Source organism: Takifugu rubripes, chromosome 19, assembly GCF_901000725.2.
Source record: "Takifugu rubripes chromosome 19, fTakRub1.2, whole genome shotgun sequence".
NCBI classification, from domain to species: domain Eukaryota; kingdom Metazoa; phylum Chordata; class Actinopteri; order Tetraodontiformes; family Tetraodontidae; genus Takifugu; species Takifugu rubripes.
The window spans coordinates 11,836,076-11,974,462 of NC_042303.1; the positions used below are offsets into that span (position 1 = coordinate 11,836,076).

At 45.2% G+C, this 138,387-nt stretch overlaps 13 protein-coding genes and 1 pseudogene across 24 annotated transcripts in view; 5 read left to right on the top strand and 9 right to left on the bottom strand.

The window, feature by feature from the left end:
* LOC115246799 (potassium voltage-gated channel subfamily D member 3-like) overlaps nt 1-17,184 on the top strand; it is a 51,581-nt gene extending 34,397 nt beyond the window's left edge. The window contains exons 3-7 of the mRNA XM_029826190.1: nt 7,056-7,218; nt 10,881-10,982; nt 14,169-14,261; nt 14,509-14,753; nt 15,419-17,184. Coding sequence (XP_029682050.1) covers nt 7,056-7,218; nt 10,881-10,982; nt 14,169-14,261; nt 14,509-14,753; nt 15,419-15,659 — 844 coding nt within the window. The 3' untranslated portion in view covers nt 15,660-17,184. The remainder of the gene's footprint in view (nt 1-7,055; nt 7,219-10,880; nt 10,983-14,168; nt 14,262-14,508; nt 14,754-15,418) is intronic.
* LOC115246800 (PAK4-inhibitor INKA2-like) overlaps nt 1-28,970 on the top strand; it is a 107,062-nt gene extending 78,092 nt beyond the window's left edge. Inside the window, exons 2-3 of one of the 2 annotated variants that reach the window (XM_029826192.1) lie at nt 25,083-25,218; nt 26,162-28,970. In XM_029826192.1, the coding sequence (XP_029682052.1) occupies nt 26,168-27,373 (1,206 nt within the window). In that variant the 5' untranslated portion in view covers nt 25,083-25,218; nt 26,162-26,167 and the 3' untranslated portion in view covers nt 27,374-28,970. Of the gene's footprint in view, nt 1-18,930; nt 19,339-25,082; nt 25,219-26,161 lie in introns of those variants that run through there. The other variant, XM_029826191.1, reaches the window with a different exon arrangement.
* An 11,575-nt stretch (nt 28,971-40,545) lies between these two features.
* On the bottom strand, nt 40,546-41,778 carry LOC115246767 (intraflagellar transport protein 52 homolog pseudogene; annotated as a pseudogene).
* Nucleotides 41,779-45,173: 3,395 nt separating this feature from the next.
* LOC101064935 (ras-related protein Rap-1A) lies at nt 45,174-58,561 on the bottom strand. 2 transcript variants are annotated; one of them, XM_003973422.3, is made up of 8 exons: nt 58,405-58,561; nt 54,390-54,481; nt 53,562-53,630; nt 53,225-53,281; nt 52,427-52,567; nt 48,408-48,551; nt 48,113-48,243; nt 45,174-46,166 (listed from the first exon to the last, which is right to left on the bottom strand). In XM_003973422.3, exons 2-7 carry the CDS (start codon nt 54,444-54,446, stop codon nt 48,154-48,156), a joined length of 558 nt encoding a protein of 185 aa, XP_003973471.1. In that variant the 5' UTR covers nt 54,447-54,481; nt 58,405-58,561; the 3' UTR covers nt 45,174-46,166; nt 48,113-48,153. The 2 variants fall into 2 exon arrangements, with proteins under 2 accessions (XP_003973471.1, XP_011612352.1); XM_011614050.2 differs by lacking the exon at nt 58,405-58,561 and adding an exon at nt 57,171-57,195.
* Nucleotides 58,562-59,255: 694 nt separating this feature from the next.
* Nucleotides 59,256-62,363, bottom strand: timm17a (translocase of inner mitochondrial membrane 17 homolog A (yeast)). The gene is made up of 6 exons (XM_003973423.3): nt 62,208-62,363; nt 61,304-61,403; nt 60,903-60,966; nt 60,556-60,684; nt 60,140-60,250; nt 59,256-60,047 (listed from the first exon to the last, which is right to left on the bottom strand). The coding sequence occupies exons 1-6, from the start codon at nt 62,231-62,233 to the stop codon at nt 59,971-59,973; spliced, it is 507 nt and encodes a 168-aa protein (XP_003973472.1). The 5' UTR covers nt 62,234-62,363; the 3' UTR covers nt 59,256-59,970.
* A 1,495-nt stretch (nt 62,364-63,858) lies between these two features.
* Nucleotides 63,859-68,557, bottom strand: lmod1b (leiomodin 1b (smooth muscle)). The gene is made up of 3 exons (XM_011614053.2): nt 67,613-68,557; nt 65,065-66,768; nt 63,859-64,985 (listed from the first exon to the last, which is right to left on the bottom strand). Exons 1-3 carry the CDS (start codon nt 67,886-67,888, stop codon nt 64,959-64,961), a joined length of 2,007 nt encoding a protein of 668 aa, XP_011612355.2. The 5' UTR covers nt 67,889-68,557; the 3' UTR covers nt 63,859-64,958.
* Nucleotides 68,558-69,304: 747 nt separating this feature from the next.
* shisa4 (shisa family member 4) lies at nt 69,305-72,521 on the bottom strand. 2 transcript variants are annotated; one of them, XM_011614054.2, is made up of 5 exons: nt 72,247-72,521; nt 70,923-71,100; nt 70,611-70,747; nt 70,351-70,536; nt 69,305-70,231 (listed from the first exon to the last, which is right to left on the bottom strand). In XM_011614054.2, exons 1-5 carry the CDS (start codon nt 72,326-72,328, stop codon nt 70,191-70,193), a joined length of 624 nt encoding a protein of 207 aa, XP_011612356.2. In that variant the 5' UTR covers nt 72,329-72,521; the 3' UTR covers nt 69,305-70,190. The 2 variants fall into 2 exon arrangements, with proteins under 2 accessions (XP_011612356.2, XP_003973501.3); XM_003973452.3 differs by having other exon boundaries at nt 70,345-70,536.
* A 764-nt stretch (nt 72,522-73,285) lies between these two features.
* On the bottom strand, nt 73,286-83,513 carry ipo9 (importin 9). 2 transcript variants are annotated; one of them, XM_011614055.2, is made up of 24 exons: nt 83,244-83,513; nt 81,600-81,661; nt 81,387-81,473; nt 81,108-81,309; nt 80,875-80,963; nt 80,624-80,710; nt 80,315-80,434; nt 79,849-79,949; nt 79,653-79,711; nt 79,420-79,571; nt 79,237-79,335; nt 79,043-79,149; nt 78,824-78,963; nt 78,565-78,724; nt 78,208-78,434; nt 77,977-78,125; nt 76,067-76,195; nt 75,679-75,954; nt 75,420-75,586; nt 75,202-75,335; nt 74,959-75,078; nt 74,681-74,791; nt 74,496-74,572; nt 73,286-74,035 (listed from the first exon to the last, which is right to left on the bottom strand). In XM_011614055.2, the coding sequence occupies exons 1-24, from the start codon at nt 83,458-83,460 to the stop codon at nt 73,925-73,927; spliced, it is 3,183 nt and encodes a 1,060-aa protein (XP_011612357.1). In that variant the 5' UTR covers nt 83,461-83,513; the 3' UTR covers nt 73,286-73,924. The 2 variants fall into 2 exon arrangements, with proteins under 2 accessions (XP_011612357.1, XP_003973474.2); XM_003973425.3 differs by having other exon boundaries at nt 78,565-78,727.
* A 1,957-nt stretch (nt 83,514-85,470) lies between these two features.
* Nucleotides 85,471-102,501, bottom strand: LOC101065996 (guanine nucleotide-binding protein G(s) subunit alpha). The gene is made up of 12 exons (XM_003973427.3): nt 100,977-102,501; nt 99,944-100,016; nt 96,943-96,997; nt 96,666-96,785; nt 93,834-93,931; nt 87,527-87,581; nt 87,353-87,426; nt 87,201-87,259; nt 86,977-87,097; nt 86,580-86,710; nt 86,259-86,326; nt 85,471-86,156 (listed from the first exon to the last, which is right to left on the bottom strand). Exons 1-12 carry the CDS (start codon nt 101,113-101,115, stop codon nt 86,010-86,012), a joined length of 1,140 nt encoding a protein of 379 aa, XP_003973476.1. The 5' UTR covers nt 101,116-102,501; the 3' UTR covers nt 85,471-86,009.
* Nucleotides 102,502-104,564: 2,063 nt separating this feature from the next.
* On the top strand, nt 104,565-107,493 carry tubb1 (tubulin, beta 1 class VI). Its single transcript, XM_011614056.2, has 4 exons — nt 104,565-104,679; nt 105,181-105,289; nt 105,431-105,541; nt 105,829-107,493. Exons 1-4 carry the CDS (start codon nt 104,623-104,625, stop codon nt 106,959-106,961), a joined length of 1,410 nt encoding a protein of 469 aa, XP_011612358.1. The 5' UTR covers nt 104,565-104,622; the 3' UTR covers nt 106,962-107,493.
* Nucleotides 107,494-108,392: 899 nt separating this feature from the next.
* Nucleotides 108,393-112,920, top strand: prelid3b (PRELI domain containing 3). The gene is made up of 6 exons (XM_003973428.3): nt 108,393-108,577; nt 109,594-109,762; nt 110,636-110,725; nt 110,872-110,942; nt 111,196-111,298; nt 111,825-112,920. Exons 1-6 carry the CDS (start codon nt 108,546-108,548, stop codon nt 111,939-111,941), a joined length of 582 nt encoding a protein of 193 aa, XP_003973477.1. The 5' UTR covers nt 108,393-108,545; the 3' UTR covers nt 111,942-112,920.
* Nucleotides 112,921-113,238: 318 nt separating this feature from the next.
* Nucleotides 113,239-116,572, top strand: aurka (aurora kinase A). Of its 4 annotated transcripts, none has more exons than XM_003973429.3 (10): nt 113,247-113,301; nt 113,393-113,581; nt 113,779-113,844; nt 113,974-114,286; nt 114,365-114,407; nt 114,498-114,689; nt 114,870-115,008; nt 115,115-115,263; nt 115,367-115,541; nt 115,612-116,572. In XM_003973429.3, exons 3-10 carry the CDS (start codon nt 113,782-113,784, stop codon nt 115,792-115,794), a joined length of 1,257 nt encoding a protein of 418 aa, XP_003973478.2. In that variant the 5' UTR covers nt 113,247-113,301; nt 113,393-113,581; nt 113,779-113,781; the 3' UTR covers nt 115,795-116,572. The 4 variants fall into 4 exon arrangements, with proteins under 4 accessions (XP_011612359.2, XP_011612360.2, XP_003973478.2 ...); XM_029827019.1 differs by having other exon boundaries at nt 113,252-113,301; nt 113,393-113,460; XM_011614057.2 differs by having other exon boundaries at nt 113,239-113,581.
* A 665-nt stretch (nt 116,573-117,237) lies between these two features.
* Nucleotides 117,238-121,608, bottom strand: slc32a1 (solute carrier family 32 member 1). Its single transcript, XM_003973430.2, has 2 exons — nt 120,645-121,608; nt 117,238-119,676 (listed from the first exon to the last, which is right to left on the bottom strand). Exons 1-2 carry the CDS (start codon nt 121,035-121,037, stop codon nt 118,489-118,491), a joined length of 1,581 nt encoding a protein of 526 aa, XP_003973479.1. The 5' UTR covers nt 121,038-121,608; the 3' UTR covers nt 117,238-118,488.
* A 12,076-nt stretch (nt 121,609-133,684) lies between these two features.
* arhgap40 (Rho GTPase activating protein 40) overlaps nt 133,685-138,387 on the bottom strand; it is an 11,881-nt gene continuing 7,178 nt past the window's right edge. For all 5 annotated transcript variants that reach the window (XM_029826946.1, XM_011614060.2, XM_011614059.2 and 2 more), the window contains exons 9-15: nt 137,896-138,055; nt 137,492-137,574; nt 136,788-136,994; nt 136,538-136,681; nt 136,269-136,411; nt 136,024-136,079; nt 133,685-135,536 (exon numbers count right to left, since the gene is read on the bottom strand). In XM_029826946.1, coding sequence (XP_029682806.1) covers nt 135,427-135,536; nt 136,024-136,079; nt 136,269-136,411; nt 136,538-136,681; nt 136,788-136,994; nt 137,492-137,574; nt 137,896-138,055 — 903 coding nt within the window. In that variant the 3' untranslated portion in view covers nt 133,685-135,426. The remainder of the gene's footprint in view (nt 135,537-136,023; nt 136,080-136,268; nt 136,412-136,537; nt 136,682-136,787; nt 136,995-137,491; nt 137,575-137,895; nt 138,056-138,387) is intronic.

Genomic DNA, 138,387 nt, shown 5'->3' on the forward strand with positions numbered 1-138,387 from the left:
AACGGCGTCTGACACCACAAAGAGAAACTCCATGACAAAACCCGTGCAGGCCTGCCGAACAGAAGCAAAGAACGGAGCGCATCGATTCGGAGAAGTAATCCGCGAGGGCGGCGAGGGGGGAATGGAAATGTGCAGAGCTTAAGGGTGTGGTCACACATGCGCGAAATTAGAGAATCACGTCAGCAAATACGCTTCCCGCTTCACTCGCAGTTCAACTTTGCTGAACTTGGATGCAGATCATCACAACAAGTGGGGGGGTTCCATCCAGCACTCAGGCATGTGTGAGTGCAGAAATCACTTTGTGCTCGCTGAAGTTGAAAAAAAGGAACAGTTTTTTCCCTATTTTCTTAGCCTGATTGGATTGAACGATACCCGAGAGCATCTATATTTCACTCCACTTGTGGGTTCTTGGACCAGTGACGTCAGTGGTTTCATTTTCTCTTTCACTTTGGGACCTGTGGGTTAAATGTACTCAAATACCTACACACAGGAGTAACACAAACACTGCACTGCAGACCTGCAGGGACACCACATTGTCCTTTTTTGCATCCAAAATATTTCTGCAAAGCCCAAATTTTGTGCCTGGTAGAAACCAAAAAAATATCCCGATGAAGGAAGCACAGTCAACTCTGAATTCATGAGGTGGAGGTTGTCAAAGTGAAGAGATGGAGAATGTGACTGTGACCAAGCCGTGAAAGGACATGATTTCACACCAGCTGTTGTGCTGAAATACACATTCCATTAAAAGGGTCCGGAACATTTTTCAGCTATATGTGACTTCTGAAAATCAGGTTATGTGTTCTGGTCTTCAAAAACCTTCAGAACAGCTGCCAAAAAAAGAAAAAAGGGGCGCCGGTGGAGCTGTATCAGCATGTCAAAAAGAATATTTTGAATGCATGTGAATATTTGCACGGCATCATCTCAAACAAGAAAAGGCTCTTTATAATGAGATTTTTGCTGCGCGGTGTCTGACACCTCATCCGTCCCACCTCTGAAGTGTTCTATTCGTGCTCTGAAACAAGCTGTGGTTGCTGTTGGGGACGTCGTCCTGCACTCCCTCTGCTGCAGGTTCGCTCCTCTCTGCAGGAACTTCTGTGTCCAGCCACAGAGCCGAGCATGTCCACGTCTGTGCACTGTCCAGAGCGAAGGACAGGATCACAAATCTGTCCTCGAGCATGAAAGAGAGCAAGAAACGAGATCAGAAAGGGCTGCGAGGAATGCGTCCGTGCTGATGTGTAAGTGGTTTTAAACAAGGTTACGCATCAGTACCTTGGACTTTTCATTCATATTGTTGTGCTATTAATGAAATCTGTGATAACATTAAGGCTACTTTGGTCCGATTACAGTTTGTTGTCACGTCAGCTCACATTTTAGGCGTTGCATCAAATGGGATTTCTGGCCGCCTTTTTCCACTTCAAACTGAGAAAATTGCTGCATTTTATGTAACAATTTGTTGCAACTTTGCTCTGCAAGATGGCGAGCAGTAAGATGAAGGAGGAAAACTAAAATAGCTTCTTTTAACTGTCTTTTTCGCTGTCCATTTTTTTACTGTTTCACCTTGCTGCTGAATTTGTCATTCAGATAGCTCTGAACTCCTGTTCAGCCTTTCAATGAAGAGAGGGGAAAAAAGAAAATGTGATTTTACTCAATCAAAGCTGACGTGAATGCAGCCGATACAGTATTATGACTCCTGACAAGCCATGTTTTAAACAAACTTTGCAATTAACCCACAACTCTGAGCTTCCGTTCATCTACTGCACTTAATATTGTTCAAATAATGTGAATAAGGTGTTTTTCCAGCATGAGCTGAGCTTTCGTTGTTTCCAGTTTGGGTTAAGAGGGGACAAAATTCATGACAAAGGTGGGAAAGGACACAACACAGTGAAGAAAACACAGGATGGTCCAGTTTTGCCAACACCTGTGTCGTGTTATACGATATTATTTGTCTTTTAAATTTTTCTATTGAAGGTTAGTCGACCCAGGTCCAGCAACATTTAAAATTCTGACTGAAAAGATGTGGAATTACAGTTTTGATCAGCTGGTCCCATTTTCTATCATCGGCTCTCGTCAAAGGCTGTCCAATCTGGCATTTGACATTTGGACGGGACTGTCTCTGGTTTCAGCAGCAAAATGAGCTTCCTGATGTCACAAAATTGGACAGAGATCTAGCAGATTGGACCTAAAACCAAGCTTTTAGCTATGAAGTGTACCAGATCCACTAGATTTGCTCAGGAGACACACAGGAAATGTGAACCGTGTCCTTGATAAGGTCTCCAGCTTGTGTCCTTAAATCTGTTGAAAGAGAGAACACCATCCTCTCCTCTGCTGCAGATCTTGTAGATGAGCCTTGAGAAACATTCAGCATCCCTTTGTAACTCGTTGATGTCTCTCATCTCGAAATACTTTAAAAATGTTTCAAACAGTCCGTTTGATCAGTTTGGGTTCTCGGTTGAGCCGCATCATTAGTGTCCATCCGAATCAGCTGCTGGCAGCCGTCCACAACACGGCTCCCGCTGGGCCGCCTTCTCCACCGCATATCTGAGACCAAAATGTGCATTCCGTTCTTTCTAACAGAGGTCAAGCCACTATTAGTTAAATCGAGAGGGATCACATGTGTAATTAGCAAAATAAATATGAATGTTCTTCCCAAACCAACCGGAAGCTTTTTTTTCTATGTTATGTTCAGTTTAATGACAGAAAAGGTGAAATATTCTCATGAGAAAACACATTATTGTGGCTCCATCCCCAAGCTCAGCCTGCATCGTCAATGGGAAAGATTTATGGTGACGACCAGGTGTGAATTCCATCCCCAAAGTCAGAACGTTTTTGGGAAGTGAGAACATTTTGTTTCAGTTTGAGGGTTGAGAGTTTGATTTAAGGTTAAGATGGAGGTTTACGTTAAGGTAGGGGGCTGAAGAATGCCAAAGTCAATGTGTGTGTGTGTGTGTGTGTGTGTGTGAGAGAGAGAGAGAGAGAGAGATGGATGACTACTATGTGTGATTGATGCCCACTAACTATGGTCATTGCTGCATTTTCTGACCATTACAGGTTCTCTGGCTCAGGTGATCAATCTTCGAGGAAAAACACAAAAATGACCAATCACGCTTTAAACTCCGAGAACAGGTTGACACAGTGAGAACAAATGCGGAAGACTGTATGATTAAAATAAAACTTTCGACCTGTAGCGGCTCCTGTGATTACGTTTGTGAGCACAGATTACAGTGATCACAGTTCCTCATCATGTCGTCGTGGAAACTGCATTGATTGCTTTGGCTTCAAACCGCCGTTTAAATGCAACTAAAAAAGCAGCTTCTGTGCCGTTTTTATGCCGATCACAGAACTACCAGGACCCAGCCGGAGGATTTCGCTGCAGTAACAGAGCTACTTGATTGGAAAAAGTCGAGTTGATTTCATTGATTTCCACCTTTCCAGAATATAGTTTGAACACCTTAAATAATGTTAATAAGTATTTATTTGAATTAATCGCTTGTCGGCTCAGTTAAATGAATAGAAAATCAACATTTACAATGCAATGAATTTAGTCATACAATCAATGTGTATTATTGTCCCTTTTTAAGCAGCTATCCCTTTAATAATCCTTTCATCAGCCGGGCATCTTTGCTCCGTTAAGGCTTTAATTTTGAAGGATGTCTCTGAGTAAACTTGTCCAAGGGCACAACATCTTCCTGCAGTCATTTGGTCTCTATTCATTCAGATTCATTGACGTTTCGTGTCAATGTTACACAAAGTCATTCCAGTATTTTCCCTTATATGGTTCTTATAGTTTCCTAGAGTTCCTAATCAGTTTATTGTATCATTTCAATATTTTACATGCTAACGTTATCATCTAAAATCATCTGGGTGCACGGTTGGAAATGAGCAATCTGCACTGAGCGAATCGAGCTAATCCTGAATATAACGCCAATTAGCCGATTTCTTTTACATAGAAACTCATTGTGTAAGTTCCCCAGTGTTGCATTTGAAATGGAGCCTCTCGCGTCCTAATAGGTGTAAAGTCTTAACCACTGCCAGCGCCAAGATATAATGGAGAGAACGGCCCGTCAGCACCGTGAGCAGTGAAGTCATTTGTCTGAAAGTGTTGCAGGCAGGAGCAGCTTTATGGTCAAATCACTTTTTAATATTCCTGCAGTAATATTTCTGCCTCCCTCCCTGCTGAGCTGGAAGCTCCATTCAGGCCATCTCTCTGTGTTTCCTGAAAGGGTTTTACCGGGTTTGGTGTGTGTAGCCGTAACTTATAAAATTGAATAATGCAAAATCCTCACTTGTAGCTGTCAGGCTTCCTCTTTTGCATATCTCGCTGTCGATAATCACACCCCCGCGGACTCGCTTTATTCCTGTGGTTAAAGCGTCTGGTAATTTCCCTGCAACCACCCACATTCTTTTGACCGAGATGGTTAAAGAATGTGGTTATGCAATTTACGAAAAATGTTTGGGGGCAAAAATCTAAATATTGTTCACCACTCTACAAATGCAGTGGGACCATGTTGTGGTCACGGTGAACTTCTCGAAGATGTACTGTCAGGTGCAGATGTTAAAGTTGTCCTCTGGTCACTAGTCACCAATGCCTCGTATGTCCTTAATGTCTCTGTCCAGCCATTCGGGTTGGGATTACGACATCACAGCATCACATATAGTCGTAATTCTGTGACTTCAGTGGACACTCGTGGTGAGAAAAGGCCACAGCTGATTGGTCCACGGCTGCGGAGGAAGCTCAACATCCACGGAAATGGAAAGAAAGAAATGAACAAACATGTCCTGTTGTTTACCTTTACCTTTATGATGAGATTTTCCTCCTGCAGCATCTCCGTTATTTAACCAGCTGAAGCTCAGCATCAGTGGACCTCATCGAGGCAGCACAGGATCGTTTGCTTTCCAGTTTTAGTCCATTTCAGTGCCTTTTTGGATCTTAGAGAACTTGGTGATTTATCCCACATCTTGTATGATACAGTGTACGTACAAAAATGAATGGCATCCCTGCCCTTCAGTAGTTCACAGTTGGTTAGTTGGTTTGTGCAAGCTGCACCTAACTGACAATACTAATATTGTCCAGTTGTTTTGGACATGCAAATGTCAGTTTTGCCTCTGTTTCCATGTAAACACAGAAAACTACAGTTTTGGAAGATGGGAGGTACCTGCACAGGTGTGCAACAGAAGCAAGAAGTGTGTTTTGTGCACACGTGGACGAGTGCGCATGAGTAGATCGCACTAATAACCAACAATGGCAGATTAACTCCAGATTAACTCCAGATTAACGCCGTCGTCATCATCAGCGGGGATGCATTTTGCATCTGTTTACAGCATGCTGGCCTAGCATGGCTCAAGAAGGAAACATCCGTGCACATGTGCATTTCGTGGCACCTTACAAAAGACACTGTCAACAAGTGACCTGACGAGGAAACAGCGGTGTTCCACGTGTTCCTGTGTAAAGTGCCGTTACTTTTCAAAAATGAAAGCAAGAAATGGGTGTAGTTTCCAGCAGGGCCTCAACCTGGACAGAAGGAAAGAAGCATCAGAGTTTTCCATAGCAAAGTGCACATTTAAGTCTGTTTGCCTCCAAAAAGGTTTCATCCAAACTTTATTTTCCTGAATAACAAATCCTTGCCCTAGACCATCAGTAGGAGGCCTTCGTGTCGCTTCTTTTTCATGTAAATATCACGTCCTCTTCACTTCTTACATTGTCAAAATGATATTCGGGGGAAAAAAGTCATTCTTAAGGGGATTTAACCAGCATCACGACTTCTCTCCCGATCTTGTTTGCTCAGCAGGAGGCCGGGCTCATGCTAACCCTCAGCTCTTCAGTTGGTGGGTGACAAGCAGGAAGAAAAGACCGGCGATTTCAGCACGGTTCGGCATCGACAGTGGGCCAAAATGTGATAAGCTTGCACTGACTCACTTCTCTTCCGAAGATCCTCCCTTAGGAGTCACAGTGGTCAGCCGCACATGAGCCTTAGCATCATAGAGATGAGGGGAGAAGCCTGGCAACAGGGGCCAATCAGCCAGAAGAGGAGAGTTAGGATTGTCTTAAAATAAATAAAGAGTCAAAACCTAAGTGCAAAACAAGGTTTACTAACCAGCAGGTAAAATTAGCTTTGTGTCTTATTCTTCCTCGTTCTCTCCCTCCGGATGCACGCAAGGTCGTCAAAGAAGTCTTTAGCTTGAAATGACTTGTTCCACGACACGTCCCCGTGGCCAGTAGTACTGGGTCAGTGAATGCACCCTGGTTTCATCCTGGATCTCACTGACGTGTCTTTTTATAATCTGAGCTGCGTAGATAGCAGTGGTGCTATCTCTTTACCTCTGTCCACCTGTAACAGCAGCCATTCACCTGTGTAATCCAATTACTGGGAGCCTGATGGAAACTGAGGATGGGCAGACTTAAAAGGGGGAAGAATGGAAAAAGGAGAGCAGCAGAGGAGAATGGCTTTAAATGGCTCCATCAGCCGCTTCATCTCAGCCTGTACAATAACGACCTGATAATTAATACTGTTCCGGTTTCTCACGTCCACGTAGGCCACTTCAGCAGGTTTATGTGAGGGGGCTGGATCGCACCGAAGCACCGACTGAGATTTAAAGACCTCCTCTGTCGTTTCCTGCAGCTGGAACATTTGGGTGTCTTTCAGGCCATCGTCTCGGTTTTACAGCCAGCAGAGTTACTCTCATTACTGAGCGCTCGTATATTTTAGCCGGCGCATCACACAGCTCAGGCATCAGAAGTTAGGTGATTAAAAAGACATGAGCTCACCTGTCGGCCAGGATGAGACCACAAGAGCTGTCCGCTCGAGCTTGATGATGATACAGGGGCAACCTTTGCCTCAACAGCAGCCATTTATTCTGAAATCTGTTCTGTCTATCAAGCGACCTAATGCCTGGGGGGGAAAAACGAAGCGCTGCATGCGCTGATGGATTTGAGGCGGTAGAAATCAATGGGCACGGTCCCTCTGGGACCATTTAGATACTTTGGCCACTGAGGTGGAGTCCTTCTGTGTTCTGATCTGCTTTATTTCAACATGTTTTCTCATCTTCCCCCTCAACAGATATGGCGACATGGTGCCAAAGACGATCGCCGGTAAGATATTTGGCTCCATTTGCTCCCTCAGCGGCGTGCTGGTGATCGCCCTGCCCGTCCCCGTCATCGTGTCCAACTTCAGTCGCATCTACCACCAGAACCAGAGAGCTGACAAGCGACGCGCTCAGAAGGTAAAAGGGGCGCCAACACCCCGGGGCATCCCATCTGCTGTGCCGGTCACACTCCTGTACCCGACGTGCACACCGGCGAATGCCTGACCATTAGCAGGGCTCACTCTTGTTTTTCAAATGCCCTCGAGGAGTATCAGGATAATGAGAATGAAGGGGAACTTCAAGTGCTGGGTAATGACAGCAGGTGGGCGGATACTAATGGCTGTGTCAGGAAACCTTTGAAGCTCTTTTATCATTTACATGAGAGATTTAAGAGAAACATAAGACAAAATCATTAATGAATCCGACGTTTATTATGTAGAAATAGGCTGAGACCATATAAACCTGTGTCCTCACCTACTTTTGCCCATCAGATGATAAGGGTTCTGTTTGTTCTGTGCAGAGCTCCATCCCTCTCCGTCTGTGCACGACGGCACGGTGCTGCAGCAGTTAGCAAGTCGTCTCGCATCAGAAAAGTCCTTTTAGTGTACATGTTCTCCCGGGGCCTCTGGGTACTCCAGATTCCCCCCACAGTCCAAACTCCTTCTCATTACATGGGTTGGAGGCTCGGTGTGAGCATGTGAGGCTGAAACGCCGCAGCTCTGGGACTGATCCAGGACTACGTCCAGCCCCTGTTCCCATCTCAGACTGCACGTGTGAAAGGTGTCTGTCATTCATCTATAGGCAGGGCTAGCCTGTCTTTGTGGATGAGGCTTCGACATTTGGCCAAGCTCACTCAAAGAAGAGTGTTTAAGTTGATGAGACGAGTTTCAGGAATCGCTCATTCCATTATTTAGGGTGGAACTAACGCCACTCTGACGGTGCTGCGTTTGTCTTTGGGAATGCTGTAGGAAATTACACGGCGGTGGGATTAGATCTTTGTCTTCTTCAACAGACGTGGAGGGAAGGAGCTTCCGAGAACGCCGAAAAGACTTGTGTGGTTAAGAGGCCTCTGTCTCACACACACACTCCAAATCTGACTGCCAAATGTCAACTATCCTCTCGGCACACTCACCCACCAGACTCGACCTTTTCACGGGTTTTGGATAAAAAATGGTTGCAACCTCGGAGGGCAGATACTGAGAGCTAATTGAGGTTGTTTTTTGGATGTATTTTGCTGCGAGCATGTGTTTGGTGGATTTTCAACCAAGTGAAACTTTTCAGGCAAGAAAATGCCATGCGTTTTAAAGTCAAGTATCTTTTACAGGTTTGTAGACTGAAACAATTCTAAATACTCAAATACTCACTTCTAAATACTATTTTATTTATTCGTATATTTTGCAATTTGTAAGTAATTACGGCAAGCTGCAGTGTTCCCTTGGGATATTTAGTTTGAATATTTTCGATTTTTGTAAAAAATTGGCTGCAAAAGTAGACTTTTCACCAAGATTTTACTAAACATATAAATACTAAAAAATTATTCAATTAGCCCAAAACATCTGCACTTACAACATAGTCCAAGTCACAATATGATGACATGTAATATTCTTATTGAAAATGCAACGATTATGTGATAAAAGTGTGTCCAGCATGATACTGGAACGTTGTAAAAAAGACAGTTTGTTTTAATGTTTCAGTGTTTTCACTGCAAATGTTCCTGCTGAGCGCTTAAACAAGCGACATTAATTATATTATTCCTGCGTTTCTTGCACTCGCTCTGAGTAAATGGACGGGAACAGGATATTGTCTTGACCTTGCTGGCTTTGGGCTCGCTCCTTCAGCCCGACTGCATCCACACTCGTGTGCACGTGTTCCCCGTCTGTTGTTCACTGCAGCTGAGTGCACGTCTTTAAAAGCGGTGCAGATTTTTCTGGTTCCTTAACTAAATTAAAAGTCTGATCTGTAATTAAAGATGAAGGAAAACATTCAACAAAGCGCTGTTGTTATACTTTGTAAAAAGAAAAGAAAATCTTTAATTAGAAAGAATAATTAGCTTAATATAGTTGAACTGAGCCGTTGCCACCATTGTTGTGTCCCAATTCCCCGAGCGCAATGCACATCGTATACAAATGTTGATTTCAGCTTCCCCCTCATGCTTTAAATCGCATTTCATTCCTGACCTAAAAAAAATAAAAAAAAGATGGCGAGAAGTTCAGAGAACTAATGAAATTTCCTGTATCTGTAATTGCACATTAGAATCTGTGAAATGTGAGAAAATTGACTTTTAACCTCAATCACAGAGCTGCTTGTTGTGACTCACAGCCAGGCATCTCTGTCAAAGGGAATAAGCCTCAATAACAATATTTAGCAAAACTACGATCATGACGCACCCCAGGACACGTGTTTGATATTAACCCCGTTCACCCGCTCCATCCTGACCTCCGCGTCTCAGGAGACGAATAGTAAAATTGATTTAATGACACAATACAATAACTGCAGTTCCTAGAATATATGTAGGAGGGTCTGAAGAAAATCCTCTTCAGCAGTGGACACTTGCACCGTCCACACGGTTTAAGGTGCAGAGCGTTTGCCTGTTCAAAGATAATCAATTCCAGGACATGCAACACCCACATTCACTCACCTTTACTATCAGGGGGTGGCTTTTCTACTGCAAATATGTTTGCAAAGCTTTTTCTATCATGTTTTCCCTGAAGACTCGATGGGACGCAGCAGAAAACTGATTTGAGACCAGCAGAGCACCTTCACAGGTACCCAGAGTCTGACAGACAAATTCATCTCTTTAGATTTATGTCCGTGAGGCGAAGATCTCTTCATCTCTCCTCCTTATCAAATGTGTATTAATGGAGGAATAAAAGCAGGATAACAAGACTTGTGACTCACTTTAGATGGGCTGACGTAACAAATTACGTAATATACTCTTCATTTTCAATAAATACTCATTCTTTTGATTGCTATCCTACTTCTCTCTTATTTATTCCTCTCTCTCTCTCTCTCTGGGCCTCTGTCTCTCTCTTTTGTCATCGCATCCATCTTTTTTGCAACGATCTTCCCTCTGAATAAATACGCAAAAAAAACATTTTTTTAAATTTAATTTGCCTTTTGTGAACAAAATTTTTTAACAGTTTATTCATGCAAAACTCTGAGGTTATGATCCGATGTCATGGTGCATTCAGGGACTTTAAACTGATACAGAAAAATACAAAAAAGGGCGAGGAGAGGAGAAGAAAAAACACGTGGTGGTGGTGGGGGGGGGGGGACTAGGTTGTAAGGGGTGCGTGGTCCATCACTGAGAGTAGCCATGTTTATTTTTCATTCTCCTGCAATACTTTTTTCATATTCTGCCCTTTAGTTCTTTAGTGCAAATTTTTAATTTCAGCCTGGGTTTATATTTACATGGCATTTGCACGGTACATTTTCATGGTTATTGCACAGCAGTGTTGGGGGGGAAGGGGGAGGGTGACAGGGGATAGTCCATAATGAGCGATGAGTGAGTAATGCATCCAGGTGGGTACACTGCCATCTTCTGGTCTGGCATGCAAACTGCAGCCTTTTCTCCAGCTTCAGTCAATAAAGTTCGCGGCACTGACGTTTATGAGTCTTTGGTCGTGCAGATATGAGCACATCGCTGCATCTGCAAATCCAAAATAGAAATGGGGTTTGATTAATAGAACCCCCCCCCCCCCCCACCCCCAATGTTCTCACCAGTAAACAAGGCATTAATCATCTTCTGTTATCTCCCACCCACCTTGTTTGATTCGATGACCTTTTCTTCCCACACCCAGAAAACCAGATTGGCCAGGATCAGAATATCCAAATCTAGCAGCGCCAACGCCTTCATCCAGAGCAAGCGTAAAGGACTGCTGAACGACCTGCTGGAGCTTACGGTAAGAAAGGCCCCTGCCCCCCTGAACACTTTCACTGAAAGCACAATCATTACTGGAAAACCTTGGTCAAAGGTGGAACAAAATCTCCTCACATTATAGCTCTGTAGCCGATTTCATTTTATTTGCTTGTGCCGTTGGGGATCTTATGATGAATGGCATGTTTAAAAAGGCTGCAGCAAACTTCAGTCTGCACCAGTGAGCAAACGAGTCTGATGGCACCCTGCCTGCTGGCTGGCCACTGATGTGGCCTCCATCACTGCCACAGGAGCAGGGTCAAAATTACAAACTTTTCCTGCAGGACTCTTGTACTGTGGATGTGTTTCTGGTTGCTCCTTGTTGCCCACAGTTGAAGATCACCACTGCTCTTTGTGCATTGGCTCTTTGAGCACTAAAGTCCAAGTGATTCTAACATACTGTAATCGTATTTGGGGAAACCCAGAAAACTGATTTAAATACAGCAGTTACATCTGGAGAATACGTTACTTGCTGTCATGCTTAGAATTAGCTTAAAATCAATGTCAGAGACCATTAGAATATTATGATGCATTGAACCAGCATCATCAATACGTAGATCTGTGTGTTGGCATTTTGTAGGTTAATAACTAGAAGCTGCGTTCAGTGACGCTCTCATTCAAATTGATCCCTCAGGTTTAAAATTGCCAAGAGGCTTCACAGGTTTAAGGGGAGCATTTGTGCTGTGCTGAGTATATATTTTCCTCGAAATGGTAAATTCAGCCCTTATTATAGTCTGTTCTTGTTTTTTACTTGTGTATTCATGCATCATCAGCCAGTCCAACTATTTCCTTATTAGCTCACGAGGCAGTAGCACAGGTCAAACTTAGCAACAAGACCCGAAAAATATTCCTTAGAATCAAATCTGTTCCAATTCTTGTAAAACGGTCCAGCGGCTGTTTTGTTGCGAATGTCTGTTGGTTACATTTTAAAATTGAACGCCATCCAGGGGCCACGTACCAATCAACAAAATGGCTGCAAACATGCAAAAGTAACAGCTAACATGCAGATTGTGGATGCCATGAATAATTAATCACGGTCGTTTCCTGCTGCAGACACAAAATGCGCTCCATAAAAGTTGTTGTGTATCTGCGAAGGCAAATCTCAAAGCCAAACAGCAGGACCCCTTTTTGGGTTGTTTGGTGTGGTCATTCTGAGGAGGGGAATTTGGGATCGTAACAAATCCATGTTTCATGTCTACTTGTTTGTTTTTACTTTCTCAGCACATAAAAATGGAATACATTTGCATGATTAAATTGCCTATATCCCTCCCATCCAGTTCATCACTCTTAGTTTCAGTGACACACTCTAACCATCCTTGCGGATGGTTAGTAAAAACCATTTGGATTTAATCGAGTCCACCGTGAAAGCTCACGGGGATCTGGAAGTGGTTAGAATTATCATATAAATGCCATCTGTGTGTTCGAAGCGACCTGCGTGCGTGTGTGTGTGTGTGTGTCCTGCTGAATCGAATCATGGCGCCGTCACTGCTGTCAGTCGTGTGCAGCGTGAGTCAGGGATGGGAGTGGTTGCAGATCTTTTTCTTTTTTTTTATAGAGTAAAAAGTTAATTCAAAGGATGATTAGTTTGATCAATCACATCACTGTCACACATGTGATTTGTTCAGTTTATTATAGCTTATTGATCATCCCTGTTTAAAGAGAGAGAAAACAGACAGATTATTCTACATAGATTTACAGCCACCATGGAATAAACAATTATATTGTGTTTTGGCCCATAAAGACTTACGGCCGGCTTGTCCTGCTGGACTTCTCCCTGTCGGCTCCTTTGTTTTTATTCCTCTTATTTCATGAAAATCCAATATCACAACAAAGAGTCTCTGCTCTGACCTGGTGGGCCTGATGGGTTCCTGCACCACCTTGTGAATTCAGCTGCTCCACAAGGTCACGTCTGGGCAGGCACTAGCAGAACTGCTGCTGCGGGTCGATGGGGAGGCCTCTGGTGGTCTACGTGATCATATCACACAACCCTTGAGGATGCTTGCCAACTTTCCAGCAAGGGGAAAACAAGCTGAGGTGAATAACTCTGGACATTTTTAAAAACATAAGATGCTTTTGGTTAATATTTTGTTGTCTTTCTTGTCAGCGGCAGGGTTTCAGAAGCATCTATAGCATCTGAAGTCGGACAGGGAGGCGCATGATAATGTGGTTAGACTGAAGGAACATTTGCCCCATATATCTGTCAGTATATCTGACCATTGCTAGAGCGACCTCCTGCTCTGTCATCCAGTCATACCTCTTCATCAGCTGTCTTCCTGTCGTCATTTTCATCATCTCCAGGATCGAACCCTTATCTCCCTGCGAGGAGCTGAGGAGGACATAATGAAGCCTGTATGTAGCTGCTTGTTATTTATGTCATTTTTACTTTACAGGGGTCACAGCAGGTCAAAGGTTAACAGGGCTCAAACTCAACTGCACGGTGAAGCCAAAGAACATTTATTTGGTCATGTCCCAGCCGGCGTCAGTCACAGAAATGTAAATAAAATCATCAGATGTGAGGAGCCCCTCTGTGACGCCAACGCCGTCGACACGTTTCAGATCGACCACATCAAAGCCAGCGTGTTTACATGAGAGGAGCTTTGGATCGCGACAAGGGTCCCTCTTTCTCGTCGTGCAGGCTTTGGAGCAGAGAACGAGGCATCGGAAGCCGTTTTCCTCGGCCCACGTGCTCTATTGTTCACGTGTCCGGAGTCTGAATGAGCGTGCCTGCGCTGGATCGCCACCCACCCAAATCCTTTGAGTAACAATGTGCGCTGCGGGGGGAAATTAATTTGCTTCCAGTTTTGATGCTTTTTGGCAATTGTGAATACTTTGAGACTAAGCTGCAATGGACCCCGAGCCTTCAAACCAAGTCCTGTTTGGATAAATACCAAAAAGAAAAAGTGCTTCCATTATTCTTTTTCCCTCTCTTTCTTATTCTCAGCTATTGTTTTTTTTCTGTGCGCATCAATAACCATAACACAAAACCCAAAGACACCTATTCAGTTAACAGAAAAGTTTGATCTGAAATCTGCACAATGGAACAAATCCAAGCCTGTCATATAGAACAGTTCAGGAGAAGCCTGAGAAATCCATGTTACATTAATTAATGCAGTGTGTGTGTGTGTGTGTGTGTGTGTGTGTGTGTGTGTGTGTGTTTTGTTTTGTTCTCAAGGACACAGAGGAAGATGAACAGAAGATGAATAAGTCTCTCTCTCTGTTGGAGAGTCAACACCACCACCTGCTGCACTGTCTGGAGAAAACCACTGTGGGTACACGTTACTTGACTGCTGATCCCACATTTAGAGGAAAAAAGCTCTAACCATGGCAGCAGCATTTGAATTTTAATTCTATCTCAGTCAAACAAAATGCACAATTACAAGGATATATTGTAAAATAGTGATAATGAGCTGATTCTTGAAATGATCGTTGTATTTTGCTCTTTTTTTGTGGTTTTGCGTACATTTGATCCTGTATTTTTATCTGTATTTCTTCCCTCTGTGTTCCCTCTGCAGGCTCATGAGTTTGTGGATGAGCAGATGTACGAGCAGAACTGTTTAGAAACAGCATTGCAGGCCTACCCGTCCCACAGCCCGTCCGTTTCCAGCCGCGACAGCTCGGCGGGGGGCTGCTGCGGCTGCAGGGCAAAAAGAAACACTCCACTTCCCAATGCTAGCCTGTCCTCCACCCACCAGGACCCCCTACAGGAGCTCAGCGCCATCCACATACAGTGCGGTGACCTGGCCACACACACTGCAAGGTACAACTGAAAGGCACAGCCGCCATTAATGGAAGGTATTTCTCAGACTCTGTGTGGTGTCAGGTTCAGTTTTTAAGACTGAATGTGGACCCAAAATAATTAAAGGTTACATTCAAGCACTATACTAATGATCAGAACAATCAAAGTAGATTCCAGGATCAGAGTTGAGCTTAGACTACTAGTCATTTTATTTTAGAAGGTTTTAACAAATAATCTTTTTTTCTTTATTTACTTTATTAACTTATCTATGGTTGTTTTTATTAAGAATTAATATGGCACAAGAATACGTTGCACTTTGATCATTAGGAATAACTCCGACCCCAAGTGTAGTTTACAGTCTGACCACTAGACGTCGACAAAGGGCTTCCGGTCCTCGGCGCTCGGGATGGATGGAACATGCATCAACAGTGCGCCACCTCAAGTGCTTCCAGGCCATTTTCAAACATTCTACAAAGGGTCAAAGACCAAATAAAACAGTGGACAGGAGAGACTTTTATTTGTTTGTTCCTGTTGGCTTTAGAATTTTTCTTTTTTAATTTATGTTATTTGAGTTTAACACATCCAGCACTTTCCAACTGTGCTTTTAAGGTTGAATTAGACTTGGTTAAGCACCCTCGAGTGTACATTTTACAAGCAGCCTTTTCCTCTCTTCCTCTCTATTTTAGTCTGTCTGGTCGTTCCAACCTGAACCTGAAACTGGACAACAGCAGCAGGATCAACTGTAAAGGTGGTCGGATCACCACGGCGATCATCAGCCTCCCGGCACCCCCGGATCTGAGCCCCGACGGGGACAGTCTGCACGGGCCCGTGCAGAGGAGGCCTCCCTTGAGCCACTCAGCATCTCCGAGCATCCAGACCACCACCAGCGCGGCTGGCATCAGCATCATCAAAGTCTCGGCTCTGTGACTTTTCAGCGTCACTCTGAGGGGGGAAAAAATGCAATGAAGGAGCGGAGGATCACCTTGACCTGTCCCAACAGGAAGACAGCTGTTCTCCAGACAACTGGGCCTTTCAGAGAAGACAGATGACCTGGAAGCACCGCTGGGGTGGAGTCGCTGTGTCATGTATGTACTGTAGATATGGACGTATGGAGTGGCCGGGTTTCTTATAGGTCCTAACTGCAGTAGTTCTACTGCAATACTGTGAGAAGGACATTGTATAATTAGCATCAGGGTACAACAGCAGACGCTGCTGTAAGGCCACAACATCACCGTTTAACATGGAGTGGGAGAAGCCTCTGAAGGACGGAGAACCCTGTTGCCTGTGTTTGCTCCTGGTTGTGTATCGGCTCCCTCATCCTACACATCCTGACTTTCATTGGACCAAAAAACCCTGTTTTCTTTGCTACGACAGACACTTGAAGCACCGCAGCAGCTGACAGCAATGACGTGATATTGTGAAAATGTGTAAAATTGTGAGGCTGAAATGTGTTTGACTTATTCAAGACGTGTGTCCCCCCCCCCCCCCCCCCCCCCCCCCCATCCCCACAACTTAAAACTACTGATATGACCTCTGTAGCAAGAAACAAAGAAAGTGAATCTTTGAGAAAATGTATTTATTTCAAAATATGCCAGGACTGCAGACAAGCATGGATCTGAGAATGGATTCTAGTCAGTATATTTGTGGGAAATGAGTAAATGTGCCGGGGATCACTTCACAGAAACATTTGACTTGGAAGATCAGCTACAATGATACTCCAGCAGCACATGTCCCAAACTAAGTTATATCTGTAAATAACAATTCCTGCATCCGCCCTTTTAATCTGATCTATTTCCAGAATTGTTCCAACTTTGACCACAAGGTGGCAGTCAACGCACCAGAAGTTTTCTGCATTATTTCGTGATTAGATTGATGCTCATTTAAACCTGCCTGATGTTTCTGGATAGTTTGTGTTTGTTGTGCGTTTCTTTGTATAAAGCGTCACCTTTATTCAGTTTTGCTTTGTTCTGATGTGGCATCTATGGTTTTGTATGGGATTCTGATCATAACGTGAAAATGTTTTTACTGTTTCAATATACTTTGTGTTGCATCTTTGTCCTTGTCTCGATTAAAAAGCTGCTGTATTTATTTTTATTTTTTAAAGAAAACCCTTTAGATAACTTCTCAGCATTGAGGCTGATAATTCTGAGCATCTGCTCGGCTATTGATACTGTATTTCATACACATTACTGTCATGTTCGACATCTGCGGCCACATCTCCCACAGTGTGACTCCTGCCTGGTGATCATTTGTCGTCATTATATGATGGATTTAACGGTAAAAGACATTGTGAGGCGCGCCTCTTTTTTATTTTATTTTATGTTTTCGGAACTGCTGTTTGTGCTGTTTCCTATTTCACTTTTTGAACTGAGCTTTTCTGTCTGTTGGCTGTTTGCAGTGTTCAGTTTGTTTGTTACTATCAATATGTGTCGGATGGAAATTAAAGTCTGCCACAACATTCTGCCCTTGTGTCCCATTTGTGGTAATACATAGTTTATTGCATTGTTATTCCAGGTTTCTTTTCTGCATAATACTGTTTTGGACTTTTCAGTGTGCCGGTTAAATAACTATCAAAAGACATTTTTAATGTTTTCAGAAGTGCCAATAGAAGAGCATTTTTTAATATTATAATTTTGGAATATTTTTTGTCTGCATTTTATTGCTGACATGTTCTTTTGAATATGCACTATACCCGTTTAAGACCCAAATCCACCTTTTAAAATCATAACCCACTCTTTTCGGTCTTTTTAAAACACCAAATGTGGGTGGGTGTAGATTTTGGATGTATTTACTGACAACATATCAGTTCAATGGCCTCATTTTAAACACAAACAATAGTAAAATTATACCTTTTGTCATATATTTTGAATTCTGCTGAGAAATGGCTAAAATTTCTCCATTTGGGAGGGACATTTTTCAGTTTTCAAGCATGAAAAAAAGAAATAGCTGACATCTTGTCTCACCCTCCAATATTCAAGTAAATTAAAAGTTTTTATTGAGATCTTCTATCTGGAGTCCGTTCAGTAGTCGGGATCAACAATAATGTATAAAATAATTAGATTATTTTCAGTGTTTAAAATATTTGGGACCTGTATTGACTGTGCATTAATCCTGTTTTATTTAAATCCGTGTTATTGTTTTGCCCGCTAGATGGCACTGCAGCACTGTACTGTTTAGATGACGTGTCGTTAAATGATTAATCCAGCTCTGTAATTTGCTTTACAGCTTTTCTAAACTCCTTAATTTCTGAGTCTATTTGATGAAACATGTGGTTAAGTACTGGCAAGTACCAGTTTCTGGCAAAAAAAAAACAGCCTTCACCTCTGACTTCAAATTTAAATTTAACATTAAACTAGTATCACTTGTCATCAGGACTAGTCAATAGTGTGTTATTCCAGGTTTGGTCAAAGTCCATTTTTGATTTATTGGACATGATATGAGGGTCTTCCATGATATCTCCTTCTGATGCTTATTTGTACAGCTTCACTTCTCGTCTGCTCTGCATCCTGACCTTTGCCCCGTACGTGTCTCCTGAGGTCAAACCAGCCTGCAATGGTGCCAGAGGCCCCGGCCCCAGTTTCCTCCTGTGTTCACCACACTGAGGAAGCTGCCTACAGGTTGGATCCCTCCTGTGACCTAAAGTCACACACAGCTGACAGCACCAGTGTCAGGTGGAATAGTTGGGGTCCTGTATTGTGAATGTCTTTTGGAATTTTGTTCCTGCACATTAAACAAATGTCAAATGTTCATTATAAATTGTCATGGAGGGAGTGATAAACAACTCCCAGACTGGCTTCTCGGTCTGAGCAGCTCTTCCTTCCCTTGCTAATAAAATATCCGGGTACTGCAACAAAAGCCTTGGTTTCAGGTGTTTCCTCTGTGAGCGCAGTGATGGTGGCCAGGAAACTCTCCCTATGGCCCATTTCTGACCAATATGTTTTCTTTAAGGCAGCCTTTAGGGCAGCCTTCGTCGACTCTTCTCGCTCAAACCAGGACAGTTCATTAAAACGGCGTGTTTACTTTTGATTACTTTTGAAGATATCAGCGGATATTATTATGTTTATCAGTTTGCATCTCAGGGGCAGCTCAGGTCCCCAGTAACTAGAGGTTTCTAGTTTCAGCTTATATTAAATGAGATGTCCTGAGACGCGCACTCATTGGAGGAAGCTGAACATGCAACGCAGGCGCTCCTCTTGAATGGGAACTAGCGAGATAGTGGGGGAGGCAACAGATGCGGCTGGGAGACGGAGCACACGCGTGGATTCTGCTCATACAACCGCAGGAGGAGCGTCATAATTGGAGCATACGCATTTCCCCTCATCAATAGTTGATGTGCGCGTATTTTTAATCAGGAGCTTGGCGTCATTGCGCCCCTTGCGCGCATTCCTCCACAGGATCTGCGCATCTCCAGGTCCAGCTGTTCTTCACGCTGACGTTGTTTTTCTCCCCCCTTTCCGACCACGTCGGGACAGACATGCCAGACAGACGCTTCTGCTGAAATTTCGGGCTTTTGAATGAATCCGTTGATGATTTAATGGAAGAACGGGTGTCCAGACCGGAATGCAGAAACATGGACGCGTGTTTGAGGCGACTGAAGCAAGAGCTGGTTCGTGCTGTTTAATACTGTCCTTATCATCAACTATCCACAATAACGGCTTTACTAACATGATTAAACAATCAGCGAGCTTTTAATGGGACATTTAGCTTCAGTTTTTATACATGCGTGTGTTTTTAAATCGGAATAAAGCTACAATCAGCACTTTGTCAGCAGCTACGCGAAAACAAGCTCAGCATTGTTATTTTAATTGCGTCGATTCCTACAACAATCACATGTTTATAATTGCACTGATCTCTTGTGTAATTGACCAGGTTTAAATTCACTATTTAGGCAGAAATGTGTGGAAAATTTGTTGTTGTTTTTTAAACGCACCACAAAATCTGTTGTTTCCTTAAACGCACCACAGACATACCCCACACTGGCTGTGGATGAAATCAATGAGTGGACGAACAGAGAAGAGGGTTGATGACACTAATTAGATTCATCAGTGATGGCAGGTCTTGTTTTCTTCTGACTGTGTCTACAAATGGCTGCAACCTTCCTTACGTGCATTGTGGTTATTTTTTAACATGCAAACTCGTTTGACAGTGGTAAATTCTGGGCACAGTCACTTGAAATCCAAATAGAAATCAATCATAAATAAAGCTGCTCTGTCACGCTCAAATCATTTGACAGCTAAATTCTGTGTACAGCCCTTTTCAAAAAGAGCTTATTCCACTTGGAACCATCTTCAAAGTGGCTTCTCTCTGCCACCGGCCCAAAGAAAAGCCTCGCATGGCTGCTTGTTTTGTAACAAGATCTTATCTGAACTGCTTTGATACGCTTCTCCCCAATTAGCCAAACGTCTGTGAAGTAGCGGTTGAGTTTTTGGGGTCGGTGGAGGCCGACGCCAGGAGGACATGTGCGCTATAGCCGCCATATCGCAGTTTTGGTAGCAGAACAGAAAAACGGGGACTCGTGCCATGCCGAGGTTCAAACGGGGGGTCCCACATGGTGCCGAGCCGCCTCCCTCTGCACGGCACCATGTGGGACACAATCTGTTGTTGGGGAAACAGGCGGCGTTCGCGCCAAGGTTGACGCTTTCCACTCCGCTGTGAGTGTTCGGTGCTGACCACAGAGAGGTGATCCGGCTCCATCTGCACAGATCAGACACGTCTAGCGGCTCACACCTGAGGCGCCGCCATGAGCGTCCTGCAGCGTCACTGACTGTGCTCAGAAAAAAGCAGCTTTTAACCCCCCCCCCACTCTCAAAACGAAGATCCGCTTTCTTCTCATCTGCATGTGAGGAGAATCCTTGGAGAGAAGTGGTTGAAGTACAAAGGACAAAATTGAAAAATGAGAGCTCTTTTGAGGCCTAATCTTTGTGATGTCATGTGACTCTGAGGCCGATGCCCTGAGGCCAGGCAGCAAAAAGAAGTTTAAAATCCTCCAATCAGGAAATGTTTTGAAAGCAACTCCTCACGCCTCTGTAACCATCCCCGGAAAAGTGTCATGTAAAATGGAGATTGTTGGGTCCAAGGTCAGTGGGGTTCAGTGTGGGATCACGCATGAACATTTGACCTTTCACCCCAGCTCCAGTCTGAAGGTGTCACTGCAAAAACTGTCCCAGGAAGTCCATGATGGCGCAGGATGGAACAGTTCCCAGGTTGGGCATGACCCACGATCATGCCCAAAGATCATGTAGCAGCCTCCCGGGTTGTGTGTGTGTGCGTGTGTGTGTGTGTGGGGGGGGGGGGGGGGGGGGCGTCACGCAAAGTGCGATCATCTGACGCTGATGCTGATTTCCCACCTGCAGACAGGTACGAGTCACGACTGAAGCCCATTTCAAACGCGTCTTTATCGTATTCACGCCTCGGGCCGCTCAGCAGTTATGACATCATCACGTGTAGAGAGAAGCACGCCAGGCTCGTTCTGTGCCAGATTGCGTGTTCCTTGTGATTGTTGTGTTTTTAAAAGGTGACTCGGCTCTAGCGGTCCATTCTTTTGGTGCTCCGGTTCTGTCCAACCTCTTCCTTCCCTTCGACTAAAATAGGCCCACCTCAGAGGGCGGATCTGGGCCGCTTGTGTTTGAGATGGAGCCGTTAACCCTTCGCGCAGCAGGTTTAAAACTATTGTACCGAGCGCATAATTAAACATAATTAGCACTTAATTAAACATTTGGGGGCCAGAGATCGCTGACTGTTCTTGTGTGTCCGCTCTCTGTTTGCCTTTTAGTGATGGAAAACAAGGAAGCTTCTGTCTCTGGCTTTAAAATTATTTTAAGCTGAAATTAGAATTATTATGCAGCAGCGCATTAAACCACAAAGGAAGACGAGAGCCTTTCTTACACTGCACAGCCGTCCTCTCTTTAGCTGCGAATGTAACAATCGTTGCAGCTCTTCAGTCTGATTTATTCCCCTGTACTGTAACCCCCCCCCCCCCCCCCCCCCCCCCCCAACACTGCCCAGCTGTCGAAAACCATCAGGTAACACTCCAGCCGGGGGCGCTGCAAGTCAATGGCGCGGGGGCGGAGCCTGGCTGGCTCTGCAAGATTACGCTCGATGTTACAAATGTGAGCTGGTGAATTAGAGGCTAGCTGCTCAGGAACAGGGTGCTGACATCAGCGGCTGCATCAACAATCCATTTTCACTGCTGCTTCAGCGACGGTGAATGCCTGAGCCCCCCCCCCCCCCCCCCATCGTCTGCCCAGTCAATAATCTCTGGGCTTGGGATAATGGCCCAATAGTTCCAGCTTTAATAGATTTTTTTTTAATTAGCATGATTGTGTCTCTTGTCATCCAGGAAACATGATAACCGGTAGTTTTGAGTGAAAAAATGTGATCATTTGGTATAATTGAGGATGCATTCAGGAACCTTTTATGGCTCAGTTTCTTGTATCAAACAATAATTAAACTGTTCATCACCCAACAAAATAAGCTTTATTCTGCAGAGACGCCGACGGCTGTGAGCGTTTTATTTCTCCGGGCGAAGGTTCTGCACAGCTTTATTGCACCCTTGATTGTGATCTCAGGGTTCGAGCACAACCCCTCTGTGGTGCATCCAGTGAGCAGCCTTACAGAACCCCTCTGTACCCTCCGGACAGACACCCCATTCCTGTCCTTGACCGCACAACCCGCCATTCATTTTTAATTGGGGGGGGTGGAGACGGGAGGAACGGGGGAGGGTGCATGGCTGTGGGCCACCCTCTTCTGAACAGGAAGGCCCTTTGGGTTTGATAACCTTGGCCTTGTTGCCCTCGCCACCAGGACCAGCCCCTCCGGCCGTTAACAGATAAATAACAACAGTGAACAGCAGAAGGGGGCTTCAGCACCAGAACAGAGCGGCCGCTTGGGCCCGATTTAACGCCTGCGTGTTTATTTGCAGAGCACTAATCTGGCCGAGAGCAAACACACATAAACGATGCAGAAAGCCAGCTATTCATTCACGGTGTGGTGTGGATATACGTGTGTGTGTGTGTGTGTGTGTGTGTGTGTGTGTGTGTGTCTCTCCTTGGCAGATGTAATTTCAATACAGCGTTCAAACTATCAAGGTTTATGGCAACAGACGGAATTGGTATCTCACTCTTTTTGCCCTTTTTGGTGTTTAGTTAACGCTCGTGCACGCGGGGGGGGGGGGGGTTCCTGGAGGCCCCTTCAGAGCAGATGAATCCTGACACCATTGACAACAGAAGATCCCATCTTGTTTCACTTAAACAAACGTTTGAATAAGCCTCTGCCAGTGTTAATTCGAGCCTGCCAGCTATTGTTTTTAAAACTTTGAAGCGCTCAGCCTCTAATTGGCTCTTGTGTCTGGTCGGCTGGCTGCAGTCAAGACGGAGGAGTCGGTGGGGGTGAAGAGCTTTGGGGGGGGGGGTGCTTCTGGACAACTTGTTTGTCTTCCTCCACCAGATTTTTGCATTTGGCTGCTTTTTAATAGTGATGGTTTTTAGAGGAATGCGCGCTGGATTAGACGGCCGCAGTTGTTTGGAAGCTTAAGTTCAAAAGAAAGCTTTAGCTAAACTTCACAAGAATGGTTTAATGATGCCGCAGTTCTTGGAGTTCCCTGCTGGCCTCATTTCATCCCACTTCTATTAATTTAGACCCGATTGACGTCTCTCTTTTCCCTTTCCCCTTGCATTCATTCCCAGGCGAGCCGAGCTTCTCGCCAGGTTCCTTCAGCTCCGCTGCGTCCTAACGAGACCCCCTCAACCGCATCTCTCGTTGTAAAAGTGAGACGTCTCCAAACGGACGAGGACGCGAGTTCAAAGCTGAAAGAGCTGGAGGCCGTTGTTGTTTTGTAAAGTCACTTTTATGCTCTGGAGCAGATGCCAGGATGAAGGTTGACATATTTGGGCCATAAAGTGCAGCCTGGAACTGGTGGCGGTGGAAGTTAGCTAACGTGACAGAGGTTGAGCGTTAGATTACCACAGTTTCTGAGTCCTGCAGGGCACATTTAGGATGACTAAAAATAGTAGAATCTCTGCGTGTGTGTGTGGAAATCAAATCATATTTCAGAAGTTTGATGATCCGTTGTCATCTTTTGACTTCTGGAGTTAAACTTTCTCTGAGCTCTTCCACGACCTCCCCCAGGATGGGGAATTACAGTTAATGATGTCGGCCATATGAGGACAACACAAAGACGAGAGAAAACCTGATTGGACTAATTACACATGTCTCTGCCACCTGATTTAGCCAGCAGGAAGCGTCGAGGCTTTTGTTCCCAACATGTGCTTTGATAGGCTTATTATCTGATCTCAGGGGCTCGTCACGCCCCCGCGCACCTACTCAGCCATATGACACTGGCGAAGTTTATCCACCCAGTTTAAAGAGAATAACGTGCATTATTAATCTCTCTTCTAACAGAGAAGGAATAAATACAAGTATAGTGATGGATCAATATGCCCTGCTCATGCTATCTTTCTACTCTTTTATATGGTGCTTTTACACCATTTAAGGTGCAATTCTGTCCAACCTTATTCAACAGTAACATTAAAGTGATTCATTTTCAAATGAATAATCAGTATATTGAGTTATGTGTGGGTGGAGGTGGTTATAGCGATAAAATAGTGTTTGAACAGAATCGTCATATAATCAAAATGATAAAATAACGCATGTTCATATGCTAATATGAGCATTAACATTGCAAAAAATAATGTTAATCTAATAATGTTCTATAATGTTAATCGAAAAATTTTCATAGGTCAAGTGCTGCTTCAGACCACTGATATGATGGGTATTACCATGGCAACACGTCTAGTAGTCGCTGATGTTAGCCTCTCTGCTAATCCATATTAGAAAAAGTGAGGGACCATAATTTTGTATAATGTTAACCAAGGAGTGTAAATGGTGGGAGTGTACTGTGGCTGCATTTGTGCATTTTCTCAGAACGCTCCCCTCTGCAGCTTCTCTCACAGAGCTTATGCCTGGCGTCGGCCACGCCGTGCTGTCAGTTGGTCTGCACAGCCCTCGTTCCCAACGGGAACACAGTTTCTGTTCCCTGAAGATTAAATATCACAGCCTGGTGTTGGTGTATCTGTTGCCCTTTCTCACATGTACCCCCCTCCTGTCATCTTATGGTGTCATCCATAATTAAATCCAGCACCATTTTCTCTTAGACATCTAAACATATGGCCAAGCCGACCCCCCCCCTCCCGTTCCCTGCTCATCCAGCTGATTCTCATAACTCTCTCGCTCCTTTCATTGTCATTCCTTTTCTGCCCGAGTGAACAGATTTCGCACCCTCAACGCTCCGTTGGGTGGGGGGTGTGGGGGTTAGTCTAGACAGGGAGTGCTGATTGGCTGACAGGCCCAGAGGTGTCACCTCATTGGAGAGCGATACATATATGGTTGTCACAGCGATCCGTTTGAAAGGTGAGAGACGTTGACAGGCTGCAGAGGTGAGAAGGAAGCAGCAGGAGAGGCAGACAGGAAATAGAGACTGCAGCTGAAGGTAAGCTGGGATGTTTACCCAGAATCGTCAATCATATTCAAAACAGAGATTTAAATGTTGCCTTTTGAATCCCTGACATTTAGTTTATGGAAAACACGTGTTTGTAACCAGCGTTCTTTGGACTTTTTCCTCCTTTTTTGGAAAGATCCGGGAGATGATTCATCAGTTAGTTTCCACCTTGGCTGGCGTCAGCCTGCCCCCTGAGGGGGCAAAGCTGATTGAAAGTCAGGGTGAAGGTGCGACTGAGTCAGGCCTGCGAGTCAGGACACGGGTCACAGTTCTGTCTGCCCGCGGGGGGGCAACGGTTACTCCGGATCACATGACGCAGTCTCAGCAGCAAATGAGAGCCTGAAGGGGGGGAGGTTTTCTTTTTTCAAAAAAGTAACATTAGGAGTACACAAAAGGAAGTGAACAAAGAGCCCGGAGAAGAGCAATCATGGATAGAAATAAAAAGATGAATGCAAAACCAAAGAGGTGTAGACGGAGAGGGCACAAGGGAACAGGTGGACTGCAGAGATACATCATTTTAATGTTTTTTTTTCATCGTCATGTATGTTTCATGGGTTGTTTAATTATTGCTGTGAGTTCAGAGCGTGTAATTGGATTCATGCTGCAGCTGAGTTGAGTGATGAAAAAGGGGGGGTAACGCTGAGGAAGTCAGTCTGTGATGGATGAGACGGGTCCTGGAGAAGGCAAACGATGTGTCTCCCTTTGTAAAGTCTTAAGACACCCCCCCTTCCCCCGCAGTGAAATCTTCCTTGTTAACCTGACCTACACATGGCAGGACACATTTAATGACCAAAAACAAGCCTGTGGGCGGAGCTGAGAGCAACCTATACATGTCTAGACATATGTCAAGGTCCTTTTAAGGTCAAATTAGATTTTTTTTCTTAATGGAAAAATGTAAAGGACGTCATTGTGTTGTCTGTCTGTCTCCCTGCAGGTGTCTATGAAAGAAGCTGGGGATGGCCTCCACGCTCAGATGAATTCAATGATGGGGGCACTTCAGGAACTCAAGCTCCTACAGGTTCAGACAGCGTTAGAGAACCTTGACATTACAGGCCGTCCAATTAACCGAGGAATCCCCCGGCCCCCCCGAGCAGCTCCTCTGGAAGCAACGGCCACAGCAGGTATGAGTGCGAGCACAGATCCCAGCTCCTGCTTTCATCCAGGCGCGTTTGAAGAGCCCCGTCTGAGCGCGACGCCGAGCCCGAGGCGCTCCCTCCGGAGCAGAGGCGCCTCCAGCCGAGACGACGGCAGCCTGTCGCAGAACAGGAGCAGCGTCAGCATGTCCTCTTCCTCGACCTCCAGCCTTGACAGTGGGAGTGAGCGGAGCGGAGGGAGCACCCAAAGCGATTGTGACCTCCAGTCTGTTCCCAAGAGGTGGTCTGGGTACGATGCCCCCCAGGTGGATTTCTACGGGCCTGTGGTGGGAAACCCTCCACCAGAGCCCCCCTCTCACCCACAGGCTCCCCATCGTGCCCGGGTGGTAGATCTACCAGGAATCCTGTACAGCCTCTCGCGGGAGGGCCCCTCGTTAGACAACGAGTATTCCCAAGAGAGCACGGACGACAGCTGCGACTGGACTTCCTCGCTGATGAGCAGCAGCCGCAACCGGCAACCGCTGGTGCTGGGCGACAACGTCTTTGCCGACCTTGTGGGCAACTGGCTGGACTTGCCCGAGGTGGAGAGGGAGGAGATAGAAGAAGAGGAGAGGGGGGTGGACAGAGCAGACACGCCAGCCCACCCTCTCCGCCTCAGCCGCTCGCAGGAGATCTGCAAGAAGTTCTCATTAACCACAAACATCTTCAAAAAGTTCCTGCGCAGCGTCCGGCCGGACAGGGACAAGCTGCTCAAAGAGAGACCCGGCTGGGCGGCACCAGAGCTGCCTGAGGGCGACCTTTTCAAAAGGCCGAAGAAAGCGGCCCCCAAATGTTCCAAAGGAAGCTTCTATTTGCCCTTCTGGGCAAATGGGCACCAGGGCAAAGGGAAGCTCTGCCCCCAGCTGTCCGGGGCAGAGAGGAACCAGCAGCAGCACTTCCCCCAGGTCCACCAACAAGCTTTTACTGGCATTTACTTAGACAGGAGACAAGCAGACACTGTGGCGGAGAAAATACCGCCGTTGTTTGACTATAACACAGCTGTGTGGGTCTGACAGGTGCAGGACGGACGGACGGACGAATGAATGCTGCCGAAAATGAACAGACGAAAGTCACAAGCGTCCAGCCACAATATCAGGGCCACAAATTGTCTGACAATCCTAAAATATCGACCTCATATGTCACGTTGGCTGCAGATGTTTGACGTTCTTTCTTTTTTTTTTTAACCATTGTTCACTTCTCTTCTGTCGTGTGCACACGTAGGACTCTGGATGCCTATGAAATGGTACTTTAACTCCTCCGAATATCGCCACGGGTCTTTAAAGCGTAGCGGCACTTGTTTTTTTTAGTTTTTCCTTCACCTCCTCGAATAGAAAGGCCAACTGTTGTATCTGTGTTACTGTTTTATCCACCCAGCAGCTGTTCCTCAACACACCGCCTCTCAAACAGGCCTAAGCTCGATTTAGTCCCCAGCTGGACTCGATTCCCCGGGAAGCCGGGCTAAGCCGAACCCATCCGTCGCGCCCACGTCGCTCAAGGACCGTCGAACGCAATTAAACCGAGAGACGGCGCATTTCTACGTGTTTTATTACAAGTTTGGGGACGTTGTTGTCTTCTTGTCTAGACGGGGGAAAAGCAGGCTTCAGAGGTCGCGCTTTATATAATGAGCGCTTCTGTAGTTGATGTCAATGTTCACTGCCATTTAGACAAGGCACGTGTAGGGACGGGGGGGGGGGGGGTTGGAGACACAGTCGGGACTGTCTGCCATCTGGAACACGGTCAGCGCGGAGAGCTCGGCTCTAGAGTGGCTCTGGAGAACAGAGTTTTAACTTTTTGATCCAAACTTCTCAAAGATGGTCGATTAGGATGATGTCATGTGCAGTTTGATGTATAGAAGGAAGCACACAAGTAAATGCCAGTGATTTCATTCCTTTGAACCTTTTTAACTGTAAAGAACATTTTAGGCAAGCAACAGCCATAAACATGCTTGTTTGGTTTTATTTAGCTGAAGATGTGACGTTAAACGTGTAAACTCTGCACTTGTATTTTCCAGCTTTCATTCATGACGGCAGCCACCAGAAGTATCAGTATGAGTCCCTCAGGGTTGCAGACCATACTGCCTGATGTCACTCAGAATGATCAGTACAGGGGACGACTCTTATGCAAAGACAATCGATCATAAACGTAACCCTTAATTTCCCCTCAGACGAAATGAGCGGAGCCAGCGGGGATCAAGCCCCAGTTCTTCTGACCGTGCTGGTCAGTTTATCCATATGTTGTGGTCCCGTTATTCAGGTCAGTTCATGTCGCTCAGTCAGGGGGGTCCGACACAGGACAGAGGTGCAGTGCGTTGATCCAGGATGCTTTTTTTTTTTACTCTCCACGGTTCACTTGTGCATAAATAAGCTTCGTCTGATCGGCATGTTTTATCGACACAATTGTTCAGTCTTCCTCAAAGGGAATCTTTGGGTCACAACCGATATCAAGCCAGTAACGTTGTGCATCCTTGGCGACGTATGTAAATGTTGTTTTCCTCCACGTGTAATTTTCAGCACTGTTGTTTTTCACCAGGGTCCTGCGGACCGTCAGTAGTGATGCTGTAAAACCGTCACCAACTCTTTGTAAATTAAATCTGTTTTCAGAAAAAAAAAAGGTTTGGTCTTGATTCGCACATGCACATTAGATCAGTGTAACAAATGCTTAAAACACATAAGGAACTTGGTGAAATGTCCACTTAATTATCACATCCTCATTAACTTCCTGGATAATGCATGTTGGTTTTGGGGGAACTGCCCCTTTAAGGTGTTACAGATCTTTGAGCACAAAATAAAAAAACATGCTTCCACTAAGATGACAGCTTTTGACATTTAGCTTTTTCTCTGATCCCCCCCCCCCCCCCCCCCCCAGTAGGACTAACAGTCCCGACTGCATCAACTGGGCACTACATTGATTCTAAATCCGTGCAGCTCCATCAGTACATCAATAAATAAACACATGCAAGGTGAAACCCTGCAGCCGTGCAGTTCACCGCTTTTTCTAGGATACAGGATACGGCTCAGATGATGTCCCACATCTTTCCTCTCCACTCTGCAGCGTGCACAAACACAAAGGCTTCAACATCTCATCGTGTTTATGGAAACATTTTAGGGTGAAATCATTTCACTTCATCGGTTAGTTCACATCTTTTTTCTAACTGGTTTAAATAAATTAGTGCAAAAAAATGGTTAGGCAACTGACTCAAGTGTGTCATATTTTCTGCTTTAATGTGATGTCGTAATATCGGACAATCTCTTCTCATCACGTGACAAGTTTTCATGTCGCGCTCATTTATAACGGCATTAAATGTTACTGAGAGTATAAAACATGTTTGTTTTTTCCCCCACTGCTCGTGTCATTAAAATGTCAGTATTTTTTAAAAAAATGATGTCATCAATCAATCAATATCATCTTCGCCATAAAAACGAACCTGAGGGGAACGTTTGCCGAAGTGCATCTAAACTTAATGTAATTCTCTGTGAAGAGGTCAGTGAGCATGAGGTTATCCAACGCTGCCAGGGTTCGTTCAGAGATGGGCTAACAATAATCCCTTCTTCTGTGTGTGTGTGTGTGGGGGGGGGGGGGGGGGGGGTGTCAACAGCTGCAACTGTGCTCCCCTCTCTTCTGGCTCTGTCCCCCCAGGATCCCAACAGTGGACGCTGAATGCCCAACCCCCCCTACCCTCCTGCCTCCCCTTCAGTCAGCTGTCGCTCTTCACAGCCTCACGAGACGGCTCCCACCCAAAATCTGGGGCGAGCGAGCACACCGGGCTCAGAGTCTCAAAGGTGGATGATGCACAGCAGCAGCAGGGAGCTGACGGCCTGGACAGAAGAACCGGCTCTGTGGAGTGAATGTTTAATAAAAGGTATCATCACCATCAGTGGATCAGTGCACGGGGCACGTCATAGACTGTAATCCTGCATGGCTGCGTGCATGCAAATGTGGTCCGTGGACCCTCTGCGTTTCCACTGCGGGCTAATTTTTTTGCTAAGTCCTCATCTTTCAGCAAATCCTCAGCTGTGTAACTCCCCAGCTCTACCTCGGACCTCAGGAATGTGCTCACATTTCACTTTTTATAATCATCGGCTACTAAACGTCCACATTCACTGCTCGGCGAAGCTTTCTGAAGGAAGTTCCCACAAGAAACACGAGACGCAGTCACACATGCTACAGCAGGCACCAACCCCGGGTCATCGGCAGTAGCACGTATTCCCACTTTTGGGAATGAAAGGCTACAACTTAAATCCACGAAGCAGATCCAGATTTGGCAGAGAGATAAATGCTGTGGGAAATCTAGGGCGAATTATTTGGGATTTAACATCTGGAGGCTTTGCATCGCAACGCTCATTGTACAAGATCGTTCTCACACATGCTAACGCGTGCACAAGCCGAGCTTGACAGGCACGGCGGGTTGTGGAATAAAACAATAACACCCACTTGGGGACACGACTCGGCCCAAAATGTGCGTTAACATTAAGGTACGATTGTGGCTTTGACATAACATCCACAGTCTTTACAGTAGAGCCGTTTATATTAAATGTCCTCATTACGGCGTATTAACCAGATAAAGATTTAATGGTGGTGGAAGTAGGTCAACCTAAGCATGAAACAAGGAGAACAGTGTCAGCAGAGCAAAGCCAGCCACAAATGCACGATGTAAAGTAATGGTATAGAGGGATTTAAGTGGTCTAACGATCCGTTATCAACCCCCCAGGGTCCCTCTCTCAGGGTAAACTGGACATACATGAAGGGTGACACAAAGGTCCAGAAACCTAAACAAATGAGGGGAAACCGTGTCCTCGAGCTCAGGAATGAAACAGAGCTCAATATAACAGTGACAATAGACTCCAATCATCCACTGGTTCTGCTGCAGGTGTTGATCAGCAACATGATGCCCCCCCTCCACCCCCCGTGGACCACCTTCCTCTGCAGCCATGATTAATGTCTTTAGGAGCTCTGACAGGTGAATCCGACACACGGGAATGCTTCCATACTTTGAAGTCATGGCTGCCTGTGTTGGGGAATCTAAGGAATTCCCAGTGTGTTTGCGGAAGTGCGCTCCGCCGCAGACGAACGCCAGCGATGCCGTGGGTCTCTGCACCTCCTGCTGGGTCCTGGCCCCGAAGCCTTTGTGGGAGGTGGATTCAGCACGTTCAGCTTGTTTGCTTCTCTACGTTTATGATTCTTCCTGCCGTGCATATGATGCAACTCACCTGTGTGAAGCTGGTTCCTCCTCGTTCACCTGTATATTCACACCCACCCTCCTGGGACCGCTCGCCTTCTTACGCAGCATCTGGCTTCGGAAGCTCATCGTGTCTGGTCCCGCTCGGCCATGATTTGGATTTGCTTGCCTGATTTGGACTTTAAGTACATCCAAAATTGAATAAATCGCTGAATAAACCCTCCAGACTCGCTTCTGGGTCTGAAAGAGAATCTGATTTCCTGCTCTGTTCTTTTTTTCCGATGCATTATCTATGATTCTTGGTGGCTACTCTTAGCTTTCCTGGTAGTACCAGTATTTAGGTGCACTTGTACTTGAAGTAAATAACAGCTTAATTATTTTTTATCCAAACGCACCCCTAAGAACTGTATGTATGATTTAAAATATAAACCCCACATCAAATTTAAGCTGAATGTACTATATATGGACATGTATGGCCTTAGCTCGCTAATTTCTGTGCTAACTAATACTGACATAGGTCTATTGGAGATGTGGTGAACTTTAGCTTTTGATAATATTACTTAGTTGTTTTTGCTGTTTGCTGTAAGCCAACTGTCCATTTTTCTATTTTCTTTTTAAATGCAGTCTTGGAAAATGTGTTTTGTTCCCCAACATCTCGTGTTGGTTCTCCAAGGCTGGGCATGAAGACAACACCGGGGCTGAATTATGGACAGCTGATACGAACAAACTGCTGTGCATCATGGGAACGCATGGGATGGAACTGGATACTACTGCTGTGGGTGGGGGGGGCGGGAATTCTGTCAGTTGTGCTGGCACGGATGAAGAAAGACGAGAACAGATTTAACATTTTAAACATCGTCTTAACTTCGCCGCTGGCGTGCTTTGTCGTTTGGTTTCTAGACAAACGTGTCCCGTCTGATATCGCGGCAGGAAAAAAAATTTCATTTTAGCCCCACGTGATTAAAGGAAGGAACGCGTCGCATCAGCAGGCGGTGCACTTCTGACTGTCACAGGGGTGACCCCCGTTAATGGCTCTGCAGTCCTCTAAACTTCTCCTCCCCTTCGACAAAGAAGGAGTCCATTTTCATGAGGCCCTCCAACCCCCCCTCAAAGAGTAAATAATTGAGGCTCGTCCTCCGCTGGTCTTATCTCTGCAGGGTGTTTCTCTCATGAATTGGCTGCCTGAACAGTCTTCTAAACTCAAAGGATAGGCACACACACACACACACACACACACACACACACAGATACATCTCCTCCCCCTTTGCTCTATTAATTTCTCCCTCCATTTCTGTCATTCCTGCACTGACAAATGCCTGCCCACACATGTGTGTGTGCCCACACACACACACACACACACACACACACTTCCACGCTTTCATTAAATCATAAAGTGTGGGCCAATGGGGGCTCTTCGTCATTATTAATCCAGATTAAACAAATCTCCGGTTCTGACTCTCACCCACTGACAGTTATTTAACGCTGTGTTCTGTTACTCAACATAAAGCAGCCCTGAAGCACGCACATCGGTTATTCTGGCATCTTCTTTAGCTTTTTAACAGCACTCGAGTCCGTTTTTTCAGTCCATCTCTGCTACTTTAGAAACCCCGAACCAACCAAGCAGACAGCTGTCTCCCTGTGTTTCGCCGTGCATCCGTCCCACAGCCAGAAGAACATTTTAGGGACAGGAGAGCGTGGCGGGAAACAGTGATGCTAATGCATCTGCAGGCAGCAACGTCCTTTAAGTGTGTATCCCTGATGAAAATCTGCTCTTTAACTGATGAGGTTGAGATGTTTTCTTCTTCTTCACCCAACAGACCTTATAAATTCTGTCATGTTCCATCCATAGTCCTTGCGATGCTAAATCCATTAGCATCAGAAACTGATGTGTCACCGTTCTGACCGAAGGACAGAATCCTGATCCCGCCCCCCCCCCCTTTTTTTTTTTTTTTACCACCATTGTGTATTAGGATTGTCACTAACCTGGAATCTAACCTTTTAAACCTTTTATCAGCCCTCTCAGGACAAGCATGAGGTAAATTATTCATAGAGGTGAAAAAGTGAATCATCCTAAAGCTGAGATAATAAGCGTGTGGCCCAGTTTGGGAAGCACCCGAAGACAAAGTTTATTTCCATCCATTGTCTCATTCACTTTTCCTGCTTTCAGGCCAGTCGCTGAACCTCATTAATATGCATCACTGCAACCTCATTTCTCTCATTACTCATTCATTTTCCGTATCTATCCTGTCTGTCTGCTCGCTTCTTCCAAATTTCATCTGCTTTTTTTTTACATGTGTAGGAGTTCAGGACTGACATCACAGGTCACACGGACTGATGCTCTGTGCCTTCCGGCTGCTCCTGGTCTGTGTTTATCAGTATGAACATATAAATAAGGCATTCACTCGTTGAGGGGAAGGTGTCAGAGGGGGGTTGTTACCTTGCTCCAGGGCACCTTGGCTATGGAAGCGTCCCAGGGACCTCTCCTGTTATCAGCCCACTATCCAAAGTCTAGTCTACGACTGGGACTCAAACTGGAAAGCCTCCAGCTCCCTAACAGGGGAGCTTCTACCACCTCTCGAATGTTAAAAAGGAAGCCTAAATAAGAGATGGAGGCGTCTGTGAAGCTCCTGTCATGAAACATGCTTTCAGCTGTCTTACTGTGGACTGTCAAGCACCTACAGATTAGGTTTGATGTGGCACTAGTGTCCAATATTAAGGGTCTGACTCCAGTTGGAACCTCCATTTTCAGGTCTCTCTTCATCCAGTGTGTCTGATGCAGAACCTGCAAACATCAGCCAACTTGAGCCAGATTTCTGGATCAGTGCACAGCTCAGTTGAGCAGGTTGTGAAGAAGCAATATGGTGATGGTCGCTCTGGCCAGTTAGGCAGAAGGATGTATTAATCTGTGTATCACAAATAGCTCTGCAATAAATTTCAGGGGCCTAGTTCCAGTAAAAGAAGAGGGACGAATGGATCTTTAATTATTTTGGTACCGATGTCTTTTTAGGGGTGAAAATGAAGCAAAAGCGAATGTGAAAGGTTGAGAGGAAGAAGGGAAGCATCTCTGAGCTCAATTATGGCGCGATTATGAAGAGCAGGAGAGATGTGATGGGATGAGAAGAGACATTCGCCACTGGCCCGGAGGAAGAGGAGCCGCGGTTCCATCCTGATGAGGAGGCAGAATGAGCCAGCGTGCCCTTCTGTGGTGCACGTTAAAATCAGTAACAGCGTGTTTGCTGTCTGCACAAATGTACCTGCGTACGTGCTCGGACCGCCCCGCCCTCAGCCAGACTGGGAGGACAAGGTCTCCCAAAATGTCAAGACCCTCCCTGTCCAGGGGGCGGGGCTACTGTCACTGACCTGCTGACACCAGCACGTGGATGAAACCCTGTTTTATGTGCTTTGGCGTGTGACCCTGAGTTTAACGTCTGAGCATGTTCAATGGTCTCTTTTATTTTTGTTCCTTTTCCTTCAGTTCCCTCCCGCATCCGAAGACTTCCCAGCCTTTCGTCCATCCCTTCATCTCAACATCCTTCGTCTTCAAAGTCGAGCACGGAGGCGACCATTAAACATTTAACTGCTGACTTTTACTACTTTCTCTGAGCAACAAAATCCTTTTCCCTCCGCTCATAAATATGCGAGGGCGCTCGATGTACGGAGGATGGAGAGGCACAACGGGGCGCCGTCCCAGTGCTGGCTGAAAGCCGCTGTTGTGTAGGCTTACATCACATCAGCTCCTGGTGCAGAAAGGCACACTAACCCATTAGGGTTTTTTGGTTGGTTTTCTGTGTCATGGCTTCCTGCTCTGTGTCATCACAGCTGGGTCACATGTGGCGGCTCGCAGATGGGCGAGCCTCTCGGCTCAGACGCGGAGAGGGTTATGTTCCCTCTGACATTCCACCACAATTGCAGAATATACTGAATAATTCTAAGAGGATGTCAAAGCGATGACCCACTGAGCTATAAATGTCTTCCACTTTCTCATTACTGCTGCAGCTCCCGCCAAGAATTTTTGTGACAGGGCAGTATCCAGGCGTCACATCGTGGCAGCAAACATTTCATTTTGATTTAAACCTCGATGCACTAGGATGCCTGAGTCGAGTATTTTTAATCCTAAAAATACAAAATAGAAATGACACAAATGAGATTTTGTTTGTTTGTTTGTTTGTTTGTTCACTATACTGGATTACAGGTTCGCTTGTTAGCGGTTATCATTTCTTTTCAGTGTTATGAAGTTGAGGGAAGAAAGGTTTGTTTATGAAGATGGACATGGGACCTCAAGCCAGGACATTTGAGGGAGAGAATGTTAGAACAGGGAAGCAGCTTTGTAGTCGATATTGTTGAAACATTTCAGTCTGCAATAATATGCCCAACTAGCACGATCAACAGCTAACGGTAGTGAACGCCTCCGCTGCTGTTAGTTTCATTTATGACTGTTGATTTCTGCAAAGTAACAGTAGATGATGCGGAAACAGAAAACCCTAAAAAACCCAGAGGAATGTGACCTATTTGATGAGTATCAGGGGAAGAACGTGAGCTGCCCTCGCATGTTCAAAACAGCAGAAGCAGCAAATTGAGGTCAGTTACAAACACCAGCGCGAGTTTTCCACACAAAGCATTTGACTTGCTCAAAGGCCCCACGGTAGGATTTATGAAGGGAGAGCAGTGCTCATGCGTGCACTCCCCACATCAGCACTGTGGGCTCCCGCTGCCCTATTTGTGAAATGAAAATGAGTCAGGATGTTTCTTGCTTGTGGCTGAAGTTAATTGTATGAATTGTGTCGTGAGCGGGCCCACGTTGAGTGAACGCCACATCAAAACGTCGATTTTAATGTTAACATCGGCATTACAGACTTCTTTATTTACATTTTTACAGTTCGTTCTCAGCAGTTCGGACTGTGGCTTAAATAGAGCGACTGCAGACTGACTTTTAGCCGTTGCCTGCGGCTCTGTGTCGTGATGAATGTGCGTGTTTATCACATGCCTGTGTCTTATCGTATGCATGTCTGTGTGCCGCTGCAGTCCCAGGGGTCACGCGGGGATGTCACAGACACTCCTGCTGCTTTTATGAACCTCGGAGGTCACAGGAGAACACAGTACTGTTTGTTTTCAGGAGACAGAGCATCACTGTGTCGCTGTTTCTCGTTCCCATTAAGCCAAACAAGTCACAGCGTTCTCCTCTGGGCAACATTGATCATATAAGTTGCATCAAATGGGTCATTTGTTCCGTGCATCTAATACAGCCCCGGGGACTGGCATAACACCCCCGGTGGTTAAAGTTAAGCTTTGCAGACAGATTCATTTTTCAGCGGTCTTTTATTTTTATCGTCTGCTCGCTTCAACAATGACCTTTACTTCTACCATATCCTTTTGTTTAATCCCGTAAATGATGTAAAACACCACTGTTAAACTCAAATAAGCAGCTAATGCAAGCCACAAACTATTGACGTTGACTTTGAAATTGGAAGTTTAGGTTGTAATAACAGCCTGGAGGATCTATATAGAGGACATTTGTACAGGCTGAAATTCTGTGGAACTGAAGAAAATGGAGAAAATGAATGCTTACACCAGGAAAAATGCATTTTAATTAGGGGTTTTTATGTTGTTGTTTTTTGGGGGTTTTTTTTTTGCAACAATACAATCATGTCTACCTGTCGTAATAGATAGTAATTTATTTTTTTTGCACAAGCACTGGCTGTGTGGTCTGGACAAAACCCTCCTGTAATGTGTACTTATTTTGGTACCAAGTGTTCTGGAAATCTGGAAAATCGTGTTTATTTGATACGTTGTCCAAAGTCTTGGTCATTATAATTGGCTGAGCCCATTAGTGCTCCCCGGGGTATCAGCAGCGCTGGAGGGGGAGAGAGCAGAAGCAGGAGTGTTAAAAAAAACCACTGCGGTTGTTCCCATCCCCCTCTTAAAGTTCCTTCATCGTTTCCTTGGCCCTCCTCCTCCTCCTCCTCCTCCTCCTCACAGCTGCGACGTGTTGCTATAAAATGACATAAAGTAAGAAGCTCTTTTTTCACTCCCCCAAAACATCCCATCAAAGCTGTGTTAAACTGACCTGATATGAAGGGAGCCTGCATTAGTGCCGTTGTGCGAGATGACAAAAATGCTCATGTGCCAACACAGAACGCTCGCTCAAACGTGCGTGCATTAAAGCTCGCTGGCCCAACCCTGCTGGCATGCAAACGTGCACGACTTCATGAAGCACACATGCTAAAATATGAAGGAACAGCAGCAGCTGCGTTGCTTGTTTATAAAGACGGAGCAAACACAGGCGTCTGTAGACCTCTTCATTTGGGTTCATCCATCAATCCATCCATCCACCCATCCATCCATCCACCCATCCATCCATCCACCCATCCATCCATCCATCCACCCATCCATCCATCCATCCTTCCATCCATCCATCCACCCATCCATCCATCCATCCATCCATCCTTCCATCCATCCACCCATCCATCCATCCATCCATCCATCCACCCATCCTTCCATCCATCCATCCATCCATCCATCCACCCATCCATCCACCCATCCATCCATCCATCCTTCCATCCATCCACCCATCCATCCATCCATCCATCCATCCATCCATCCATCCATCCATCCATCCATCCACCCATCCTTCCATCCATCCATCCACCCATCCATCCATCCATCCATCCACCCATCCTTCCATCCATCCATCCATCCATCCATCCATCCATCCACCCATCCCTCCGTCCATCCATCCACCCACCCACCCATCCATCCACCCATCCTTCCATCCATCCATCCACCCATCCATCCATCCATCCATCCACCCATCCATCCATCCATCCACCCATATATCCATCATCCATCCATCTCTCTATCCATCCATCCATCTGTCCACCCATCCATCCATCCATCCATCCATCCATCCATCCATCCATCCATCCATCTGTCCATTCAACCATCCATCCACCCGTCTATCATCATCCATCCATCCATCCATCCCTCCATCCATCCATCCATCTGTCCATCCCTCCATCCATCCATCCATCCATCCATCCATCTGTCCACCCATCCATCCATCCATCCATCTATCCATCATCCATCCATCCATCCATCCACCCATCTATCCATCATCCATCCATCCCTCCATCCATCCACCCATCTATCCATCATCCATCCATCCATCCATCCATCCACCCATCTATCCATCATCCATCCATCTCTCTATCCATCCATCCATCTGTCCACCCATCCATCCATCTATCCATCCATCCATCCATCCATCTGTCCATTCAACCATCCATCCACCCATCTATCATCATCCATCCATCCATCCATCCCTCCATCCATCCATCCATCTGTCCATCCCTCCATCCATCCATCCATCCATCCATCTGTCCACCCATCCATCCATCCATCCATCTATCCATCATCCATCCATCCATCCATCCATCCACCCATCTATCCATCATCCATCCATCCCTCCATCCATCCACCCATCTATCCATCATCCATCCATCCATCCATCATCCATCCATCTATCCATCATCCATCATCCATTCATCATCCATCAACCCTCTGCGCTCTGTTATCAAACCTGACCCAGACTAATTGAGGAAGAGCTTCAAGAGGACAGCGTTACACAGTTGGAGCAGAATTTCTTCCTGTTTTCATTCTACTGCAGGGACGAAGAGCCACCCAGGCCACTTGAAGCCGCCAGCAGCTGTGAAGAAGAAATTTAAATCTTCAGTGGCTCATTTGGCCCCAGCCCTTCCTCTCTGAGAGGCATGGTGCTGTGTTTAGTTAGCAGTCATTGTCGGGGAGCGGCTGCTCCTCTGTGTGATCTTTCATTAAGGATCTCTTATTCTTGCAGCGTGTCGTCTTGCTCCAGTAAGCAGCTCAGGGTTCGGCGATGGTGGAACCACGTGGGGATGAAGGGATGATATTCTGTGGGTGTGGAAGAGCAACGATGAAAAGCCGTGTGATGAGACGCCAGCTGGAATCAACCCTCCCTCCCCACGCTTTACATATAAATGAATTTCCTCTTTCCTCTTTTGATTGTCCCACTTATAGATGAATTTGTCTTTAAATTGGCGTTGCAAGGCGCCATTTCCCGTTTTGCTGCTCGGTAACTGCGCTCTTCACCCAAAAATAGCATTTCAATTCCTGAACTTGCAGGTAAAGACCCTCCCACTTTTTGGGGATGCAACTTCTACGTTTTACGCAGAAGCTCTTCAGTAAAAGTGAATTTTCGAGGAAAAAACCAGTTCTGAATCTACTCTAAAGGGAACACGCCCCTGAATCCCCTCATGTAAATAAATTTATCCCGGTATGTCGTTCCGGATGCTCCTCTCCTGAAATGAGAGAGCCGGTGTGCGCCTAAGCAATTATCCCTCAAAATGACTTTCTGGGGGCTGATTTATCTTCACTCAGCAGTGAGAGATTACCAGAGCCAGTCAGCACGCAATAAGACTCTATTACACAAGCAATGAATTTCATCAAAAAAGTAGAGCGAGAGAATTGGGAATGAGTATTGAGCTGCAGGAGAAGAGAGCAGCGAAGCCTCCTCAGGTATTCGCTACATCTGCAGACGCCTCCGTCAGCAAAGCAGCAGGGCAGACGTCTCGGATTTCACGCTCATAGCCACATTTCCCAGCATGTGGCTCCCCATCTTTTTTTTACACCCCCACCCCCACCTCTCTCTGCCACTTTGTCACCTGACAAAAGGTCCATTTGCAGGTTAATGGGCTTCCATTAGAATGTTACTGCGCCTGATTTACTGACTGCATGACAGGAGGAGTGTGTGAAGTGTGCACGGGCAGAGCGGAGCAGAGCCTGGGAGCTCTCTCCAGACGGCAGCGGATGCAGCAGATTAACCGCCAACGCGGGGGTTTAATAGCACACCCTGCCTCACACTAGGCAACTATGAGTCGGCCAGTTCTTGTTGAATAATCGTACACAGAACCATGTGCAGTGGAGACATGCACATTTTTATTTCAGAGAAGGAAATCAATTTACTCATTTAGCCAATTATCTTGCTTTCATGCTGCAGACTCCATTACATATCCTGGAAGAAAGGATGCTTTGTGCGTCCCTCTGATCATGGAACGTTGGGGTCTGTTTTTGGAATTCGAAATTGTCGTCGGTGGAGTTACTGGCGTCTTCTCTGTCAGAGGGAAAGGCTTCATCGAGGTCGAACTGCTCCAACACAGGCGGAGACAAATCTCTGATAATAGGTGGGAAGACGGCCGGCTGAAGCGGAGGCAGCAGAGCCTCAAAGTTTGGCCTGATCGCCCGGTGGAGCGGCTCGTATTTGACGTTAAGCTCCTTGTAAGCGCTGACGATGCGGGGTAGGGACGCAGAAGAAAAGTTAAACAGTGACATATCGAAAAGAGACGTGAAATTCCTGGAATGGTCCTCGTTGTGCTGGAAACACAGCTGGAGCTTCTCTGACAGGACCTGAGTGTCCGGTATCATGGTGTATTCTGAAATCGCCGGCACTGCGGCGTCAGTCCCGTTCATGCCAGCGTCATCCGTCATGATCCACTGGAGGACAGCGTCCAGGATTTTGCTGTTTTCCTCTTTGTCTATGTATTGATCGCTGAACATGTGGCAGGAACCCAGCACGACCAGTTTTCCAGTCCCCTTACCTTCACGGAAGGCCATCACAGGCCGGTTGAAAGGGAAGCACAGTGAACCAGTGGAGAGAACCGCCACAGCAGGTTTCATCACATTCAACGTGGCTCCGTATGGATATAGAAACGCCAGAGCCTTTGGGTCATTTCCAGGAGGCTCCTCAAAGGTTCCCTTGACCTCTTTATCGGCAGCTCGACTAATTTCTCTATTCAACACACCGTCAGACACAAGTGCCTCTTTGGGATGCAAGTACCTGTGGTACACGTTCCTCACAACCGCGTCTTTGTTGACCACTATTCCAAGTTCCTCCAGGAGAAAGTTGATGTTGGTCTTATATTTGGTTTCTCCTCCTTCACCAAGCAAAACCATCACATGTCCTCCCCCATCCAGGTATTCCTTCAACACCTCCAGCTCTGACGCTGTGAACTTCTCCCTTGGTCCAACAGTTATCCACAACCTGACCCTCTTCAGTCTCTCCAGTGACAGCGTGCCGCTCATGCTTTGGACGCTCCACTGCACTCTCAGCCTGCGCTGCATGGATTTGTACCTGGAGTTGATAGTAAACAACTCGCGTTTGGAAGCATTGAAGGCCACTGCGTCACACTGTAATGGTCGCACGGCAGCCATTTCAGATGTGAAAAGCGGAATTCAGAGTTCGACTCTGTTAGAAGTGGTCCCACGTTACTATAGTTAAAGCTTTAGAAAGCTTTGATGCCAGTTTGTGTCTTTGATGTTTACATCTCTATGTGCCCTTGATCAATGCAGAGCCCCCCCCCCCCCCCCCCCCCCCCCCCCCACAGTAATTGTTGCAGGAAGTAATCGAATGTGTGACTGATCAGTAGAAAAATAAAGAATAATCAGCTGGCTGGAAGGCAGGAGACGAACCTCCCTCCCTCCCCGACTGACACACACACTCTCACACGCTCGCCGTGGTGTGTGACAGACACGTGGGAGCTGCTGAGAAGGAGGATGAGGTAATGATGAAATAAAGCTCTTGTCAGACATACGACAAAGAGAGGAGAGGCTCCTCTAATGAGCTACTGACGTCTCCAGGCGAGGAGCTTCAGAGGCGCGTGGCCTCCCTTTAAGTTCCCCCACAGGGGAAAACTGATTCCTGTTTAAAGCTCGAATGATGCTCCAATCATCTTCATACACATCTTCATACACAATAAAACCTATATTTATTTGAAAAAAATTGCAGAATTGTGAATCAGCTCACATTTTAACATTAAACATTAGAAAGATAAGATGGAGATAATAATTTCAGCTGTTTAAGGAACCCAAGTTTTCCCAGCATGAATACGTGTTTTATGTGTCCAGCTCCAAAATCCCTTTCAACACAGCATTACCATTGATTTTGCTCTTTTCTCATCTTATTGTACGAAAGACACAAAGCCTGTGACTGAAGATGTGAAATCTAAAAGAATGATTGAAGTAGTTTCTATTGTTTTATTGTCCATTGGGACATTTTTGAGAAAAAGAACAAAGGATGGATGGATGGATGGATGGATGGATGGATGGATGGATGGATGATGGATGGATGGATGGATGGATGGATGGATGGATGGATGGATGGATGGATGGATGGATGGATGGATGGATGGATGGAGCCCTAAATGTTTGGAGAGTTTGAGAAATTTAGAATGCAGGGTTACTAGAAATAAGCAACTATGATCAAGAAAGGTTGTTGTACCTAAACTGTCCCCAAATATGATATTTTGAGGTGGAACAAATCATATTTACCCTCTATAAACTGTAGATTTAGTATTTTTAGCCAGTATTTTTGTCAGAAATATAATCGCTGCTGTCCAAACAGCCAAGGTGCAAAATCACTGTAGCCAAATACGTGTCAACAAAGCGGTGGAGTGTGTGACATGGCCGCCTGTGTAAATACAGGTGGAATTTACAATGAACAAATTGCATTTTTCATTACCTTATCCTAACAAGACGGAATTCCAGAGGGGAGGATTCACTTGCCGTTAGCTGCAAATCCTTCCATTTTAATTACAAAAGGATGTATTTAGCAGTAAAGCAAGCACGATGTCCACGGTGATGGAGATATTAGATGTTTCCTGGGTTTAGAGGGGACGAGATTTGTGGAGTACAGATCTAGAACATTATTTTCCTGTCAATAAAGTCCACTGACATCATGGATATGAATGAATTAGGAACAGGAAATAGCAGCCGATGAATCCTCAGTGGGGAAACCTGACCTCACTCTGCAACCTGTCAATATTCCCCCAACACTGAAGATCATGTTCACTGGCTCTCCAGAAAATGCATTAGACAAAGACTATATCCACAGTCGGGGGGGTCTCGATCCTTCCCCCGTAACCACCAATCTGTTAATTTATCTGGCAAAGGGAAGAGTGTGTGTGTGTGTGTGTGTGTGTGTGTGTGTGTGTGTGTGATGGGTTCAGGGACCGCTGAGAGAATCCGAGTTGGCTTTTGTTTTGGGGTGGCCTTCAAAAATCAGCAGTTTTAACTGTTTTCCGATGAGGATGAAAAATCTTCCTTTAAATTAAGATCTGCGCAGAACGTGCGCACCATTCACACGTGCACTGGGGAACATGAGCACCTGTGGAAAACATCATAACAAGACCATCCCGTGATTCTGTGCTAGATACTGTTTCGTGAATCTCAGGGAAGCCTCCTCGACCCATCAGCAAGGCACCAGACCAGCGCGGGCCCTCCTGTGAGGGGGGGGGGGTAAACTGGGGGCCATGGATGAGACACCAGCTGCTCATCACTGGGCCTGTGTGGATCAGAGTTGGGTTTTTTTGTTTTCACACATTCAACACACCATCATCAAGAGCCGTGCCCAGACCTGTCAGGAGACGCGTCACACCCGCAACCTGTCAGCGAGACCCATGATGTCATAAACGATCACCGAGGTCGATCGCCTAAAGATCTCTGCTGATGGTGCTTGACAGATTTACAGACCGTTGTGCTGCTCTGGTTCTTTTCCGCTGAATCTTTTCAGATTAATGTAATAAACCAAAAGGAACCTACTTAAAGGGCGAAGCTGTCTGCAGGACGTTTGGGCCCTGGAAGAGGGCGTCCTCCTAGAGGACACGGAGGAGCTGAAGACACATCAGACTGTGGGGGTCTGGAGATATCTCGGCCAATGGGGAACAAATGCAAAAATGTTTCAGTCTTACTCTGCTTTCCCACCACTAAAGGGATTAGGGGACCGATCAAGGCTGCTGCGCTGGTGATAACTCAGAAAACAAGAAGTGAGTCACACGCTCTAATTCCTCCAGCAGACGTTCAGCATTTTCCTCCACTCTACATACGGTACTCCTCCATTTATGCAAGGAGCTGAGATGATGCAGATTTTTATTCAAAAATAATAATCCAGCGTTTTGTTCTCATGTTTGTTCATATGTCAGCAAAAGCCTTTCAATTATACAGTTTGTAACCAGGTATTTTTCTCAGCTGATTTGTTGGAGAACAGGGAGATCAAAGTGTACTAAGACTCTAATCCATCATCCATTGATGTTGGTAATTACTAACAATCATGGAAGAAATAAAGGCAGAAATATGCCATTTAAACTCTCCAGCCAAGTCTGCATGTTTTAGAACCATGGGAAAGAATAAGATGCAATCATGAGTTACTGTAGGTCTTTAAAATTAATACCCATTTGTAAAGACATTATAACCATTTGAATCGTTTATGATAATCACAACTGTTCACATTTTTAAAATACAAGCTTCAGCTTTGATATCCAGCCATATTTGTAAGCACTCGTTAGCAAATTTACACTTGAGCAACAATCACATAAATAAACTTCACTGGACCACAATTGTGTAAGTAACACGTTTACTTGTGGAGGTCAGAACTAGTTTTGGTGATGCAGTGACACCTAGTGGTCACCAACAGTAATCCGCGTGTGCGTCCTACATTTATTAGGCCCTAAATGAGTAACTATGAAATTAGTTAAGCTTGAGAAAAAGTTCCAATTTTCTGTATATCCCATGATTCCAACTGTTTAAGGACACTTTTTCAAATAAGTCAAATCTGCTTTGGATAAAAGTTTAATTCACAAAAATACATTGACCAATATAATTAAAATGTACTAAAATGTACTTTAATAATCCATAAAAGCTGGAACATCATTGACAGAAAAACACAAGAAGCATTATTAGAGTTGGTTTAGTATAATATATTTCAGCTTCAAGAGACATAGAAATCAATCCTTATTTTCCCCCATATTTCTTCTATAAAAGACCCATTTTTTTTCTGAAGCACTGTTTTGCAAAAAAATGGCATTAGAATATATTATGGGAGCTATGAAATCCCAGTGACTGAGTATAAAATTAAGTCACATCAGAGAGAGATATTCACAGAAGAGGAGTCCATGATGAACGACAGGGCAAACAAAGAAAAAAAAATATAAAAATACATGATAGACCTTGATCTATTATCACTGACATGACAGGTATGGAGTAGGTGTATGGCTAGAAAAAAAATTCTCACTTTTCCACTTGATTTCACTTGAAAACATCTACACTTAATAACTGATGCTATTTTCATGCTCATTTCTGAATATCTTTACTCATACAACTAAAGATGGTCAACTTCCAGGTTTATGCGTTGAGAACAAAAATACCGAATCCCAGTTTTAATTCCTTCTTTAGCTTTTTAAATTGTTGACCGTTCTTTTCTCTGGCCTGCTGTGGCTCGCAACATTTTATTTTACCTTTTTTTTCATGTTCAGAGGCTTTAATCATCGTAGGATTGTGGTGTCTATGGTAGCAAAAATGGAGACTGTCCATTCAAGGTTCATACTGACACGGAGGAAGGTCCTCGGAGGTGAGAGACCAGAGTTTCTCTCTCTTACTGTCTTTCTTGTTATGCTCTCCAGCTTTCTCTTTCGCGTAGGTCTTTCTCATCTTTAGTGGGAGCAGTTCAGTCAGCTGATTGACCGTTTATGGCTGATGGAGGGAGGGGCTGGGGCTGTTGGAATGCTGGCACGTTCCAATCAGGGCAACAGTTCTTCATTACAGCATTTCTGCAAAAAAAGAAGCAACAGAAACAAAGTTCATTCCCAATAAGAACCGGCGTGTTTACAGTGCCACCTAGCGGTCATTCACTGGTGTTACGGCTTGTAAGAACGTTGACGGCAGCTAAAACAGGCAGCTAAGACAATTCTTATTTTCTCCTGACCACAGCAGAGATAAGTATAATCTCTCCTACCTATAAAACACTTTCTATGTAAAAAATAATTTTGAGAAAAAATGACATACCTGTGATTACATCCTTACAAAAAGGAATCTATCAAGTTAAGTAAGGATTATTCACTCGTGTCAATATACTACAGAAAGTAAAAAAAATTTCCAAAGTTTCCAGCTTTATTTGCAGCAGCTTACTGGGATGAGGACTGGCTGCCGCTCATTCGTCCCCTATTTTTAGAGTTTCACCCCCTCTCATTCCTCTGCTTTTCACCCACACAGAAAGGACTTGGATGAGCGGCCAGTTCTACAGAAACATACCAAAATACTTTGGTGGCACATTTTCTCCGGCTGACTATGAATTTATTAGCCAGAGGTTTAATTTGAGATTTGCACCTCATAATGAGATCAAAATCTGAACAGTAAAGACATCTGGACTTGTGAGAGTGTTATTTATAGGATTATTTTTATTACTTCAATTTACGTAGAAACTTTGGGGAAAATTCTGGGGGGGAACTGAAAGGACAATGTACTGAGGAACTCTCTGGATGCTGGTTTATGAGAATAAGACTAATCTTAGATCTGATTTTTGTGTTTTGACATCATATCCTGAATAGTGCAGATAAAGATCTGACAATCATGAGGCCACCAAACTGGAAACTATCCATGCTGTGCAAAGTGTAACATCTGATCCACTGTCCCTCTCCCCTCCTGTCAGAGTCTGGCAATGTAAAGCCCCAGTATGAACTGGTGTGAGCGGTGGAGCACCAAGGCTGGAATCCCATTAGTGTTGGTTCACTGGGCTGGCTGGGCCATGAACAGGAGGTGTACAGACACCGCCCCAGGCCACGCTGACAGAGGCCCCACACTCATGCTGGACTCACAGACTGAGCCACGCAGATGGAGGAGAGAGCGTGGTGGGTGGTTTACAGACCCCCGTGTCTGGGCGACACAATGGCACCGCCAGCTTCGCTAATCCAACGTTATCGCCAACATCAGTTATACAAGTTAAAAGGCACAACAGACAGCAGCTACTGTATGAAGTCTTTGAGCAGGATTTTCCTCTTTGACTCAAATGTGCCGACAGGGAGCGCCTAATATCCCCAATCCAGCCAAACCCAGCGTCACGCTCATATTCGACATTTAAACAACTTATCTTATATCTCCCTATTTTTGACAACGAGCCAGCCGCTCTCCAGTCGAAAAGTCCTTCGGGCTTGTTGAGTGTTTGGAAGCATGTGTGCGACCCTGATGTGAGGCTGGACGCACATCATGAGATCTCACATCGTTTCTCCAACTGACTGAACCTCAAACGTCTCTGAATGGAAACTTCGACATCAGGGTGGAAACACTCGTGGGGCAGTTAACGTGGGTCAAATGGAATGACCTCTGACCTGCTGAGGTGAGGTGTGGGTCGAACAGTTAAATTAATAAAGGACATTGTTCTGCAGCACACAGGCTCCCCAGTATCAGCTGTCCAGATTCACCACGTTTTAATCTTTGTGAACTGAACTGAAAGTTGCCAAGTTTCAGAAGCCGAACTGAAACTGGGCTGAGCAGGAAACGGCCAGTGAAAGCACTTCACACGGCTGGAGGCCGACGTGGTGAATGTTGGCCTTTTTAAACTGCAATTTTCAATGACTTGTTTCTCTGCAAAACAGAAAATGCATTCTAAACATTTCAAATGCTGGACGGACGCTGAGAGATGACGTTAGGTTGATTACAGCCTTATTATGCTAGCTGGCAGCCTTTTACGACCACAAGTTATCGAACTTTAGACACACACCTGGCTCAGAGCTGCTGCAGGGGCTGGAGAGGGGGGGGTCTTTAAAGCAGGACACAGTTGGATTTCTTTTTTGCCTTCTTCTTTTCCACTGGCGTTTTCCTATTTATCTGTCTGACCAGGTCATAGAAGATCTGAGACAACACAGCAAAGAGAAGAGAAAATTCAACAGAGGCGTGGGTGTGCTGTCACATGACCCCTCGTTAAAGGAAGAGGGCTCAAATCAGAGCTCAGCCGAGCTTATAGATGATCCAGACCGAGTTTTAGGGAAAGCGTGTTTGCATCTGGGTGAACTCACATCGAGAACGTTGATCTTTGACTTAGCAGAGGACTCTAAAAAGGCACAGTGGTTCCACTGTCTGGCCAGATTCTGGCCCTGCTCCTTCCCCACGACGCGCTCGTCCTCCAAGTCACACTTGTTTCCCACCAGGATCATCGGTACCTGGTGACGGTTCAACAGACAAGGAGTCAGAGGCAGTTAAGGTTTAGGATGTTGGTTAAACATAAAGGACTGGCATCATTATCACACACCACAAATCAGCCTACAGTGAAGTAGGCAGAATGACACACACACACACACACACACACACACACACACACACACACACACACACACACACACACACACACACACACACACACACACACACACACACACACACACACACACTGTTGCTGTACACACATCTGACAACGTGAGGAAAAAAGACTGGCAAAGCCATCTGCAGGAACTGATGTGTAAAGGCTGATATAAGGCGACTTCAATTAGATTTAGATTGGAAAAAGGGGACTTTCAGTCATCAATGACAGTGATGCAGCACAACAGAGCCTCTGGTTTTATCTCCTTTTTAACATAAGCAGGAAGATGAAGTGAAGCTGCTGTCAGAACGTCCCCAAAACCCAACATTTCCTTTTTCTGTCTTCTGACTCAGCTCACAAAACAGAACTAAAAAAAAGGCTTTGTAAAAAAAAAAAAACCACAACAACGTTGGTTGTCTTCTGTCACACAGTCGGGGGTGTCGGGATGAGTCTCATCCTGCCCGATGTTTCCTGACCGGCCTATCTGGGGAGCGTGCTGGCCCGGAGGAAGTGGAGGCCGGCCCCGCCCAGCGGGGATAACATCGCCTTCCTTCCTGAATGTTTTCCAACATTTCAGCTCCATTCCACGCTCCATCTGCTCGCTGGAATTACCTGATGGTATGAGACTTTTTTTCTGCTCGAGTTCAGCTGGCGAGTAGCCGGAATCTGCATCTAAACTGGGTCTGACTGGGGCAGCCGCTGGAAACGCGTCTGAGACGGAGACGAAGGCCGGCTCGGTATTATTTCTGCCGTCCCCAGGACATCCGTGGTCGTGCTACAGCCCGACAAGATTCACACAGTCGCCGCTCAGTGGAAACTTCTCCTCGCAGCACTGTAGGCGCCGGTGATAAATGGGCTGGGGGAATCTATTTGTAGTCGGCTTGGAATAAATAAACCCGTGCAGGGGAAATCCTGCAGTTGCTGCCTTCTCCTGGTGCCTGGACCCCCCCCCCCCCATCCCCCCAGACATGTCATGTGGAAAAACTGGAAGCCTGTCAGCACTATGGTAGCATCCAAGCATGCACAAACTCGCTCATACCTACAAGTATAGCTCTCTGAGGTCATCTGATCTGTACTTTCAAAGTCCTTTCAAACACAGAAGACCAACGTTACAGGGGCTCTTTTTTCCCTTCCCTTCCTCTTTCTTGCATTTTCTGGGCCGCGAGGCAGACGACAGGAAGCTGTGATGTTTAGATTATCCCTGCCAAGGTTGCCGCTTGATGTTTGATATCCAAACAAGCCCCTCTCGCACCGCGCCGCCGAACGACATTTCTCCCAAGGGGTCCTGGGAGAGCCCGCGGCGTCGCCCGCCTCACGCTAACGTCAAGCCGGGGCCGGGAGGGTGGCGGGACAGGGAAGGAAAAACATGTGCAGCTGAGGTTGAAGAATTCCTGCAGCCCACGTAGAGACCTCTCACAGGTCCAGTCCCGCCCCCCAGGCAGGTTACAGACTGGATGTGGGGAACGCAGAGCAGGGGAGTCGGTGAGTCACAAGCAGTCGGGAACGAGCCGGTCGAGATAGAGACGGCCCGGAAAAGTCACAGGACCGGGCTTATGTAAGAAATCTGGAATGAACTAACGGGAACGAGCTTTTTATATCCCGTCAGCTGCCCCGTTAAGACTTGGGTTGAAAACTAGATGGAGGATTGGTGCGACCGTGCTCAATTTACAGTCATTAACAGACTTCCTAAATTGAGCTTGGCGGCGTCGAGCGCTTCTGTACGTTTTGCGAGCTTGGCAGTAAATGGTGCGTGCAGGCACTGGGAACGAAAACAGCTGTAGCAGAGGCTCATTGAGGCTGGGGAAAAGTGCGAAGAATTGTTGGAATTAAATATTTTCCCACCTCGAGCTTTAAATGTTCAAACTGTTTTCAGGAAACTTTTTTAATTCAATCCCCACGGGGATGAATAAAGTTCATCTTAATCTTAATGCACGCCTGCATCATCTGCTTCACTGCCTGTTTCACCTGTTAAATAACCAACAAAAAAGCCACGAGTGGTTAAGCCACATAAACCGGCCTGATGTTCCGCGTGGGTTCATTTGCCATTACGGGTTCTCAAGGTATTTCCTAGTCATGCATTCTTGTAAAACAAAGATAAACAGATGTTCCAGTCGTTAAAGGTAGAGACTTAAATCAGCAGCTGCAAGTGCTTAAGAGAGGCATTAAGACTGGGGGGGTTAGCTGGAGGGAGAGGAACCTCCACTGTTTTCTAGCATCGTGTGGAACCTGTGATGCTGCGAGTCATCTGCTAGCAGGATGCTAACCTCTGCTTTCTGACCGCAGTGACTCTAATGGAGCACCGCAGCCTCGCAGCTCGGTGATGGGCTGAGGCTTTCCCTCGCACAACGTCTCTGACAGGCTAATCACCCTCTCCGAGCTCCAGACCACAGCGAAACCACAAGGCCGGTCCGGGGTGAGGTGGAGGTAAGGATCGCGGAGCAAAAAAAAAAACACTAAAAAAAAAAAAAAAAAGAACCAACAAAAAACCCCAAAAGAAACCGCGCTAGAAACTGGCCCAGATAGAGGAGACGGAAAAAGAAGGATGGTGCTATAGAAGCTAATTGAGACTTTTGCTGTGGGTGTGAGAGGGCTTTTCAAGATGTTGACTGGGGAGACAGAGTGAGGTGGAAGGAAAGAGCAACAGAGAGGGGTTATAGTTACATTCACTCCTTCGGAGATCACCAAAAAAGGGCATCTTAAATCCTGCTGACGCACCATCTGCCCACAACACAATCTTGCAATGGCAACGAAACTAACCAGATAAATGGAAATGTGCTTCAAAAAAAAAGGTGCCAAAACACAATGATATAACACACAAAAAAAGCTAAATTGAAGGCTGGATGCCTTGCTACTTTATTTTAGCGGTGGAGACTTGAGCTGAGTATCCAACACAGACCGTGTGGGTCAGATCAGCCGTGTTGCCGGATCAGCTGCCCCGGAGGCACAGCAACATACCAGCCGGCTACACTGTCCTCCACCAATCAGCTCACCGGAATGCAGCCATGTAAACAAAAGATAAACAGGGTGAAGCGACAAATTATCTAGTGAAGCTATCTCTGCCTGGTTAGCTGGCCGCTGTCGTGCAGTAGTAACGCCTATATCCAAGGAACTTCCATATAGTTCACGATCTTCTGCACTTCTACTGCCAACCAAACGCATCGCTGATGTCAATCTATGACGATCACATGACTCTTGAGTTCACGATAGCGGTGTCATCCCGTTCTGTCAAACACTGGAGCAGATGGTCAGCGATGGCAACATAAATACTTGATTACGCGCATCTTTCATTCACCATAAATATGGAATAATGTAGCTGAAGACAATTCCAACGGCTCTAACGGTGAAATAAAGACATCTTACGCGTTTCGCCATCGTGCTGGGTTCAATAATTACAGAAAAGCTTCTGGTTAGAAGTGCTGATCTGATTAGCTGGAAGCGGTGCGAGTCTGCAACTCTGGGCTTTCTGCTGACATCCTGTTGGTGCAGAATTTACTGCCTCGTCTACACCAACCGGTTCCCCTTTTCCAATTGGCTGACACCAGCCAGAGTCGCTTCTGAATCAAGTTAATCAATGAAATCACCCAGCAAGGCTCCGAAACATGCTAGCACCCAACCACACGTTGCACACGGGATGAATTCAATCAGAACAACTGAGACTCGAAACAGCAAAATAAGGCGCTAAAAACATAAATGAGGAAGAATTGGAGAGCAACAAGCTGGTAGCAAAGGTTCACTCACGTCCTCTGTGTCTTTTACTCGAAGAATCTGTTCTCTCAGGTCCTGGAGGTCATTGAAGGTGGACTGTGCTGTGATGGAGTAGACCAGAGCGAAGCCTTGGCCATTTTTCATGTACAGGTCCCTCATGGCTGTGAACTGCTCCTGCAGGGCAGGAAAATAAATACAGGAAATGAGTTCCGCTGGCATATTATACTACGCCATGTAATTACTGAATAGGTCACACCATGCATTGCCGTCCCGTTCGCATTACTGAGCAGCGTGCGCACGCTCACATGCGCAGCTGCGGCATTTTCCACTAAAAACAAGCAGCGACGCGTTTGGTGAACATACACACGACCCGCTTCGGCTGCATTCTTCGAGCAAACTTTGGACCATACCTGAACCACTGAGAGCAGAGCTACTTCTCAGTTCATGACAGTAGCCATGGCGACGACTGTTTGGGATATTGTCTGCGTTCCAGAAGTACAGCTTAGGATTTTATGGCTGTATTGAGATTTGCCGCTGGTAATAAACCACAGCTGTTGATACAGTCTGAACTTAATACTAAGATAGCTAAATAATGATTAACCACTCAGTTAGCTTCAGCCCACAACGTGACCGCATGAGCCCAATGTACATTCGTATAGGAATTCAGAAGCCGATGGGGTGGAGGGGATGGAGGGTCATCCTGGATTTCCTGGGAATCCAAACATCTTATCCAAATACAGCCTTTCAGCCTGGATCACTGAAATCAACCAACCATTTGTCTTTCCAGAGATGGGCATCGTGTCCCATTTAAGGGGTAGAGACTTGACTTACTGTGCCTGCCGTGTCGAGTATTTCAAGCATGCATTGCTGCCCGTCGACCTCCACTTGCTGCGACAGAGAGAATAAAGGACAGAAAATGTCGAGATTAATTTCAGGTCAATGGATGCGACGGCGTTCTTACGTAGGATGCAAACAACGCGGACAGAATGTGTAAACTGGAACGCGCCGCACTCTCAGGATGCTAAAATCCTCTTCAGTGGAGTCAAAGACGATTGTTACAGAGGCATAAATAAAGAGGAGTGGATGGAGAGATGAGCCAACAGCAGAGACCCAACGGCATAAACACGCAGAGCAGCTGTGAGCGGTCAGCTCCCTCCACACCGCTCACCTTTCTGTACGAGTCTTCTATTGTGGGGTCGTACTTTTCCACGAAGATTCCTTGTACGAACTGAACTGTCTGGAAGAGAAGGAGCAGCAGTGTCAGATGGATGCGACGCCTCGGCAGCAGGGACAGAGTGAGAGACGGCCTGTCCAGAGCACTGCGACCAGCCGTGCACTGATGGAGACTTCAGCATCTCCTCAGACGGCTTCACACCAACTTATGTGCACGGTGGAGAGTTGAGTCCAGTCCAGTCGCCTCCAACCCACGGCAGGGAGCCATAAACTCAGCCAGCAGGTTCTATTAGCTAACAAAAGCTGTGATAGCACACATTGGACTAGTCCAGCTAAATGTATAATATGCGTTTTAAAATAACAATTCAGCAAGATAAAGCCTACGCTGAACTATATAAATAATGTAGCCATGTGAATAACTTAGAGAATCTATAAACAATCTAGAAGGCTCTCCCCACTATAAATGCAAATCAAATCACCCCTATTGATCTGTTTCATAGACCTTTGTGGCACAGAGTGCACGTCTGAGCTGCTGGATGAGGCTGTGTGCTTTCCGCTGGGTTCAGATTAAGTGTAGACAGAATCACCTGATAGAATCTTAAGGTGCAAACGTGCCACTGTGCTGGAGCGAAGCATTAGCCTAGCCTAGCGTCTGCGTACCTGGCAGCAGTTAAATCAAGCAGGGGGCGCGAGACCCTGCAGTTTGTGTCGAAGGCTCACTGGGATTTGAGCGATCATTTTCACCTCCTACTTAATAATAACGGTCTTTTCGCTTAACTAGGTGACTGGAGAGGATATGAAGAGGAAAGGAAGGACTACTCACCAGAGCCGACTTGCCCACACCTCCAGATCCCAACACCACTAGCTTGTATTCACGCATGGCGGGTTTGCTTCACCGGACAGCCTCAGTCTGCTCTGGAGTCAAATCAAAACAGGAGCCAGTGAGAAAAGGGGCAAACCAACTAAAAAAAAGGGGGGAAAGAAATAAACGTTGCTTTCAATCAAACAAACAGGGGTTTTTTTTTTTTAAGCCGGGCTGCGGAGTTTTCCCCGACTCCTGGAGGGAAGGATTTTAGTCATTCCTGGAGGTTCGGAACAAGAAGCAGCACAACAATGGAGGGAACACCCATAAGTGGAGCTGCTTCAGGGTGGAGGAGGTGAGGAGTATGTGACCCCTCTCTAACACAAACCAGCTGGAGTGTGTTCCAGTGGGGGGGGGGACTCAGGGGGAGATGATACAGTTTTTGGTAGATTTCCTCTGAATGACATCATCTGGCCTCCACAAACTGAAACACGCCCTGGACTGCTGGTCCCAGTCTTTGATACTGGAAAACAGTCACAGCGAGTTCTGACTAATGACAGAAACCAGCTGAAGGAAGAGAGACGGGTCACAGGGAGGAAGTGGAGAAACCTGAGAAACATCACTTTGACGGGGGCGAGACCTCCGCTCGCCGGCGCACCAGCTCGCCATCTCCAACCCGAGAGCTCCGACTCTTCTGCTTTTTCAGCACATTTTCAACACACTTTACGGACAACAAGGATTAAAACAACAGTTTTCTTTACCACCAGCACCTGGTGGCCACTTCCTGGAACTGCGTCACTACGCAATCCCCGTTCACCGAGAAAACGCGGCGCCGCGTTGCTGTGACTAAACACGAGATCGATCCGAGGCCAGAAGTTGTGTCGCGTAAAGGCGTGACGGCTTTGGTTAGCACCGAAGTCGGATTTCCCAGAGGAGACCTCGGCCCTGATGAGCAACACTGCATGTAGCCCATCAAAAGCTACTCGCCAGCCGACGACCTCCTGCTTCAGCCGCGAGCCGTGACGGAGCGACCCGCGGCGCCACGAGAGCGAGCTATTGGAGCTATTGGAGCTATTGGAGCTATTGGAGCTATTGGAGCTATTGGAGCTCCTGGTCTGCTACACCAGACACGCTAAGCAACCGGGAGGAGAAGGCATAAGGGCGCCGCTTAAACCAGGCGCAGCATCTCATGTTCACGAGTCCAGAGAGTGCGTGCACGCCGTCACACGCCTGATGCCCCGTGTAGGCCCAGGGCATCGCCGTCAGGTACACGCACGCCAGTGTTCTGGTGGACTGACCCCCTGCTGGGACGGCTCATGTCAGTAAAGCCAGTAAAATGATTTCAGGTCGAGATCAGATTCTTCTAAAAACTGTTTTTTTTCCCCATATTTAAAAAAGTTTAAAAGGTGGTGATGTCATCAAAGCAAACATCCAATTCACCATTTCTGAAAATAAAATAAGCTGAAAAAAAATACCTTCATTTCTGTAATTGTGGCTGCTTAGCGCAGCAAAAAAAATAGGAAAAAAAAAAGAAAAACTGGACAAATGGAAAAGAAATATGAGTGGCCAAAGCAGCAGACACGACATTCAGTAATAAGATCTGCTCCCAGGGTTCTGGAGCTCAGAAGCAGAAGTTGGACCCTGCACAGGAAGCAGCGACATCACAACTATTTCATGAAAACTCGGATCATGAACCAACATTAATATTCCAAAAGCATCTGCTCCTACACAACGCCGTGGCCGGTTAGCTAAACTCCAAACAACTCACTTCAAACCCTTTTATTAGCTATAATCCATTTAAACTCTGTCCTGAAGAGTTTAGGAGGTTTAAAGGCGCCCGAGTTCATTCCTGGTTGAGGCGACCAGCTTCCAAATGACTGACAGCACTGGGAAGGATGCTCCAACCCTCACACTCCATCTACAACACACACACACGCACACGCACACACACACACACACACACACACACACACACACACACACACACACACACACACACACACACACAGAGCCATTTAAGGACATCTCGCTTACACTCACCCTGAACTGTCACTCCCAACAAAACAAAACAAGCTGCAGCAGCTACTTCTGGGTCTCGTAGTAACCCCAGCAAATAAGGTGTGTGTGTGTGGTGGGGGAGAGGGGGAGGGGGGGGGGTCGCATGCCACTGAAAGCGCGCTCCGCCGTGACGTCACGCCGTCCTTGTCCCTCCGTGGCCGCAAAGTATGTATCCATCTAAGGCTGGAAGCTGGAGCAGCACACACGGCGTCTCTGGACAACCTCGACCCGGGATGAGAGGCGGCAGCGGCTCGCCGGCTTAACGGCGACGTGCGGGATCAAGGTAATCTGACAGCAGCGCCGCCGACTCAGGACAGCAGCGTGAGTGACATCAGCCGCGCGTGCACCATCTTGGAGCGTTGGGCGGAGGGGGTTGAAAAGGCCACACATCCGCCGCTGTCAACAAAGATGCTGTTCCAGGAACTTTTCTCTTGGTTGGTTGATCTCAGAGAGACACTCGCGCTGATGAGATGCAACTACATCCTGTTGCGGTGGGGTCATGACTTTGTCACCTCAAAGGCACAAAGCCGTCCGGTCACCCCGACCCTGCATTTCAGGGGGCTGGAGACCCGCCTGCAGGAACCATTCCGATACCTGAACTCAGATCAACAGTGGAAATCACTCATCCTGCGGTCTTACCGTTACGCCTGCCTGCCGCTTTGATATCAACCCACATCCCTGCAGGCATCTACGACAAACCTAAAGCGACACGAAACAAGACCCGAGTAACCTCTCAGTACTCACATCTGCTTTCGGGTACCTTGGGAACTGGATGCCTGACTCAGACCAAAACTGCTGGCTGGCACATAAAACTCTGCGCCTGGATTCAGATCTGCAACTGACAAACGCCACGGCCGGGGTCCATCTTGAAGCCACATCCTCTTTCCAAAGCACAAGACGTCTTGGTACGGACAGGATGGAAAAGGACTAACTGCCTGCTAAAATAGTCTCTGAGTCTCGGTTCCTCTTCAGGACCTCTGCACGCAGCAGATTGACGTGTAGTCAGGAAAAGCAACTGTGTGTGAAGCATTAATCCTGATGATCCAAATGCATCACTTGGGTAGAAATGGTGCAAATGCATCACTTAAGTGGAAAAGATACAGACAGCAGAGATGTACTGTGAGCAAAGTTAAGCGGTTGTTTCACAGGTTGAGACTACAGAACACCTCAACTTCTAAAGGATAACCTCTGGACAGAGACGGGACAAAACGCATTTCAGTTCCAGAGGATGTGACACAGTAAATCCCGCTTATTTGCTGAGGGCAGGAGCATATGATTATCACTCCTGCTCATACTAAGTCCCCACAATCTGTGGCTGCGGCTACCTCGCACCGCACGTCGAATAATTACTGTTGCGACCTTAGCTGCCATAACATCAATCAACTTCAGTTTGAAATCAGTAACCCACACACATAAAAATCCTGAAACTATCCGCAATCCAGGTAATAAAGGCAAGCGTCTGGCAATCCAGTGTCGCAACAGCAACTGCACTAAGTACCGTTATCAAGCTAGTTAGCAAAATGCCGCTAACTAGCTAGCTTTGGCTAGCTTCACAGCCGCTAGCCCGTTAGCACGCTGAGCTAGCTAGCCGATGCATTTCTTTCCCGTAATCAAAACACGGCTGCCCCATCACGAATGCTCATCAGTCAACCGCATTTCGCAGCGAAACCTCCGAACGGAGACTATAAACCTTGGGAATCTGCATGCAGCGCGGTGCATTCGCTAGCGGAAGGCGCAAGCGCTTGCTAACGTTACCTGCCCTTCCGCCCGGCCTTGACTAAAATGGGAGTGCTCACTCCCGTCTCCTACTTGCGCTGCATTCTTTTCATTCCCCCCATCCCCACGTACGCGGGACACGCCGCGAAAAACCCCGCCGCCTGTGATCGACGCCCGCAAAGTGACGCGGCGACGCGCTCCAGAAGCCGCGGAGCTCCGTGGGCGCTCGGGGCGCCCGCTAAAGTTCGGCGTCCGCACTCACCGTTGCTCGCTCGCTCGCTGTCTGTCGCCGCTCCGCAAGTGTCAGTTCGCCTCCGGCCTGTGTGCGCAGCAGACGTCACCGCTGTTTCTCTTTTTTTTTCTTCTTCTTCTTAAAAGGGCATGACACGCACCCGCTCCGCGTCCGCCAGCGTTTGCGTGATAACGGGACGCGCGGCTCGCCGAGACGCGTTTAACCTTCCTTTGTGCGGTTTAAAGATGCGTGCGGGCTGATCGAATGTTGCGTGGAATAAATGCAAATAACCAACAAGAAATGCTAGGATTGTTTTTTTTTTGTTTTGTTTTTTAAAAATAGACACAAATATGATTTGGGATTCAATTGTAGTTCCATTATCAGAATCACTCATTTCTTTTTATGCTTTTTCTTGTATCGGCGTGCATTTAGTATATACCATAACAGGCTCTTTTGTGTGTGTGCGTGTGTGTGTGTGTGGCGAAATGGGCAGAAAGGTTGGAGGGATCCATCAGGTGTTTTTGTGACCCAAGCCTGTACAAAACGGACAATCCCTCACGCCACGTTTCAAGCTGGTGAAGTTAAATTCGCCTTAAATTACTTAAAATCTGAGTCAGGCGCGCAGTCAGTGTTGTGCGTGTTGTGGCCCTAACGTGGAGTCCTAGTCATGAGAGCCAGAGGTGGCAGGTGTATGACACAAACGTGCAAGGGTGTGTACTTTAAGTGCTTCCCAATGCTACTTTTACGCAGTCGTTTGCGCCAAGCGTCGCACAGCTGGCGTTTGCGGGCACCGCCACCTAGTGGTCGAATGTTGTCACTTGCATAAAAAATGGGTAAAAAAAAATCACTGGAAACCGATTGAATAAAAAAGCTTCAGCCGGTACAATTAAATCATTTATTGTACCTTTGCACAATCTGTTACACAGACAGTAATTAGCAATCCCTTGCTTGAGTTTCTTTGATCATTTTCTACCCAACCTTGGTCAAACCTCTGCACACACCCGTGTTGAATGTAAAAGCAGTCACGTAAAATAGAAATCTTTACAATCTAAAATAAATAAATCACTTAAAATACAAAGCTGATGACAAAGCAACAGCACTGTATCTGAGAGGTGCTTGCTTTCATAACTGAGGAAAATCAAAGTGATCCAGATGTTTGTGGCCAGCCCAAGCCAAGTATTAAGGCAAACGAGGAACAATATAACTGAACATAAGTGGAAAGACTTTATATACATAACCACACTTACACATAGTAACTGAGATTCTATCTGTGACGCCTTTTTGATAGATTCAACACCTTCCAAAGAGCTTTTTGCTCCGAATCCCCTTTAACTCAGCTCCACACAAACACTTGGGCTGCTAACACGGCTGTACCCGACCACATTGTGATGGAGCACGCGCACGTGGCTGCGTGGAGAGCGACTAACTGGCAGGTCTGTGTTTGGGTCACGGTGTTCTTGTCCTTCAGAGTCCGTTGACGGTGGATGTGGTTGACGTGCGGTATTCAGTGTCTGCGTTTTTCTTTTTTCTTTTTTTCTTTTTTAAAACATCAGCAAGGAATTCAAAAAACCCCAACAGAAGAGCAGGCGCCAGTCCTCATTGATATTGTCTGTAGTCACCGAAGGAAGGTGGGGGCATGCCGGCGGGGGCGGGCTCCTCTGCATACTGGGGTGCTTAAAACAGACAAAAGAGTGAGAGAAAAAAAGACTTTAAAGGCCTGAAATCACCGAACTCTGGTCGTTAGGCTGCATTAAAAGTGACTCACCGGTGGGGAACTGTGACGAAGCGAACCTCGTAAGCAGGATACCGGCACCCTCTATCAAGGCCAGGAGGATACCCCCCATGGCTGCAGAGCCCACCATGGCTACAGGCCCGTCTGCAACAGACCAGCCCAAATCAACCTTCTGTGTCCATCTTTCTCACCAGACGCTGGTTGTGCAGTAAATCAAACATCCGGGAAACCGTAAAATCTGGACGCGAATGTTTTGCATTTTTATGGGTCTTGAAAAAGTTCTAACTGTGTTCTGGCACCGCGAGCTCCACGGCCCATGCCAATAGCCATTTATAGTCGTGCTCATCTGTTGACTGTTTAATAATTAACCCTCTGTTCAGCATCACCGGTGCCTTTTGTGCGAGCTGTGTTTGTACAGTGAGAAAGCAGCTCGTTCTATGTTTACTCACTTCTTGCAGCGAGGACAGCTCCTGTCATGGCCCCACTGGTTATTGAGTTCCAGGGATCCTCCTTCCCTCGTACTTTTACTAAACCGCAGTCAATCATGGAAAAGAGGCCGCCCCATACTGCAAAACTTCCTGCAACGCAAGAGACGGCGTAAAGTTCTGTCCCAGCGTGGCAGCTTTTATCTAAGCATCAATCCAGGTTTATTCGTTTAAAATGTAAAAGCAGATTGTAATGCAGCGCAGGTTTATTGGTCTTTAAAGCTTTTTAATGAGTTAATGAAGCCAAACTGACAATATGTATGTAAAATACGGGTAATTTCAGGCAGACAACATTGAGCATTGGTTCACACCTCCCAGTTGTGGAGCTCTAGTCTTGATGGCAGTCAAGCTTCCTCTCATTCTGTGGCTCATCCCCTACAAGAGACCAGAAGAGCAAACACAGATCAGGGCCGAATATCTCAAGCTATTACGATACATTTTTCTTAACTCTACACTCTCCATTTCTGTTTTATACAACTTAATGGATGCCTGTGTAGCCCTGGACAGAGACGGGGGATTTCTAGCGTTTGTTTAAAGCCTTTCAAACTGAGTCAAAAGGATTAGACAAGAAAGGGATTGTTAATTTAAGACAAAATAGATAACGGACAAATATTTGGCAACACAACGTGAAGCCATGTTTCTGCAGCTGACATGTGGTACTCAATATTATCTGAATTCATCATCATTGGGCAGTAATGGAAGGCCAACTTACCGAGGGTGAATTCCTGAAGCCTTTCACAGCTTGAAATATTCCCCCTCCAATTGCTCCCATGGTAAAGGCTCCCCCACAGTCATCCACAATTCTCCAAGGGCTAAAATTCATATCAAAGTTAAGGAAAGACTGTGAGAACAGGACAGTACAGTGAGGCACAATCTTTCAACAGTATCCTAAATTCAATGTCCAACTTTGGCCCCTGAATACAAACTGAAAACAAGTGATACTCTAACAGAAATAAACACACCTATCTATCTATCTATCTATCTATCTATCTATAGATATGTAAACATGTTATATGAATTACATAATAAACTCTCTTCAACGTGTTTACTCGGACTTCAACACGAACATGGACATTAACTTTTTCTGAAATATTATCTTAAAGAATAGTCATTTTATACTCTACAGCAACAGCAATCAAAGTTAATATTACGTCACTAGTTGTGCAACCTTGAAGCAATTTCATTGGATAACGTTAGCACACGGGTGGGTAACCTAGCTCACAGGTGTGCTAAAGTAAGATTGTTTCGCCTGTCCAGCTACAATTTGCACGAAAATCCTTTGACATACGTAAATGAGCGTGTGGCGGCCTCGCCCTGTTCGCTCACTGGTGTCGATAAGGAAATTATATTTTACGGGTGTAAATACACCGACAAGGTCACAACAACGTGACTTAGCCACCACGGGATATGCTACTTCAGCCAATACAACTCTACCAGAAGTTAGCGTGTCTGCTAACGCTAGGTGAGGAGTCGCATTTTAAACATTTCTACGTATGTCACCCAATTATTCGTGTCTTAATTTGCGCATACTCGTGGCGGCTATTATGGCATAAAGCGTCAGGTGTGTGGCTTATAAAAACAGTGGAGGAAAATATATTTATTTTAACAACACTTACCACGGCTCTCTGGCGTATTCCTCCATTTTGTATTTTGCTTCTTCTTCTGCTGCTGCTGCTGCAACGGCGGCCGCCGCTGCTGCTGCTTCTTCTTCTTCAATATTCTATGGTGGCAGCAAACTACGTTAGTACATGACCGCCACCTTGTGGTCTGTAATGAGAATTGGACTGGTTTACAGTCTAAACCTCTTCAGACTCTGGTCTCCCAGGCACCTGCAAAACCAGAAGAACAAATTAAAGATGGATGAATTCTCATTGATCTACAAAAAATAAAAACGCAGGATCAAAACATTTTGGGGGTCTTGGAATTCCATGTCTTTGGGAAATGAATTGCTACTCAGTTACTGATAGTAATATATGTTCAGACACGAAACAGACTGAATTTTCTCTAAGCATTTCAAATGCTAGTTTTTAGCATAGTTTACGGTGTTTTATATCTTTTTCAAACATTAGCCTCATCTTTACTGGCGTATCTTGAAAGTATATAGGCTAAACTGTTCAACTGTGTTGAACTGTGGCATATATGTGTTGAATTGTTGCATATATTTAGATAAGTGTGGAATAAATAAGTTAAGTCAAATGTGGAAATTGCAGGCCCCTGTTAAGTTACTTGGTGCTACAGCGAGAAAGAAGGGAAAATGATACAATAACATAAGAGAATTCCATTGCCATTAGCTTCTAGTTGTGAGTGTTAAACCTCCCATCATTTCCACATTTTTATTCCCAAACCATATTGTTCTGAATGAGATCAGCTCTGTCGGTCAGGGGAGCGGCTCCAGCTCAAAGACAGACAGCTGGCTCCTAGCCTACTATTAGGAAAGCAAAAGGAATGAATTGCAAAGATGGCTTTCATTGAGAATGCCCAAATATAGGCATTTGGTGGATGCAGAGAGACGGAGACATAAACCGGCCTCCTGCTGATGCTGCTGCTGTGTTTCTTCTGATTACCCAGGAGGAAAGATGGTGGCTTGATACTCCACAGCCCTTTTCTGAGGCTTTAAACATGTAACCTGTCTTCAGGGGGACATAAAGAAAAAATGTTGCACAATGAACCAAAGTCCTTTGGATCTCATTATTTTAGGTTGATGCACAATATGTACATGCACATCTTATTTTAATTTTCTATGTTAAACGTTTTTCTATGTTTTTTTAATATTCTAAACTGAAACACTGTGCATGCCTTTTACTAACAGAAAAATGCTGGAGAAACCAGTTTTATTTCATTTTACATGTATCCAAGGTAGTTTTCTCTGTCAACTGGACTGGGTTTCTTCTCTTGAAGACGTTTCGCCTTCTATCCAGAAGGCTTCTTCAGTTCTGAAATCGCTGGGGAGAGAGCTTGAGAATATAGCCCCTGTGGACCATTAGCATGCTAATGATCTGGGTGGTCACCTGAGAGTCGTTAGCAGGGTCGTTGGTCGGGTCGTTGACCTAGTTTCTGTTGAGATGTCTCCCCTTTGTCTGCTGGGTCACATGGTGCATGCTAATGGTCCACAGGGGCTATATTCTCAAGCTCTCTCCCCAGCGATTTCAGAACTGAAGAAGCCTTCTGGATAGAAGGCGAAACGTCTTCAAGAGAAGAAACCCAGTCCAGTTGACAGAGAAAACTACCTTGGATACAATGACCTGGATGACTGAGAATTTACACAGACATTTTACATGTACATTTTCTTTTAATGATATCAGCCAGGCATAACATTACACTTGTGTCTTGTCATTGCAAACATGCCAGGATGTTCAACTGAGGACATACAGGCTCTGTACGAAAGGCATGTGTAGAGATATAACAGAATTTTAAATTACACACAGAACATACATGAGTGCCACTCACTTTTTAACATTTGACTGGATATGACATTCTTCTTCATGTGTGGCCCGAGTCATCAGGAGCCCATCATGGTTCTCCAAAGGTTAACGCATGACCATGCGGTGATGTAATGCAAACACACACAGGCTAGAATGGTTCTGTTTTATATCAAATAGTGATGGGCGGACTGTCGCACTTCCTGATAAAAACACGCTCTGTAATTATTTCCATGATCAACCTTTTCCGTCATGCGCCAGGATTCCACCGGGCTGCGCTCGAATCCATTTAACCCTGCCTGAGATGCTTTGAGATTTGGCATTTTCGAGACCACAAGCTTCATCTCTCCCCTTCTGCCTTCCCTCTATTCAGATTTTCAGGCCGCTTGTTTGTCAGTTCCCTGATATATCCGCCATTTCAGAGTTCCCAGTTTGAGCAGATTTACCACGTATAAGAATAAGGTGGATTCCCATTAACAAATAAATAACTGGTTGATGACTCCACTTTATTACCGATAAAGCTTTGTATATTCAAATTTAGCAAAAGTTTCAGCTGTTACAAAGCTGATCACACGCTCTCGGCGCTCACATTCAGAAGCATACGCACGCCGACATCTTATATGATCGACTTCATAGTATCTAGTGCAAATAACCAGCAAAGCGTCATTATAAACCGAAGACAAACAATCGCTAAACTCATGAGTCCTCAGCTGGCAAACAGAGAGCCCGGCGTCACTCATTCTCCACAGAGTCCTTTTGGTCCAGTGTGTGAGGGGAGAACTCATAGTGGGGGCCGGTGGTCCCGCCGATGGGAGCGCCCCGTGCCCCACAGCACAGTGCTGCCACTGCATCCTGGAGGAATGTCGAGTTTGTCTTCTTGGAAAGCTGCTGTGAGATGTCTGTTCTCCCTCTTCCCCTTCCGTCAGCGTCGTCTTCCAACAGGAATCATCACTGCAGCCACTTTGGCACCGGCACCTGTGGGGACAGACATTGTTCGTGCGGTTATTTCATGTGCACGTGGGGGTCATGTGCACCTGCGGCCTTCTTTGCGTACCTTCTTGAGCTGTTTCACGTTGCTCCCTCTGATTGAGGCGAGCAGTTGGTCCCTTGAGTTCTTGCTGTCGCCCGGGCCTTTTCCGTTCAGCTTCCTCTGCGACACCGGCGTCAAGGAGTTCCTCAGAGAGTCTACGTCCAAGGGCGGGGGCGGCGGGGGTGGAGGTCCACCTCCTGGAGGAGGCGGAGGCGGTGGGGGAGTGGGACCTGCAGCCCCCCTCTTTGGCGTTAGCTTGGGCGACGGGATTGGCGAAGGTACAGGAGAAGCTTTGGGGGAAACTTTCGGAGAGCCCCTCAAGGAACCTCCACCGCCCGTCTTAGGAACCTCCAGCGCCCCTTTCTTCTCGCCGTTAGCTTGGGCCTGCTTCTGCTCCTGCAGGCGCTTCTGCCTCTGCCTGTCCATGTTCCGACTCAGGATGTTGGTGGTGGTCATCCTCGGCCCGGCTAGCTCAAAGTGGTAGCCCAGTTTGAGCAGGGTGGTGTTTTCTTTCAGGATCTTTGCCATCTCCATCTCGGTCTTCCCACCACAAATGTGTCTCTGGTTTTGGAAGCGGAGCTCGGTCAGGGTGGCGTTGCGGAGAAGCGCCTGGATCAGGGAGAGGATGCCTTTGCCGGTGAGGTGATTGGAGTCCAGGTTGATGCTGGTGATGGTTTTGTTGTTGCGCAACATGTTGGCGATGGCGTAGGCCACGTGGTCGTCTGCGCGGCAGTTCGCCAAGGCAAACTTCTTGACGTGGGTGTTGTTGTGCAACGCCTGAGCGAACTCGATGAGCGTTTTGGTCTTGATGACCTCGGAGTTGTTGACGTTGAGTTCAGAGAGGGCGGGGTCGTTGTTCTGGACCTGCTCCATCAGCTCATCAAACATGCTGGAGTCTTCGTCGTCATCATCCTCCACCTTCGCCTTGCTGTTTGGGGTAGTTGTGGCCCCTAAACAGTTGCCAACATTCTCAGTTTTCTCCTCCTTTGTGACTTTTCCTTTCCTATTCCCATCATCTATTTTCCCCGTATCGACCGTCTTCTCTTCCTCTCTCACATTCTCGCTGTGGTTCACTAGCTCCTCTTTTTCTGTCCTCTTTTCCACCTGCTTCTCCCGGCCCTCCCCTCTCTCTGAAGGTTGTCGCTCAGGTTTGTCCTCAGCTGCATTTTTCTCCTCTGCTTTGGGCTTCTTCTCTTCTGGCGCCCGGCTCTCTTGCACCTTGCTCTGTTTCTCCAACATTTTGGAGACCAGCCCCTGTGTTCTCAAAGTCTCCGACCTCCGCTCCTTCTCCCTGGCTGGCTCCTTCTCACCCTTTCCCTGCAGCTTTGAGATAATGTCTTTGGTTTTGCTGTCGTCTTTCCTCCTGAAATCCTCTCTCCTGTCCTTCTCTCGGCCCTCGTCCTTTTTGTCCTGCAGCTTTGAGACCATGTCCTTTGTTTTGGTACTTGAACTCTCTCTGTTTTCCTTTCTGTCTCTTCCTTTACTGTCCTCAGATTGCTCTTTGTCTTTGGTCTCATCCTTCTGGATCCCGAATCTACTCGATAGCCGACCCCGTTCCTCTCGAAAGTTCTCCCCACCTTTGCCGTTTCTGTCATCCAGCTTGGAATCTCTTTCACCAGAGACGCTGCCTTGTCTTCCCAGGCCTCCTTTGGTGTCATCGTTCCCCTCCTGGCTCAGGCCCATCTTCCTCAGGTATTCCTGCTTCCGACTCTCCTTCTTCGGCTCGCCCTGCAGGGGGACAAATATGTGGAGTTTGTTGTGGAAATCCCATTAGCATTTAGTCAGAAAATAGAGCACTGAAATGCACACCAGTGTCCAGAACAAACATTCACAAGGTTTGTACGGTGTGTAACAGCTGTGCTAATGACATGTATCAGATACACACTCACACACACACAGTCTCTGACATAACATGGCGCTTGTGTTTACAGTCAGCAAAAGGACAAGGACCCTTTTTTATAGTGGATGTATTTGCAGTGAGCAAGCTTGCAAAGTGTTTGATTTGTTACTCCCCATCTGTTTTGCTGTGTGAGGCCATGGCCCTGGCAGATGTAGCCTTAAAAGGCAGTGAGCATCGGAGCAATCAACCAAGGAATTCCATCAGGACGGGATTAAGAAGCTCCGCAGGGCCGCTGCTCCATCAACTGAAGTGCCTCTCGTTTAAACACAAAACCTGGCTGCCTGACGCTTAACCAAGGACGCAATCTATCACGCAATGCCACTGGAACCAAAGTAAAGCGTTTCGGAGGGAGAAGATCATCGGGAATGTGAAATGAATGTATGTTAAGCAATCCTCAGAGGGGGAACCATGTTTTTCCTGGCACAGGCGCCAACACCCATGTAGTTGGATGTTTGCATCGAGCACATGATGTCTATGGTCAGATTACCTCTGGGACAGTACATGTTAGGTGAAGTGGTTATCTATCAGTGGAAAAGTGCAGTTTATGTGACTGTGCATCTTAAAGTATTGTTTTTTTTAAGATATTAGAATGAGATCACACACATATATACAGATATATATATATAAAAACACTGATTTTATAAAGTCAGATCCGAAATAAAATTGACACACCTCAAACGACTGTTCCCTCTGACTGAGCCTGCCCTTCGGATCGCTCCTCACTTTGGTGTCCTCCACATTGTTACTGACAGGCGACTGCGCCTGTTGGCTCTCACCCTGGACGATGACCTTTCCATCCTCTGGGTTCAGGTCGGGCACTTTCATCATGTCCTTTTCCAGCTCCTCCATCTCTTCGGGTGACAGGGTGGACAGCAGGTTGTCCAGGTCTGGGTCTTCGCTGACCTGACGACCCGTGCGGGTCAGGCCCTTTACCTTTCTCCTGGACATGGTTGCCAAAAGAAGGGATCAGAAGATTCGCGGGTTTCTTTGGAGGTGACAAGTTAATTCCCCCTTTTTTCCCTCAAAATATGTCTATGGTGCAAGTGAGAGTATTCCCATAGGCCGACGTCGCTGTCCCGTTGTTTCCCTTTTGCCAAAAAAGCCGCCAGAGGCCTCGATCCTGGTGCAAAGAGGCTGGACTCAATAGTCCTGCAGAGAGGGGCACCAGTGATGAACTGCAACAAGCTCACATCATCAGAGTGGACGGCGAGGCTGGGACATTCTTGGAAATCCTCTGAAAGTGCATGTCCATATTTAGTTCAGGGTACACACTCCTTTAAAGGTAATGGGAAGGGCTGAGGTTTACTGAAATGTCAGAGCAGAGACACACAGACTTCCTATTACACGATTTGTGTTTATATTGGGATGCGATCCTGATTTTATTCTTTAGGAGCAGCTCTGATTGTAAAAGGAAATTTGCCAATCCTGCTCCTGGGTGGAAGTGCTCCTGGCATGATGGGATACATGTGTGAATACAGCATCAAAAGGTCTCTCTTTCAGGTTTTAGTGCAGGGACAAATGTGATTCCTTCACACCGTTATTTCATATGCATATCAGCCAGTATGCAGTATGAACTCATAGTAAAATTAGTCCTACGAAGGGTATATATACTGTATATATATGTGTGTGTTGCTTTTAATGACAATATAATGAGCTCAATGCCAAATCGTGTTTTTTTGTGGTGAGTGTGGCCCCCTAGTGGCAAGTATCATTATATCTAGAAATAAAGACACCACATCTACATTCCAAAGTTAAATTTTATTGTTTCATTAATAGAAATAACATTTCCCCACTTTATATTACAATGTCATACCATCCATATGGCTACAGACAAAAAGCCATCGACACAGGTTATTTCTGTGAACTGGGGTCAGTTTCACACCGGAGTCGGTTCAGAAGCACAAGTAAACATCTGTGAACAAACTTTAGCTCAAGCTACATATTAAAGCATCTTTCCAAGCGACGTCCATGTTTGCTTTGTGCTTTACAAATGTTCAAAAAAGAAAAAAAACAAAAGAAAAAAAAAACACGCTTTAGCATCCTCAGTGAAGTTTTACCCAGATTTTCCAAAGATTTCATAAAACAGGGACTCGTTCTACCCCCGAACAATCCACGCATCATCAGTTTGTGAGACAGCTAGCTGTACAATGCATGCTTGAGATGTTACGCACAAATAGATGTCACTAACAGAACAGGAGAGGTGGGAGTTGACGGGCCGTAATCACGCCGCACATTTTAGAAATGGTTAAAATTAGGTTCCAGTAGTGCAACACGATGTCGTTTCAACAGAAGGTTTTTGGCTCTAGGTTGTTTCGAGGGTGAGAAGCCATTCACAGTGAAAAGATTTGACAATAATAAATATGGAAAATGTCTAAATGCCATCATTATGTTACATCAATAGGCTTTAAAAGAACCTGATAAGATCACAACACCTCCAGCCGAGGAACGGGCTCACAAAATACGCATTTAAACAATGAATCTCTTCTTCTTGGTGGTTGTTACGTTAAGGCGGGACATTATGGTGTAACTGAAGCAGCAAGATCTGAATCTTCCCCTGAATCGATATGTTACGAGAACACCGAACACAAAGCCCAATGTAACACTATCTACAGCATCGTGTTATCAACCGTGACTTTTAAATCATTTGAGACTGGAAATGAAACCATTGAGAGGACTGGAGTGGCATGCTGAGGTGGAGATACTGGATTACAGCGGCACGGCTAATAAACAACCATGAATTCAGACACAACATAAAGATACGAGGCTGACGTCTAGGTGAAGCCGAAGTTGTGTCGCCAGAACTTCAGCGAGGCCTCCTTGACAAATACACGCCACTTTTATTTCAATGAAACCTTTTCCCACCACGTCACAGAAGAACATCCCAGCTAATGTTACGGGCATGTTGCCATTGTAGACGTCTAACCAGTGAAGGATGCAACCTGTCCATGGCCAAGGGGAGTTAGAATTTATTTCAGTTTAACTGTAGTTAATGTAAATCAGCTTAAAGTAAGCTTGGTCCTTCATTTGCCTTTAATGGCACGAGAGCCAAACCACTGGGGTATTTACAGGTTTGGGGGAGCCGTCAGCCGCTGTAGAACCCAGTGACTTGAGTTAAGATGCCGGGGAAGCGGGATAATGTTGCGAACACATAAAAAGCCTTCCAGGCCTCCTCTTCTTCACAGGCGCTGCTCCTCATGTTGTTTGAGCGTGTATGAGTGTGTGCGTTTGTGCGTGCACGTGGAGGAACTCATCAAAGGCCAGGATATTGTGGGGGAGAGTAAGGTGGAGGGGCTGGAAAATAATAAGGAAACAAATAAAGCATTTACAATCAAGAAGCTTGTTCAGGATATTATAATCAATGCTGATTGATTATTGATAATTACTGCTGATCAATAACATATTACCCTGACCAAATGCAGGATCCATCATCTGTGGTGGATAAGGACCAGGCTGCATGACTGCGTACTGGGGGGGCATGCCGGAATACTGGGGAGCCATCGGATAACCTGCGTGCTGAAGCTCGGGATGCCCCAGGGGTTTTCCATAGGCATCATACATAGGCTGCACTGGGTAACTGGCCATGGGGATCTGCTGGGCTGTGGGGCAAAGAGGTGTTTGGCTGTGAGGACAGAAGCATTTTGATGGTTGTCTGTACACCAGCGGGTCTCACCATCAAACGGTGTCCTGCCCCTCTGCTGTCTCCTCTGGTAGAGGTAGCAGCAGGAGCACATGAAGCAGCACACCATGGTGGCGATGATGGCCACGAACAGGAGGATGGAGGAGGCGATGCCAGCGATGGTGGTGGGGCTGAGGGGGTGGAGAGAAGATGCATGTTTTAAGCTCTTAAACCATCAATGATGGTCAGCATACAATAGCATGAGATGTTGGCAGCCCTTTCTGCTTCTCTGCGTTGGTTATTGTACAGATTGTGGCACCGATGAAGAGACGCGACAGCACTGAACCCTCCACAGACTGTCCTCACCTGAACTGGAAGAGCATGCAGCGCTTCTGCTCCCTCTCGGTGATCATCTTGAAGGCGTCCAGGCAGCAGTAGCGCCTGTGGCAGTTCCCGCAGCAGAACGTGATGAGGGGGCAGTCGAAGCCGTTGTGCCAGGTTCCATTCTTGTCCACGTACCAGAGGCAGTCCTCATTTGCACTGACTACAAAACCCAACGATGCCAAACGATCGACAGAGCCAAGAAATTTTTCATTTTGCTGTCTAAAATAACGTATTATCTTTTATTTTTTTAAAGCCAAAACACTCAGATTTGAAGACTCCTAAAGATGCTGACTGTTTTCTGTCACAGGACAACACAGTTTTTCAAAAGCCAGAAATGGCACAAAAAGTTTAAAAAGGTGATCATAATAAAAAAATAAACTGAATAAAGTTAGAGGACAACTGCATTTAGCAGGAGCAGCGGGACTTGGACGGGCAACCCTCCGGTTAGAAGACCAAATCTTTTCCTCCAAGCTGCCTAAAAACTGTAGCTCTGTCTTCTTCAACTGCAAACAATTTAGAAACACTAAAGCCCAGCTCAGGCGCGTGTCTGGGTTTGATGCCAAATAATCCAAAATTCTAAATAACATCAGGTTTGTGGCACGCTCCACTCAATGCACATATAATATAAAAGTCTTGTACAAAAGTTGACATCTAAAATGTCCTCCAAAAGCTGAATGCTGAGCTGAAACCGTCCCATTAGTAGGATCAATGTAAAATTGACTCTTTAAACTAAGTTGGGATGACCTTTGTGTGCTGACAAAGAGGGTAATTAATCTGCCACTGCCTACTGAAGAAGCCCAAATCAAATTCTATTATTAGAGTTATTGTGGAAACTATGCACCATATTAACCATGCTTCCAGATTAAAGGTGAAATCTTATTGATTCTATTATATGAACATCTTTTAATACAGATTTATGTGCGGCGAACTAAAGCAATTTCTCATATAGGCCAAAAAAAACCCGACAAAGATGCGTAACCAGCAATAGCAAAAAAAATAAAATCAAACTAATAATAATAGCGACCCAAAAACTACCATTTACATGTGAGGGGGGAAACACTTCAATTGACTGAAGCTTGTGTGCAAAAATAACCAGACAGCGGCTCCTAAATCATAGACGGCAGGACTGAGATAATAAAAAACCGGAAACCAGCAATCAGTCATCAACGACTGTATCGGCGTTCCTGCAGCCACAGAAAGATGCAAAAACAAACAAACAAATAACGATATAACGACCAGCACCCAGAACGGCGTTGGCTAACCAGAACCTGCTAGCCGAGGCCTGGCCCGACAGTTGGAACCCTACCGTGACAAGTGCCGAGGACGATGAGCAGCACCGAGGCCAGCCCGACAAAAGATGCCTTCGCTGTCGGGGAAACCATCCTCATCCCAGTGCGATCCACGGCGGGGAGACTTCAGAGACGCAGTGTTTTCATGAAGAGCATCAGACACGGGGACGGGCGCGTTTTAACGGCCGTTGCGGCGCATTATTCGGAGCAGATTTAAAGATTCCCCAATTTATCCGACCGAGCGCTACATCACCGCTGTGACGCCGTTTAAACCGGACCAACGCGGCGATGCCTTCAGGTGCTCCCAAAACTGTCGGAAATTCAGTCATCGTCTCAGTGCTGGCGAGCCTGTGAGACAGCGTAGCTACATACGGATCTTTCAAGTACTGTACACAAAAACCTGCAAATCTGCCATATTAAAAACAAACAAAAAAAAAACCGCGAATTGTATTAATAATGTGTTACAATCCAAACAACTGTTATAACAAAAGGCGCCATTAAAATGTACAATATTTCAATATATATGATTTCAAATGCATTATCTGGTGCTTGACAATCTGCAGCTTTCTGACCAAGCCTGTCTTAAAATGAGAAAAAAACAAAAAAACAAAAAACAAAACACATTTGGCAATCTGATTATGTACACGGCATTTCTAACAATTATGGGCTGTCAACCATTTGTGCATCGTGACTAATCCATGTAACGACTATCTTGATGTGGCCGAAATGTGGAAACATGAACTCCTAATTTAGATGGAGGCTTGACATGACAGGATTATAAAGGAGGATGACCTAAGAAGGTGCGTTCACTTGCTGTTCGTCATCCTAAAGGTCACAATTTAAGCATTAAGCAGTTCCAAGTTTTATTATTATTGCTAAAAGAACAAGTGTTGCCTTCAATTAACAATGTGGACAGATGGAGGGGGAAAAGGCAAAATAGAGATCAATAAAACTGTGGGCAGTCAAAAACCATCTATATGAATCCTTGAATTTGCTTTTGACAGCAGCTACCATTAAACATAAACCCATATTTTAAAGATTGGACATCTGACCATGTTTTCTGTCGCAATTTTTTATTTAGAAATGCTTCCATCCTACCAGGGTACATAGAAATGACCAGGCTGTGAACACCATAGCAACCGAGTGAATACCCAGAGCACCCCGAAACACGAGGCGCTTCTCACTGTCCAAAGCCAGTTTGTATTGTGTGGAATACAAGGCCGCTGAAGATTCCTCTCCAAACGTCAGGATGGAAAAAATTTTTTTAAAAACTTTTTTTTTTCTTTTATTTTGGACAATGTTTTAAAGTCTCTTTAAAGTGTTTTTCCCAAATGGTTTACTTTACACAGGAACACAAAATATAGTTAATACAGACAAAACAGTCTTTTTCAATTGTTTTTCCTTGCACTGCCGCACAGCCTCTTGTCCATTCTGGAGTTTATCTAAAACGGTGAGTGCTTTGACCTTTTGCAGGGCAGTTTCTCTCTTTAATTCCACCATCCAGCGAGCGAGCACAAACGGGGAATACAGATAAGTGCGTGTCATTTTCTTCTGATCCAAGTCCTTTCCTCCACCATATCCATCATCCCCAGCTTTCCTGTCTTTTCTTGATTATGACTGCGGATGAATCTCGGGTGGAAGGGGTGAGGCGACAAAAGAGAGCATGTTTGGCGTGATCAGGGGCACGTGGCGGGGCTAGAGGCCTATGGACTGCAGCGTTTGTCTCTCGTTGTTGTTGAGGTGGCCTGAAAACATGCTGTAACATGGCTGCTGGGCAAACTGCGTCAGGAAGTCCGTCAGGTAAGCCTGGAAAACCAAAGGAGATCAACTTAAAAATGACTCCAACCAGCATGTGGGGTGCGTGTCTGAAATATTCCTGGTGGTGTGTAGTGGTGACTGGAGTGTGACGGCTGCATGTGCATTTCAGCTCATCGAGGCCGTGGATTATTGTGCTATGTGGCACAAGACGGGGTCACTTCAATCTCTACTCAAACAAAATTTTTTCAGTATAGGATTAAGTCACGCATTAGCAGCAGAATCCAACCATGCTTCCCCGAGTTTTCCTGCATGTTTGAGGCATCTTATGATGGGATGCAACACACAAGGATGACTGCGACACCCTGCAGCAGCAGCGCTATAGTCCATGTCTAACTTTTGACTTAAATAATATAGAATCTTATAAACTAAAGCCACAATAACATTTTTCAGACCTTGGTTTTACACTTAAGTCCATTAGCGAGTATAAACAAATTCAGAATGAATGTACCTGCAGATCGATCTGATATATAGGGTCTTTTAATGCATCTGGATCATCTTCCTCATCATCCTCATAATAATCATCATCTGTAACATAAAAAAAAAACCCACAGGAATTTACATATGTGCCATTCGATAAAATAAGGAAGATGTCTGCAAAAACTAAAAGTGAAAATCAGGAAGAGTTGATGGTACCATATTTATTAGATGCAATCAGCTCAGAAAGTAGCTGTCCTGCAAGTCCTTCATCCTCCTCATCTTCATCCTCATCTTCTGCATCGTTGTCTTCCCACATACCACTAGAATCTGAGACACAGAACTAATACTTAAGATGTTTTCTTGTTCCTCTAAATAAAAGTACAAAAGTAGAAGAAAAGTAGTGTAGAACAATAGGCTCCCTCTGCTGTTGATCAGGAGACTTTGCCAGTCAGCTTTATTGAAAACAAGACTCGATTAGAGGTGGTTGCATTTACCTTGGCTCCAGTCAGCTGCATTGGCTCTGCTGGCATTTGCCTCCACGACTGTTGACAGCTCATTAATAATCAATTTAAAAACCTTTACTAGCAAAGGAATATTAGTCCATCTTTCAGGGTCTGTAAAGAAAAAAAAACAGTTTAATGTTAGCAAGACACTGTAGGCCATCCCTGATGTCAGTGCCGTATAATCGGGAGTTTATAGAATATGCAGGTTCATCTGAAGGTGTTTTGGTGGCTTACTCTTGACAGATTTAGAACGTGTTCGGATGCCATCGTCAGGGCTGTATATCTCTTCTCCCTTCACAACAATATCCTGGAGACGTTTGTCATCTGTGTTGAGGCTATGCTGCAGCAGCTTACAGAGGGCCACCGTGCTGCGGGGCACAGAGCGTGATACGGGTTAAAATCAGTGGAAAACCTACAAATTTTACACTTCAAAAATAAATAAGCCATCTGACCTGACTTTGCCCTCATACTGTCCGTAAAATAGGTGCTGTCTGCTCATCCACTCCGTCATGACAAACTCCAGGGCAGGTTTCCCTGTTGGCCCGGGAAGACTGCACAAGAACTCCAGAAGAGGCTCCAGCTGGGAGTGAACCAGGTGGGCAAACACCATGATCAGAGACTAGAGACAGAGGAGGAGAGGAGCGGAGTGAGATCAGTGTTGGTTAACTGCATCATCCAAATAGAGATCAATGAACAGAACATCGGCTTTACCTGCATGACACTCAGTGTCTCAGCCTGCTGCATCTTGCTCAGAATAGCCCGCAGGATCTGGTCAAGCTGCTCTCCAAGCTCGGTTCCCGCCCGAGAAATCAGCGTTGAGACCAACCGACCCACAAAGGCAGCTGTGAACTCTGAGGTCCGGGGGTCCAGCAGCTGGTTGACCACCTGCATGACGTACCAGAGGCCGTTGTTGCCCTGCTCGTCCCTCCACTGGGCGATCTGCTCCAGAGCGACTGACACGTATGCACGCAGACACTCCCCACCATTCTGGAGAGGGAGGGGAAACAAAAGTAAAGCTAAAGCTAAGAGAGTAAAGCTAAAGGTAAGCAAAAGAGCAAAGAAGCATCTATTAAGGTTAATAAAAGGGAACATTTTTAACCTGCATTATGGTGTTGTCGTCTGTGCGTAAGGTACACTGGGCCACCACTGGAAATGCCTGACACACCAGTACCTCTGTCAGGGGGGGCTTAGTGTTCCGGACAACTGTTGTTAGGATGTCTATGGACGTCTAGAGAAAAGACAAGCAGATCACTTGAGCTACGAGTCTCACATAAATACATCATGAAAAACAGCCCGTCTTATACATTATAAACACATTATGGCTGTAAGAGAAGAAACAGTTTCTTCCTGCTAATTTGAATTATTTATCCATACTGCTACAGCAGGACAGAAGATCAGGAGACACGGAAACTGTCTGTACCTTTTAACTGAAGTTATCAGTCACCTATAACAATTACATATTCTAGAACAGGGGTCGGGAACCCGCGGCTCTGGAGCCGCATGCGGCTCTTTGGCGCCGCCCTAGTGGCTCCCTGGAGCTTTTTCAAAAATATGAAAATGGAAATTGTTTTAATATAATTTTTGTAGGAGAAAAACGTGACAAACATTCTTAAAGTTTTCAACATCCCACGATAATGGAAGTTAAACTTAAAGCACCATCGTACAGCAGAGTGGTCACATGGGGCGTCATTCTCTCCAGGATGCGCGGCAGGAAAATAAACATTTCATCATTGTAACTGTCTGAGAGACATGTTAATTGAAAAATTCAGTCAATATTTATTTTACATTTTCAAAATGGTCATAATTTCATTTAATGTCTCAATTCGTTATTGTTGAAATGGCTTAAAAATGTATTGTTCTTTATGTATGTTTCCTTTGATAGGTCACTTGTAGGGTTCTTTTCAAAAGACATCTGTATGATGCGTGGCCATTATTTCATTGGACCGTTGTAGCTACAATCATGAATGCTCATTATGTATTTGTGGCCTACTTACCATTTGGAAAGTAGGCTAATACAGCTAATATAGACACTTACAGCCTGTGTTGCCTTCATTATAAGGCTTTTAATTTTTTGCGGCTCCAGACAGATTGGTTTCTTGTTTTTTTGGTCCAATATGGCTCTTTCAACATTTTGGGTTGCCGACCCCTGTTCTAGAATATGCAACCATCCAAGGGCCCGATTTACGAAAATGTCCAATAAGCAGCACTAAATTGTGTGGTCACGGTAAGACTTTGAGTGCTTCATTTGCAAATGATCTAAGAGAGATTTCAGGTGTGAAGAGCAGTATTTAATTGAGGACTTTGAAGTGTAATTTAATTTAACTGAGGTGGAAGTCTACGCTCTACAACAGAGAAATCTAAACAGTGCAGCCAGAAATCTGATATTGTCAGATATCCCAACACTGTTGGGAAAACAGATGAGTGGAGGACGTGAAAAAGGTGGCCTGAGGTGCAGAACAAAGGTAGTCTGCACTTGATCACGCGCTAGCTACCATTGCAGGGAAGTGTCCAATGTGGCTGGTGAGCCCCGGCAGCACAGTGGAGCCATTGCTGCACACACCAAACAGCTGGTCAGCACCGTGTCCAGCAGAACAATGTGCAGGCAGTACAGTCAAATGTCCCCGTGCAACCGCATAAAACCCGCGTGCGGTGCATTCAATGCTTTTTGCGTGGATCAATCTCTGATGTACCCGTCATTCTGCCTATCAAAGCATTTAATACATCTGAGAACAAAACACCTCCAAGTAGCTCCACATGTCTCAATTTTTTCTTTCATCATATCAAAAATATTGACAGAAACAGGAAAAATCCGTCCTCTCAAGATGCGCTCCTCAGTGCACATCCTTAGATCAGTTTGCATATTATTTGCGGGTTTAAATTTGCATTTTTTTATACAAGAAAACCTTTAGTAAATCAGGCCTAAAGAGGCATTGTATTATAAAATAATAATAATAATAAAATCCAGAATATCCATGCTAATCCAAACAGAACTTCTTCCTGGTTACTTACAGCGCAGAGTCCAGAGGGAATCTTGTCGGGGGGAGCCTGCATAATGCTGACTAGTGTGGGAATGAGTCGCATTTGCATGGGGCCCTGGCAGCCTTCAATCTGGGCCAGCTCCTTGAAGATGTCCTGAGCGAGGGACGCCACCACAGGATCTGAAGAAGTGAGAGGAATCAGGGAAGTAAATCATAGCATAACAGGAAAAAAGGACCTGGCTCAGTAGTCGGCGTTGAGTACCATTATTATATTTAAGGAAAATGGCAATGGTGAGGGGGCAGATCTTGTTCTCGGCACCGGTGGTGAAGGCTGGATCAACCGTGCAGACGATGCACAAAGTCTCCATGACAAGGGTGAGCACCTCCGAACTGAACTGGGCAGCCAGCTGGACCAGTCCCTCCAGGATGCTGGGAAGGAATGGCTGTAGGACGTGGGTGCTCTCAGACAGCTTCAGCTGATCACAGTACCTACGCAAAGCCATGGACGTTAACACCAACACTAGCGCATATCAGAGCATTTTCCCAGGAAAATACTTTGTGTTTGATTGTAAATTCATCAGAACTGTGTGATAAGAAGATATCAGAAAGCTCCGCTCACCCCCAGATGGCCCTGACCGCAGAGATGCGAACAGAGGGCGGCTGAGTAACGTAGAGGCCACTGACGGTGGCCTGAAGGAACTGCTGGATCAGATCAGGTGACATGGCTGCTGTGAAGCGGCTGGCTGCCCACAAAGCTCGGCCGAGGAGAAAAGGAGACGCTGCTGGTGAGACGAAACCCCAACAAAAGACAGAAGTAAAGCACACAGATGGGAGTGAGGACTCGATTTCCCCCACAAGTTTCCAACAAATAAGCTCACCAGCCAAGTTGAGATCAGCCAGGATAACACCTGCCAGGAACCCGTGCATGTCAAACTGGATGCGGCGGTTCTTCACGTTCTCTGTGATGATGGTCTTCACGGAGCCGAGAGCCAACATGCAGGCCTCGTGGATCTTCCACCTATCAAGCCATCATGTTTTAATAAGAAGAACCACTGTAAACTTTTAGCATGTTTATCTCAGAGTCATTTCTGTCCCACCAGTGTTCATCTCCGCTGTTTTTGGCCTGCTCTGCCTCCTGGAGGTGCCTGGTTGCTGCAGCTGCCAGTGCTGCTGCGCTCTCATTCTGAAACTCTGCAGCAACAGCCTGCAGGCGGAAGATAAGATCCTCACTGAGGACTGAGCAACAGCCCCGAGGAGTGTGGACATTTCACACAAAAGCTCTCCAGCTCACCAGCAGCAGGTCCTGTGCAGAGATCCTGACGGAGTAGGAGAAGGTGTCGTCGTCCTCGTCCTCCACAAACTGCTGGGGGTTAGCGGTCCATGCTTTGATCTGAGGAAAAAGAGAAGGTAGTCAGAGTTCAGACAGAGTGGATCCAGACACACGTGAATACGTCGAGCACTGAGCGTTGCTCACCTGGTCCTCGGTGATCTGCATGTACAGGATGATGTAGTAAATGAGCTCAGGCAGGGCTTTCTTCACCGTCGTCTTGAACTTGTTGTTCTCCAGCAGCGTGTGGACAAACTCAAAGATACTGAACACCAAATTCTCAAACCCCAAAACTTCACCTGCAAATATTAAGCAATAGTACCAGTTAATTGCGGCGTTCACGCCGTGTTACAAGCGCGGTGAATACAAGGAATTCTGACCGTCAGAGTCTATAGGATCGTCCACCTCCTCTGTGTAGTTCACTTCTGTCCTCACATAAGTGAATATCTGGTCAAGGCAAATAAAAATCTTCCACCGCCACATTTTTAGGTACATATCAGATACTTAATGGTTTATACCATCGAGTATCTGCAGCCCATTCTGTCACTGAGGGGGTTGACAGCAGGAGCAGGATATAAAGCTGCACTTTCAGTCAGTGTGTTCCAAACGATTGGAAGTATCTGCTGCATGGAGGACACCATGGGCTTAGGGAAGTTCTTCACTAGTGCTGTTACTGCCTGGAGGAGAGGAGAGGAGAGGAGAGGAGAGGAGAGGAGAGGAGAGGAGAGGAGAGGAGAGGAGAGGAGAGGAGAGGAGAGGAGAGGAGAGGAGAGGAGAGGAGAGGAGAGGAGAGGAGAGGAGAGGAGAGGAGAGGAGAGGAGAGGAGAGGAGAGGAGAGGAGAGGAGAGGAGAGGAGAGGAGAGGAGAGGAGAGGAGAGGAGAGGAGAGGAGAGGAGAGGGAGGAGAGGAGAGGAGAGGAGAGGAGAGGAGAGGAGAGGAGAGGAGAGGAGAGGAGAGGAGAGGAGAGGAGAGGAGAGAAGATAGAGGGTTCAATAACCACAAAAGACGAGTGAAATTATTATGGGTTTTTCTGCACCCTTACTTTGAGAACTTCCATCTTAAGACCACTATCAGACGAAGGTCCGTCAGGCATCTGCAAAGCCTGCACAAACGCTTCTGTGAACTGCTGCACCACCGGGAAGATCAATGCTTTGGCTACGCCCTACAGAGAAAAGAGAGGAGATGCACCATTTAGGAAATACCCCTTTCAAATAGTTTGAGGAAATCAGACGGACCTTTATTCAGCCGAAGAAAAAAAAGTTCCCTCTATGAGCGATTCAAGACAAATCTTTTAACACAATATTAATTGAAAGAATGAACATATCAGGGTGTTTTTCTGTCACCCTCTCACCTTCTCAAGTTCTTCAATAGCACAAATGAGGTTGGCACAGGTGGTGAAGATTTCCACTGCCCTGGATCGGGTACGAATACTGAAGACCTGGAACAATTCCGAACAGGCCCGATCAATAACAAGCACAGTGGAGGACTAGGGACATCTCAGTGGCTCAAATATATCTAGGAACCAATTAGACCTGTACGACCAGAATAGCAAATGAGAAAAATACTGTTTGATTAGAAATAAACAGGCAGGAGCTGGAATACCTCAGCCATAGTAAAGATCTTGTACATTTCAGGTAAAATCACTGGAGCCACCAACGGCATCTGTGTGTCCGTCACCTCCCGAGTAAATTCTGTACAAATCCAACGTGTTGTTAGAGAAGGAGCTCTCAAACAAGTTGAAGAATAAGCAGCACATACGGGAGACTTTATTTAACATAAGGTCTGAGCAAGGCTGTTGCGTGTGTGTTTGTGTTCATGTTTGTTTCACAACACACCTGTGAGGACCCTCATGGCCCCGTGCACGGCATTGACGTCTCCGCTGACCAGCATTTCCATCAGCAGCGTAAATAGCTGTGGCCACGCCTCGGGCCAGTCCCAGTGCGCAATGGCTGAAATGGCGTATGCGACGCTGGAGCGAACTTTGCTGATGGCCTCCCGCAGTCCGCCGGGCAGCAGCTCTCTAATGGCAGCTTTGGCCTGAAGGGGGGGGGGGGGGGACGCCGACTGTCAGAACAAAGATGTGTGCCTGGCCAGATGAAATGTGACCCACTGACCTTATCTGTAGTTTCAGGAGGTCTGAACTTCTCAGACTGGGAGCACCAGTGCGTCTCCACATACTGCTTCAGGATGACAGACGCGAGCTGCAATCAGAGATTTCAATGAGGACGGAGGAAAGGCTGAGAAACTGAACAAACACAGATCTTCACAACTGCACATTTAAGACATGCCGTAAAAACAACAACAACAACTGCACATGTTATGCTCACCTGACGAATGGCCAGTGCTCCCTGAGGGTCAACTGTGAGTTCTGCCAGGTGGACACCAAACTCTACAATAATAAAAAAGAAATGAGGCATATTTCCCAAGCAGAAGGGCATGAAGATAAAACTAAAAACAGTATAAGTGGTTCGGTGATGAATGTCCCGCTACATGTGCTAATCAAAGCAACGTAAAATAAGAAGAAACGGTGGAAAATGCTGTACAACAGTGACAAAAATAACCAGTAAAAAAGAGTCCCAGCAGGGCATGAAGCACTGAGCAGCATACAGGGGTGTAACCGTGGCCTCGACATGCTTTCAGGGAGATTAACACAGTTCAGGATCAGCATCAACCTCAGCCGTGAGCGTGCCCTCTCGCTCTGGGTTTTATTCTGAGTGACATCAGGCGCCACAAGACAATGTTTGTGCTGACAATCCCACAAAGTGGCTGCCTTAGAGAGGGGCCACTGTAAAGGATTCATGCTACTATGATGCAGCAGTACAGGCGGCGTGATCAACCTTTCACCAGGGACACAAAGGTCTCAGAAGAGACACTGTCCAGAACAATAAGATAGAAAAAGAACTATAGCAATATGCACTTTTTAAAAAAAAATATTATAAATAGTTTGGCTGTGGTTTTTCTAAAAGTCACTGTCCAAACCTGCACAAAACCCTAAATAACTAATCCACCCTCAATTTACATGTTTGATTTGCATCTTTTCAGGGAATTATGAAATCTACAAACTCCACAAAAACAAATTGGATGTATTCAGGGTATAATACGGGTAACTACACGTTTATGTGGTTGACAATGCTATAAAACATGTGATATCTGATATAATGGCTCTGAATCCTGGGGCATTTTTGGTCGCCCTCCAGGGAAGCCTCCAACGCAGGATTCAGATGGTCCAGAGATATCTTAGCGGGAAAGATCTGCCATCATCACGACCTGGGTGTTACCATAGCAACGACCATGCGAATTAACTAGACTTCATCTGAGAGCTGTGCTTTAAACAGAAGGCATCCTAAATCATATGGCTTCACAGTATTCAACAGTTCAGCCCCTTGTCCTAAAATGATGGCGCACCAGCTTTATGTCCTGGAGCCTGATGTGACCCCAGGACCAATGTTATGTTATTTACAGCGCCAGTGTTGTAGCTTGATGTTTCTTGGCTTGATTTCTGAACTCGGCGGATAAATAATCGCGAACCGAAGCTAACAAAAGTGCAATGAGAGACCGCAGCCCATCCTGCTGCCTCCGACCTCATGTGCTTCATTTAACGTACTTACGGACTAAACCTAGACATTTTTGCTCACGACAAGCTTTAAGTCTTGACAGTTAGGGGCAAATCAGGGCAAAAGGTGACACTTGAACGGCACATGTCAATGAGATTTGGAACTTAGTTATCCCAAAGTTTTAAAAGATGGCCTAATGTTAGCTAAATGGAGCCACTTGCGTTCCCCGGCTAGCGTGTGGACAGTTAGCTATTTCCTGAACTAGCTAAAAACAACAAAGTTCTTTAAACGTGAGAGACGACGGTCCGAATGGCGCTTGTTACTGCCTCGGCCCGTGTCATTATTGGTGGACAATCCGGGCCAGTTAGCCGCCGCTGACTCCCTCACAGCAGCGTTTGGACAGCGGCTACCACTCACCCTCTGTCACTTCGAGCACTTTGATCTGCTCCTCAGCGGTGGCGCGCACTTCTTGAACCGGGGACAGGATGGCCGTAAGAGTCTCGATGAGAACTTCTTTGAGTTCCTGCTGGACCGGGCCGGCGGCCGCGCCTGACCGAGCGTTACCCGCCGCGCTCATGCTGTGCCTGTACTCGCAGCTCGCTATACAAACAGCCCGACCAGCACAGCTGCGCATGGAGCAGGCAGAAAACCAGAGACACGGAGGGGTAAGCGCGCCAATGCATGGAAACGTGGAGGCGGGGCTTTGCGGCAGGAAGTGCATTCTGTCATCCGGTTTAACCCACGTGTTTTTGTTTTTAAACCTCTAACGCCCTCTTGTGGCGCGGGGGATCATGACAAATTATGGTAATATGAAGCTGATTGGGTCAGAATAATAATCGAAATATTTCCTAATATTACAAATTTCCTACACATTTAAAATCAAATGATGCAACAATTGCAACATTGCACAGCTGATGTGACTGCATGTTAGGGCTTAAATGACTTTTTATTAAGTTCATATTTTGATAGGCATGACTTTTCTTCATACCCAGCTAATTTATTGAATTTATTGACCATGAAAGTTCCAAAGACTTTCACTTAGGGTATCACGCAAATTTAAATTAAATCTTTAAATTTTTCTGCCATGTAAATTGATATTAGTGGCAGATTACAATTACTGGTACAATACACCCAACATACACCCAAAACTACGCAGGAATCAGCGATTCTAACGACATTTTTGACCAGCATTTTAGATTATGCCTGTCTGAAAGACATATCATTAGTCATCATATTACGGTATGACCACACCACCCCTGCAGACTTATGTATCATAGTACTGTAGTCTCACCTGCTCGCAAGCCAGTATAGGGCAGAAGTTTAAAATATTTGAGGATATACATTTTACTCTCTTCCACAATGAAACTGCAGCTTTGCCGCTACCCTGATGTGTTGCAGACCTGAAATTAAGTAATGATTAAAGCAAGAATAAACCAAACATTAATGCAATTGTTTCTTCTTGTTTAAGCAAAAAAGATTTTGGTTTATGTAGAAACAAGCCATGTTTTGCAACTTGATAATTTCCTCCCATTTACAAGAGTTAAAGATAAAATAATAATAATTAAAAAAAAACAAAAAAAAACAAGTAAGAAATGAAAAATCCGCCCCATTACAATCCAAAAAGACAAATCCTCCTGCAGGACGTATGCAGATGTTCTGACAGATGCAAAGAAAACCTCTGAGACAGCTTACAAGGGAGATAGATATAAGTGAACACTACATACATATTTATTTATATATATATATATATTTATATATATATATATATATAAAATATAAACTCTGACATATATATTTTATATATATATATTAAATTGTGTTATGATTCAGAATCCTTCACAGCACAGCATTAACATTATGTGTTTGATTATTTTTTCAAAATTCCTATTATATAGCAAAAACAAACAAACAAAGTGGGGAAAAACAAAAAAAACATAAACCAAAAATTAAACTAAGCAACCAACGATAGGCGTCTGCCTTGGTCCTATGCCCCTCGGAGGGGCAAGCTGGCGTAGACGAGGCGGGATGGACTCGTCCAGCCGTACAGCGCAGTGAAACATAACTTACATATTAGCTCATTTTTACACGTACAGTCGTGATCAAGGCACAGGGATGTTCTACAAGTTTGTTTGTCTTCAATAAAGTACAAAATAGTACATTTTACAGTCTGTACAAGAATAATAGTCCAGCAGTAGAATAAAGACAGATACTTGAAGCCGGGAGGGAAAATAATAATGAAGGGGAGAGAGTGGCGTGGGAAGGAGAGTGTGTTTGTGTGTGTGTGTGTGTAATCCCAAGAAAAAACATCTTCCTTGACTTCATGTTTTTATTTTTGAGCCGCTTTTCCTCAGATTTTCCGTATGTTAAACAAGTAATAGCAGCAGGGGTATAGGGTTTTCTGTGTGTACATGTGTGTGTGTGGGGTGCTCAGATGGTGCACAAAAGGTGATCACACAACGTACACCAACAACATAGGGTAAAAAAAAAAAAAAAAAAGTTGAATTGTGTTACTACAGGAATATATAATATTTATATACACACATATATAAATATCTGTATATATAGCTAGTGTGTTTTTTGCCTTGCATGAAGTTCAATGATATGCATGAATGTATGCATTTAACGATATTTGATCTTTTTTTCCTTTTTTGCTGTATTTCTTCAACGCACCTCAAATGGTTAAATGAAGAAAAGGTCATGTGATCTGTGGGGCTGTAGGAGTTGCACGTACATGTGCACACACACAAGCGTGCACTCTGTACGTTTGCCGTTCCTTCGACTTTCTTCTTCAACCAGCAGAGAAGAAACTCTGGTAAATGTTAAAAGCTTGACGGCGTTGATTTTTTAGCGAGTGTGTGTGTGTGTGTGTGTGTGTGTGTATCTTCTCTCTTCCAAAGTTCTCGATGTTTTATGTTGTCGTGTGTTTTTAATCTGCGACAGATAAAAAAAGAGGAGGGGCTCAATTCTTGACCATCCCTTGAGGTTGAAAGTGAAGCCTCAGTCCTGGATGATACGGCGGCTGTTGATGTACTATGTTTTTCAAATGTTTTTAATTGGGACAGCGTAGGAAGGATCGGGGTGTAAGGTGGTCATTTTCTTGCTGTTTGGATTATTGTGGTGTTTGTCTGTGGGGGAGGGACAGGTCGGCGGAGAGTAAAGTGGAGCACGTGCGGCTGCTGTCCATCACAAGAGCTCGTACTGCCGCAGGTGCATCCGCTGGATGATGTCACGACAGTCACTGAAGACACGGCGGATGTTTTCCGTGTCCACCGCACAGGTGAAGTGGGGGTAACAGTAATGCCGTCCGTCGCCGCTGGCTGTGCTGATCCTCTGTGACGTACACAAAAGCACAGTCGTGTTAGCACTGCAGCAATATACGTACAGATTGTTCTTCACGAAATACTGAATGAGGACGATCACATGGGGACGTACCAAAAACTCATCCCGAATAAAGTACTTTGCCCTTGTGACACGAGGATCTTCGCCTGGCTCTGGTATTGCTGTCAGGAGCCGAAAGACGAGGATTAGACAAGCGGAGGATTATATGCAAATGATAAAACTATTCCCAGCACTGCTCATGTAAGTAGGGCAAAATAATGGGAAGGCTGGCAAAAACAACTGGAGCATTTAGGTGCCCGTATGCTCCCTCAAAAAAATAATGAGAATCATCAGATAAAGATGATAAAGAACAGAAAATTCAACAGGTCTGGAAGGATAATGGCTGTGAACTGATGCGCGTGTTCCACTTCCTACCATCATCAGGCGTGGTGTAACGTGCAAACTCTGGGAAATAATCTTCAATCTTGGACTTTCCTGCCAAAACCTTCTCAGCTAGCAGGTCCTGCTTGTTGAGGAAGAGGATAACCGAAATGGTGCGTAGCCACCTGTGAAAGTGAGATGAAGAGCACCTTCAGTCAGCAGCAGATTTTAATCTGGATTTCCCTGCAGGGAATGTTTTTCTTTAATAGGACCTGGATGTAGAAAAATACAATTATTTATCATGTTCAGGGAAGAAAAGGCTCCTGCAGAGGAGAACGATGCAATTAATATGGGGATTTTTTTCCATTTCGAAATCCTGCCTGAAGAAACAACAGGAACCCCAATGACACAAAGATTCTGGTTCAGACACTCAAAGCTGGGCAGCGCTGACCTGTTGTTCCAGATGTTCTTGAACAGGTTGAGGGCTTCCTGAAGTCGGTTGGTCTGATTGTCTTCCCTGATCACCATGTTATAGCTGCTGCTCGCTACCACAAAGATGATGGCTGTCACATCTGCATTACAAAGACCAGCCTTTCAAACATCTGGCAAAAACCCACCAAAACTTATCATTCTGTTACTGGTGTCACTGCCGGAATTTACAGACAGATAACTTACCGTTGAAACACTGGATCCATTTCCGGCGTTCGTCTCGCTGGCCGCCAACATCGAACATACTGGGACAGAGAAAATTAAACTAAGAAAACTGGACATATAGATAAATACATCCCCAAATTATCCATTAAAACAGAACAGCAAACCAAACTTACTGGAAATTGACTTTGTCTATTTGAAAGGTTGTCTCAAAGATCCCAGATGTCAACACTCTGCATCTCAACAGATCCTGAATAGTAAATTTTAAAAAAAAAAATCATGTGCCTAAAGGTGTTAAGCCAAAAGGAAAGGAAACTGTTTGGTGTTGTGGGATCAGGTTTCTACGTCACCTGATCTGTAGGCGTGTAGTCGCTCTGTCTGACCACCTCGATCCTGTCTAAGAAACTGCAACAGGAAGACGAGAACACACTCAATTAGTCTGTGGGGAGAAGGTGAAGTCTGCGCCGCATGATGCAGACCAGAGGAGGGAGATGTTTCCCCATGAACGACCACCAGGGGGCGCTGACTTTACTCCTGCGTGGGAGAGAAGCAGCCCGTCTGAGTCACCAGCAGCAGCTTCGCTCTGTCAGGCCAGAGAAGCCTCGTCAATGGAGCCGCTGTAGTAGTTCTCACAGGGTGAGAGAGTGTGTGGTGTGTGTGTGCGTGCGTGGGCGGGTATGCAGGCCGAAGCTGCGCTGTTCTACAGCGTGCCTTCCCGAACGCGTGCTGACTTTTCCGATTAACTGACCCATATTTGCGCCGGCCATTAAAGCGTGCGAGAAGCATTCTCAGAAAGAGCGTACCAGGGACACGCTGGAGGTGCCTCCACAGCCGAGCCTCTTCAGAATTGACCGGCTCGGGAAACACAATCAGAACCCTGAAAAAAATCAAGCTGATTTGTTCTATGGAAAAAAAAAAACAGATGTCCAGCACGGAAGTTTTTCTACATACAGCACGCAGACAAGTGCCTCCTCCGACTCACTGGATACGGTTACAGGATGTAAACATGGACACAAACGGTTCTTTTATGCCAATATCCTGACGGTAGTTTATGATGTGTTGAGGAAACATGATGTAGGAAGGAAAACAGGAGTTGCTCCTGCGGTGGAAAGATCAGCGGCCTGAACCCTGCACGGCTACACAAGCAGGAATTTGGAGACAAAATTATAAATTTATAATTTTCTTGTCATACACGTCACGAAAACACATCCGATCGCATCACAAGCATGGCTTGCTTCTCCCTCCAAAAATCCCGTTACAAATAAGAAAAAGATGGACAGAAAACTTAATTTCAAATTCCGAGGAGGGGGGCGCTACAATAAAGCAATAAATAACCAACAACTGGAACAAGTCCCACGAGCCTCGTTTATTACAAAATGAAAAGTTTATGTACGACAATTCCTCAAGGGGAAAAAGCAGAACTGCCGCAGTCAAAGTTCGGTAAAGAAAATCGCAGGCGGGGTGGAGGCCGCCAGGCCGATACAGCTGTAGGTGATTCCTCGAAGAACTCCGTTACAAATTATCAAGGAAATTTCTCTACTTCGAGATATTGTTTATTGAAATGAAAAGCTCAAACACAGTATTTCGCATAAGCTACTTTTAATGTGGCGCAAGGTGCTTAACTCACCCAGGAAGATGGAAGAGTTCAGGGAAAGTATTTATCTCGTGTATTTATAACTGCGCTTTAGCCAAGCAAAAATCCGTTTTATCCGATCACTTGAGCGAGGTTTTCCAAACAATATCCGATGACTGAAAGATTCGATAGCTGCTGTCCTAATTATTTGGATTGATTTTTCTGGGTTAATTCTTTTCAGAATCACAAAGTGAGTCACACCTCCTGTTTCAAATACTGTCGAATTCAAACCAAAGGATCCTTTAAAAAAATGTCTTAAAAAAGCAACTTTGAGTTTGAGTCACGGCCGAAGTGAAAAATTCAAAAACAAGTAAAAAAACTCCAGATTTTCTCGTAAATGAGCAGATAACCCCGACAGTTGTGTTTACTTAACTTACAACACTAACACATTTCCTGTTAGAATCCTCTAATGTTTAGCTAAAGAGTTGCTTCCATTTTTTGTTTTTTGTTATTGCCAGCTCATCCGACTGGCCCGAACGGCGGCGGCGGCGGCAGCAGCGGGCGGAGGTATGTGACCCCCTCTGAGATAATCAGGAATGTGGCAGGCAGGGGTGAAATGTGACAGCAGGGCTGCAGGTAACAGCCCTAAAAAACACACATGGAGGAAATGAAACAGCCAGTCGGTCTTTACGCAGCCTGTTTCCCCGAGTCTCAGACAGAACCCTCAGAGAACTGTCCCGTCACGCCGCTCAAACCTCCTCAACGACGTTCCCGCTCCGTCTCCCCGCAAACGTCTCTGTTCCCGCGTGGCTAAACACACCACGTGGATGTTACCGATTCTGAAACCTCTCAGTCGCACGGGGTCGAACTGTTTATCTACAGCTCCGGTCTGAGGCGTCAACACGCCCAGGACAAACACACGGCTCACTTTTTAGCAGGTCTCCCTGTTAATAGGAGCGCTGCCAATAATAACCAGAGCAGGAGCTGAACCAAATAAAAGTGGCCGTCCCGGTAACAGAGAGGGCCGCAGTGATATGTTGAACCTGTTAGGGTTATTCTGGGGTGGCACACACACACACACACATACACGCGACGCATCAGGAGGTAAAACTAATAGTTTACAACAATGATAAAGTGAATTTTGTTTAGTCTCGAGGTAATTCCTCCTCATTTAATATTTATTTCATTGGTGTGACTCAGTGGTAATAAAAAAACCAAGTAGTTGTTCCTATTTAAACTTGAATTAAAAGGGTGTGTGTGTGTGTGTGTGTGTGTGCGTGTGTGTGTGTGTGTTTTAAAGCCAGACCTGTAATTTCCATTTTTTGAATGGATTAAAAAATATTTCAAAATTAAATGAGAAAGAGCTCAAACAAAAGATCCCCATATAAGCAGCAGGTCTGATTTTCTTTTAACTCCAGGAATGTCTCCCATCCAGCACACACGCACACACACACACACACACACTACATCTCATTAAAGGGTGACTGTTAGGATAACCTAATCGTGAAAAGGGATTACAATGCGCACACACACACACACACACACACATACACACACACACGCACACAAACTCACAACAAGTTAAAAAAATATGTTAAAGTTAAAGCACACTTTTCTGCTCATAGTTTATATAATAAAACACAATTGCATCACATTGGATTGGCTTCGTCTCACATGTGACTCACTCATTAGTGGTTACACACACACACACACACACACAGACACACACACACACAGACACACACACACGATGCGGCTGACACTATTATGCTTCCAAAAACGACTCATTCATATCTGCAGGAGATTCAACCTGTTGATGGTTCTGTTTTTAGGATCCAGCTGAATAAAATTAAGTTACCATCATCTCTGTTCAAACACACAAAAACACAACAACAAGGTTTACATAAGAAATCTCTGCACAGGCATCCCAAAAACAGTCAAAAACACGCACTTGATTGATCTAAAGGTGGAAAGAGAAGGACAGGACAGGTGGCCAGAAGAGAGACAGCAAACAGAGAGAGAGAGACAGCAACAGAGACAGAGACAGAGACAGAGACAGCAACAGAGACAGAGACAGCAACAGAGAGAGACAGCAACAGAGACAGAGACAGAGACAGAGACAGCAACAGAGACAGAGACAGCAACAGAGAGAGACAGCAACAGAGACAGCAACAGAGACAGCAATAGAGACAGAGACAGCAACAGAGACAGCAACAGCAACAGAGACAGAGACAGCAACAGAGACAGCAATAGAGAGAGAGACAGCAACAGAGACAGAGACAGAGAGAGACAGCAACAGAGACAGCAACAGAGACAGCAACAGAGACAGAGACAGCAACAGAGACAGCAATAGAGACAGAGACAGCAACAGAGACAGCAATAGAGACAGAGACAGCAACAGAGACAGCAACAGAGACAGCAATAGAGACAGCAACAGAGACAGCAATAGAGACAGAGACAGCAACAGAGACAGCAACAGAGACAGCAACAGAGACAGCAACAGAGACAGAGACAGCAACAGAGAGAGAGACAGCAACAGAGACAGAGACAGCAACAGAGAGAGAGACAGCAACAGAGACAGAGACAGCAACAGAGACAGAGACAGCAACAGAGAGAGAGACAGCAACAGAGACAGAGACAGCAACAGAGAGAGAGACAGCAAAGAGACAGAGACAGAAGACAGAGACAGAGACAGCAAGACAAGAGACAGTTTATGTATATATAGAGAGAGACAGCAAGAGCTAGAAAGACAGAGTGGGAGACAGAGACAGCACCAGTGCGACCGAGCGAGGGAGACAGACAGAGAGAGAGCAGGAGAGAATGCTGTGTCTAACATTACAGCGCTGCTCCAAAAATAGCTCCCTGGCGCCCTGGCCTCCAGCTTGGTTGTCATGGGACAGAACCCACGGGCGCTATAAATAGACAATCAGCTCCAAATCTTTTGCGACTGGAGAGAGGCCAGAAAGAGGGAGAGACAGGGAGGGAGAAAGAAAGCTGCACAGATAGAAGGGAAATGAGGAATGACAGAAGAGGGGAGTGAAAAAATCAGAGGACGTGACAGAAGAGAAAAAGGGGCGAAAGAGGAGAATGTAGAGCACGTAGAGAAAAGGGAAGGAACATAAAATGAACAACGAAAGATGGAACATATCAGCAGCCACAGTGACCAAGGAAAGAAAGAGTGAAACTTCACGTTAAAAAAGACGGAAGAGTAAGATTCCGTCGTCTCTAGAAGCAAACAGCCAGAAATAAAACCACAAACAAAGAGAGGAGAAAAAGGGACAAAGGGAACACCAACAGGACAAAAACAGGAGGAAGTAAAGCATAGAAGAAGAAAAGAGAAGCTCAGAGGACGGCAGGTTAACCATGTGACCTCCACTAGCTGACTGATGCTACATGCGTTCTCCTGCCCCCCCCCATGACTAAGGAAACTCCTTTGTGCAGCCCGTTGCTCAGCTACGTTACGACGCCGTCTTTCTCTCTCCCCTTGAGAGTAAAAATCATTTGCGAATATTTCAACAGAGGCAATCGGCGCCGGGGCGGCGACGTCGTCACGCCAGGTGACGTTTGGCGAGGGCCGCAGCGTCATCGCCGCCCCGACGAGACGCGGGCGAATCCCGGTCTTCTTTTGAGCGAAACATTTTTGGACCTGAGCAGCGTCTGAGTCACTGGATGCAGATGGCGGCTATAAAGCTGCTATTAAAGGGCCTATTTTAGGCAGCCCATAAAGACGCCCGATATTTCTGACCCACGGTGCGCGATGATGACGACGGCCGTCTGCACTTGCACAGGTTTTGTTTTGGTCGGTTTCCCGCTCAGGTCACGGGGTGTAACGCTTTATAAATGATAGTGAATAAACTGAGCGAGTTGATGGTATTTTTATACACACACACACTTTTTAAACTTTTTTTTAAAATTCCTACATGTGAGCAAGGTGACGACATCAGGGTGGATAACTGCATAAACCAGTCAGGAGGGGGAAACGCCTACATCAGAAGCGTTCTCCTGTTTCAAAACTTTACCGAGGTTTTAAAATGACCCCCCCCCCCCCCCGCGCGGGGGGAGCTGGCACCGCTGATCGACACCAACACTTCACTTCCACCTAAAATGCTGAAGTTGTCTCTTTGCTAACAGTCGCTCTTTCTCTTCTCCTTCTGCAGCCTGACTGGGTTAAATATAGCTCCCCCTCTCTTTCTCTGCTTCTCCGTTTACACGGGGGGGGGGGGGCACGGCCGGAGGGACTTCCGGTCTGGCCACCAGGCCCAGCATCTGATCCATAACAAGGACAGGACAGGGACAGGACAGGAAGGACAGGACAGGACAGGAAAGGAAAGGAAGGACGGGACAGGACAGGACAGGACAGGACAGGACAGGAAAGGAAAGGAAAGGAAAGGAAAGGAAAGGAAAGGAAAGGAAAGGAAAGGAAAGGAAAGGAAAGGAAAAGAAAGGACAGGACAGGACAGGACAGGACAGGACAGGACAGGAAAGGAAAGGACAGGACAGGACAGGACAGGACAAGAAAGGACAGGAAAGGAACTCTGTTGAGAATCTCAAACCACAAGTCACCCGAGACTGAGTTTGCGAGGCCCTACATGAACCGTGACGGTGGTTCTGCTGGTGTCTCCACCCTCAGCACCTCAGCACGGCCGCCCGTGACCTCGACAAGCGAGGCGACTTTGAGGACGTACAAAAGAACAATCGTCTTTGTTTACAATACACAAAACCTGCTCTGGCCACACGAAGCCTTCAGTATCACACAGAGCAGGAGCCCGTTCAGATGACTCGGGCTGAACCGAGACCATCCAAAGTTGGACCTACACGTGTTTATGGACCCACATCACAGCCACGTGTGGGCCTGAGGGACGTTAGCTGGAAGCTACATAAGTTAGCACGTTATGACAGCAGCCGCAGGAGCCCAGTTGGTTCTGTGTCTAAGGTCACCCACGATACATCCAGAACATGACGCGTGTGGCACGGTGACAACATTTTAGACCTCTTCAACATCAGCGCGAGGCCACGGACCGCACGTTTAAAGAAAACGTGGACAGGAATGAGGAAAAGAGCGGACTTAAGGAAAGGAGACTTACTATTTTGCGCAGTCAATCAGTTGATATTCATTGGACCTTTCCCAGCACGCTCGCACGCCCTCGTCCTGCCAGAGGATTTTTGTGTGGTCATAAAACTCCTGGAAAGAGAGGGCAGGAAATAACAGCAAATCAGGCTTTCTATAAATACAGACACATCAGAACATTTTTAGCTCTTCAGGTTTCCAAGAGTACAGGGAGTGCTGTGGCAGAGACCTGCACACACATGCACACACACGCACACACACGCACACACACACACACAGAAAAACACCCACACTCTCCACAGCTTTTTTGGGACACAAGCTGTTTGAACTGCGACTGACCAGCGATCCATTAATTAGTGGCCCTGGTTAATGAGAGTGAAATTGACTGTGCAGTTATGCGCCAACAGCAAATAAACACTGCACAATTGCATGTAAATCAAAAGCCTCCCTCCGTCGTTGCAAACACAAAAGGAGCACGGCCACATACTCGGCCTGCACAAAAGAGCTAACGTGGATCTCCGGGGGTGCAGGTGGCGGTAAAACAGCTACATGTCATGTGCCAGTCTGCCAGTGCTTCAGCCACATTCCTGACTGGCTGCTTCAACGTTAGCATGTCACCTGACATCGCTGCCCATACAGGGAATGAAGCACTAAAGCCTTAACGCATAAAAAAAAAAAAAAACAGGACAGCGGTCCCATTGACCCAGTGGCTTAACAGACTGGTGTGTTTGCATTTTTATCCTCTGACATTATAAAACCACGATGATGCTGCAAAAATACCCTGAAGATGACTGAATGTAGAGAACAATAGAGTTTTAGCCCTAAAACGAAAGAGATCTGCAATAAAGGGCAGGAAACAATGCAAACTGTTTAAGTAGACATCAGCAGAGGGTAAAACAATAAAATTGTGGGGCTGCGAGGTATTTCCAAAGGATTTCAAAATGATTGCAGAGAGGAAGCTGATGGGCAGCCTCATTCAGAGGCTGGAAACAGTAGAGGTTATTGAGTTCATGAAGGAGGAAAAAAAAGCAGCTTTCCTCCTCACACAAGACTTGGCAAGTTCTTCAAAGGGGCCTATCTCCTCACATTTATCTGCAGTCAGTCCATTAAAGGACCTGTATATAATTATACATCCTTCTTATAACCATTTACACAATGACCACTGAGGACTAAAATATATGAATGTTTGGAAGCGCAGAATGACTGGCTGGAACAGACAGACTGGACAGACAGACTGGACTCAGAAGAAGTAGCAGCGGTGTTCATCCCTCAGATTTTCCTACTGCAGAACCAGACCGTCAAGTGGCAGCGAAGGCTGCTTATCAAACTGCATCCTGCACCCAGATCAGGTTAAATTACAGGTCGATTGATCATCCTCCCGGCTCATTATAGGGGCATTTGGCCAATTATCTGTGTCAGCATTTTCCTGTAACAATCACTCTTTAAAAATGGAATCAATAAAAATGTTCTGCATCTGCGCTCTCTGCGGCGCTGAATGTCCCACTGGCAAAACACAAATCTAATTGTGGAGACACCCCATGAGCAACAGCCAGCCACTGTCAGTGCAGGAGGTGCTACATGAGGAAACACACAGGCTCTGTTTATCTTCCGAATTAATCCTTTTCTTTCTTTTAAAATAGTTTTCAGTACTGGTCTGGCTAAGAAGCATCCGCAGGAAGGGAGCATTTGCTAGGACTAGCTTGCGCTGCTAGCAGTGCTACATTTTATCCTTCTGCATTAGAGATGTCATCTTGTGTTGGCACACACGTTGCTTACATAAAAATACAAAACTCAATATGTTCAGCCTTATAATTGAAGCCCTCTACCAAAGAGTTAATCATTACAATGGTATGATTGAGAAGCAGAGTATTCGTTATCAACATAATGTGGAAAATCATTTATTATCTGTAATGTAACTGATAGGAAACACAGAGGAAAGCAAGATCATATTTTGGACAATAGATTGAGGACTTCTATTCTATTTTCCACTAAATTCAGAGGGCATCAGTTGTACTAGCTAGTAAGGCTCAAGGCCCTGTAGGGGGAGAGTGGACCGAGGAGGAAGAAACACTTCTTTTTAGGATGTATGTCTGGATCAGGTCGGAATCCATTTGTAGAAGTTGTAGCTTTTCTAAAGTTTAAAGTTTTTTCAGTTCCACAAAGCATTTTTTAAACACAAAGGGAGATAAATCTGAATAAAACATTAAGTAAAAAATGGAGAAATGTCACTTTATAAAGTCAAAAAAAACCCAAACACTGGTTTTGGTGGACCATCTTTGTTGTTGGGATCAGAACACACCAGAGTTTGTAATCAGTCAGCATGTGTGTCTCGAGGACAAGTCCCTCCTGACACATTTGGGATATTACAAACAATTAGCGCAAAGGTAGTGTGTTGGTCTCAGGTGAGCGTCTTGTTCAACCGACGGGCTCCCAAATGGACGTGTACTCGCTAATTACTGAATCAGAGCGTGACACACTCCAGGCTGCAGCCATGTGAATTACAAAGAAAGTCTACAGCTTAAACAAACAAAAAAAGCCATTAGCTTTGGAAACAATTGTGCAGAAGCATGAGCACAATCACCGAACACCATCATTTCTGCTCACAATAGAGGAAAACAAGCCTCATGGCTGCAGTTTCCCTCCTAAAAATGGGCCATTTTCCGATGACTTTTGCTCACTTCCATTCAAATATACAGTGTCAGAACCTTGAAATCATGGATACTGTATGGATCACAATAATAGTTTTGTGCACGTATGTGCGTGGTCGTATCAAAAGGAACCGTCAGAGAAGAAGAAGAGCGGCCGTCTGTTCGCCCACAGCTCCCAAGTCAGAAAAGGTTCAACTTACCGAAGGAAACTCGAAATCCTTATGGTGTGCTTGCTTCATGACGTAATCAATTCGGCACTGGTTTTCGGGACTGGCTAACTTGCACGGCGGTGTGAGTGTTGTCATGGCAGCCACAATTGTCTACATTGAGTCAACCCAAGAAAATACGCTTAATTCTTAAAAACATGAACACTCACTTTGTAATGGTAAAAATCGTCCCTGTACTGGGATGATCGAATCGGAGAAAATTCCCTTTGACATTCACAGCACATAAAAAAAACAACTTGTAAGTTCTTACCTCTATAGCTTCTTTAATGTTGTTTTTAATGTCCCGGATTTTCTGCTTTTTCTCCCTGTGAAGGTCAGAGGAAGGTTCAGGTTATTATTACCATTTAATGCGATACAGCGATGAGGCGTTCAAGCAAACGGCGATGCAGAGGGATTGTCCACTATATTCTTTCTAAATACTGGAGGAAAAACTTTGAAAGTTGTAGACCCTTTTCTACAGCAAGAACTTTTATTATTTACTCGGGATGTTGAAAAGCCTTTGTGTATTTCCATCTATAAAACTCTGCCTCAACCCCAAACTTCCTCTAAAAAAGTACCTAGTAGGGGGTTGGATTTTCCAGAGTCCCCAGAATTTTCGCTGGACGGGTGTGTGTGTGTGTGTGTGTGCTGAGGAAGAGCTTTTATTTCATTTCTGCAATCTTTAGTTTGTTTGCGTTTTGATCCTTTTGAAAGTGGGCGGACGAAGACGTCCCGGCTGTTTGCTGAGGCAGAACTGTAAAAGAAGTATGAATGAACATCCGCCGAGCTTCAGCTCTCAATGTGGGGCAGATTCATGAAAAGCTAGAGAATCTTAAGCAAGATTCGGAGACTTTTTAAATCACACGTCATCACGTCGCAAATTTAATTACTCAAGTTGACAAAAAAAACCCCAAAAAAAACCAGGTAATAAATGTTGGTGGAAAAGGGGCAGATATCTGTCTAGATTGATGAGAGCAGGAGACTCAGGTGTGGGAATGGTGAAAAACAACCGTCGTTTCTCATTTCATCACACAACGACCAGATTGACGCAGTAGAAACTTCTGAACAACTGTCCGACTTTTGCTGGTCAGCCTGGAGCTCCAGCACCAGACAGCAGACACGAGTGTTCCACCTGCTCCAGATAGGCTGCTTCTCCTGTGCCGCTCCTCGAGTGTGTGAGACGTTCTCACAGGTGCCCTGCATTCGTCTGCCAATTGCTGTTAGAACAAACGGGATTCACGAGGATTTCGGCATCGCGGCGATCAGCTTAAGCAAGCGCCACCGATATCAGCTGGAAAGGCCCGATGTCACGCGGCTCATTCCCAAACCAAGCCGGCCGCCTCCCAGATTCAGCCTTGCAAAAGTTTGATGGCTGAAAAGTGGAGCTGATACAGAAATCTGCTGAATGAAAGGAACTAGTGGCTGATTTCTCAATCTAACACCAGCAGTGACCAGAGAGAAAAGGAAACATGGCAGCCGTGTGTGTCGGCTTTAGAGTCCGCAGATACAACAGCAGGACTGGGGAAGTCCTGTTTGCACTGCTTTATTTTCAGCGTTTGAATGAAAATGTGCCGCTTTACGCTAAAATAAAAGCCTGCCGAGGCCTGGATGGGGGGAAAACGTGAGCTATAATTTCTTTTTATTTTAATTCTCCCAACGTTTTGCGTTATAATTGGACGACAACACAGAACATCAAATTATTGATAGTTGCAGGGCTTTAGAAATGTATTAACCCCCCACCGTGATGCGAGAGCTCACTGCACCCACAGTGGAACCTGACGCAGAACTTTTGTCCATAACGAGTCGTTTAAGAGCTTTCTAAATTGTTTGTTTTTCCTCAAGTTTAATAACCGTTAATAAGCACTGTGTGCGTCTAGCAAGGAAATGTTCGATCAAGAGGAGAGGCCAACCCAACTCTCACACTGATCAAGCGATTCCTAATATTTGACTTTAAACAGAAGAGTGAAAAACAACAACTGCATTTTTCGAACAAAAGCTGCCGACGTTTGGAAATAATCAGCACATTCATGGCTATTGAAAAACTGGTGGGAGAAAACATCTGAAGAGTGTTTTGGGTGACGACCGAATCGACCCAGCAGCCTTATCAATAATCAATAAAGCCATAAGCAGACGGCCAGATGTGTAGCTAGATGTGTTTCCTTGTTATAGGCCCTTACTGGGGAAGCATCAGGTGTCTGATGTGAGGAGCGGCTTCTCTATCAAGGACCCAAACTCTACTCCCCCTCCAGCCCCCTTAGCTACCCCACACCACGAAGGAAAACCCATCGAGACCATAACGTCTGGCCGGAGCAAGACACCAAAAACCCCCGGAGCTCCATATTTCTAGGAAGCGACATCCAACAGAAGATTTGTCGCCGCATCCGAACAGAAGATCCGTTGACTGAGGTCCGCGTGTGCTGCGAGCACGTGAGGACGCTCCGCGCCCCGAAGCCCCTTTCTATGAAGAGCACCCTAATGAAGGATAAAATGTGACTCCTTCCCGTCCCGTTCCTTTGGCAGAGACTTGTAGGAAATTCACGAGGTAGCTGGCAAAGGCCCGCGGCAATATTTCCACAAAATCCTAAAATGGATAAAGGGCGCTTTTTGTGTTACAAAAAATTGGAGAGTTACTGAGAAACATTACCGAGAATCCCAAAACATCTGCCTTTTCTTTAAACTTAACAGACAAAACCATGTATTGTTGTCATGGTATATTAAAAAAAAAGCACAAACAAAAACTCAAAACAAAAGGAAGTTATGTTACTTTGTTAAATGAGAGGAAGTGGGAGCTCCAGCAAAGCTTGAAGATTATTAATAGTTAATTTTTATTTACTAAATATAAAACTAAATATATAAAAAAATAAATCAGGGAGATCCAAATTACAATGAAACCCTCCATTTATTTATCTCTATTGAACAAACGAGCATTTATCCAACAAAACATGTCTAATTAAATCAATGAATGTTCATTTCTAAACTAAATTAACTTTGGTAGAAATGTTGGAAAGATAATTACACCCAATTACTAAACAACCAAATGTTTAATATGTTCACTGACAGACAACTATTGATTTAGTTATAAATGACCACATTTTGGACAGCTTTCCCTATTTTTTTCATGATTTAGCTCAGAATTAATAGTCTCTGTCTGTCTTTTTACTACTAAGTTCCCTTGAATGTATCGAGTAAATGTGAATTATAATTATTCATTAATAATGGTTTGAATGCTCTGGTTTGTGTGCTAAACCCGTGTGTTGGAGAGCAACACTTACTCTGCATTGAAGCCGTTTACGTGCAGTATTCTCATCTGTTTCACTATTGTGCTTTTCCCTGATTCACCAGCACCTGCAAGACGACAGAAATGGGAAAAATCAGTCTCTCACCAACACACATATAATTGTTCCCCAACAAAAATCCACCTCAAACCAGATGAAGTGATGGCAACTGAACACCTGCATCACCTGGACTGATTCAATGCACAGCCCACCCCACCCCCACCCCCCTTCAGCTAACGGAACGAGTGAGGACGGTCTAGCAGACACCAATCAGAGAAATTCACTAAAGTTTAAACATTCAAGTCAATGTTTCAATGGGGAGGGGGGGCTACCCTGCATGACCAGATTCAGATAATAATGAAAGGGACTAATAATGCTTAGAATAATCCCAATTTGCTCGATGGAGGATAGCAGCGTGGGCCTTAAGATTGACATCATGACACCCAGGTCGAGATGGTAAAAGCTGCAGCCACATCGAATATCACACCTGTAAATGTGTTTGTTAAAAAAAAACAATATCGGGTAATGTGAGATCACATCACTGAAGGGTTACATTAAAGGACGGGACAGGCATGTCAAACCCAGTCCTCGAGGGCCACGTTCCTGCCGGGTTTTGAATGCAGTTTCAGCCTGGTAGGACAGAAAACCCGGCAGGATCGTGGCCCTCGAGGACTGAGTTTGACACATGTGGACTAGCACAAATGTCCTAATGCACTATTTGTCTTCTGTGAGGGACGGGAAAGAGACAGGCCTGAATAAAGGCCGATCGGAGGTCTGGGAGCCTCCGTGTGCTGCTGTTGCTCAATATCCTTCTGCCAGCCATCTCACATGTTCCTCCTGCTCCACGATCGTCCAAGAATGCAGGAGACAGGACGGTGTCCAGACACCACGGGGTGACATCACCCTCCTATTGCATCATTTGTTGATATTTCCCCGTTACCAGATGCGAAATACTGCAAACCTTTTTTTTTTAAGTGTGTAAACAGGTTGTCTAAGCGAGAACACAAACAATAAAGTAAACAAAACCCACCTAATAGAAGAAGCCGGTGAGTGGCCCGGTAAATCTGTTTGTCTTTTTGGAGCTGCCTCTCTATCTTTTTGTTGGCTTCTCTCTGTGCCTTCTCCTCATTCCGCTGATCTTCAGTCTTACTATTGCCAAGACAGCCCATCTTCCAGAATAAAGAGATGGTGATAATAATAATGGGATGAGGTTCGGGTGGGAGGCAGGTTGGATGGATGAGGTGATGGGGTGGTGAGGGAAGGTGCTGATCAAAGGGGGTGGGGGGGTGAGGGTAAATGAATCCTAAATTCCTTGGCTGGCCCGACAGAGGAACACGTGGTTCAGAATGAGTGACATTTATGTCCCCAGATGCACATCAGCCAGATGTGAAACCTCGGTGGGTTGTAAAAGCCTCCACCGTGGATGGATGTGGCTATATCCTGGACCAGAGATCACTCGGAGGGGAGCGGAGCAGCGGTGTGCGAGTCTGGGGCTTTGGGATGGAAATCCGCAGTGAAGTCATCGACGTCGACGCGAGGGTGGTCGTGGATGAATTTGTTGCATGTCAACGCCACCTTGCACGGTCGTTTAAACCAAAAATGAGGGCTGCAATCTGATCTTTTTTCAGTGAATGTCTCCCCCAGAGCCCTTCCTTGGTAGATCTCTCACAGTGTCATTCATTTTCACTCACAACCAAAGCTAGATCTTCCCTTTCCTCTCTCCCTCTGTTAATTATAGATAGTATAGGTTATTTTTAGGGACAATTCGCGATACCTTCTCTGGCTTAAATCACATCAGTGGGCGGGTGGGAGAGTTTATATCTATCTATCTATATACATAAATATTCCCTCTTGAAATGACGGCATGTAAATGACAGGGTTACACCGGGGCTTTGCTTCTCTGCAACAACCTTCGCTCAAAAGCCGTCACATCATACGATGTTCTCCGGAGGCTGCAAGCGATCCGGATCGATAATATCCTGATATTTGGTCGACGTCAACACGATTTCCTCTCCCCCGCGAACAGATGCTGGTTTGGTCTTTTTCAGAGGGTTTGATCAGACCCGACCACAGGCCCCGTATCCGTCCCTTTTCTCTCGGTATCGTTAATTTGTATTTCTCCTCACATCGAGGGGGGAAAAAAAACTTCTCCGAGCGACTGAATGCGCTTTTCGGCGAATGGGTGTCCTTGATCCGAATGCAATATCCAGGTGATATGAGTGGAAATCCCCCTTTACTTTCAGCCCAGCTGCAGCCTACTGTCAAAGTCTTTCGGCTTTTTGGACTCCCGTTGATAGATTATAGTTACATGTGCACGGCGTTTTCAATCACTGGTCCAGCGGCGAGCCGTTTTTTTTTTTTCATAAATCACCGACAGGCCGCAGCTGCTCCGGTGAAACATTCGGGGAGATGTCAGCGGCTTTTTCGCGTTGGTCCTCTGAGTTACTGTGCATTATTTTGCTCCATTTTGTCTCTCAGATTTGTATGTTGAGATAGATAGAGTTGAAAAGGTGGGGTGGGGCAAACAGCTCTCACGGAACCCTGGAACGAACGTGGTTGCACTGTGCGCGGGGACATTCTCTACTTCCTGATTGGGCCTTTCAAAATAAAACCACCTGCGAAGAGAAACGATCGAAAACGAAGCGCGACACGCTGCCAAATGGAGGTTTACGAGAGATGAATGTCGATAATCGAATTATAACATGGTTCTTACATCTATTATACAGAATGCTAATATGGATAGACGGGTTTACACATACGTGTATATGTGTATGTATTTTGGCACACCTCAGAGCTCAATTTTTTTTAAAAAATTCTACTGATTCTATATCACACCAATATTTTAGAATGGAAATATCGTTTCGTAAACAAAACGCACTTTTGGCTTTAACGGGGGCTGTAAAAAGTATCTGATTTTCCTTTTTATTTGTAATGTGCAGTAGAGTGCACGTGTGCTGGGGCCGCTATTTCATGCTCTTACGTCGAATGTAGTTGTAAGTGACTTGTGGTTACTTCCGCTGCGCAGCTTGACGCATCTGGGATGAAGCAGCGATGGATCACATGATCGCTCAGAGCATCATGAAGCGGCGCCCCAGAAGGGGAGAGGCGCCCTCTTTAAAGAGCGGCGAATATCAGCACAGCCAGCCAAAAAACAAGTTAATGACGCCGAAAGCGTTACAAAAGTCGTGGCGTTGAGGGCGTAAAAAAGGAAAACGCTCAATCAAAAGCTCAAATCAAAAGTCAGTCAAAAGTTCAACGCTGATAATGAGATCTGAAGGTAACGCGCAGCCCTGAAGGACTTTCAGTCTGCATCCTAAAGAACATGCTTGTACAAAACACTTTTGTCCATGAAGTTTTTTCCCCTCTTCGTTTCTTTGCCTGTTTTTACTTTGTACAAATTATTCATATTATATTTAAATTCGCTGATCACCTGACTATAGATGGACAGTTTAGTGGCCTCCATTGTTTGATGCATGTGACCCAAATGTCCTTTAAAAAATGTTTGTTTTGAAAGTCACACTATCAGGACAAAAATCAATGGTTCTTTTCAGATGTAAATTAAGACAGTAAAACAACTACTATCATTTTTACTGTTCCCCAAATTTAGCTATTTTAAAGACCGTCCTCATAAAATCCCCCACCGCCGCCGCCACCACCAAAAACCAACCAAAAGAAAACAAAAACATTAGAGCTTGATGAACAAGTTTCCAGATATATTTAAAATGGACATGATCTTACAAAATATAGAATAAATGAAAATGTAAGTATATGATTGGTTTCAAAGCCATTGGTGAAATATGTCTGTGAATTATTTGCCTTTTGTTGGTTAGGTCTATAATTTAGAGTTTCATTTTTGGTTAGAACATTCATTCCACTTTTATTTCGTTTGTTTGATTTGTTTAATTAACGATTAAAGCTACATTTTGTTCTGATTTCGTTACCTCATGTTCACAGCTTAATGACTTATAATTAATTTGAATTTAAAAAAAAACAACTGACAAAGTAATACTTAAATTGCCCGTCGGTTTACTACACATGACGTCATGGTGTGCGGGGCTGTAGTTCAATTGAGAATGTTATAAAATTGTCAACCGTCTTGTCATGTAACGCGAACAAACTTGCATCAGCTAAATTCTGGAGAGCATTCTTTTACAAAGATTATTTAAAAAAAAAAAATTATTTGAAAACTATCACTGTTTCTTCCACATCAGTAATCGCAGCAGTTTCTTCTTCTGCTGTTAAGCTCCAAACGCCCAATGATTGTAAAACACTGCCACCTGGTGGATTGTATTTATCTAATCTTTTTTTAATTAAAAGATTATTTCATCAAGAAAAAACAAATAATTTAAATCCTAATTCTACTACCGTTTGTGGATACTTTGGAATAGCCTATACATTAATTGATTTAACTATTTAGATTCCAAACGTCTAAATGTAAAATTAAACAAATAAAAAGGTACACTTAAATATTAATAAACTGATAATCATTACAAAATACTTTTTGGGACTTTTTCTGCTTGGATTATTCAGAGTTTTGGTACTGGTCATTTTGAGGACGCTATCATATTTGAACTTCCTACCATCGCTGATGATGTCATTTCTGGTAGTTTATAAAAGACTTGCCAGAGGGCTGGGACCTATCGGAGAGCTACTTTGTGTACTGTAGACTGGTCATCATGCGTGAAATTGTGCATCTGCAAATTGGACAATGTGGAAACCAGATTGGCTCAAAGGTAAATTAAAAACTCTATAATATTATAATACTTACAGCACAAGGCTTAAATGGGTTGTACAAATATCTGTCAGCATATACTTATGCTTAAATATAATTTTCTGTCAGCAAGCAGTTCTACTTATTGTTGCTAAGAACGTTTAAGTAGTTAAATGATGCAATAATTTTTTAAAAATTACATTAGTATATGATAAGACTCCAATTGTACTGCTAAACCAACAGTTGCCGCTCAGGGTGTTTCCTGTCAATATTTGGGGGAAAGATAAGGACTAAAGTCACACTGCTGTGGGTGGGACCTTTTTTCCATCATGCCCAACATAAAATACACCGAAAGTATGAAGATTTTGCAGATTTCTTTAACTTGAGAATAAAGTATTCATATATAGCTACATAGCATTACAATATTTTATCTTTATCTATTTACGATTCTGTGGATATATTTATTCTTAAACAATTTGTGCTGATGTGTACATGTGATAACACTATATTTTTGTCTTTCTAGTTTTGGGAGGTCATCAGTAATGAACATGGGCTCAATGCAACAGGCATGTATGAAGGGGACAGTGACCTACTACTGGAGAGGCTTAATGTCTACTTCAATGAGGCACATGGTAAATGACATGCTAAATTGTTTATTAAAACACTTTGTAAAAAAAAAAAAAAAAAAAAAAAAAGTAAAAGTAAAGTAAAACGTTAAGTAAAATTCTAAAAATAAATTCTGACTTCCTTGTAACCATCCTGTGTGCATGCAGGTGGTAAATATGTCCCCAGGGCTGTGCTTGTTGACCTGGAGCCTGGTACGATGGACAGTATAAGAGGAAGCCGCATCGGGAGTCTTTTCAGGCCAGACAATTTCATTCATGGTGAGAAGAAAAAAACCCACCAAATCATGAAAGAATAGAAATTCAAAATTATCCATTTATATGAGAAGTGTTATGAAGTCTCTTGAGAGTGGATAAATATAGAGAACATGTATGTGCAGAAACATTTTTCTTATTCACTAAAATGTCCTATTATTTGGAATAAGAGAATCTCTAAAATCCTTTTTTAACATTTATCTGACCACATAGTTTAAAAAAAAAAAATTCTACTATGTATTATATATGTATTGGTACGCCCTTTCCAGTAATTTTCTGTTTTGGTGTCGCAGGGAACTCCGGAGCTGGCAATAACTGGGCAAAAGGTCATTATACGGAGGGCGCAGAGCTGGTGGAGCAGGTGATTGACAGGGTGAGGAATGAGAGCGAAAGCTGTGATTGCCTGCAGGGCTTCCAGCTGGTTCACTCTCTAGGGGGAGGCACTGGCTCCGGCATGGGTACCCTCATCATCAACAAAATCCGAGAGGAGTACCCCGATCGCATCATGAACACTTTCAGCATCATGCCCTCGCCAAAAGTGTCCGACACAGTAGTGGAGCCGTACAACGCCACACTGTCGGTGCACCAACTCCTTGAGAACACAGACGAGACGTTCTGCATCGACAACGAGGCCCTCTACGACATCTGCTTCCGCACGCTGAAACTGACCACGCCGACCTACGGGGATCTCAACCACTTGGTCTGCATGACTATGAGCGGTGTCACGACCTCCCTGAGATTCCCCGGGCAGCTCAACGCAGATCTGAGAAAGCTGGCGGTCAACATGGTTCCTTTCCCTCGCCTCCACTTCTTCATGCCGGGATTTGCCCCCCTGACCCCCAGAGGCAGCCAACAGTATCGGGCCCTCAGTGTACCAGAGCTCACCCAACAAATGTTTGATGCCCGCAACATGATGACAGCCTGCGACCCTCGGCGAGGGCGCTACCTCACAGTAGCTGCCATGTTCCGTGGACGGATGTCCACAAAGCAAGTAGATGAGCAGATGCTTCTAATGCAACAGAAAAACAGCAGCTATTTTGTGGACTGGATCCCCCACAACGTCAAGGTCGCAGTGTGTGACATCCCACCCCGGGGCCTCAAAATGGCCTCCACGTTCATCGGCAATAACACGGCCATTCAGGAGATATTCCGACGTGTGGGTGAGCAGTTCTCCCTGATGTTCCGACGCAAAGCTTTTCTCCACTGGTATACTGGTGAGGGTATGGATGAAATGGAGTTCTCTGAGGCAGAGAGCAACCTCAACGACCTGGTGTCCGAGTACCAGCAGTACCAAGACGCCACAGCTGATTTCGATTCAGAAGTAGAAGATGAAGAAGTGGAGGCGCCCTCACTGGCAGAGACGGCAAAAGCCCTGTCTCATGTGGAAACAGTGACGGAATCCAGTCAAGACAATGAAGATAAATAGCGTAACACACAATGTGGTGTGTTTGACATGGTGATGTAAGGATGATGAGAATATTAATTCAGATCCTTCGTATTTTAGAAAAAAACAACTTTTGTATTTCATTTCATGCTTGTGGTTCTTTATTTTTCTTTTTTTTGAATGGCCTACACTTGTGTTTTAAGAATCAACAATTTCTTATAGGTCACTTAATAAGCTTAGAACTATTATATATTTTTTCTTTTTCAGTAAATGTTTAAGATATAGAAAGTTTGTGTATAAATTATGAAATTCTCATGATTCCAGCTTTATAGGGTCCAACGCTTTGAAAACAAAACTGCAAATAATAATGTTGTAAATTATTTTGTATCCAAGTTTTGACGGTAAAAATTAAGTCTAACTGCAGCCAATGATTTAAAAAAATGTTTTACTTTTTTTAAGTTTAAGAAGCTAAACAATCAAAATAGAACCACTATTGGTTCCAACTGCTTGTATTTATGGTGTATGTTGTCTGAAAATTTGGCCAACTTCATTTTAATAAAGAGAACTAAAAAACCTCAGTTTCCTCAATGAGAAATGTATATTTAACTGTAAGTATTTTAGGTATTTATGGTTCAGGTTTAAGTTTGAGACTAAAACTAATTCAACTGTCATGACAGTAATCTGACAGCACACCGATAATGACACTGCTCAAGGCTGTCACAGTTTCCCCTGTTGTCTGGGGCATAAAGATTACACATAACTTGGCAAACGTGTCTGCACGCTGCGATAAGCTCACATGGTGTCGGTTTTCCTGTAATTCTGTAAAAAAGACATACAGGGATGCTGCCAATTACCATGCATGCAAGCCATGCAAATATAGTCCTGATATCCATGATACTAACAGAACTTCCTTCTGGCTGTCCTTTTGTGAGTGTTCTGGCCATAGTGGCTTTTTATGTTTGTTTTTTTGCATCAGAAATCCAGTAAATGTTCTGAAATTGGATTAAAATGGTGAATGAATGCCAAATCTGTTTGGAACACGCCGAATGGCAATAATACATCAGATAGTCAACATTAACATAAATAACGAAGACAGATGATTAAGTCCTATTTTAAACTAAAAACTAGAAAAAGGCTAAATAAACAAAAAAAGGCGTGTGTTTGTGTGTTTGTATATACTGTATATATTTTATATAAACACAAATAAATACGCAATTACATAACTGAATAGGTTCATTATGATCAAAGTTCCTTGGCTATGATTTTTAGGCAATCAAATGTCAAAGTCCCAAACTTTAATCAGCTCTTCCTTGGCCCATTATCAACGTGACCTAACAATGTAATCAAATCAGTTGGTAACACTTTGATTTATTTTGCAGAGAAACAAAGGAGGCAGAAGGTAATAATATAATTGGTTTCTGTCTTCAAACGATCATTTATTAGGTCAGCTGTCTCCGGCAAACTGCACGTGGAATTCCTGGCAGGCGGAAATGCGTCACTAATGCTGCTCATGTGATCAGACATAGTGGGCGTGGCCTCAGGGGAGTCTCATCGTGGTTCAGCCGCCTTACTGAGATCGCGACTTGACTCCAGTAGCACCGGCATCGAACCTTAACCACTGAAACCATGAAGATTTGGACCTCAGAACACATATTTAAGTAAGTGAACCTCTTAGCTTGAGTTGTTTTGTTTTATTCCTGTGCTCAGTAGGAAAATCTTCCGAGTCATCAGAGTTTGCCTGGTTTTAGGCGCTAAGCAACGCCAGCTTACTCCTGTAATTAAGAGGAACAAAGCATTTTATGAGTCACACCCTTCTTGGAAATGTTAAAAATCTCTATCTTGTGTATCGTGCAACATGGTGGTGTATAGTTGAATTCCAAGTCCGAGACCAATTCGTCGGTTTTATATAATCATTGACATAATCCAGGAAGGCACACGCGTTAGCAACATGTATAACAGACAACAACGTGCTTTTTTTTTTTTTTTTTTGCATGAATTGTTTAAAGTTGTCAGCTGACGTTATTTTATGGTCTGCTTGTGGACAGTTACATGTCAAATTGCGTAATCCGCCGGTCAGGACCAGCCTCCCGGCCCGCGACCTTTCCCCTACATCCCCCCCCCCCCCCCCCCCCCCCCATATATAACCGTGCCTCTGCGTCACTGCACTACGCTGCGCGTTCACACCTCACCTTGGCAACCATTCACTAACCAAATTCCAGGGAAAAATCCACGTGAATCTGCAGAGTAATTGAGTCGGCGCTAATAGTTTCACCTACTTCATTGGCTAAATTTAGTCTATCCGAAAAATAAAGTTTCTCAAGATTTCTTTGGCGCACTGTGGTCCTTATAGAAGCCAATTTGCAAATACAATTACGAAAAAGACAAGGAAATCATAGTAATAGTAACTATAAGAAGTATAATTACTCTTTTGTAGTAATTAATACTGCTTAATAACCTATTCAATTTACTTCTCAGTTTTATGTACTGTAGTTTTATGTACATCAATGCAGGATGCGTTTAATTGTGTATGTTTTGAGGTATATGCATCTTTTTCTTTGGAAAAACACAACTATTTTTTATTTTTTAGAAGGTCATATAGATGTCGTGTGGATGCACGTGTCACCGCAATATTGTAACAGCATTCTCTATGTTGCTTTCTTTTTTCTTCCAACAGCCATCCTTGGGAAACGGTAACCAAGGCTGCCATGCAGAAATATCCCAACCCTATGAACCCCAGTGTGTTTGGAGTGGATGTTTTGGACAGAAGCATAGACAAACAAGGCCGTCTACACAGCAAAAGACTTCTCAGCACCGAGTGGGGTCTTCCATCCATCGTCACCACGGTGAGTGTGGTCTGCAGCCAAAGTTCTCATCAAAAATAATGTAGCATCACTGAGGTCAAACCGCTCCGGTCACACCTTTACAAAAATGAACACGTGACTCTAAATGAGGAAGCAAGTGTCTTAAATAGCATGCTCGCACTCCTGACCTGTCTTTGGAACATTTGAGACTCTATAAGTGTGGCATATGTTGTCCTCCCTCTCTTTTGTGATTTTACCCCGTGGCTGCTATTTTTGTCCATTAGTGGCATGTGCCAAGCCAGAGCAGCTCATGTTGTACAGGACATGATGGCGTAAGTTTGTCATAGCTGAGGCATAACCCCTGACAGCATGTGACATAACTTTCCATCACCGACGCCTCAGTTTAAACTGGGGGTCACTTCAATGATGGGTGGTGACGTGAGAGAGGGAAGGAGAGGAGGAGGTTAAGGTTTCACTCACATGTCATCCGATGGTCATGACTTTCACTGTTGAACATAGCAGTCAGTAGATGAATGAGATCAGATCTTTTTTCATGTTTGAGACATTGGAAAATTATCAGCTGCTCTTTAGCACCTTTCCTAAATGTATGATGTGTTTGATTTAATTTAGGTGTTCAATCTTTAGTTAATTGTGTGGATTATTGTGGAAACAAGCTTCCAGTGGAGCTTGGTGTTCTCATATACACATGATTAGTTTAAATTTAGGGAGTGATGATGGTTTAGGGAAGACAAACCAGACACGTATCCAGAGGACGAGGGCAGTTAAATGTCCTCTGCAACCAAAACCAAAGCAGTATTTCATTTGTTAGCATTGTTCATTAAAAGAATCAGTTCACTGCATCAAATGTATAGAGGCTGAACTGTGCAGTGAAACATGTTTGTTTTGTATTTTTAGATTATTGGTAAAACACGGACATGCACCTACATTCAGGAGCAGTCAGTTGTGGATCCAAAAGAGAAGAGTTTTGAACTTCAGTCCACAAATGTGAGTACTGCTAACTCTTATTAAGGGCACTTTGTATTAAGCTGTGTCTAAAAGCTACGTGAAATGTTGTCTGTCTTGTTGCTCTGGTTTACAGCCTGTGTGTCACTAATGAATCTTGTATCTTGACTTTTCATCTATTGGTACAGATCACTTTCACAAACATGGTTTCCGTGGATGAAAGGTTAACGTATAAACCACACCCCGAAGATAAAGAAAAGTAAGATCTATAGCGGTGGTGCCCTAATCCAGTCCTCGAGGGCTGCAATTCAGTCAGAATTTCTGTCTCACCAGATACACAATCATGGGTTCCCATGTTCCTTAGAGGAAGTGTTTTCTGCTTGGTCAGACAGAAAAGTTGATTTGGGCACCCCTGATCTATTGCATGATTAATATTTAATTCACTTTTTTGATTTATCTTGAATGTTACGGGTCGTAACATGAAACATAAATTCTTGTCTTCTTGATTGTAGAACAATACTGACACAGGAAGCCATCATCTCAGTAAAAGGAGTCAGTCTCAGCAGTTATTTGGAGGGCGTTATGGCCAGGACCATCTCTGTCAATGCTGGAAAGGTAAAAGAGCCATAAGTTCCAAGCATTCCTCAACGGAATGTTTTTGTGTGGCCTTTAACCTGACGGGTGCGAATGTGACCCATGTTTGTCCCAAAACAAGAACCGCTAAGGTGACAGGCGTTAAGAAACTCGGTTTAATTGCTGATTTACAACTTCACGCGAGAATTTTTTTGAGATTGAAACATTAGGTGAAAGAAGTTAGTCATGCTTCTGCTCCATATCAAGACGTGTTAGGTGAACAGTTTCAGTCAGAGTTTAAAAAGAAATATGGGTTTGCATCAAATAAATGTGTGGCTTTATCACTGGAAGTGCTCTTTTTCTTATAACAAAAATTAAAAACACATTAATTACAGGTTTTTGCAGAAAATAGAATGGTAAAATTAATAGATATGTTTTATCGATTACAGGGTCAATCAACATTTAGTCTCTAGTATTCAAGTTTGATGTCAAGTCACCAAAGATCAGGGATAGATTGGTCTCTCATCTTGCCACATTTCCACTGGACTAATTCTTTGTTGTTGACCAGGGTCGTGAAGCCATGGAGTGGGTGATCAGACGGCTGAATACAGAAATTGAAGAGCTGGCGGCCACAGCGCGTGGGACCATGCGCGTCCCCATGGCAGCTGCCGTCACCGAGAAATGACACTCTCCCAACTGAGTATGCGAGAAAATCCATGCCAGCAGAGCCCAGCCTCCCTTCATAATGCTCTGGTGCTGCACTGGTGCTCTGCAGACTTCATGTGCACTCTGTTGGCCAACTGTGGACTATTTAAGAGATGCTGCCTGGTTGGACTGTTGCAATAAGAGACTGGTGGTGGTGTGTTCAGGTCTACTGTAAGTTTGGAAATGCGTAACACTGACAGGGATGCATGAGGTGACCAGAAAACACAAGCACAGTGCCAAAATATCCTCAGGTACGCGTGGCTAAAGATCTCAGAATGCCACCAATCATCCTGTGATGCATTAATGGTACCATATGCCAAATATTTATGACAAGATTGTAATAAAAACAAAGGCCTGATTTAAGGTTTGTACCATCTATGTCAAAAGTTTGTGTGCTCATGTGTTCGAGAAGCTGACAATGATATAAATGTGTTGTTATTTCTTTGTTTGTGCGGGACCTCACAAGTAAGAAAACATTCTGTACCAGGCAAAGTAACTAAGCCTAAATATTTTGTGTTATTTTGTGTTTCTTTTAAAGGTATTTAAGTTAAGGGATCATATTTATTTTTAAAGCACTGCTGCTTTTCAGTCTTGTGTACAGAGAAAATAGAATTTAACATCCTAACTGGATATGTTTGCACAACTTGAAACTGTATTAATACGTTTTTAGGGCATTCTGTCTGTACTGAGTGAGACCTTTGCAGAAATGTATGCGTTTTGTGAATCATTGAAAAGGGTGTAATGCATTCCTTTTAGGGATTAAATGATGTTACATGCAGATCTTCATGCAGACGAGTGTGAAAACGTTAGCTTCTTCTATTTTTAATGATCTCTAGTATAAATGTTTACCTTGAAAATTGTTGTTGTTTTTTTTGTGGTTGTTTTTGAAGTAGATTAAGAAAGTGCTTTGTTGAGGAATTATAATTTGGGCATCTGAAATCATAAAAAAATCGATAAAACAATATTTTAACATTTACTGTATTTTTTTAAAAATGAAATCTTCTTCGTCACAGTGTCAGGTTACATCGGTTGTCTCGATATATAAGCATTTAATTACCCAGCAAATCCAGATTACCGCCACAAATGCAACATCACCCTAAAAATCGCGTATCCAATATCTTAGTTTTACAGTCGTAACATTAGAAACGTTTTAATCCTTGATTTGCTGCCCCCAACTGGTTTGGAGGACTTCCGGGGCGTCGAGCTGTGGCTGTCATCAACCAATGAGAAGCGAGCGGAAATGGTTCTTCAGCCAATAAGAGGCTGTGATTCCGAGAGAGGCTTTGAACCGTGGGACGTTTGAAATTAAACAAGGAAAAGGCCACAGGGTTTGAGGGAAGGTGCCTCGATTCTCACCTATTTTCCAATATTTTACCTATTTATCCACCTTCACCGCAAACGACGTCACTAACGGGGGTATTTCCACTACAGCGTCAAGACAAAGTCTGTCGGATCGCTGTATTGCCAATATTTCTGTGGCTCCAGACGTCATTGCGCATGTAAGCTAGCTGTTCGACAGATTGGGCATGCTATCTGCTTGACTACTTGTCTAAGGTCGGAATTCTGGAGAATTAATCAGTCACTGGTCTCTAGATCATTTTTGAGCCTAAACAGGAGAAGGTAGGTCAGATGCAGATTCCCCTGGTTACCAACATGCTAGAAACGATCCCATCTAACGTTAACCAAGCTAATGTTGGTGCTAAAGTGCCTTGTCTAAGGGCTTTGAAACGATATAATCGATAGATCATTATAACATGGATCTTAAATTGCCTGTTTTGTCCAGCACTGTGTTTATTTAAACCTTATACATTTCTCAGACGATGGACTCAGCTTCTAAGCAAAAATTGACCAAGGACATGAAATCTCTGCGACCTGAAGTCAAGGTACAAAAGGCAAAATCGCCATTTCTTTGGTGCTGATAAACTGACGTATTTTGAGCTGAATTATTTCAAGTCACATCGCATTTCAATTTTTATTTAAATGAGTGTTTGTCTGCTTTTTTAAAATTTCAGTCAAGTGGTGGAGGGCCCAAACGGATCCCCGTGTCACAACAATCCCATCTCGCTGTGGTTACACCAACACCGCAACAGCGTGTGTTAGGTCTGTCGAATGGACCTCAGCGCATTCAGCGGCCTGTCAGCCATCAGAAGTCGCTGACTGATGTTTGCTATGCTGTCAAGTCCACACATTCTAATCAAAACGTTGACCCTCAAAGTCAGAAAAGTAATCCAGCACTACAGTCTAAGCATGTTTCTCACCAAATTTCACCCAAGATAAATGTGGCCCAACCAACAGCCAAACAGCCTGAGCCAGATAAGATGCAAAGTAAGTATTAGTCAGTTTTCTACTACCTGCTTTTCTGTTCAGATAATGTAATAGTATTTTTTTTCCCACCCCTGTTAGAAAAACCTGCAAAAAACGACTGTGAAAAGGCTTCTGCATCAAAGTATGTCTGTGATTATCTTCTGTTTTCCCCCCCCCAATGATTGCTCCACTCACTGTTATTCATTAATAATTGTGTGGTTTGCCCACCCAGAAGACGTTGGAGCCTGGAAAATTTTGACATTGGCCGACCCCTAGGAAAGGGTAAATTTGGCAATGTTTATCTAGCTCGGGAGCGGCAAAGTAGGTTCATCTTGGCCCTCAAGGTGCTGTTCAAGAAACAGCTGGAGAAGGCTGGTGTCGAGCACCAGCTGAGGAGAGAAGTGGAGATCCAGTCACACCTCAGGTAAACAGCTAATCCTACATTAGGCCAGTGTGTCAAATACAGCTTTTTTGTGGCACTGTGTGCAGTTACTGGGATCTGAAATACCAGTAATTACCGTTGCTGATTGTCGTAAATTCTTTAATTTTACTATAATTTGTCAGAGATTAAGGTGCTCTCCTTCTCTACGTCCATCTCCTACAGGCACCCCAACATCCTCCGTCTCTATGGTTACTTCCACGACCCATCTCGTGTGTATCTCATCCTTGAGTTTGCACCAAAAGGTGAACTATATGGGGAGCTGCAGCGCTGTGGAAGTTTCCCTGAGGAGAGAAGTGCAACAGTAATAAACCCCCCCCCCCCCACTCCCTGTGATAGACATGTATTTTTTTAAAGAAAGAGGCTGTCGTCTAAAATATGAGGCATGTGTCTCTATTGTGTCTTACCAGTATATCATGGAACTGGCTGATGCCCTCAACTACTGTCACTCTAAGAAGGTGATTCACAGGGACATCAAACCAGAAAACCTGTTGCTGGGGGCCAATGGAGAGCTGAAGATTGCAGATTTTGGCTGGTCTGTTCATACACCTTCCTCCAGGTATGAAATGTTTGTGAGGAGCCTGTAGATTAAAGCATGGTGCATTGAGGGAAATAATATTTCAGTTCCTTGAACTTTTGGTGTGCGTTGAAATGTTGTTCAGGAGGTCCACACTCTGTGGAACGTTGGACTACCTGCCTCCAGAGATGATTGAGGGAAAAACCCATGATGAGAAGGTGGACCTGTGGAGTCTTGGGGTCCTTTGTTACGAGTTCCTTGTTGGGAAACCTCCTTTTGAAGCAAAAACACATGAGGAGACCTACCGCAGGATCTCAAGGGTAAGCTTTATACAATAATTTTCTATCATATCTGCACTCTTGTTTATAAAACTTTGTCTTTGTCATTCAGGTGGAGTATACCTACCCTGCACACACAAACATCAGTGATGGAGCCAAAGATTTGGTTTCCAGGTTGCTGAAGCACAACCCCATGCAGAGACTGCCTGTCCAGGGAGTCCTAGCTCACCCCTGGGTGGTTGAGCGCTCCACCAAAAAGCCCACAACCGTGACCAATGAGCAGCCTAGCAATTGAGTCTTTCAGAGCTCCTCCACCCATAACAACCTCCCATTAAGGATTCCTTCAGAACACTGGTTGACGCATAGCAAGTGCACCTCTTTGCGGATAATCTTTTTCATGCATTGACATGTTACCTACACAACTCCATTTCCCTGTCTTTCCCAACAGATTTCTCGAGCCATCAAGTTATTAATATTATTATTATTTTTTTAAATCTATGCTTTTCAGTTACCTGCAATTTCTTGTAAATATTTCATTGCTTTTGTCTAATTATGAATGGTTTATTGAGGTTTTTGGAATTGCCATTACTTGAAATAAAACGTTATGCTTAATTGAATATGTCACTTTAGAATTGAGCAGACTATGGCTGCTTTTAAACAATTTTATCTTTCTTAAATGCGTTTCAACCTCTCGCCTGAGCTGCCTCCACACACTTTTTGCCAGTATTTTCCTGAATGTCATCAGTATTGGCCAAATGATCTGGCTGCTCCAATGCTTGAGTCCACTAGAGGGCGCAGATGTACCACTAGAGCCGGGATGAGCGTTATGGGATTTTAAAACCACTGGTTGGGAATAAAAGATTGGGAATCTGTTCCAATAGTACGTATGAAATGTGTATGTTAGCTATTCAGTGAATCTGTACTGTAGCTGTGTTTTCTTTTGCCTGGCGACTGGGAAAAGGCAGAATGTTGTGTTGCTGGAAGTGTAAACGGAAACGTATGTATTCACGTTAATAAAACTCATAAAAGAAGGTCGTGTCTGTTAGGCCGGCTTCACCATATTTTAACTTAAATAACCACAGATGCAAAGCAAGAGTTTTTTTTCTCCCCATTTCTCCTTGTGGGTGTATTTACACTCATTTCCGGCAGGTAGCGTCACAGACCACGATATTGTAGATTATTACTTGTAAAAGTTCTTTTAAAAGATCACTTTTTCTTTATCTGTGACGCTGTTGAGGGTCTTAGTTCGGTGCACGTATGGTTTGGCATGAGTAAATTAATTTGCATCTTTGTGGGAATTGTAGATATTGAAATCCAACATTCTCACCACTGTTATTGGTCGAGCAGCGTCACGTGTTGGTGCTGCGGGCCTTCATGCGGTACTATGGCATTTACCTTCAGCAGAACAGTATGGCGTAAAACAAAGGCCTTTTGATTGATTTATTTAATATTGTGAGCACGACTCGGTGCTCAGCAGCTACAGATGAAGCCAATGACTGAATCCAGATGTTGTAGTAAATCAGATGTTTCACCAAATCAACACGGTGGCTGAACAGGTCGAACATAAGGCCTCTGCCTGCAGCACAAATCTGTTCGTGTTCAGGAATGCACGCACGCTCAAAGTTCCTCTATAAAAACGGTTTTAAAAGCTTTAAAGCTGTGGTGACACGATATACGAGCGTGATGAAAGTACAAATCCACCCTGACGTCATTCGATGTAAAATAAATACGCAGGTCATTTGAAATGTTTTTGTCTTTTATTATAGAGAAAAAAAAATACATGTTCTGACCATTTGTCGTTTACGTAAATCCACACACATTTTTACAATATAATTTCACTTGTTTCTTTATTCTGCAATATTAATTTCACGATATATGATAACGACTTTGAGATATACATTCCATCTTTTTGAAACCACAATAACACTTACACACACGGTTTTTATAACATTTCCACAGGACCCATTTGTTTGCACAGAATGAAAAATGTCTGTATGCACGTTATCCTTTTTTCCCATCTTCTTCATTTTTCCCGGACGGCGAATTTTCTTTCAAAAGAATGTCAAAACAGGCCACGTATTTTTAAAATGCTATGGAAAAGCGCCATGGAGGATTAATTCTGGTTTCAGGTTTTTAGTGGGGGAAGCCCCCATCTGTGTGGAATCAGGGCCAGGATGCGGTGGTTTATCTCTCAGTTAAAACAGAATTCTAATGTAAGAATATCAAAGTAACACTTTCACGCAGAAGAATCAGAATTAGCAGGTTTTTATTTGCACCTCCCATTTTAATAAGTCTTGTACATCTGAAATATCATACATTCAATGCATAGTTTGTATAGCTGCTATGTACTTTGAGATTTTGCATTTCCAGTCTATTTTAAACTGCTGGGGTTTCAATTATTATTCTTTTTTTTTTTTTTTACTAGAAATCTATTCTACAATTATTGCCATTGAATTATTCTTTATATATTTTATGAATTTAACAGCCCCATCACTGCACTCATTCATGTTGCAAATTACTTAAGAGTGACGTTTCTTTCCTTATTATTTTTAAAAATGAATGCAACTTTTTTAATAACTGAATGGCGTTGTGCCATCGAAAAGCTCCGCGGCACACGTGACCTCCTGCGTGGTGAATTAACACACTAGTGGCACAGCAGACAAACTGTCCTCTTTTTATGCAAATTTGTTTAGGGACAATGTTGTAAACGGTCACTCAACTGGAAAATCCGTGTTCGCATTTTATATAACTTTTTTATTTTTCCTGCGGTGCGCGATCCTTCGGTGCGTGCGTGCGAGCGCGTGTGTGTTCGTGTTTGTGTTCATCTTTGAATCGATGCAAGACTGCATGAGAGCGACAATGTCCGCGTTGACGCGCGGTTTTACGCATGAGTTAAGCAGAGGGGCAGCGCCTGCCAGGACGTCATGTGTTCAACTTTTTTTTCACTAAATGGGGCTTTTGGGGGTAACATCTAGGTCCAGCGTTGCACTTACTCTTGTATGTTATATCTAAAAGCCTCTATCAGACCCTCCATGGAATGGATAAAGCCAGATATGCTGCATATACCGCCTATTACAAAGATGGCGACGTCAAAGAACACCTGGTGCCACAGCAGCTTTCTCCATAAAAGCTTCAGATGGAAAAGACTGGGAAGCAGAAAGCACAGGCCCGCGCCTGTCAGGCTGCCAGTGAGACCCATGAGGAGAGCAAAATGTGGCACATAGATGGCCATGAGCAAGGTGAACACAACAAGGCTACAGCGGAGAGTGAGTCCCCAGGATTTCAGGCGTCCGTCGCCTCCGTAGCAATCGGGGAAGTAGGCACGTCCCCCATCCTGGAAAAGGGATTTCTCTAAAACTTCTACAGCAGCGAAGAACGGCAGCGGGTATGACAGCAAAGCTTTGGCCACGAGGAAGATGTTGACGACAGCTCGGATGGTTGGGGGCAGGTTGTCTGTGATGACCTCCTTGGTCTCATCAGCCCAGGTCAGGAAGGCCACCAGGGCGAACAGGCCCTTGAGGATGCAGGCAGCGATGTGAGTCCACTTCATCATGCAGTGAAACTCGCTGGGTTTATGCATGTTCCCCTCCAGGGAAGGCAGAAAGATCTGCGAGGTGTAGCTGAACACGATAATCCCAATGGAGATGGGGAACTTCTTGACATCGATGTAAAATTTGACCTTGTCCCAGGCCCAGTCTCTCGCCCTGGAGAGGCAGTACGCAATCACCAGGACGTTGATGATGAAGTGGGCCATCGTGCACAACAAGCTGAACTTGGAGACGGCTTTCAGGTTCTTGAGGAAGGCGCAGGGGAGGAGAGCGGCGGTGGCGATGATGGCCCAAGACTTCTGGGAAATTGGCATGCTGGGGAAGCTGTTGTACATGAGATTACCACTGACCACCACGTAAAGGATGCAGGTCATCACCAGCTCGATGATTTGGGCTACATTCACGATGTGACCGCCCAAAGACGGGAATCTGGGCGCGCAGCAGGCGTTGGCAATGTCCACGTATGAGTCCCTCACGCGGACGAGCTGCCCGTCTTCATCCTCCTCGTACAAGCAGGAAATGAGGATTTTGCCAGTGTAGCAGCAGACCACAGCGGCAAAAATAATGAGAAAGAGTCCAAGGTATCCTCCATGCAGGATGGCGTAGGGCAAACCCAGAACGAACATCCCCTATAGAAACATATATATAAAAAATACATTATGATAATCAGGTTCTTAATGCCTTTAAGTTTCCATACTTTTTTTTTTTAATTTTAAAAACAAATCTACTTCTCTAGAGCATGTTTTCAGATGCCCCCCGGCCTGTTGGGCCTCACTCTTTCATGTGGGTTTTTCCACATCGCTCTGAGTGTGCCCGGCCGCCCGTGACGTCACGCTCGCCAGAGGAGACACGCGCTGTGACGTCACGGCGACTATCGTGACCACGGCGAGGGACGGATCGCGTCCACGACTTTTTGTCGCATAGGATACACGCGCCCTGTCGAGCAAGGGCCCGCAGGTCGTGCAAGTTCTGCATCGTCACACCTCAAACGATCGCATCATTTTTGCGCCAAATGAACATTAGAGCGAAAACAACAACAAAAAAATACACATTTTCCGTTCATTTTTAGTTGCTTCACTTTGTTCAAATGCCTGGCCTCGTTTCCGAACAAAAGGATTAATAAAATCCTAATAAATAACGCGCAAACGCAGCCCAGAAATGTAGGTTGTGTATTAAAAATATACTTCTTGTTCTAGATTATTTCGTTTAACGTCATTTCTTCACGTAGGGGTGCAGTCACACCTCTCACGACTAGATAGAGACAAAGAATGTGTGCGTTAAGGGGGAGAAAGTGGAGGAGGAGGAGGAGGAGGAGGAAGAGGAAGAGGTAATGGATATCGCCACCAATTTGCGCATCAGCCTTGAAATCTCTGCACTGCAATTTAAGTTTGTAAGAATAAAATAGAAATACCGACCTGAGAATATTGTATCGATAATATTATAGAAAATATTACAGATTAAAACGTTACGTCTATTTACATAGAAGCTGCTTCTTTCTCTTTTGCTGATTAATATTTGACTGCAGGTGCGACTTTTGTCATAAGACAATCGGCCAGTTGGATCCGAAATGTGCGTTTTCACTTGTGAGCGTCTTTACCTGAATTGCGTTCGTGACGTTCCAGCCCGCTTCCCACGCGGTGATTTTTGGTTTTTCCTCAGACAGCTCGTCCGTAGGACCCCCATCCTTCGAACCGGAGTGCGGCAGACCGGTGCCGTCCCTCTGGTAGTGACTGTCCCCGTCCATCGCACCCCCTTCTCCGCTACCCTCTCCTCCCATGTCATCGGACGTCAAAATTTCCATCTGCATACCCTGCCGATGGTCGTAGTCCAGGTCATCGCAGGCGGCAAAGCCCAGCGCCTCCTCGTCCGTGGCGGCCTGGAAGCCCATCTTGGCGAACATCCCGCTCACCTTCGCCTGGGATTTATTGGACACAGCGGTGGCTGCGTTTGAGAGTTTATTAGAAATCTTGCTTCTGATTAACGTCGCCATTTTTTCTTCCCTGTCCTGAATCTCAACAGCTTAATTGGTGCGTGTTCTCCTCCAGTCGGCAAAATCGTGAGGTTACTTCGGATGACAGCGCTTGAATCTCTGCATTAAGGTAAAGCCACTGGTGAAATGCGCAAGCTTCGCTTGAAGACACCGTTGGTTTTATTTGCTATCTCCACTCCTTGTTCAGTGTACGCCTGATGTTATCGATTATCCCCAGGTACATTTCACCTTCAAACGCCGCTGCTCCTCTTCTGCATCCTGGCGCTGCGCTCTGACGCTCAGAGAGAAGCGCACCTATCCAGCCACTGAGGTGCGCAATGGAGAGAGTGAAAAGGCGTTACGCACAAGTGAGCGCGAGCCACAGGTTCCTGCGCGGCGTATAATATCGTTTTCTCGGTGAGGTTGTGAGGTGACAGGCAGCGTTTCCAGGAGCGAGTCGTCGGATTTCAGGTGCCTTTACTGATGCCAATGCGGTACCACTGGAGCCTAGGGGGGAGGCAGGGAGGAGACACGTGTCCTCATCAGCCTGCCAATGCAAAGCACGTCTCGAGCCCTCCCAGTGCCCCACCGAGAGAAAACGGGAGAGATTTGCTGCATTTCTAGGGGAGGTGCTTGTAGTGCCCCCACCATCCCTCCCAAAACCCATAATCTATAATACCTCATTCGAACACCCAATGACATTCCAGGGGCCTGAAATCTCGCATAACTTTACGCGTATAAAAGGAGGCTTGAATTTGAAAAAATAAATCCCACCAAAGTCTGGACCGCATTATTTAACAAACAAAACTGGGATTTATTATTTAATCAAAAACAGGTGTCGATTTTAACGACAAGAGGACCTACCGTGTTATTCCTTGGATTACACCGTCTAAAAAAATAACCTTTGCTTTTGTCGTTTCGGAAAACTGCACGTTTTATTTTTTTGAACTGGTAAGATTTAGACTTCACACGCTTTCCTGTGGAATTTGAAAAGGCCTAAAAACAATGTGCGTTTTTATATTCCATTAATTGGATTATAAATGTGCCTCTATCCAACCTCAGCCTCCATTCAGGACCCACGTTCATTGATTCGCTCATTCAGTGACTTTGCGTCTGCATAGATGATGTGACGCTATCGTGACCACGGCGCTGTTTCTGTGGAGGAAAGCATCGTTTAAGCCATTGCAGTTATAAAATAAATTGATCACATTTCTTTTAAAAAACATTGCTTACATTATTTTTTAATTGATGCGCACGTTAAATGTAACAAATTCCGATTCTCCCCCAACCAAGCTGACAGGATATTCAGCTGCTAAAATTAAAAACTGTCTCCCTAAATCGTGAAGTCAAGAGGACGTGTGTAGCTGAAATGCCATGGTGACACATGAAACGTGTCACCCCCACCTCCACCCCCGCACTGTAAATCTAGGCCAAGCTGTGGAATAACCGGGCCACAAAATACTAGATAGTCGTTGTTGACATTGCCTTGTCATTTCTACTCTGTGTCCGCCATGTTCAGTGTTTTGCGTCCTCAGGCTGCAGTATCAAGAGTTCATGGTGGCGACACAGAGCTGCGGCCTCGTCTGAAGAAAAAAAAAAACACGCAACGGAGGATACTGAGACAGAATCAGCCGCAGTCTGTGCGCATCCAGGCTATTATTCGTATTCGAGGACTGACAACAACAATGGTGATGATGATGATGGTGATGATACGGCCCATTAATAGCTCTTGACCTGCTGTCTTTGAATGGGCTAAGATAGGATAACAGGATAACGCGGCTGAATGACTGGCAGACTGACACATATAATGATGCTCATTAACACTAGCCGCTGAAATTAGTGTAAGAGGACTAATGTGGATGCGCGTCAGACACTTAAAAAAGCATAAAATGCCTCTGAGATCGGGAAGACTATTCCGAAAAAAAGGGTACTGTTCATCAAAATGTGGATTAATTTATCATTTACAGGATACTGTTATTTTTCTTTTCATTGGGGGAGTCAGCAGTTTAGATATTTAGGCATTTCACCAGGAACAGGAGTCGCACCTTCTTCTCCTTCAAGGAGAGCCAAATGACCCGCGTTTCATCTTTGAACGGAGACTGTCTGCGATGTACGCGCGCGTCTTTGTGCGTTTTTTTTAGCCGTGGGAACGAAAGTGGCTGCCTTCTGCAGCCCTGAATGAAAGAGTTAATGATGGAGGCTGTTATCAGCGCGCTGCAGCCGTCCTCTGATCTGCGCTGTCTGATGGTCTGAGCCGCAGGATGGAAAAGGAAAAGAGCCGAGCCACCGACAGCAGCAGCCAGCAGGTTACCTCACCACGACCCACTGTACAGATAATAATAATAATGGTAATAGAATATATTCGGTGTGACGGGCCTGTATTTACAATGAGCTCACGATGAGGATCCTGGGCCTTTCTGATGAATCACGCCTGCTGCCGCGCGCGATGGGCGTTTTTGCTTTAAGTTCTATTCTCATGCGAACACGACGGGAATTACTGACGAAATAAAGCTTAAATGCTTAAATTGTTTTCTCAAAAAAAATCGGTGGGGGATCCTTTTGCGCCCTAACAAGCACGCGCGCGGGCATGAGCTCCGGGGTTCTCCATCATCTGCAGAGAGGGGAGGGAAGTGATTTTCTCAGTTTATCACCCATCGTCATCAGTCATCAGAGGGTCGCGTCCCGGGAGGATCCCACAGCAGAGACCGATATGACCGATCAAAGCGTCCGTGTTTGACCCGACATACACCTGTGCGCCTTTGTGTTTCTTTGGGCTGAAGGGTATTTGGAAAAAGAAAAACCTGCAACGTGATCTGATTGCGTCCTCGCACTCATTTCCTCACCCCGCTTCTCCTCCTCCCTTTCTCCCCCCTCAGTATATTTCACCCCCGGCTCTCCCTTTTCATATTACACACTTGGGTGAGCTGGCACAAGGTTCTCCGCCTTCATGCAACCACACCTACGCGCACCCTCCCCACTCCCTTTTCTTTTCTGGAAACACAAAAATAAATGCCCAATTTTCTCCATCACGGGCGGAAATTTTCTCCTGGAAAGAACTCCCTGGCAACAAAGATAATTGATCACGCAGCAAACATTAAGCTGAAATCTATACATTTTAAAGCCCCACCGCCTTCATTCTGCGCCCACCCCATGAGGTGAGAATCTCCAACATAACGATATTCCAAAAACGTGAAAGAAAACGAGTTCTTCCCGTTTGCAGGAGTCTAAAGATTCTTCTCCACACCGTGACATTCACTCCACGCTATATGTTTCCTCTCATTAAACACACGGTGGTCTGCATGCGTGCGCGGCGGAGTGGGGAAAAAAAACCCTCCTCAATTAATGGGGGACGGTGAAAAGGCTGCCTGGTCTCTCTGGGGACTGCAGAGGAGGGACATTAGCCCACATCAGGCTAATCAGAGTCCATTAACATTTGCATCACAATCACAGGTAGCGGGCTGAGGTTTTTTGAGGAACGTTTGGTGTTATTCAACACGTTTAGAGCATAGATAGATAGACAGATAGATAGATAGACAGACAGACAGACAGACAGACAGACAGACAGACAGACAGATAGATAGATAGATAGATAGATAGATAGATAGATAGATAGATAGATAGATAGATAGATAGATAGATAGATAGATAGATAGATAGATAGATAGGAGGCCAAATTCTACAATCATGTGATCTTCAAATCACCTTCATTTTCCCCCTTTCCCTCACTGCCACCACCCACTTTACAGAGAGGGACCATCCAGGTGGCCTGCAGTGGTGAACCACTGAGAGCCTTTTCATTACCCCTAATGCGCCTGTTAAATGGCTTATTATGGCCTCCCGAGAGACATCCATGGAGAGGCTTCTGTATTAGTCCTGTCCTGACAGTATAATCTATCTATCTATCTATCTATCTATCTATCTATCTATCTATCTATCTATCTATCTATCTATCTATCTATCTATCTATCTATCTATCTATCTATCTATCTATCTATCTATCTATCTATCTATCTATCTATCTATCTCCCTCCTTCAGTGGGGGAGTTTATTCCTCTCTGTGCGGTGTTTGATATGAAACGCTCCCCAGACGCCATTTTGCTGTTAACCCACGGTGACTCTGCTCTCTCCATCAACCTTTCACGTCCTGCGTGGAGGGTTCACTCCCCTGCTGCGACACATTAACATTGTAATTGCCTTTTTTTTGAGCACAATAAACTGAGCGGGTCCGCGGGGACCTGCACGGCCCGGGGCGGGCACAAAGCAACACCATCGATTTTCCTCTTATTCTCTCTCTCTGCGTCACGTACAGCAGGTATACAAATAAATAAATAAATAAATTAATAAAGGACCTCACACTCAACCACATGTGTGTTGGGGCTTTTTTTTGCCTGCTGAAATTCTTCACGTGATGTAGCTACATGATTCACAGCTCACACAGGCCCGCAGGCAAATGAGTTGTGGAATCACAGAGCCAATTATTGTTTTAAATTGCCTCTTAATGACTTTTATTCTCAGTTGTGGCCATTTTTTCCCCCCCAGACATCGTTTGTGAGTGCAGGTCAGCAGACAAAAAAGGAACGTGTCTCTTTCTATCGATCAGCTGCCGAAAGTCATCAATAAGTTTCACACCTAATCTAGTGCACGACAGGAACAACTCCCTCGTCTGCTTTGGTTGATGGTCGTCAGGGGTGTCAAACTGTGTGTGCGTGTGTGTGTCGGGGAGGGGAGGGGAGGGAGGGGGTGTAGCTGATGTGTAATACTTTTGTTCTCATTAAAGTTTCATGTCCTGAGAGCCTGACAGACGTCTTGTCCGCTCTCTCGGGGTGCCCATGTCTTTGATTCACTTTGAAGAAGTCCAAGGAACCAGCAGCAGGTGACCAGTTCACTAACTGGAGGACAAAGCCCGCCATCACAGGCCCGCGTGTGCACAAGTCCTGTCGCCTACGTGACAGCATGTTAACATTTAGACTTGCCAGTAAACAGAGATGATCCGAGATGTGTTTCAGGGTTCGGCCCATGTCTCATGAACGTAAAACACTTTTTCTGACTTTACAGTAGACTGAGATTCACTGAAAAACCTGGCTAATTATGTGATCTCTGACTAATGAAGTAAACTGCGTCAAATGTTTTGCTTTGAGAAGATTCGTTTTTAACCTTATAATCATCTCTTTTAGAAATGAGTTGCTTATTTTAACTAGACATTGATTCCAAATGGGCGAGTTAAAGAAAAACCCACAGCTTATGGGGAATCCCCGTTTTTTAAATGAGCATTGATACTTTGTTTATTCTTACTTATCTCTGGGTTTATATTATAATAATCCTTCCCTTTTCTCCCTCCACCAGGTCTGAATGACTCATTGAAATGCACATCTTGTTTGCAATTGACTACATTCACAATCTGCTGAAAGCTTTTTGTTCTGCCCCTGTGATGTCGGCAGGCCTCCAAGAACCTTTGAATCTGAAACACTTTGAGCGTGCTCACAGCCTAATAAAGGCAACCGATTGCCGCGTCGCATGCAGGTTTATGAATAAAAACCACGTATGCTTTTGAAAACGGAATGCTCCCTCTGCGTCCGCCCCATCCCCCACTGTCAAACTGTGCAGCCACTCTGCGCTATCATTAACTGCTATTGTCAGCCGCACAATCAAGAGCAGCAAAAAAAGGAAAAGAAAAAAAACTCTGGCACTTATCAAAAGCTCAGGCACAGGTCTCACATAAACACCCACACCCACACCCACACCCACACACACACACACCCACACCCACACACACATGAACACACCAGCAGACTGGTTGTGACTATTGATTCCTTGGATGATGGGTGAGACATTAGTTGCACGCGTCCAGGAGGCCAGCTGCAAAAGGTGTTTTTGTCTTTTAAAAGCTATAATCGTTCTGCTGACTGGCCCCTATATTTAGACAGCAGGTCAATGCAACATTTGAGCAGGTCGAGATGCTGCTTCACACTCATTTTCAGATGAAACGAGCAAAATCTGCCCCATTTGTCAAACCCCCATACCGTAAATGAGTGTAATGCATTGAAAATGTGCTGGTCCAGCAAATGAGCAACATGGGATATGTAGTTTTTCCACGGTTTAAGGGGGTCTTGTTGCACCTGGCTCCAACCTAACTAACCTTTGATGAAGCATGTTTCTTTAAAACCATTGCATTTATTTTACCATATGTCCAGATGAATTGGTAAAATGCACAATTTAATAACCACAGGTTATAAAAAAGAACTAAAACTATTGAAAAAACCATTTGGTATAAGAATTAGGAAGATGATGGTAATATTCAAAGAATCTCCTATCCTCATCCACACTGCTGCTCTCGTGTTGGTGGAGGGTGAAAAAAGGGGGCCATTTCCACCGGCCTCCCCGTCTGACCGGCTAAAGATTATTCTAAAGATCCAGAGGCTAATTTAGCCAATGTTTTTCTTCTTTTATCTTTCTTTTCTGTTTTGGCTGCCTGCTGTTTTCTGCCTGAGCTGTGTCACACAGAGCTGCTTCCCTCCCCCGGGTGCCGCCACAGTAACATGTCTCATGCGCAAACCTGTCAATATACGCTGTAGTTGTCTCACTCCTTTCAACACTGGCCCCCGGGGCTCTCTCCCCCACGCGCCTTTCACATCACCACCGGTTGCATTCAGAGCTCCCTCTTGTACAATCTAAGCGAACATCGAGGAACATGTGAGACAGCAGAGGACGAAGCACGGGAACACTGAACGCAAGGTCAAGTTTTATAGTGTTACACGTGCACGTAGGCACAGAAAGACACAGCATCAATGATAAACACAAGAAAATTCCACATTTTATGCTGTCAGAAAAACCTTCCTGTGTATCTGCTGTTATTACTATGACAAAAGAAACTATGTAGATAAATAAAATAGCTGTTAATTTGCTGTAATGTAAAGGAATTCTCCCAGATTCCCACACAAGCAAGTACACATTCTGTCCCTATCTGCAGTAGCAGAGGCAGATCGGATCCCCTAATTCAATCCTGACTGAAGCTTATCGCACCTCACACAAATGTTTGTCTCCCCCTTGGAAGGCGAGATAGCATCGCTATTGTGCGCCTACGTCTCGCTGAGATAAACAGCAAACATTATTAAACACCATCTATATGTGTCCATCCCCTCTCTGCTCTTATTACAATTCAATCCCACAATGCTCCGTGCTTTTGCTTCAGTTTTCACTGGTTCTCTCTAGATGTTTGTCGCTGAAGGGATTCAGGCACATCTATCGGTGTAACTTGGCTTTTCTTATTTTCTTTCTTTTTTAAGATTCTATCCCTTATGTCACCATCTCTGTATGTTTGTTAAATCAGGTTGCCAAAATTTTGTACACGCTGTGTTTTGGATGTGTAAATATTCTGTCTGCAGATGGATATCTTGTGTCTCACTGCCTCTCTCCAACAGCATTTCCTCTTTGTCCATGTTCTGCTGCCACTTTTTATAAATATTTTTTACTCTCCTCTCTTTGCTGCCATTTCCCTGCTTATCCCATCACCCCCCCCCCCCCCCCCCCCCCCCCCCCATGCTGCACCTCCTCTTATTTCAATCCCTGCCTGTGTCTCTGCTCCAGCTCCGTTGTGATCATACCTCCACCCAGGAGTCTGACTAACAGATAATCACTGGGGGACGGAAGGAACCAGGGGGAGAAAAAAAGAAAAGAAAAACGAAGATAAATAAATTCAGTTTTTATCTGCAGCCACAGCTGCAGCACATTGTAAAATAGTGAATGAAAGCAAGAGATTAATGGCTCTCTCTCTCTCTCTCCTCCTCTCCTTCATGTTCTGTCAATACGGCCTCCTGCAGCTGGCGCTTCTCTGAAAGGTGAAACGACCCGGCTCCACTTGAATGCTCCGTTTTAAATCTGCCGAGCAGCAGCTGTAAATTAAAGAGCGATTATGGCGGCAGAAAATCATCACGCTACGATAGATTTGGCTCAAAAAAATCAAATGACAAATTCTCCCAACCTGAATCAAAACATAATCATGGCTGGAGAAGTAATTTTATCTTGCAATTGTAACCACCTCAGCAGGATTTTCAGTGGGGTTTGCAGGGTTACCGTGTGACCTGCACAAGGGAAAGTTTGTGCGAGAAACCCAAATTTAAACCCGCTCCTTTACTGATCCCTCAATGGCAACAGCTGCTAGAACTTCTTGTAGGATATTTCAATTTTTTTTTTAGCTTTTGGGTCATCCTCAGGGCGACCGGCTGTTGCAGAAGCATGTATGGACAGGTTGGCCCATCACATCTGAGCAGATGTTGGGAACAGATGTTGCAAACAAAAGAGGAAAGAAACTGATTTACTCTATAACCTGGACTGACTTCCTGTCCTTTTATGCAAATATCAGACATGGAAAAAGTCCAACACCTGTTTTCTTCCCCCCCTTTTCTCTGTAGTTAAATAAAATGGGAACAGACAGAATGTGAAAAAAAGAAGGGGAAAATAATTTGAAAGAAATCACGAGTTTGAACTACACTAACCACGTATACTCAAGCACCAGAAGACACTTCAACTGATTGCAATCAATATATATTTGGAAGATGTTGCATTCTCCTCTGGTGGCCGACTGTAGTAAAGCAGGAAGCCTGATCAGGCCAATTCAGATTCAAAAAATCCACCTCAGTCAAGAAATAAATTGATCATTTCGCCACCATCTTCAATGTTTAAGAAGTTTCACACACTGTAATTTTACTGTTGTAGAAGCTTCTCAGGAAAAAAGGTCTCAGCTACATGTATCAGTTCATGTTCCATCGTCTTTGATCCGTCCATTTCTCAGACACTCTGGGATTATGTCTGCCTCGCGGACGACGTGGCTGTCCACTCCACCGTGTGAAGGGGCGTCTGGGGACGTGGACACGGGTCGCAGTCAGTGGCGCATCAGGGCATCGAGCTGCAGTGGAGTGGGAATTCATGTTGATTTACACGCTTGGCTAAACCTGTTTTGCCAGCTGCCGTGTATGCTCAGACATTCTGTTTGAGTGAGTGTGTGTGTCTGCTGTGTGTCTGTGTGTGCACATGCGTGTGTTTGCTAATGTAACATGGGGTCCATCCTACATAACAGGCAGTATTGCACATCACCACTGAAACAAAGCTCACCTTCTTCACATCTACCTGCATCTGTAAACACAAACACGGTTGCTGCCAGATTTCCTTCTTGCTCTCACTTAAAAGGCAGAGCCGAGAGCCTTTTCTTCCCCGGCCAATATAATTCAGCCTGCTGTCTAATTCTTATTATTACTGAAATTGCCTCAAATTTGTTGCCATGGTTATTTTTCTCGGCTCTTTTTTCAGCATTGTGCCGTGTGCTCATGTGAGCAGACTGGAAGACACTGACCTGGTTATAGTGAAAGTATTCACAGGCCATATTCCATGATAGTTGCCATGGTCACAATAATTGGATGATAGAACAGTGGCAGACAGAGGGAGAGAGAGAGAGAATGGTGTGTGCGTGTGTGTGTGTTGTGTCTCAAGTCACAGAGAGATGATGATTGGCTTTGAGGGCAGAACGCTTTAGGCGACCATGCCAAACAACAGCAGGACACGGTGTTATATACATAATGCATATGAACATTAAATCTAATGATTAGACAGAAAATTCTGAAGACGGATATATTTACACACATATACACATGCACACAAACCTGTACTATTTTTGCGAGGGCTGTTAGTGACCTAATACTGTACAGCCTTTCACCTTAGCCTTCATCATCACAGCTAAAACCCTCAACCTTAAAACCAAATGTTGACCTGCCAGAATGTCCTGAATGTCCCTATTTTGTTAATAGAATGTTTATTTCCATACTCACTACTACTACTACTACTACTACAAACACACACACACACACTGGCTGACCCCTGGCATCTCACTGTCTTCTTCACTACTCTGTCTACCCACATCATCCTCCCTCTGCCAGATCAGGAAAAGCCCCCCTGCAGGGAGGAATGGTGCAACATGGGTGTTCTCTCCTCTCTCTCTCTCTCTCTCTCTTCTTTTACACTACTAAATTCTGCATACAGGCTGGTGCAGTTGGTGACGGAGAGTTTGTGAGTGGGTGGGTTCTTCGCTTAATCTGTGTGTGCATGGTCATGACTGTGCCAAAATAAGGAGAAGGATGCACTTCTTTTTCTTCTTTCCTTTGAAAAGCTCTCTCTCTCTCTCTCTCACACACACACACACACACACACACACACACACACACACACCTTCGTAGGTTTTTCAAAATTAAAGTCAAATGTTGATTTCTATTTTCCTGGTCAAAATATTTTATTGTGTTTTTCATTCAAAAACAAGCAGTGTTCCTTAATTTCTATATGATCTTCTGCTGAGACAACCACTCGAGGTTATCGGCAGCGGAAGCCGTCCCCTTTAAGCATATTTTCCAGTAATGAATATTGAAAGATAAGGTCGGCCTTCCCCGTGCAATCATTTTATCTTTAATTATGTGTTTTATTCACAGTACTTTTTATATGGAAATGTGATTACATTAACCCTACAAACATATTGAGAGTTTATTTAAAGCAGCTCCATTTTTAATTTGCCATGTTTTTCCTTTAAAAAAAAAGACAAAGTGGCCATTTGAATGTCTTTGATGCTGCTTTGTTCACACTCGGCTCTTCGCCTGTCTGTCAGCGTTCTGCGGGAGAGATAGCACTCTCTTCATTACACGCTTCATTAATTTGAATGCAAATTGATTCTGCGAGGGCCTTTCAGACGGGGGCCCAAGTCTTGTCTTCCCCCATGGAGTGTGTGCATGTGTTTCGTGCACCTCCTGGATCTCAGAGCAATACATCCTGACAGAACAACCTCTACTGCCTGTTTGTCTGCCTCGAGTGCGGCATTGATACGGTGTGAGAGCTCCAGACCAGAGTGACGAGTGAAATAACATTCCATAGTTTCACAAAGAGTCGACCCCACCCAAACCTCCCCCCCAAAAACACATGTAATAAAGACTATTAGCATAGTTTATATATATATCAGTGGATGGGTTAAGAAGAGTATACAGGGGGAAGTTAAATGATCCATGCGTGGTTGCTAGGAGACACCAAGGCTGGATGGTGCAGATAATCGTCGGGATCCACTCCTGGCGGCGAGGAGAGGGTGGGAAAGCAGCCGGCCAGCATGGGGGCAAGAAAGGGAGAGATAAGGATGGTGCGGGGAGGGGGAGACGGCATCCTTGTTCACAGCAGATAAGCCCCCTCCGCCCCCATTTTCATTCTCATCTTCTCATCTGCTATTCATAAAAGTTGCTCCGGATTTACACATTTCAGCCATTCAGTACATACCGGGACACGTGTTCCACCTCAGAGTGTGTCTGCTCTGTGCTATTTCAATAGATGTGGTCACAGTGGAGGTGGTGGTGATGTAAACATTGAGATGTATGTTTGCAGTGTCGTTGTAAGTGTAAAGTCGTCAGGAAGGTTTAAGCTTTTTTCATTATCAGATTAAAAACACACAGAGGCTTAATTCTATCACCAACCAGCCAGTTAATCATAAATCCATATCTCTGAGTTGACCTCCTACATTTGAAGATCGCATTTAAGACCTAAACCCTAACAATAGATGCATTCAGGGCCTTTAGGAAGAACCAAATCACTAGAGACATGAATAGTTATTGTGCCGTATATATAGCCTTAACACATGTAATCTTTCCATTTAGTTAAAAATATCACTTCTAAATTAGTTTCCGTCAGCTCAGAATCACAGTCCTTCAAATCTGTTCTGTTCCTTCCTCACTTAGAGGCCTCGGAAACATTTGGAGTCCAAATGTGGAGCTTTTGTGCTTCGTGGAGCCTCTGCAGCTGGCACCAGGGGGAAAACCACCACGGAAGAGCAGGAAGGAGCTTCACGGAGATCCGTCAGTCCTCATCCATGAGGCTGTGGTCACCGCCAATGTGGAAAAAACAGAAGAAAAAACAAACAAAAGGAGGAGTGCTTCCTGCAGCAAATGTGAGGGAGGTGGCAGCTTCTGAGTGCTAGTCGTGATTAGCTATGAATGGGATGCAGTGGCCTGATTGGTGGAGAGGGCTGGGGGTCAGGCGCTCCGCCAGCAGCTCAGACAAGACTGCTGATTGCTTTTCATCCACTGATTACAGTAATTTAGATGTGCAAAAGGGGCCTGTGTGGCAGGCCGGCTGCTGCTGATCTGTCTGCGGAGGGGATGACGTTCGGGGCTCTTTCCCCCCCCTGTGCCTTCTTGAAGTGAGCAAATGAAGTAGAAACATCGGTGGATATTTGGGGAAAACGTGAGCTGTCCTCGGATTTGTCCCATTAGCTTGCTTGAGACGCTCGAGAATGTGTGTAAAACTGCTCTGATCTAGTCCATTTCTGGGAGAAGTAAGACAAAGAGCGTGGCTTCCTTTTGTGTCTGGACATGGCGAGAGCTTGAATAATCAACACTGATGACGCATTTAGTGAAGGAGCAGGAGAAGGCGATGATAATCAAGCGAATGAGCGGCGCTGGCCTGGTCAGCCATCCACATTACAAGGTTAATCTTTCTGGTGATTACAGTTGGATTAACCAATACACTTCACCTGATTCTCTGGCCTGTTTGGTGTGAGGTTGTAGATCTATGGGGGTGATGGATGACGCGGTCGGCTGATATCCATCTTTCTTGCACACCCCTTATGCGATATTGAGTAAATAAATCATGCCAGACAGAGTCGATTCACATTTATTGACAAAAATCTTTCTACAGCCGATACTACATTCACAGAAGTATTAGAAAAAGGGCTTAAATACATTCTGTTGTCACCATGATAAAGGTGACATCATGTTGACGGGAAACAAACGCAGGTAACGTCCTTAATAACACTGTTTCAGAAAGAAAGTGCTCTCTTTTTCACACATTTGCACAAAACCCGAAGGTGAGCTCTCCTCCGCCGTGTTTTTGGGGCCTGTCATGGGTGTTGCCTGTCCTCGGCTCCTCGGGGTGTTTGGACTCGCGCTGCCTGCCCTCTGGGACGCTGCCTCAGAGGTGACCTAGTTCCCCTGATTGTCAACAGAAGGCAGTTTCATCAGCACGCCTTTGTGCCGAGGCACTGAACTGTGCCCGGGACGCTGGGACGGGACGATTGGACTTGTGTAATGAAGCTCGACGCAGCCGTGCACGCGCGGACGCGTTGCTCTCACACATGCTGCCGCTGTCATTTGGGGCTGCAGAATTTATGACAGCCATTTATTACCTTCCCCTTTATCAAAGGAATGTGATTCCTCGCCGCGTTTCTGATGCCTGGGCCCCGCTCCCATTATTGTCCATTACTTGGGGGAAGGAGGGGTGTGTGACAGAGACGGAGCAGGAGGGTGTTGATGGATGTCGGCGCCGGGGCCGGCGCTGCTCTCTGCAGCGGGCAAGGCGCTTCCCACAAAATGGCTGCGGCGCGCCAACATGGCCGCGCTGGCGAGGAGTAAATGAGCAAAATGTGTTGGGAGGAGCTCGCGCGGTGGTCAGAGACCGTTCCACCGCTGCACTATCAGACTAGGTAACAGCTACGGTTCAAAATAATCCTGCAGGAGGATGTAAAGAGAAGTTTAAGAAATATGTACATGACGTGACCACAGAGTGCAGCACTTAACCCTAAAGGAACCTACAGAACACTCATCCAATACAGAAGCAACAATGGTATTACATTCATATAAATATTAATAACAACCCCAACACATCCGGTTGCCTTCACGCTAAAAAAAAAAGAAGAAGACCAGCTTCACTTCCTGTCCCTAACAACCCCCTTTAGAGGTGCTGTAACTGTCTCTGAAGGCGCGACACCAAATCCCACGGTACCGACGCTGTTCTGAACAGGTCAGGGGTCCTTGGAAGTCCAGGGATTTTTTTTTAAAAGGCCCAGGAGATGTTGGGGTTTTCACAGATAAGAGGATATCGCTTCGTCTCTCTTTCCTTCTGAATGGCACGGATGTGAAAGGGGATCGAGGTGTCTGCTGGCGCGGGGACGCGGCCCGCGTAAACGCGCACGTGAGCGCGCTTCTTGGTCGCTCTGTTCCAGCGGGGCTGGTTTTGCTTCTGCGTCGCCAGAGGCGCCCTGAATCCCCATCTGCTAACTCTGGGTTAGAAAAGAAGGAAAGATGGCTGCCCATCCGCTCCTTCCCCTGTTCCCCGAGCAGCAGGATCTGAAACGAGTCACGTCAGCAGCTTTCTCGCTCGCAGCGATGTGGGAACGCAGGGGAGAGAGGGAAGGGACCATGGGGCAAGAGGGGGATGATGGAGCAAACAGAGGGGGGGAGAGCGCCACGTGCTTTTTTTCGGCTCTGCTCCTGGCGGATCTGCTGCCTCCATCTGTCTCCTTTTCCCGTTTCGCTCTGAGGTTGAGCAGAGCGGAAAAAGCCCGGAACTGCTCTGCTTCCACGCTCCCGTCTGTCTGCCTCCCTGTCCGTCCGTCCGTCCGTCACAGGCCTCTGCTGCTGGTGTTGGGCTTCAGCTTGATGACCCACTCCCCTCCATGGTTACTGTTGTAGAGGTCCAGGAGGTGCGTGTCGGGATCCAGACAGTGCTCACCTACAAAAAAAACCAGCTTTTAACGAGAGCTGCTCTCATCACCGTTTTACAGCAAAATAATCAGGGAAAAAAAAACAATAACTGAAAAATATTTCTCCAATAATCAATAAATGAGAGAAAACCCATTTATGGAAAGTCATATTTCCATGTATTTGCTTCAGGATCGCCTGACTTCATAAACTCAATAAACTTCGACACCATCAAGTGGATTTAGGAAGTTTTAAGCTTCGGAACTGAACTGACTAAACACATTTATCACAGTTCAGTGTGTCAACTCTCCTGTGACAGCACGGGTCTGTGTGTGTGTGTGTGTGTGTGTGTGTGTGTTTTATAAGCATTTGTCTGCTCTGATAACTGCAGATGCACAACTGTCTGTTCGTTGCTTATGCGGTTCATTACGCAAGACCTTCCTGCACTTATTAGTTCAATGAGCAGAAAGACATGCAAATGTCATCAGTGTTCCGACGGGGCGCCCGCTTCCTCTTACCGATATTCCCTCCAACTTCGTACAGGGCGCAATCAGGGTAGGCGACGGAGCCGTTTCTGTTGAAAGACACGCATCACGCGGCAAGATGAAAACATCGGAATGTCATTTTTTGTAAATATTTTCAACATTCATGATTTAACGTTAGCTATAAAAGCACATCTCTTGCATCGGACGTATGAGCTATTTCTTTATTTTCCTCATTACAAATGACAATGTGAGCACGCCGCCACCGGCCCGCATCGCACCTTCGCAATTTTCCCTTTCCGTTTTCCGAGCTGCGGAGGTGAAACTGGGCCAGCAGGTCCGAGGCTCTGGAGCTGACTTCCAGCTGGTACTCCATGGTGCCGCTCACTACATCCCCAACTTGGATCTTAACCGTCCGGACCAGCTGCCGGGAGGAAAGAGAGCATAACACTGGGGATTTCAGAGCATCAGCATTGCGACAGTCTTTGTTTTTTTTTGTTTTTTTCCCCAAATCCCATCGTGCTTGTGCAGCTGGGTCACACGCGCTCACCTGAGAGCTGTTCTTATCGGGTTTTTCCCGGCTGTCTGTGTGGATCTTCCTCAGCAGGTTCTTGATGCGGCGGTCGTAGAACTGGTAACGCCGGTTGCTGTTCTCGTTTAGCTTGCGTACCTGGCTCATGAGGAAGTTGGGGATCTGCAGAGAGAAACACCAGGACCCAGCAGGACACTGAATTTGACAGAATGCTCTTGTCCAGCAGCCATTTAACAGTGTTTAAGGATCAGTGATCAATGATCCCTACCGTCCACAGCAGGTCCTGGTAGCGGATGAGGAGCCTCATAACATCAGCTGCCTTCTCTGCCTGTCCTTTCTCTGTTCCCTCGGTCAGCCTGCTGGGAACGGCCTTGTGGAGGAAGAGGTTGGGAGCCATGATGGTGGCCACGGCCCAAAGGTTCATCTTGTTCTTTCTCTCCCTGGAAACCACCTTACTGAGGAACTCGAGGAGGGCCTGCAGAAGGTCGGGGGGCAAATTAAACCGAGGTGATTTTAACACAGTACGTTTCAAAAAGGCCGCATATACTGAAAGAGGGAATCACACGAGCGAGTGGTTGAATCATCTGTAACACCTCTCCAGAGGAGAACGCTCACACGTTGCAGCGTTCAGCTGCCTCCACCGGAGTCAAAGTAATTAGCTCAGGTGGGTTTTAGGCCACAAGTGGAGCCGACTGCACACGTGTGAGCGTGACAGTGAGTCACAGTTAACGCAGAGTGTTATATAACCAATCAGAGCATTTTAAAAGAGAACGATGCTTCGGTACACGATCAGCGGGCGAAGCCACACCGCTAATGTTCTGTGCTTGGGATTATTTAACCTCATTATGCAACTCGCCCTCTGAAAACTTTCACTATTTGACTGCGTGAAGGTGTCGAATACAATTGCCTGGTGCCGTGATGCGTGCATGCGTGCGCGAGGGCGTGCACGCTTGTCTTTGTTTGTGTAATTACCTTCAGTGTGTTCCTGTTGGGTTCAGGCAGCAGCAGGATGAGCAGGTTTAACATATGGATTTTCTGCTTCAGTTCCACAATGTCTGAAAGACACCAGAAAGGTTTGAGATCAGTCACACACACACACACACACACACACACACACTTCATTTCCTCTGCTTGAAAAAGAATAACAGAACGCGTAAAGATTAATGACATTATGACAGGAGGCCATTTGCTGTTACCTCACGCCTCTGTGGTCACGTGTCCTGTTTATCAATTTTGACTGATTCTCCCCACAACTGATGTGACAGAGAGTCATCAATCAGATTATATTAATATCAATCTGGTCTCAGTAGAGAAACCAATATAAACGCGGCTGCTGTTGTAGCGATGCTACTTGTTATCGCGTGAAAGCCACCGACCTCTGACAGCGCTGAAGGTGTTGACGTATTCGGAGGTGAGCAGGGGAGCAGGCAGTTCCCGGATGAACTTCTTGAGCAGCGCGGCAGCATCATTTGGATTCAGCTCGTCCCAGCTGAACTGTCCCGAGTAGAAACAGGTCTCCAACTTCTGCTGCAGCAACTGTGATTAAATTGTAGAACCCAAATAAATCAGTAAAGTTATATAGAGACAATTCTAAAAGAAAATTAATTTTAGGAGGAGTAAAATTTATGAATGTGGTTTGATGTCACTTGGAAAGAAAAGCAAAATAAAGCAAGAGGAAATCAGAGACTGCGTCTGTCATTTTAGTTGACGAAAGCTTGTTTCTTGGGGCTAAATAGCGCCACCCCGTGTCTAATTGGATGTACAGCGATTGATTCAGGGGTCTGAATAAATCGTAGCAGAATCCAGCAAAGACAAAATAATAAAAACTATGATTCCAGTTAGTGTGTTAAAGTAAAGTATAATTGTCG

Bases quoted from the DNA above. Each gene is read 5' to 3' on its own strand.
- LOC101064935 (XM_003973422.3), bottom strand. From the start codon at position 54,446: ATGCGTGAATACAAGCTAGTGGTGTTGGGATCTGGAGGTGTGGGCAAG. The intron at 48,552-52,426 runs GTGAGTGAACCT...AACCGTCACCAG, and splicing joins GAGTAAAAGACACAGAGGAC to GTACCGATGATCCTGGTGGG. The intron at 48,244-48,407 runs GTGAGTTCACCC...GTGTTGTCTCAG, and splicing joins CAAAGATCAACGTTCTCGAT to ATCTTCTATGACCTGGTCAG.
- timm17a (XM_003973423.3), bottom strand. From the start codon at position 62,233: ATGGAGGAATACGCCAGAGAGCCGTG. The intron at 60,685-60,902 runs GTGTGAACCAAT...CTTGCGTTGCAG, and splicing joins TAGAGCTCCACAACTGGGAG to GAAGTTTTGCAGTATGGGGC. The intron at 60,048-60,139 runs GTGAGTCACTTT...GTCTGTTTTAAG, and splicing joins TTCGTCACAGTTCCCCACCG to CACCCCAGTATGCAGAGGAG.
- lmod1b (XM_011614053.2), bottom strand. From the start codon at position 67,888: ATGTCCAGGAGAAAGGTAAAGGGCCTGACCCGCACGGGTCGTCAGGTC. The intron at 66,769-67,612 runs GTGTGTCAATTT...GTCCCCCTGCAG, and splicing joins AGAGGGAACAGTCGTTTGAG to GGCGAGCCGAAGAAGGAGAG. The intron at 64,986-65,064 runs GTACGCAAAGAA...CTGTCCCCACAG, and splicing joins ACGTGAAACAGCTCAAGAAG to GTGCCGGTGCCAAAGTGGCT.
- shisa4 (XM_003973452.3), bottom strand. From the start codon at position 72,328: ATGAGGATGGTTTCCCCGACAGCGAAGGCATCTTTTGTCGGGCTGGCC. The intron at 71,101-72,246 runs GTAGGGTTCCAA...TGGGTTTTGTAG, and splicing joins CGTCCTCGGCACTTGTCACG to TCAGTGCAAATGAGGACTGC. The intron at 70,537-70,610 runs GTGAGACCCGCT...TTTGCCCCACAG, and splicing joins GGGCAGGACACCGTTTGATG to CCCAGCAGATCCCCATGGCC.
- ipo9 (XM_003973425.3), bottom strand. From the start codon at position 83,460: ATGCGCAGCTGTGCTGGTCGGGCTGTTTGTATAGCGAGCTGCGAGTAC. The intron at 79,712-79,848 runs ATATCCTGCTCC...CCAGATATTCAC, and splicing joins CTGACTGAAAGTGCAGCTTT to TTATGTGAGGACAGAAGTGA. The intron at 74,036-74,495 runs GTACATTCATTC...TTGGTTTTCCAG, and splicing joins TATATCAGATCGATCTGCAG to GCTTACCTGACGGACTTCCT.
- LOC101065996 (XM_003973427.3), bottom strand. From the start codon at position 101,115: ATGGGCTGTCTTGGCAATAGTAAGACTGAAGATCAGCGGAATGAGGAG. The intron at 96,998-99,943 runs GTAAGTGTTGCT...TGACCTTCACAG, and splicing joins GTAAACGGCTTCAATGCAGA to GGAGAAAAAGCAGAAAATCC. The intron at 87,260-87,352 runs GTAAGTTTGGTT...TCTCTGTCCCAG, and splicing joins ATAGACAAAGTCAATTTCCA to TATGTTCGATGTTGGCGGCC.
- tubb1 (XM_011614056.2), top strand. From the start codon at position 104,623: ATGCGTGAAATTGTGCATCTGCAAATTGGACAATGTGGAAACCAGATT. The intron at 104,680-105,180 runs GTAAATTAAAAA...TTGTCTTTCTAG, and splicing joins GAAACCAGATTGGCTCAAAG to TTTTGGGAGGTCATCAGTAA. The intron at 105,542-105,828 runs GTGAGAAGAAAA...TTGGTGTCGCAG, and splicing joins GCCAGACAATTTCATTCATG to GGAACTCCGGAGCTGGCAAT.
- prelid3b (XM_003973428.3), top strand. From the start codon at position 108,546: ATGAAGATTTGGACCTCAGAACACATATTTAA. The intron at 110,726-110,871 runs GTGAGTACTGCT...CTATTGGTACAG, and splicing joins TTGAACTTCAGTCCACAAAT to ATCACTTTCACAAACATGGT. The intron at 111,299-111,824 runs GTAAAAGAGCCA...GTTGTTGACCAG, and splicing joins TCTCTGTCAATGCTGGAAAG to GGTCGTGAAGCCATGGAGTG.
- aurka (XM_011614057.2), top strand. From the start codon at position 113,782: ATGGACTCAGCTTCTAAGCAAAAATTGACCAAGGACATGAAATCTCTG. The intron at 114,408-114,497 runs GTATGTCTGTGA...TTGCCCACCCAG, and splicing joins GAAAAGGCTTCTGCATCAAA to AAGACGTTGGAGCCTGGAAA. The intron at 114,690-114,869 runs GTAAACAGCTAA...CATCTCCTACAG, and splicing joins GAGATCCAGTCACACCTCAG to GCACCCCAACATCCTCCGTC.
- slc32a1 (XM_003973430.2), bottom strand. From the start codon at position 121,037: ATGGCGACGTTAATCAGAAGCAAGATTTCTAATAAACTCTCAAACGCA. The intron at 119,677-120,644 runs GTAAAGACGCTC...ATGTTTCTATAG, and splicing joins ACGTCACGAACGCAATTCAG to GGGATGTTCGTTCTGGGTTT.